Source organism: Crocuta crocuta, unplaced genomic scaffold (genome assembly GCF_008692635.1).
Source record: "Crocuta crocuta isolate KB4526 unplaced genomic scaffold, BGI_CrCroc_1.0 scaffold279, whole genome shotgun sequence".
Lineage (NCBI taxonomy): Eukaryota > Metazoa > Chordata > Mammalia > Carnivora > Hyaenidae > Crocuta > Crocuta crocuta.
Window position 1 is genome coordinate 3,098,865 of NW_027551570.1, and position 144,179 is coordinate 3,243,043.

At 38.7% G+C, this 144,179-nt stretch overlaps 1 long non-coding RNA gene across 2 annotated transcripts; it reads right to left on the minus strand.

Moving 5' to 3' along the window:
- Positions 1–120,353: 120,353 nt before the first annotated feature.
- LOC144220590 (uncharacterized) lies at positions 120,354–122,781 on the minus strand. Of its 2 annotated transcripts, none has more exons than XR_013331789.1 (3): positions 122,680–122,781; positions 122,134–122,289; positions 120,354–120,470 (listed from the first exon to the last, which is right to left on the minus strand). It is a non-coding gene; the product is annotated as an uncharacterized LOC144220590 (long non-coding RNA). The 2 variants fall into 2 exon arrangements; XR_013331788.1 differs by having other exon boundaries at positions 122,529–122,762.
- Positions 122,782–144,179: the final 21,398 nt, after the last annotated feature.

Here is a 144,179-nt window from a genome sequence, read left to right on the forward strand (position 1 = left end):
AAAGGTTCTGAAGCAGAAGAGAAGGTAGACACAGAATTAACCTTAAAAAAATTATTATTTATGTGCTTAAAGCACAAATTGGTTTGGTAGAGAACATCTTATGTCTGTTTTATTTCCATATCTCTCAGACTGACAATGGGATGCCTATCAATTAATTCATTTAGAAAGCCATACACCACAAGAAATAAATTATTTGTCCTCTGGAGCTTGTCACAAGGGGATATTTTAAAAACCATTAAACAGAAAGACAACTGCTCATCTTCGAAAGATGAAAGGCCACTTCTTCCTCCTTAGCTGATAGTTTCTTAGTAATGATACCTACTAGGTACGGTGTTTCGCATATTATGAGGAACGTCCATGTATAAATTACTTAGCCTCTTTGAACCTCACTTTTCTTATACGTGAAATTGGATTAATGAGAACATTTTGTGGGTATTTAATAAGATAAATATGCAAATGATGTGTTTAACACTGTGCCTGGCACCTAGGACGTTTTCAGAATGGTCATAGTGATAACAGTGATTGTAGGATCAGTACTTCCAGTAACAACTGTGGGAGTTGTTGTTTTAGGCATTAGTAACGAGGCTTGGCAAAGAGAATGGGCTCTTTCTTGATAAGCAAAGCTGGAAGGAGCTGTTCTTCAGACCCTGGCTATTTTCACTCCATGCATCCAGATCTTCCTTCTGAGCCACAGCCGCACCTCTGGGGCCCTCAGAAGGTGTCCATAGCTCTCCCGTTGGCTTGATCTACCTCCCTACGGTGGACTTCTCCCAAGCAACCTACATACCAGGTCTCTCCAAGCTGGCCCCCTCCCTGACCTGACGTTGATCAGTGCTTCGATAGCCCTAAGAGAAGTGGTGCATTTACACAGAAGCATGGGTAGTAAAGGGTTTCCAGCACGCACTTTGGAGTGAGCAACACCTGAGGCAGAATCCAGTTTTCTATCTCCTATACCCGTGACATTGTGCACACGGAATGGGGCTAATACTTGTGTCGTGGAGCTGTGGTGAAGATTCTTACCTAAAGTGGCACCTGGAAACGGCTGAGCGCAAGCACCCAATGCCAGGCACACAGTGAATGATAAAGAAATACCTATTTGATGATTAAGTCTGACAGAAACATTTGCTCTTCTGGGTCCTGATTTTTAGTCTCCTAGACTAAACTGCTTCATTATTTTCCTCCCTGCTCAGACCCAGACACGTCCCACAATTATAAGAATAGTAAAAACTCAGGATTATCCTTACACAGAATTTTCCATAACCCTCTTTTTGCTTTGAGCTCCTAAAGCTATTTCATAGAAAAATGACCTTATTTTTAAATAGAGGGGGCAATTGAAAATCAGTGAACGGACCTACCCCCTAATGATTTTTTTCTCAGACATAATTATAATAATTAGCATTATAAAGTGCTAATTATCTTTGCACACAGAGGACCTGCACACCAGAGACAGAGGTCCGCATTAAGTAAAGTGGATTTCACTTTCTTCAGTTACGAGATTTCTCTATTTTTCTCTTTGTAGTGTTGCAAGAGGTATTTAGTCCATCTAGCCTCTTGGAAAACTTTTTTCAGTTAAGGAAACTTATCTGCTGGCCATCCACAGCCTTATTCCATCTTGTACTTATGGAGGTACAAAGAATGGTTCCAAACTCACCACTTTGGGTTACATGATTGTTCTGTTGTTCTAGTCCAATACCTAGAGCCCAGAAGGAATCTCAGGCTGTAAAGATCACGAGTTTCTTCTTTACATGGCAGATCCTTTTTGTTAACAATTGGATAGACCAACATCTTTCTCCAAGTCTTGGAAAGTCTGGTGGGCAATCGAATGTGTTAGGTGTGTAGAAGAGAAATTCAGGGTGTGGTATATAGAATTTCAAGCAGAAAGACACTTAAGGAATCATTTATTCTAACCATTTAATTTTACAAAAGGGAAACAGACACAGAACTACTCGCGAAGAGAACCAGAATTGAAACTGGAGCTGTGGATGTTTCCAACAGAATTTTTGTCACTCCATATGGTACTTAAAGTTAGAGGACTTTATTAGGTAACATCAGGGTCAGGTATTAAAGTGTAAAAAAAGACTAGGGCAAGTAATGAGGCATTGGTGTGAGGCTATGAAGAGTGTAATTCTGGGTTCCCCTTTATCACCTGTTGTCAGTGGTAAATAATTGTTAATATTATCTAGCCCTCCCCTCATTAACACAGACATAGGACATTGAGGCAGAGTTTAGAGCAGAATATTAGTAATGCAGAGCCATGAAGAGCCATGGACATTTTCTGAGAGCCCCAGAACACTGCATCCTTTGTTCATTACTTCTAATCCAATGTAGGCACCTGTGTCCCACATCAGCCTAAAGATACCCAGCCCTCCCCAAGTGGGTCAGGGTCATTCACCAACAGCTCCATTCAACTGGAAGTTCTCATCTGTGTAAGATCAAAATCTACCCCCTTAAATGTCCATTTACTGGACCTGTTCTGTACATTGAAGCACAAATAAATAAATCAGTCTCACTGTAACAAATACTTTCAGGGAGCCTGAGTGGCTCAGAGGGTTAAGCATCAGACTCTTGATTTTGGCTCAGGTCATGACCTCGCAGTCCACCATTCCGTGTGCCCAATGTCAAGGGTATAGGAACCAGAAAACTGGATCCTGATTCAGGTTTTGCTAACAACGTGGAGTTTGCTTAGGATTCTCTCTGTTTCCCTCTCTCTCTGTCTCTCCCCTGCTCATTCTCTCTCTCTTTTTCTCAAAAATAAACTTTTTAAAAAATAAATAAAAAATACTTTAAAGTACTTAAAAATATGAACATAATCCCCTTTAAAGTTTTCTCTAAACTGGAGTTTCTGAAATTCAGCTATATCAGAATCCCTCAAAGGATTTGTTAAATCACCTATTGCTAGGCAGACTGAAAAAGACAAATAAAGACAAATAATGTACAATTTCACTCATATGTGGAATCTAAAAAAACCCAAATAAGCAAACAAAAACAAAAAGCAGAATCAGACTTACAAATACAGAGAACACAATGATGGTTGCCAGAGGGGAGAGGTGTAGGGTGATGGGCAGATGGGTCTAGCGGGGTGGGAGGTACAGGCTTCCAGTTATGGGATGAATGACCCACAGGAATAAAAGGCACAGGGCAGGGAACATAGTCAGTGATGCCATAATAGATTTGTATGGTGACAGATGGGAGCTGCACTTGCGGGGAGCATAGCATAGCACACAGAGGGGTTGAACCACTATGTTGTACACCTAAAACTAATATACCTATGTGTCAACTACAATCAAATTAAAAAAACTACAAAATCCCCACCTATTGCTGGCTTCATCCTTAGAGCTTCTGATTCAGTAGGTCTGGAGTGGTACCTGAGAATCAGCATTTCTAAGCTCCTAGGTGGATGATGCCTCTAGGCTGGTCTGAGGACCACATCTTGAGGTCCGCACCATTACCAAGCACCTCTATTGTCCTTTTTGAAGCATGTTTCGTAATTGGATGCCATTCCATTTGTCTTTTTCTCAATGCTTCAGAAATTTGGCTGTCAGTCATTTTTTATACTTTTTATTTTTGTTCAAGCTTTCCTTAGTGGGCATATACGACTTTTCTACTGGGCGGAGGGGTGAGTGCATTTTTCTTTAAAGTAAAGTTAAATGAAAGTGTAATTATCAATGTAAACCAAGATGACTAAAAAGAATCTGTCTCTCTATTTCCGTCACTGCACACTGTGATGACTGGGGGCGGGGGGGAGATATGCCTTTTTGGTATTAAGTTTATTTTCATATTCTGGAGTTTGTGGTAATATGAGAAGGCCTAAATTTGTAAGCAGAAGGCCTGACTTTGCAACCCAGATATCTGGATTTCATGGACACTGTGATGTCGTTTGCATGTCTTCAGACTTTTCAGTTTCCTCATGTTTAAATGGCAATAAAATAGTAATGGCTGCCTTTTATACTCCATACAGAAGTAAGAGAAAACATAACAGCACTTGTGTATCTATAAAGGCTTTGCAAATTTTGTTATTATCTCTAATGTTTATTCACATGGCTGCTGCTTTCATTTTTTTTAAATCTGGAATTCGATTTTGTGGTAAGAAAAGTAATGTAAGAATTCACTCTGCTTCTAAGTGTCTTTAGGCATGAGCCCCCTACCCATAGTGCACGTTGCCTACCTCATGTCACCTAACTCAAGTGAACTTCTAACTAGATCAGGTTAGTGATGGTGCACTGTCTCCAGAGAATGCCAGGTCCATGGTCCGTGAGCACCTGCAGTCTGTCCCTCTTAATACCTCTGATTAGACAGTGGTGGTAATGATACTTGAAGTTCCCCCTTGGAAGCCATAGACAATGCCTGTATTTCCACCCAAGTTTTAAATGTATGCTCTTTGTTATCAAAGAGTGACAATGGGGTGCCTGGGTGGCTCAGTCAGTTAAGTGACAGACTCCTGATTTCAGCTCAGGTCATGATCTCACCGTTTGTGGGTTTGAGCCCCGCACCAGGCTCTGTGCTGACAGTGCAAAGCCTGCTTAGAATTCTTTCTCCCTGTCTATCCCTCGACTCCTGCAAAATAAATAAACTTAAAAAAAGAGAAAGAGTTACAGTGATTTGACATAATTCTTTCTCCATGACTGGGTGGGGGTGGGGGGAGGTGAACAAAATCCTAGCTTTCTAAGAACATGGTCTGCAGATGAAGCTCTAATTCAATAAATCATAAGACAAGTTTTGGACAAGGATGAGGTTGATTTTTATTATTATATATAGACTTCTAGCAAGTATTGAAGAAAAAAATCATGGGGAGAAAATCTGTTGGATCAACTGAATATTTCTTCATGAAGGTGGTACAGATGTATCTCACATAACAACTTTTCACGTACCTGCTCTGGGAAAGCACTACCACATACTTTCAGACAATTCCTTTTTATTCCATATAACCACGTTTTCACTAAAACGACACTATATAGGCTATAACAAGTGATAGTTTGACATTACTGTTTTAGGCAAAGATACCCACAGCAACTGACTCTGTAAGGTTCTAATCCGAGAAAACCACACGGATCGTTTTGATTTGCTCTGGTGCTAGACTGAGTCCTAAATAATTTTCTGTGCACAAGAACGGACCCAGTGAGAAGGCTGGGGAGATGTCATTTGTGCATCTCTTTATCCTGGGGTGTGTGCTGTTGCCATCTCATTCGGAGCCTTTGCTTTGCCTTGAGATTTTTTTCTTCTCTGTGCTAAAACTATTTCTGTCTAGTTTGAGTTCAAGGAAACCACAAGCTCATGAAAAGGTTAAAAACAACTTATGAAAAAAGGGATGCAGAAATAAAATGCATTTTCTAAAAAAAAAAAAAAATAAGTCTTCTTCAGACCTCCTGCAGCACCTCCTACTCTCTATTCTTTTGTCTTCCTTCTAGACTGAGTATCATAAAGTTTCAACTCATCACATTCTCAGTACAAGTTCTACTTACTGACCTTCAAGTTATTCTTTGGTACTCATATGAGCTCCCTTTCCATGTTCAACTCTTATATTCAATGGATTTCTCTTCTCAGTTGTTATATTTTAATGTCTATTGATCATTGATTTCTATAATTCAATTGATATATTTTGGATGGAATGGGTTGGATGGAACACATGGTCATTTTTCTATTTAAAATTAAAAGATAACCCTTTTTATTTAACAACTTCTCCCTTGGGGCTAAAGTTTTCAGGGATATATGAAAGACAGTAAGTGAGGCATGTGTATGCGTATTATATATATAATATATAATAATGTATTATATAATTATACATATATAATATTATATAATATATGTAATAATATATAATATATATAATGTATATTATATATATATATATATATACGTTCACAGCAAAAAGAAGTGACAATTTAGGGATAGAACTTTGGACCTCAGTTGCCTGATTCTTGGGACAAATCAGTTCTTTATCTTTGGATATTTTTGTAGAATTCCCTCCTCGCCTTCCAGTCTCCAAGTCAATATTTACACCTGAATCTTGCTCTGCTCTTTAGAAGATGGGCTGGCTGGATCAGTTGCTGTCTCAGACAGACTTTAAATGTATTTTCAGCATGTCTTCAGACAGTTACTTTTCCTCTGTTCAATTTTGTTCATCTTCTTACTTAACTTTTCAAGTGCTACTATTTCCTTTTTAAATGTGGAATTGAGAAGTGCAAACATTATTGGAAGAGAGAGTCTTACTAGCATAATTGTGCATTATCTTCCTTTTATATTGCAGATGGAAAACATTAAATCTAGGGGGAATAGAAATCTGCTCAATCAGATAATGATAGTACAATTTCCTTTAAAAATACTTACCTGTGGAGAAGAAAAGTACTGATTTTTAAGGTGGCAACTTTCCATCATTTTTAAAAAGAGCCAAATGACACAGAGAGTTAAAATTCTGTCTTTGGGGAGCCAGACTTCTTGCTGATGCTACTCCTTTCTGCTTGCAATGTGATATTTTAGGTAGGGATTTGGGTGGGGTGGGAAGAGGGCATACTCCAGAGCAGGATATCATAAATTTGGGGATTAGAAGGGTACTTAGGAAAGGGCACAATGCTATGTCCGATGCCTTATATTAATTTTTGTAACAATAATTACTTTCAAAAAATTTTAACAGCTTTATTTATTAAAGGATAATTGACAGAATAAACTGCACATATTTAGTATACAATTCGATACATTTGATCTATGTGTAAACCCATAAACCATCTTCCAAAGCAAGATAGGGAACATGTTTGTCATCCCCAGTAGTATCTGCATCCTTGACCCTGGTTGGAGACAATCACTTATCTGTGTTCTGTCCCTGCAGATTAGTTTATATTTTCTACTATCTTGTATAGGTGGAATTATACAGTATATACTCTTCATTGTCCGACTTCTTGCATTCTGCATTATTATTTTTAGATTCATCTAGGTTGTTGCTTGTATCAACTGTAATCCATTCATTTTTATTGTTGATTACTAATCTTTGTGTGGGTATGTACTTTCATTCTTTTTGGGAAAATGAAGAGTGGAATTACTGAACTGTGTGGTGGATGTCTATTTACTTTTAAAGAAATAGCTAAACTACCTTCTAAAGTGTTTGTATCTAAAAAAAAGAAGAACACTGGACAAAATACTTTAAATAATGGATTCTAAGACCATGAACAGAGTCAGCAGGTAATTTGATCCTTCTTACTCCATTCTCTCTAGAAGCAGAACAATAATTACTTTTAGTGAAAAAAAAAACAGTCAAGGAGAGCATGATATTTCAATCATTTTTCAAAAACAGCCTGAGACCTTAGTTGAAGAGATAGTATGCAGAAGGATTAGCCAAACTAGAGTTTTACTCCACTGCCAAGTTCACAACGGTGCATATGGAGATCTGAAATTTCATATAGCTGAAATATTTTGTGATTTGGTAAATGATAACTTTCATCATACGGATAATTCTGATTAATTGAATTAGGAAATATAAACTCTGCTAGTTAAAAAAGGAAAGGTTTCCTTTTGTGTAATAATTCCCAATGTAAAGGCATTTTCATAGATTAATACTTCTATTTCCTGTGTCTTTCTTCCAAACTGGAATCCTTATAGAAGTCTTTGAAAAATCCTAACAGTGAATGTTCTCCCTTCTCTCTAAAAATATGGTTCTTATAGAATACGAATGTTTCTTAGACATGAAATGAGTAAGCATCATTTGAGAGTTTAGGAGTTAAAAGGAAATGAAATCTAGAAAGCTGGGCTCATCAGAGCTTTAGGGACAAGTGGCTAGCTTCAAAGACCTCTGGCAAGAAATGGCTGGATACTGGCTGGAGAAATGGCTGTTACTTATCTTCTCTCACAGTGAAAACCTGTACATACTGCAATAGAAGGACTAAGGATCTAAAAAAAAAAGAAGTACTAAAGATCTCCATACAGGTATATATTGTACCTCTCAGTAGCTCTTTGTGATATTGATTCTTCACTGCCCTCCCTAACCCTTCCCACTCATGCCAAAAATTCACAACCAAGTATTTATTTAATTTCAGGGTATCCACCTACTTTCAGATACGATGTATTTGTCTGGCTACTCTAGAATTATTTATCTAGCCCAACACGGCCACACTCTTCATCTTCAGTCTCGTCTCTATAATGATGGTGATTGCTAATTCAGAATGCAACCTCCAAAGACCAAATCAGCTCCATCAACCCAAATAGCTGTCTCAAAAGTCCCTAAAATCATTATTGTTCAAGGCTTGACATGTTGTCTTCATTAGTCCAGCCATGTGTCCATCATAAATCCCATCAAAGAGCTGACTTTTCTCCACACTGTTTTGAAAGCCTAATTTAAATGTTAACTAGCCCAGCAGTAATACAATTCGGATTGTTAACAGCAACCTCCAGACTCAGAGACAGTTCAAATGACCATTATCTGGAAAAACGAGACAGAGTGAAGAGCTGTTTCTTATTATGATGCTTAATTTACAAATTAAAAGCTCCTCAAACCCTCGTTTCAGAGCTGGCCCTATTTGGGGCAGTGGTGATGGATAACAAACATTGTTCTAAATAATAAACTTGTTTTAAAATGTAGGATGGCAAAATAATTATAATTATATTGACAATTCTTTCAGTTCCTTAAAATTTTCACAACTATGATGCAATCATAATTGTTATAAGCATTATTAGTCGATAAATAAATGTGAACCACTATAATATGTACTTAATTTAGTTTTACGTTTTCTTTGACTGCCACTGCCTAGAATTTATGCCAAGTCCATCTTTCTAGACTGAGAGAAAACGTCTGCCTTAAACATGTAAAGAAGTAGAGGTATTCATGACTGGCTTTGTTAACTCTTGTTAAATATAAATATATATATTACACACATATGTATTTAAGAACTAAGATCATATAGAATGTCAAAAATTATGAATGATGATTCTTGCCTTGCTGGTCTACAGAGGCTCAGAGTTATTATCATCTGAGGAGAGTTTGTTTGTTAGACCAGAGCTTGTCAAATTTCAGGGACTGATACATTAATTTTTGTGGCAGACAGGATCTAAGATGGCCCCCAAGTCTTCTCCTGGTATTAACGCTCTTGCATAATTGCTTCCATTTGAGTATGTACCGAACCTATGATATGGTCCTAACTAATAGAGTGTGGTAAAGCAGCTATCAGGGCATATGTGATTCTGGCTATGTGATCCCGTTATACGATGGTAGTTCTGGTTTTTGCAAGGAGACTCATTCCCTTGCCGGCTTTCAAAAGCAAGCTGCCATGTTGTGAGCTTCCCTTTGGAAAGGGTCACATAGCTAGAAACTAATGGTAGCCTCCAGCCAGCCAGAACCCCAGACTTTTTGTCCAACAAGCCTACAAGGAACTGAATGCTGACAAAAACCAAGTAAGCAAGGGACTGAATCCTTTCCCAGGTGAATCTCATGTGAGGTCCCAACCCCGGGCTGACCTGTTGACTGAAGCCTTGCAGAAGGCAAGGCCAAGCTACGCATAGATCCCTGACCCACAAGAAGTGTGACAAAGCGAGAAGGTGTTTTTTTTAAGCTGTCGAATTTGTGGCAATATTGTTACACAGCAACAGGCAATTAATATAATGTTATAAAATAAATTTGGTAAGTGGCCATCTACTATTTAAAAAATGAAATAGAATAGATGAATAGGACAGAAAGAAGTATAAGCATATTTCATTAGAATTTTACTATACTATATATACATATATAGTATACATATGTATATCTACATTGGGTCACAATATATATGCATTTCACAGTGTGGGTTGTAGTAAAAAAATTGATAAATCTTCTGGAAAAGACCCTTTAGAGTTTTAAACATGTATATTCTCACTTGTCTACGAACACTTTACGAGGCCTGTGAATCTTGCTGAGACAGGAGCAGAGGAGCAGGCCAGGGAGAAAGTAAGAATATTGAAGACTAAGAATATCTCATCACATTTGGGGATTTTAGATTTTGGAGGAGTACTAAGAAGGTTATATCTGGAGTAAATTATAGAGTTATCTACTGTTCTGTACTCAATTTATAAACATATAGAGACAGAAGAACTAGGCAAGACTTTGAGTTGTTCTAATTTAGACTTTTCGCCCCGAAGTGTAGCGTTCATTTCACTGGTAGTACTGTACAATTTTAGTTTGCACATAGACAATTCCATTTTTTTAAAACATTTATGTGTTTATCTTAGTATTCGAAGCCCGACAATGTTACTGCTTAGCTGACATTAAACTGCGTCTCCATACCATCTCTGCTTTCTTTTTAGCAGTGGTCCATACTCTTTTGAGGACATGTGAATAAGGCAGTAAAACATCAAAAAGGTGATTTGCAAATGTCTGAAGGCTGAAAATTGGGAAACACTTTCCCAGGTCAAACTGGTTTACCAAAGAAATGGAGACTCAGATCAGGTAAGAGAACTTGCCTTTGCTCCCTGTTACCCATGGATCAAACACTGAAAAAAGGAATTGAGCTGTGGCCCAAGTTTACATAAACTGCACTCTCCAGCTAAGTTACACTGATAGGGTGCTTGTGATGTGGGTAAATGTCCGAGGGGAAATGTGTGGGGTGCGTATGTGTTTTCTGGTGAGTCCTGTGTCAGACATTGTGCTAGACATAGCCAATGAGACAGCTAAGGTATGTTTTTTGTCCTTTCAGAGTTTACAGATTAACAGAGAATCATTGTTAGTTATAACCCCCATAATCAATGAATTGATGAAATGATTAATTATTAGAAGTCTCTTTTGAGAGCCTTACAAAATATACAAAAGAATGTTGGCTTTCACATTAGAATATGTGTATTTTAATTTTTTTTAACGTTTATTTATTTTTGAGAGAGAGAGAGAGAGAGAGACAGGGAGGGAAGGGCAGAGAGAGAGGGAGACACAGAATCTGAAGCAGGCTCCAGGCTCTGAGCTGTCAGCCCAGAGCCCAATGTGGGCCTCAAACTTACAGAACATGAGATCATGACCTGAGTTGAAGTCAAACACTTAACCAACTGAGTCACCCAGGTGATGAGTGAATTCAGATGTGAGTTCAGATTCTAACTCCATTATTTGCAGACCTTGTGATCTTAGACAATGAAACCTCTAGGAGCTTTATTTTGCTCATGTATATAATTGATATCTGAGTCCTTTCTTCACTGAACTGTGAAGTTCAGGGTTATCCAGAGAAACAGAACCAATTGTGTAAAATATCTATATATATATATATATACACACACACATATCTATATACATACATGCTATATTAGTATATAATGTATAGTATTAGATATNAGTATTATATTTATATGTAATATATATTGTATATAATATAGCATATATTATAGATTAATATATATTTATATGTTTATATTTATAATATAAAATCATAAATATTAGAAATATATTAATAATATAAATATATATTAATATATATAAAGAGATTTACTTTAAGGAATCAGCTGATATGATTATGAAGGCTGGCAAGTCCAAAACTCTGCAGGATGAGATGGTAGGCTGGAGACCCAAGGAAAATCCAATGCTGCAGTTAGAGTTCAAATAACGTCTGCTACACAAATCCCTCTTGCTCAGAAAACGTCAATCTTTTGTTCTACTCGGGCCTTCAGTTGAAGGAGGCACACTCACATCAGAAAGAGGAATATGCTTTATTTAAAGTCCACTGATGGGGCATCGGGGTTGCTCAGTTGATTAAGCATCCAGCTCTTAGTTTCTGCTCAGGTCGTGATCTCACAGTTCGTGAGTTCGAGCCCTGCACTGGGCTCTATGCTGGCAATGTGGAGCCTGCTTGGGATTCTCTCTCTCTCTGCCCCTCCCCAACTCATGCTGTCTCTCTCTCAAAATAAATAAGTAATCTTAAAGAAAATAGAGCCCATTGATTTAAGTGTTAGTCTCATCCTAAAAAAAACCCTCTCATTGGGATACCTAGAATAATATATGACCATGTATCTGAGCACCATGGCCCAGCCAAGTTGACACATTAAAATTAGCCATTACAAGTTCAACCCATGTCAACTTGGCACCCATACACATCTTCTGAAGCTGTACTTCATCTCCAAATAAAAGTCATACTTCCATCTGTCATGATACAACTATACTGTGTGCAAGTGAAAAAACACTAACCCTTTTCTCAAAAAAGAATGCAAAGTCATTGGATGATGTTTACCCCTCTCCTTGATAGTCTATTACTTAAATATTGTGATATAAAGGTAACAATACTTAAACACAATGATATAAGGTCAGTACACCTTATGTTACATATAACAGGATAAAAGAGGGAAGAAAGCAAAGATTTTATTTATATAGTTATTTATATTTATATACTATTGACCCTTGAATGACGTGGAAGTTAGGGAGTGTCAAATCACCATGAAGTTGAAAATCTATGTATAGGGGTACCTGCTTAGTCAGCTGGGTGTCCAACTCTTAATTTCAGCTCATGTCATAATCTCATGGTTCATGGGATTGAACCCTATCTCAGGGTCTAAGCTGATGGTGTGGAGCCTGCTTGGGATTCTTTCCCCCTACCCCTCTCCCATTCTTTCTCTCTCTGCTTCTCAAAATAAATGAATAAACATTTTTTTAAAAAAGAAAAAAAAAGAAAATCCATGTATAAGTTTTGACTCTCCCAAAACTTAACTACTAAGCTGAAAGCCTTACCAGTAAATAGGTGATTAACACATTGTTCATATGTTCTTTTTTTAAAAATTATTCACTAATAATTTCAAATGTTTATTACATCTTTTTTTTTTTACAAATAGTTTATTGTCAAGTTGGTTTCCATATAACACCATGTTCTATGTATTATATACTGTTTTTTATAGTAAAGCAAGCAAATAAAATGTTAATAAGAAAATTACTAGAAGAGTAAATATATTTACAATACCATACTGTAAAAAAGTCTGTGTATAAATTGACTCATGCAGTCCAAACCCAATGGTCAACTGTGTGTGTGTATGTGTGTGTGTGTGTATAGCACCTAGATTTTCCAGCACATGGCATATTGTTACTAAATGCTGTTTCTTTGCACTGTATTTTGATTTAGGATCAATCTCTGCTAGATAGTGTCACATTAACTATGATAAGAATTAGCGTCCATACAAGTGTGGGCATACAGATTTGTATGTGGTATGTGTTTACACATTTTGGTAAATAATAAATTACACATGCCGGAATTAGGTGCCTGTTTCTTTTATATAAAAATCATCTACTTAATTTCTTGCATTTTACACAATGGACACATAATTGTGAAATTCTTGGCAGAGGAAATCAGGGCTTTTATCTTTTTAAGAATCTGAATCTGAAACTAATTTCTTAAAATTTTACCTGCACATAATGAAATAGGCCGAAAAGACTGCATGACAATTGGGCAGCTATATACCTGTTTGAATTATTTGCCTTAAAGTGGTGGTAATGACAATTGTGTGTGTGTATGTGTGTGTGTGTGTGTGTGTGTGTGCATATATACATATACATATGTATGTGCATAAAATAATTGACTTTAAAATCTGTTGCAATTGATACGTGAAACTTTATGTCTTTCTCTCAATGTTCAATCTAACTATATATCCACAATGTAATTGAAAATCCTGCCAATATTATGTACATTACCTCCTGCTTCATCCTAGCTAATCTGAAAAATAAAGAAAAATATTGGACTTTGAACATTTAATCCAGATACAGATAAAGAGCTCTACCTCCATATACCTTGCATTTATATTCTCTTTTCCACTTATAAAATGTCTTTTCCTTAATAAGGCAAGAGATGCATGTCTATGTTAAAATTCTGTTTCTACCTTCGTAATACTCTTCCTAATTCTACTCTGAGTGTAATAGGTAGCAAATGTTTTTTCCTATTAATTAAAATCCTTCACTTTTCAGATGAAGTTTTTTGAAAGCTCTCCAAACCTCTCATGCTCTCTAAAAAAATATCTTCTGACATGGAAATGCTTCATTCGTTACTTGATTCTATAAACTTTAAAAAGTATTTATTCAAACTGGTCTATTTTGTTCTTCCTTCTCCATTACCTATCATTCCCCTCCTCGTAAGCTCAAACAAATAGGATCAGGGAAGAAAAGTGTTACTCACACACCTGCACGAGTCTATGGAAACTCTTACATATCAAGAAGGCTAGTCCACGTTATAGCTTTCCCCCATCCAAAATTATAATAATCAGGATGGATAGTGATCTGGAATTTAAATTCTGCTTTTTTATTTCCAGTCATTATGCTAAGATCACAGAGATAAATAAACTTTTAGTAGCGTGTAGGGAAAGAACATCTTTTCAAATTCACCCAATCAAGTTATTCTAAATCCAATCTTTCTGTGCCTTGCAAAATCAGCTATATCTGGTTGTTTTCACAATTTCCTGATTAAATCTGTCAATAGGTTTTCTACTGCTCATTCTGTTATTTATCCAGAGCATTAATGAAATTCTCTACCTCCTGTGGATCCATAAATATTTCTATTTTATTATCAAAAACAACCCTTAATTGGACTAAAAATAGGATCGTAGATCTATCTTCTCCACCTTAGTAGTGAATTGACTTTTGTGGCTCCAAAGTCACCATTTATTTATTCATCACTCACTGCTATTTATTGCATGCCTACCACATGCCGGGCACCATTCCTGGGGCTCAGGATTAACTGGTGAAACAGGCAGGACTGCCGCTCCCACAGATGTTAGATTCAATAAGAGAGATAGTCAATAAACATGCCATCAAATAAAGCAGAAACTTCTTATGATGAAAAGTTGTACACGAATAGAGAACAGGAAATCTGGAACATGGTGACTAATGGAGGAGAGGAGAAAATGTGTGCCAAAGAAGAGGGACCTAGGAAATCCTCTTGCAAGAGCTAATATCTGAACTGCTGTCAGAATAATGAGAAGGAACTGACCAGGCAAAGATCCAGGGGAGAGATTTTTCAGACAGCAGGAACAGCAGATGCAAAGGCTCAGAGTCAGGAAATTGGTATGTTTGAGGACACTGAAAAAGACATGTGATTGGAATTAAGTAAACAAGTAACTGCAACTAACATGACATTGGCAATGCTTCAACTATCTGACTTTAAATAATAATGGCTAAGATGTACTGGGCTCTCAGTATGAGCCAAACACTAACTACATTCACTCACTACCTCAATTAATTAAAAAAATAACCAAATAAAGAAATTAACTTTTATTATTTCCATTTTACAGTGACTAAACTGAAATTTGGAGGAGTGATTTGCTGAAGGATATCTATCTAGCAAGTGGACCAGCTCAAACTGAACCAAGCCCAATTCCTTAACCAGTAAGTTACATTGCCCACCTGACATCTTTTCCATGAAAAATTTGAACTATTTTTACCTTGTTTTATGAATTCCTCTTGCAAGTAGAGTTTAGCCATTTTGGTTTCAAGACAACATCCACCGTAACTTCAGTATCTGTCTGTATAATACTTTACCTACTAGGAGGAGGCTAAGATATGCTGGTAACTGTTGAGCAACCAAGCCTTATCTGCCCCCAACAAAGCCCAGATTTCTGGCATTTGTTGATTTACATAGTGTAAATACTACCACAATGGCCTATTTCAAGTTAACAATGAGTTATCTGCTAAATGTGCGATTGAGAAGAGATGTGCCCCATCAACTCCTGTGAGCCAGAATGAATGGGCTCTAGTATACCACTAGGAGATGGTATTCATTTGAAAGAAATAAATATTATTTCTTTAATATTCCTTTGAAAGAAAGCCTACCCATAGGAAAACAGTTTGGAATCCCTTTGGTGAAAGTCAGAATCACAAAGGCTAAAGCATATTGCATTTCATGACTTTCCATCCTCTAAATTTACTAGTTGGGAGAAAGGTAGGAGGCAGTGCCTGAAAAAAAAATGGATGTCTTATTTTTCTCTTGGTTTGTGCCAGTGAGAGTTTTAGCACTGCCACCTGAAACGTTTGCCATTGAGTTTGCTCATTGTTGAGCGAATCATCGTCTTGAATGTAGTGTACACAAATGGTTATTTCAAAATGAAGAGACACAGCCCCTTAGGCACCTATATAAAAGTTCAGGATGTTTTTGCTAATTGAGAATTTAGGAGACCAAGCCCCTGGATGCAGCACCCAAGGAAGTGTTTTACAACATGGAAGCCATTAGACAATATGGACCTTCTATGAATGAGCGGGAGTCTTTGAGGTGGGGGTGGAGAAACTGCCTTCCAAGTGCAAATTCCACTGTGGAATCACCAAATCATAATTCATGACAGAGATACAACATATGCTCTCCTGATAGAGTGGGAGTTACAGGACACAGAGAGCAAGTAAGCAGCAGAAACTCCGTGAGTTATGGCACCTCATTGCCATTATAAAACATCTTTATTGGGAGGGAAAATGCAATATTTGGGTAGAAGGAGATGAAGTAGGTAGTCTGGATTGCTCACTTATGGTAGAATGTGCAATTTTACAGCTGGGATACGCCCATCTGCTCTGTGTCTTCCTTGACTCACAGCCTGTCCTGAGCAGGCGTTGAGTATACACAGTTTAATCCATAAGGCAATCAAGGTGCTTAGGTAGAACTTGGGAAATGGAGGGTTTTATGAAAGGGAAGCCTATATTCTCTACACGAAGTTCTCAGACGCCACCCTCTCCGTCCCTTCCTTAATGTTAATTTGATCTGGGCTACTTTTGGGAAGTTGTGTTAGTGGTCATTGTGTGTGCGTTCTTGAGGCAATTGGATCGGCTCACCTGTATAAAATACTTTTTTCAAGTGTTCAAGTTTGGAAGTTGCTGCCATTTCATTTTCTTAGCAAAGTCTAAATGCTAAGAACACATCACCGGAGTCAGGTGCAAAAGCCTAGTGCCCTCAGATCCTTGAGGCTTACAGCAAACGTCTGCTTTACTTCCCCAGTGTTATAGTGGCAGACAGGGTGGCGTATACAGTCATCAGAGAGATGCAGAGTCAATCTAAATTTTGTAGAGCCGAAACGAAATTGACCACGCAAATCCTTCAGTAAGCTTTGTGCGTGAGAAGAGATGTTTTCTTTTTACACCCCACCCCCACCCCAAGAGCAAGGGAAACGCATGCTCTCTGCAAAAAGAGTTTTCAATCTAGCATTTGTGTATTTTTTAATTCTTTCCTGTGAAAGGACAAGTTGAAAGATTTGAACCCTTTATCTGCTTGGCAAATCAGAATACCAAAATAACATGAGGAAGGTTTATTGCCAATGATAGGAGTCTCAAAGAATGGAGACGTAATGTAAATTCATGATATTTAGAAGTCTCTACTCTATACCATATCATTTTCATCAAAGAGAATATAATTCCTCTATGCAAACATACGAGTGCATTCATATATTCATTCTTTCTTAAATTACCTGCTTGTTTTGTTGAAATGTTCCTTTAAAAGATATAGTATCTCAATCATAGGTTGAGGGATTTTTGAAAGATGAGAGGTCATCAATTGCATGGTTTTAGTGCTATGACTCTGGAATGTCATTATTTTCCTCATAAATTTGATCAGAAAAAAAAAATTCTGTAAAATGGTCATGGCGATTCCCTGTAAGGCAGTCTCCTAACACCTAAGTTTAGAAAAGAATGTTTCAAGGGGTACTTTATGTTGATACACATAGCTGTTAAGTCTCCTTTGTTACTGTCTTTTAAAAAGCATGAAAATGTCTTTTCTATTTGGAGCTGTTTTCAGGAAATATGGACTCTTGTCTCTCTCGTTACCTCCTGGCTACACTCACTTTCTATGCTATTTGTGTATCTACATTATTCATGCTTACAAGCCCAGCTGTAAAATAAAAATAGAGTGAATGAATGAGTTCTAAGGATCAACATAAAAATACGGCCTGAACTCCAGCCAAACCTTGAGTCTAACTTATTTTACATAGTTCACCACTTTCTTATTTCATACAAAAATTCTATTAGTCAAACTACTTCTCTTTGCAAACCCTGCTCATCTGAAATTAAGTTTTGTGCCTTCAATTAAAAATGAAGGAAAGTGCTTCCTTTGGTTTCTTTATTTCAGAAATTTAGACCTCTTTATTTTTATTTACTCACCAGTCAGAAAGCATCATGTGGCCTTCTCTGAAGCTATGAAAAAATTAATATAAAATGGCCCCAACTTCACTATGCTAATATTCTGGGAGGCACTGTCCTCAGAGACCATCTTAGGCTGGCGGCGGCTGCTTCTGATGCTGGTAAATTGAAAAGCAAAATAGCACCGACACCGTGAAAAAGCATGGTCAACTTTACATCAGACTTCATTGTGCCTGCTGTAATGCACTGCTTTCCACACATAATAGTGACTGATCTGGGTGATCCTTTTCACTTAGGGGAGGAAAAACCATTTCTGAATTCATTTTATCAGCTCCAGAGTTTCACGTGTATAAAACAGAGAATTATATATGTGATAGGGCTCAACACTGGGACTAAGAGATCTCCAAGCCTGGAATGAAAAACATATAGTTTTCTGGCAATTGGAGCCTTTTGTAAATTCTCCTCTCAAGCTGATTCACATGGCTGAGTAGAAAAATGTGTATTCCTCATTGAACTCCAACCGGCAGCTTCCTAGCTTTCTGCCGTCAATTGTAGTGAAATCATTGTCAATTAATCAACTGGAAGAGCAAACACCTGCCCAATTTATTATTATTTTTTTACAAGTAATTAGGGGGTCCAATAAAGCAGCAGGAGTAGATACATTTTCAGGTAAAAGCATATGTCAAAACCTGCATGTTTCTAAGCAATACCACAGCAGAGAGAGAGAGAGAGAGAGAGAGAGAGAGAGACAGGGAGAGAGAGACAGAGAATATATGTATATTTCTTTTGACAGCAAACAACCACAAAAAAATTCTCAACTGTGGAACAAAAAGGCTTGTCAAGCAACGATCTTTATTGCCTAGGATCCCAGCACCTGCAAGCATATTTAAGAGCATTATGTGTGACAGATATATGTAGGTCACTGTTGCGTAGGTGGCATAGGTACCGTTGGCCTGGGTGCAGACAATGAGCCTGTATCTACCAGTTTTATGTATATTTCATAAACCAGACAACAGAGACAGATTCTGACGTTTGTCTCTTCTCCATTGAGAGATAGACAGAGGGGGAGAGAGACAGAGAAAGAGAGAGGGAGAGAGACACAGGGAGAGAGACAGAGAGACAGAGAGAGAAGCAGCCGGGTGGCAGGAGCCCATGTACACTTGCACAAAACAGGTGGTGTTCTAGTTAGGATGCCATATTTGCTATTTAGGGTTCCTGTGATCTCTGGAAGGATGGGTAAGCTATAGGGTGCGTAGGATGAATCTACACAAAGCATCCATAGCGCTCCAAGCCTACAGGCTCCGTGCGACCTGGCACTCCACACACCGAGATGGGTTATCTTCGCAAGCCTGCTACAGAGTCTCTGTGAAATTTGGGTTACCGCATTTAGCTGTGGGATTACAGCACATAATACCACAGATAGGAGATAATGCCTGAGGCGTGCGGCTGTGGCAATGTAAGCCTCGTAAGGCTAATTATGGCAGATTTGGGGGTTGGGGGCGAGAGAGGTGAGGCAGGACGTGGAATGGGTAGTACGGCGTGGCTTGTGGCTTCCTAGTGGCTGTCATGGCATCCCTGCCTCCACAGCCTGGTACCCCCACCTATACTGACAACCCAGACAAAACTACAAAATGTCATCCTGTGCCTCCATCCTTCTTTCTGAGGCAGGCAGCAATCAATCAGAATTTATTTTCCTCAATAGGAATCCAACAGCACATAAAAAGGGCAGGATTTATTTTTATTTTTTTTCTCTGACTTTTAACTGTCTTTTTGGAGGCTGAAGGGATAGGTTGAAATGTTCTCTCCACTGGCACTGGATGAATTTTTTCTTTAATGATTCGTGTTCACTGCTTTCAGTTCACTATGGCCAGAACTCACAAGATATTTATGAAACAAGTTGTCACCTCATGGTGCCTCACCAAAACTGGTTTTCTTCCCACATTTTTGTTAGTGAGCTTTATTTCTCACTGTAGATCTGTTGAATAATCTCCCCAACACTTGGACGAGTCCTGGAAAAATCTGACAGAGTTCAGAATGAAACTGACCAGTGGTAATCATTCTTACGAGTCCAGCTGTCTCAAATTTTGAACCCGTTCACATTCCCCATATCCCAGCATTTCCTTCTGATTTACAAAGACCATTTGAATACCATATCAGCCTGCAAAACCATTACACTTGTCTCAATTTCCTCCTACGGAAACAATGCTTATCATAATCGATGCCCTCCTTCTATAACTCAGTTCTTCTGAAGTTCAAGTGTAAAAGGTGTTTCTCACCTCATTGAAGTATTTCCAATGTATTACTGCGTTTTAATCTCTCTTCCCTTTCTTCCAGGTACGACTCTTCTCGATCTTGGGAAAATGCACAATGGGGTTTGTAGCATCTAAAAAACATAAATTGTCCAGAAAGTCTTAAAATATGCTCTGAAAAATACTAGATATAGTCATTTTTAGTGCTATTCCCAGATTACTTACGATCTCTGCCTTTGGGGCACAGGTTAAGATTATATTTCCTGCCCCCTTGTGTTTGGACAGAGCCATCTGACTAGCTCTGCACAATTAATTGTGAGGAGAAGGGCTGTGAGTCACCTCTGATCTGGGGTATTTAATGGTTGGTATATGTATGAGACTTTCCAGAGCTTTCTTTTTCCTCTAGCATAAACGTGTGTTGGAATAGACCATTGCTATTTGGGAGGCTCTTTGTTACCTCAGTATCACCTAGCCTATCCTGACTGCTAAACTAGTTCAGTGGGACTGCAGGGCCTGTGGTGTGCAAAAAGGATTACAAGATGAAACAAGTTTGGGAAAGGCTAGTTTGGACAAGATAAAATGGGTTACATCGGCTCTTTCAGATTCATTAATGGTCTGTGAATCTTCACAAATCTATTATAAGGAAATTAAGGCATTCCAATACAGCACTTTCTATTTGAAGATCATCCCAGAAGACTTAGGTGCCAAGGGGTACATGCCACCTCTCCACCACCCTGCCAGCCTTTGTCCTTCTGTCCTCCTGTCCATCAGGGCAGTCTTTCTCACTCCTTGGTGATGCTAGCTCATGGCATGGTCCTGGTTTCACTGCCATTCTGGGTGCCTTGTAATCCATTTGCTTGAGGAAATCTATAAATTCATTCTCCTCTTGAATGTTAGCTAATTTCAAAGGCAAGTGTATAATATTTTGCACGTGGATGCGAGTGGTGCGATTCTCTAGAAGGTGATTTTTTTTTTTTTTAAAAAAACATAGACTTTGACATTTTTCTGGCTCACTAATTTCTTTTCTTTTTCTGATTAAAAAATACACCTCGTTTATGAGAAAAAAATATATTACCATACGTGCTACAAATAGAAGCCAACACACCCAAGAAAGTAACTGCTGCTAAAAGCTGGCTAATTGAAATGTAATTCATTAGTTTCAAACAGAACTGGCTCTGCACACACACACACACACACACACACACAGAGTTAGAACCATGTGTTGGCCTCACACCCCTTTCCAAGGTTGCATTTATACTTCTTTATCTGGCAATGTTTTTGCTGCACTTGAGAAACTGGAAAAATCCATTGTATTGAAAACTAAAGGTGGCCACTCACACACAAAGTCAGTAACTATGTTTTTTATTCCATGACTATTTTTTGCTGGAGGATGATTGTATAGACGCCAAGCTAACAAAGCATGCTGTCTGTCAACAGTGTTCTGAATTTGGAGAGGGTGATCAGAACTTAATTCTCAAAATGTTACTCTAATGTAAATCGAGGCCATTCTATTTCAAGAGACTCTAGTTTCTTTATTCAAAGTCATCCTGCATTTCTGGAGCTAATTTGGTCTGAAAAGTAACCGGTTAGGTGAAGAACCAAAGTGTTTCCAAGCCTTAGGCTGCAGGTGGCTGAGATAAAAGTAAATCCCAAGCTGTTAGAAGAAGAAAAGGAAGTGGAGGAGGGGAGTAAAATAAAGGAAAAAAAAGGAAATAAAAAGGAAGAAGGAAGAAAGGAAGGAAGGATGGAAGGAAAGAAGGATGGAAAGAAGGAAGGAAGGAAAGAAAGTAATTCTGCTCCTGCACTCATTGACTTTCTGAATTGACACACGAACAGCCCAGATCTTATCAGATAATACACACATTTAGAAATCCGTCTGCACGTGCCTATGTTCCTACAGCCCATTCTGCCTAGCTAAAACAACATCTTTTTTTTTTCCCGAAAAATCTGTTTCCTTCTTACATAGTCCAAATGTTAGAATGTGGTTTGAATTCTTTTTTGAACATTAATTTAAACAGTATGGGAATAGATCAGCCCTTATAAGTCTAAATAAAACTCCCTTCGACATATATAATATGGTGTGCTTATTTGGAGGCTAATGGAGCTGGAAAAAAAAAGTGGGAAAGAGTTAAATACAGAAAAGTGTAAGCTTCATGGGAGTTTTTTCTGATCAAAATGTAATTGCTCCTTATTTTTTTCCATCCAACCTATTTAGCAGAAATTCACAGCAAAGCTTTAAACTGGTTTTCGTACCAGCATTCCAAATGTTCGGATATTTTGACCTGAACAGAAAAATGCAAATAACACAGTGCCACTTAGTGGAAAGGGGGGAAAAATCATGTGGGTGAGGAAGAAAGTCAAGAGGCATCCAAACCCTTGCCTGGAATTATAGATACAAGTCATGTTTGACATTTAGATGCTATGCCTTTTGATGGCTTTCAATCACATTAAATTTCTACTGCCACAATAATAAGTAAATTGTGTCACATGCCATCACAACAAACATTTCCAAAAAGAGCGTGGAGGAATCCATTCAACGCTGATAGGATAGAAACATTATAAACTCTATTCACTCAAGGAGAGAAATTTTAGTAACTTCTTAAGGTGAAACAATCTTGTCAACTGATAGAACCATATAATTTTTGTAGCTATATGAATTATAATCAGACACTTAGACCATGTTCAACAGAGCAACTGTCTTCTCTGCATTAAGGTAGAAGTCATATTCTTAGAAAAGCTAGTGAGTGGATCATTCACTTCCATAAGACTTTGAGGACCTTGGGAAAGCCAATACTGGAGTGGGACCACTTCTCTCCGGTTTCTGGTGAGTCACGGACCGGGGGCACCAATTTAGTTTGCAAGCTGAATGTTTTATTTCCACTAACAAGTAAAGTCACTCTCCACAATGAATGAAGCTTTTCATAACTATTGGTGCATTGTCTTTGGGGTTGAATTTTGGTAGTCTCTCTGCTTACCTCTTAAATGTAGCCAAGCTATCAAATAGCATTTCATTATTCTAATATTTTGCAAAATTCACAGCATGCATGGACAGAAGCACTGACTCTATTTATGTACATATAACTTGACACACCCAGTAAAGAGCATCAATGTGCTCTTTCCCTCTCCCACTCCCTCCTGTTCTCTGTTGAAGCTAGAGCTTATTTATCCAGCTCTGAAGTGCTCTCAAAGTCTGCTTCCTCCCACCGCCTCTCAGCTTCCCAACATGCTTACAAAAATGCTACCTTTGGATGCTAGATTTTATTTTTACAGCCCAACCCCCAACAGCACGCAACTCTACCCCTCACCTAGGTAACTCAGCAGGATATGTTCAAAAGTCTACAGGTCTTCATTGGGCTAAGTTGTGATCTTTTAGGATAGGTAGCGCTGAATGCAAATGGCAGCCCTGATGGTTTTACAAAGAGTATTTGAGGCATCCTAGACAGCACTTGGGGAGTCAGCATGGAATTAAAGATGAACAGCATTCACAGCTCTTAATCAGAAGCTCTTTTTACATGAAAAAAAGAGAAATTAAAAAAAATGTTCCTACATTACCTACAGTGTTGTTAATGTAACTTTCTATTTACATAATATGCAAAAAGGGCTGTCTGCAAACTGCAGTAATCTATATGGAATGAGGACAAAAGATACTGATTTCTCTAAAATGTTCTTGTTAAGGAATAATCAAGAAGTTAGAACCTCTAATCTTGCAGTCAAAGCAGAAGTTTGGGAGATTTTTTCTTTTTTTCATTTTGCTCATGTATATATATTCACATGCACAGACGAGTACAGACAGATTTACAGATATCAAATATATCGTCTTTAACATTCAGGAACTAAATTAAACTTCAAAGAAAAAGTTAAAGTTCCCAGTAAAAGAAACATTTATTCACTTTTGATTTAGCCTTAAGCACTTCCAGCAAGTTTGCTCTGAGATGTCTATGGAAAAGTTAAGTTAAGGGTGTGTGTGTGTGTGTGTGTGTATGTGTGTGTGTGCCTGTGTTCCCGCTCACATAAGAGGGACAGAGACCAAGAAAGGGGGAGATGAGAAAGGGAGGAGAGGAGAGGGGAGGAAGAGAGGGAGGGAAGGAAAGATAGACTGGACTGAACTGGAATAGAATGGAATGGAGTGAGAGAGGGAGAGAATGTGAAGAGAAGTGGAAAGAGGGAAGGAGAGAAGGAAGGAGGGAAGGAAGAAAAGATTTCCCGATGTTCTTTCTACTATGAGTCCCTGANGTGTATGTGTGTGTGTGCGTGTGTTCCCGCTCACATAAGAGGGACAGAGACCAAGAAAGGGGGAGATGAGAAAGGGAGGAGAGGAGAGGGGAGGAAGAGAGGGAGGGAAGGAAAGATAGACTGGACTGAACTGGAATAGAATGGAATGGAGTGAGAGAGGGAGAGAATGTGAAGAGAAGTGGAAAGAGGGAAGGAGAGAAGGAAGGAGGGAAGGAAGAAAAGATTTCCCGATGTTCTTTCTACTATGAGTCCCTGACCTTTTCAATCATTTAATCAGTAGGAAGGGTATTTTACCATAAGTTAAAGCAGAGCCTAAAGGAGCTTCTGGAGGAGGAAATTCCAAGGGCAAGGCTATCTAAGAAAATGTCCAACTGCTTGGTGATTCTGTCTTCCACCTCTTGATGATGATAAGGAAAATTCTGGTTGACATCAACTGCGAGGGGACAACATGTAGAAAACAGACTGGGAGGGCAACACAGCATTGAACCAGCGAGGGATGACCTGGTGAAGAATCAGCACCTGAAACTGCATTTGTAAACAGCCAGCTTGTAACTAACACCAATAGCTTTAGGCCCACTGTGTAAACTGCTGCGTCCTGTACCAGTAGGAACTTCCCAGAGCAGGGGTAGCAGGATTCAATGAGCTGTCAGTCCTGATACTGACCTCCATGTCCTAAGAGTCCAAACATCTGCTAAACTCAGGTGTAAAAATAAATCATCAAAAAGTTTCAGACTGACAAGTGCATATTTTAGGACGAGGTTTGCTATTTGATTTCACTTGGAGTTCTTCATGTATACCAACTAATCCACCTGTTGATCAATTTTACTCTGAAATACAATGGTAACTTAAAAATTCATGTTAGACTGACATTATTGTTCACGTTTTCTGTAGGGAAATGACAGCAGCACAGATTTCCAAATCCAAATACCCAGGTTTGTGTCCCAGATCTAGTTCAGATGAGCTGTGTCCCTGTTCAAGTATCAAATTACTCCGCACCTCTGTTTTTTCCCGTCTGTAAAATAAAAATAATATAAACAATATCTCACAGAGGCCTCATGGGAGTCAAATGAGGGCATCTTTGTGAAAAACCTTTCTTGGTCATAACTACCACATCCATGGGGCCTTATTAGTGATTTCTTTATGTGTAAGGTTGATAACTGGTAACGACATCTCTAAAACTTGCCCATTTTAAAACTGTCTGGTACTTGGTGGTCTCGAGTGCTGGGTCTCTTTAGTCAAGCTGTTATAAAGACCCTTAGCAGGAAAATCCAAATCTCCTTCTAGAATAAAATGGGGCTTTATCTGCAGCTTTCGTGGGGGAGCCTGTGTGGAAGCGGAGTGCCCTTGTCAATTTTCCCCGTGAAACATCTTGTCTACCACCGAGTCAGCTTTCTAGAGTTTAGTGCTTTTCTCTGTCAGCATTACAGGGCTTTAAAATGAGATCTTTCTTTCTGCAGGTGCTGTTCTTACCATTACAATATTTCATTTAATCTTACTGAAAGTCCTGCATGAAAGGTTATATATTATTATCATCCCTCACTGTGCAGTCGAAGAAACTGAGGTTAAAAGCTTATTTGCCTAAGATCACCAAAGTAGCAACAGGGGAGGTCATAATTAGCTGTACCCCCAAATCTAGACCCCATGTTTATCTATATATCACAATACTTAACTTCATTTTCACTTTTCCCCCTCCAGATCCTAGGAAACGCTTTGCCAAAGGGGTAAAAATGCTTTTGGAAAAAAAGAGCAGAATAGAGAAATAGTATACTGTGTGAATAAAGCAATTAAAGCTATGTGTGTAATATGATATTTTAAACATAAAACTCTATGTGTATATGTGTGTATGGGACCAGAGAGAGAGAGAAGAAATGGGACATGGCCTGAAGGAATGGATACATAACTAACTTAATGGTGGTGTGACTAAGATAGCAGTAAGAATGAAATTTAAATTTTTATTATTTCTTATTTTTAAAATAAGCATGTCCTGTTTTGCTTTAAAAAGGAGAAAAAATTAAAACTGTGTTATCTAACGCTTCTGACATTTTTCTAAATTCTGTGTGTGAATTGATTTAAACTGAGGGGAGGTTATTTATTTGAATATTAGAGAATTTGCCCATTGTTTCTTCACATGCATTTTATGTTAAGGCCTAAGTAGCTTTTATCAAAGTTATCATAAGAAAGAGCCATAGGAGGGGGTGCCTGGGTGGCTCAGTTGGTTGAGTGTCTGACTCTTGATTTTGGCTCAGGTCATGATCCCAGGTCCTGCTTAAGATTCTCTCTCTCTCTCTCTCTGTCTCTCGCTCTTGCTCTCGCTCTCACTCTCCCTCTCCCCTGCTTGGTCTCTCTCTAAAAAGAAGAGAAGAGGGAAGGGAAAGGAAGGGAAGGGAAGGGAAGAAAGGAAGGAAGGAAGGAAGGAAGGAAGGAAGGAAGGAAGGAAGGAAGGAAGGAAGAAGAGAAAGAAAGCAAGCCTTATGGAAGAACCTCATTGCATTCCTTGCAGAATGTTTATCAGGACATTACTTACCATGCTGTTCTCTAACCTGTGCTCGGTTGCATACACTTACTAGAACTTAGTGCCAGGAGAAACTGTTCTCTTCTCTCCTAAAGAATGAAAGTGCTTTCTTCTTTCTAATAATACAGAAGATAGGCCAGTCATCGTTTTTTTGGTTTTTTTGTTTTTTTTTTATGCATTGATGGTGGAGAACTCATTCACATTTGCTCCTTCATTAGAGTTGTGTTGATCTTTGTGCCCAGTTTAACCATTTCCCTCATCTCTCCTCAGACCTTGTTCCCTCTTTCTTTTCTTTCCTTACTCCTATGGGATATATATTATTTGTTCTAAGTTTCTCCATTAAAAAATTTTTTTAAGTTTATTTATTTTGGGAGTGATGGAGACTGTGCAGTGGGGTAGGGACAGAGGGTGAGTGAGAGAGAGAATCCCAAGCAGGTGCCATGCTGCTAGTGCAGAGCCTGATGTGGGGCTTGAACTCATAAACCGTGATATCATGACCTGAGCAGAAACCAAGAGTCAGATGCTTAACTGACTGAGCCACCCAGGTACCTCTGTTCTAAGTTTCTTCAAATCATGCTTCAAAAGTGGCACTCTGTAAAGTACATAGTTGTACAATACAAGAGTTGGTTATGCATTTAGGAGGTGGAGGAATTCAACTGTCTAAAGTGAAAAGAAAAAAATAAGACTTCCAATATAAATGTTAAGGAAAACATTAACCCCTACCTTTTGGAGAACAACAAATAGAAAACTACATATAATTGGGAAAATAGGTTGACCATGACAAACTTGGTAAGACAGCTGGAAGAGAACCACAGGAGCTCTCTGTTCGCATGAGTTGCGGTCACCTGGTTTAGTTGGGTTGTTCAGTTATTCACTTATATTTTTGAAACTCAACAACTATAGAAATGATGACTGGAAGATGGCCTGACCATGGGAAAGAATTAATGGCCAGGTCCTGAGGGAGTTTTAAGGCAGAAATGTGAAGTTTAATTTGGTGAAATATTTAAGACATTTGTCAGAGAGAGACTGGACAAACCTTCTCAAAGTGGATTGAGTGGAGATTAGATAGAATTGAAAAAAAAAAAAAAAAAAAAAACCAGAGAGACCTGGACTTTGAAAAGGATTGAGATGTGATCTGTCCTGTGAAGAGGGGCAAAGAAGATAATATAAGGCTCAAAGACAAAAAGCTCTGGCACATACCACTGTGAGAGCCACTAAGGGTCAGGGTCTGTGCTTTGTGCCGGGGCATTGCTGTCTACCAGACGAGAGTCACAATACAGGGCACACGATAAAGGTAATGGATGAGAGCAGACATCCATGTCTGGTGCTAAGGCTGTGGGGGAAAAACAACGAAGGTTTTTTGAGACACGAAGGCTACTGGATCAAGATGTGGAAAGTGACTGGATTCTGAGAGGTTATCCTAACTTTCTTGTTTGGGTTGGGGGATCAGAGAAGATCTTCATCATCTGATGTGAGACAGTAATAGGGAAAGTAGTAACAAAGGGGCAGCCCTTGTGACATCTGAATATTGGGTCGCTTGAGACTACAACACTGAAAGTGATACTGACTTAGGGTACTAGTGCACGGAGAGGCTTTCTTCATGTTCCTCCCTTTGTTACATTATCCACACACCACAAATCTGTCATTCCATAAGGGAAGGATCCAAGAACTATGTGGTTCTTGCATCAGATGCATTTTGTATACTGTGTCATATCCCCTCAGCTCAGTTCTCAATCCACACAGCAGTGGTGGGAGTTTCCGGGCAGCCCATGACGGCCCACCTCAATAAGGCAGTGCAGCACCTCTCTGCTTTTCTGTCCTAAGGCTTTGCCTGAAGCCCAGAAAGTATGCTCAGAAGGTATGCGGATGCTCCCTGGAAATGAGGGGGTTAACACCCCTATGAATATCCCTCAAGCAACGAGGAGTGGGTGTTGGTGGATACTTGCCCAGGCCTCGGATCCTTGGAGGGACGATTCTGATGACCTTTCTATACATTTCCTCACAATTCCCCAGCTCGACTGAGCCCCAATTGCTCACAGCAATAACCAGTTTGGTAATGTACAGTTTATTACTTGTGCTAGTTGCCCATCTCACTCTCCCTGTTCCCTCATTCCTGCTTCCTGGGATCACTTCCCAAATAAATGACCTATATCCAACTCCTTCTTTTGCCTCTGTTTTCAAAGGAACCCAAGCTACGGCAGAGTTCAAGGTGGTTCTTTAGGGTCTCTCTTTCCTATTACTTTTTACTGCCCCAACTTACTTTGGCTCTAATTTCTTAGTGATAAATCCTGTTTTAGTTCTGAAAAGCACCAAAGCCACCCACCGACTGTTAGAGAAGCTACCAGGCAAGAATTCTGTCCTAAAGAAAGGTAAATTCAACCCTGAATAATAAGAGATTTCCTCCACCCATGGCTCTTGCCTTTAAGACCTATAAGAACTTTATTGATTCTCATCAATGACAAAGTTAACAATTGCTTTATTCAGAGGTGCCAATGTTGGAGTTAACAAGTAAAATGTAACCCTTGGAATGTCAAGAGTTGACCTGTTTTTCTTTACACCACAAGACACGGTTTTGGTATATACCCCCAAGTAACTCTATATTCCAAAAAAGGCCTTTTATAGGAATGGTGTATTTATAAAATGAAGTAAAACCTAATGTACAGATATCACAGAGGGGTATTTTCTACATTTACTAGGCAGATTCTTATTTTCATTTCTGTTCTCGTCTCCAATAATGTGTTTAGTTGAACCAAGTTGCCCCTCTTTCATTAAACTTATAAGTAACTATCAATTATCAATAAGATATTTGAATGTCTAAAGAAAAATAAAATTATTATAATGATAACTAGTGAGAGGGGATAGTATTTTTATGTACTAATCAATATCCTTTCCCAAAATAGCTTTTAAATATTGACCTGTATTGTTTTTGGGGCATGGTTGCGACTGCAAAAATTGAAAAAAGAAATTGGCAATATTAGGCTCATGAACTTCTGAAAAGGTGCTATCTTTCTAAATTAAATAGGTAATCGTTTTGAGAAAATCAGCACTTTTGAGTAGCAAGAGCCTTTATCTTTTAAGCATCAGCTTCCAAGACCCTGACCCAAAATAGAGTCACAGAAGCACAGATGATCAGTCAGAATAACCGATTGCCATCAGCCCAAAGTAGATAACACAGGCTGGTTAGGGAACAGTCAGAAATGAAGCAAAGTGGGTTAAATGCTTGGAGGCTCACTGAAAAGGAGGTGCCTCCATTCTTATTCTCATTTGTAGGTGACAACACGGAGGGCTGGCCATTCCTGAGGATGAGATGCAATTGTACATTATCGACAGATGCCAGAGAGGACACAGTCTGACATCAGGGTGAGAGTCCTTGCTCAATGCCATCACACCTCCCATATCCCTGGAACTCTGATAAAAACCACAGAGGATAAGGATGGGAGGAGAAAAATGTATAGTTGTGTGATTTTAAATCTGAATGGACTGATTCACTGTTCCTCAACTTGGGAAGATTACATTTAAAAGCTTATATTTCCAGTTTATGTCATAAAAATCAGAAGATCTGGCACTACGGGGACCTCTTTTTGGCCTGGAATTTTCCCACTGAGTATGATCTGCCCTCTAATCTTAGTTCTCTAGTGTGCCTCAATCCCCTACCACTCTTTAATGTCTTATACCTGTACCAGTGCACTCATTAAATTATTATCCTGAGACCTCTGGGTATTTAAGTGCCTATCTTTAAGTTTAGATGGGAAAACAAGGAAAAGGAATTGTGCAGAAGATATATGTCTGTCTGCACAATAGGAATTATATTTATCATGTGTCCATGGGGTTACCACTTTGGGCTCATCCAAATCAGAGACTGTTTTCCCCAAGCAGTCATTACCTGCTTTTCTCATAAAAAGATTGTCACCTAGACTCCATGAGACTGGGTGAATAGAAGCCTTAGTCCCTATTGGATATGAATGGATATAATAATAATAATTACAAACACATATATGCACAGGATATATATGTGTGTGTGCATGAATGAGCTCCCCTAGCACCCAGCAAGCTTGTCAACGTCTTTCTATATAGCAAAGCTTAGTTAGAGGAGACCCGACTTTCAAGTTACAATTATGAAAACAAAACTGGTTTGTTCTTAATTTTGTAGATACCAGGTTTGCATACAGCATTAGCCATTTTCCTGTACATTTCCATTAGTAATGTCTTTGCTGATTAGTTTTTTCTAAATTAGCATGTTTATCCATTAGCATATCAATATTCCTGCCAACCATCCTCTTAATTTTTAGTTTTCTTGTTGCAACAAAAAAATTTTTTTGCCAATAAAAGCAGGCATTTCTTAAAGCCTTAATTAACTCCAGCACAATTCCTTTTTGCTTCTTTAATAATAGTGTGTAATATTTACTAAGATTATAGATTTTGCCTTATTCAAAACCACCACTCATTCGAATAAGCAAAATCTTCACATTTTCGGGTTTGGCATTAGTGCAGTCTACTCTTGTCAAGAGTTTCCTTGAGTTCTGGAATGCTTTGGAAATACTGTAAGTTTTCCAGATAAGCATGGAAGAAACTTCAAGGACAAGGATTCCGTAAATGTAAGATTTTTTCCTAAGTGATTATTGAAATAAGTTGGACTTTCAGCAGCCACGTAAAAGGGAAAAGATGAGGGTCGAGACTCGAATTCTCTTGGCCCAGTCTCTTTTATCTATATTATCCCCCCACAAATAAACAGAAATCTGGCTGACTCATAGCTTTGATGTGTACAATTATATAAATTTAAAGTCACCTACATCAAATAAGGAACACTATGTTTAACAAAGTACACAGGACGCAAGCTAAAATATATAGTCTGTTAAAGACTCCTGTCCACACTGTTATTCAAGGTAAGTTCTTTTCACTACAATGATTAAATATCTGCAATAATTTTTTTTCTGCTGAGTCTGAGGAGGCTGTGAAAGTTATGCTTACTCAATTTTAAGCACTGTCTTATTAAGGTAAGTGCTAGTAATTATAAATCTTTATGTGTAAGTGTAGGGTTTGTTTTCACACCTTTCTGGTGATTAAGAAGGAAAATTGATGAATAAGTTGATGATATTGATGACTGTATCTCACGTACTGTTTGTGGGGGTGTAAATTGTCACTGTCTTTCTGGAGGGCAATTTGGCAATATCTCTCAAATGAGGATGTCCTTTGCCCTAAAAGTTCCACTTGAGAGAATTATTCCTAAGGAAATAATTGGAGAAGGCACAGACGAATGTGCAGAGATGTTTGTAATAGTGGGGAAATGAAAAACAGTCTCAATACCCATCAGTAGGAAATCAGTTGAGTAAATTATGAAAAATCCAAATAATGGAATACTAGGAGGCCATAAAAATGGATGGGATAGATCTCTATATATCTTAAAATGAAAAATGCTAATATTTAGTATTTAAAATTTGATACAGATGTGGAATATTAGACATAATATGATATAGTAAGATATGCCTTTATGTGTAAGTACAAAAGACTGGAGAGAGATCAACTAAACAATTCAAATGGTTAATCTCTGATAGTCCAATTATGAAGGCATTTTCCCCTCTTTAATTTTCTTGACTTCTCTATTGTTTAATGGTTTCACAATTGGCAAGTTTTGTTCAAGCATTGTCTATGTTATTTATCTATTATTTTAGGGGGCTGTTGTAGCACTGAAACCCCCACTTTTCCCTTTTCCCTTTCATCTTCCTTTAGAGGGAAGATTGTGCCATGTGCCATGTGCCTCTTGGCTGAGCACAGTGCTCACCCCAAAGAGGGTGTCAAAGCATCTAGATCTTCTCTCTTTCCACGCAGAGCTGTAAGGCACACGCGTGACCTTCTTTCTCCAGGACTTGATGCTAAAGAGAGTGACTCAAAGGCAGGGAAGGAGTTAGCTATAAGATTCATTGCAGGGGGTGGAGGTGGCATGGAACCCAACCATACCCATGTGGTGACCACTGCTGTGGGTCCTGCTGTCCAGCCCCTGGATCATTCCTGGTTCTTGTCCATTTATTAAACCTCATCCTCTAGCCACCTGCCATTCTATGAGTCCTTGCTATGCTTCTACTTAATCTCCCTTTACCTTTTGATGGCTGTAGTCTGCTTCTGACTGATACGCATGTTTTGTTTGATAAGAGAAGACAAAACTATATTTCTATTTATCAAATGAAACAAATGACATACACCATTTAGAAATAAAAGCCAGAACACTGAATAAAAAAGCAAGAGGAAGAAAAAGAAGAAGGAAAAAACCAAACCAAACCAAAACCAAAACAATCCTTGTGATTCCAAATGGATGTAAGTGTGGGGCAACCTGGCAAATTTTGACATCCACCCCACCCCCGGCCAAAAAAAAAAAAAAAAANTGAGAATAAAAGTCAAGGTGTGTGTAACCATGGGCACCTGATTAGTATAATTAGCATATGTCAGGGAGATGTTCACCTCTGTTTTGCTTTTCATAAAATAAAACAAGGGCTTTAATATTAAGGGTTTAATTCTTATTGTTCATTGTAGATTTATTGAACTATGAGTCCCTTGAGGAGGCCTGGTTAATTTATTTCATATGAAGCAGGTATCTTCTGAATTGGAAAGTATATTTTATTCAGTTTTGAATTGCTAAACTATCCAGACTTGTATCTTTCCCTTACTAAGATTGGACAGATTCATGGAATCACAAACAATAATGGAATCATAAACAAATAATACTGAAATGGTTTATCTCATGACTTTCTCTAAGCTGAAGACATAAATGTTCCTTTTTGAATACCTGAATAATTCAAGTAAAGGTATTCTTTAAACTTTTCCAGTATTCATATCTAAGAACATAAAATATTTTCACAATACAAGTACATTTACCAAGAGCAAATGTTTAAACAAAAGAACCAGGGTTCTTAATGAAACACCCTCAGGAAAATGTTTAAACTTTGCCCTTAAGTTTACTTTGTTCACTAATAGGCTTCTATTTCGAGTAGAGAGTAGGAAGGGTAAGTTCAATGTGTTAATAAGAAAAAAGTAATAATATTTAATTAATTCTGGCTGAACACACATGGTTTAATATACTTGGCAATATCATTCCATCACATGATATGATAATTTAATGGAACTTTTTTATTTAAATTGCTGGCAAGTTTATGAAATTATAAAGCAAATAGGCCATGCACTTGGGTGTAATTGACTGTATAAATGTGTTTTATACTATACTGTTGGCAAATTAGCCAATCCCTGTCACGGAATCAATTATTATCTAGCTGAATTCCACAAACACAATAGCAGAAATATTGCATTTATACAAAAAACACCATGATTGTTAATCTTACATTGTGCATCTTAAAGCAAGGCAATAAACATTTATACACTGGATAATCATCTTAAGATAATGCCACTGCCAAATGACGCACATTTAAAGATTCCTTGTTGTTGGAGACAGTCGTTTGGGTTTTATTTGTGCTTGCCTCTCTGGATCAATGAAGAGGATAATGGAAGCTTCAGTAGTTCGAGTCAAGTAGGGCTTCAGTCATTTGACCTGCATTTAAGAGACTCACACTGCCCAAAGCCAGCATAACGGGGTCTGTCATACCTTGCTCGGGAGGCTTTAGAAATAACAACAATGTCACGTGTTTCCACAGAGCTATCACTTTCCCAGTGCTGTCATGCAGGCTCTGTCTTGTGTCCTGGATGACCCTAGGAACTCTGTGTCATCAGTTTCTAGTCTAGCTTACCTTAGCCCAGTTTATTTGGAAGTTTCTTTATTTTCAATTAGCCCTCCAGTGTTCCCAGCACCGGCTACTGCAAACTGCTGGCTGGGAAAAGCCTTGACACCAGCTTTTTGGATTCCGAATTGTGGAGCGTGCAGCCACCCTTGAGATAACTAACATTTTCAAAGCTGAATCTGATGAGACCAAGTGTACCTTCTCCCGGCTGTGCACATTTAAGCTTCATAAAGGCCTGTGAGGCTCACGTTTTTCATTTGATGAGAAAACTGCGGCTTAAAAAGTCAGAGATTTATCCGAGATGACACATGTAGAAGGAGATGGAGTCTGAACGTCCATTCCACAGACGGAAACACAGACTGTTTGAAGCCCTTTGTTCTTTGTGCTAAGATACACATCCAAACGGTGAAACACTCTTCCTGTAGATGCTGACAAAAAACAGGGTCTGAAGATATAACGCTAAAACGGAGTCAACAGGGAAACTAGTAAGCATATTCCTTATAAGGTTTTTCTCCTTAAAGAGAGCACATTCTTTTTTCTTTCATCAGTTCAGCAGGGAGGAGACTTCTTTAAATATTCAACTGAAGCGAGTTATCCCCTCTTTGTCTTTTTCATATTCACTTGAATACATACTATAATATGCCGGCTGTGGCTGTTTTAATAGACGTTTCTCTGCCTCCTAGTAACCATTTGGAAAACCTTCCGGAAGAGGTTTTTTCCCCCCTTAAGATTTTCTTTCTGTTTTTTAAAATGCTGCCCTTGATTTGAATCTGTTTCTCCACTCCATTTGCTTCCTCCTTTAACATTTGAATTTCTTCTGAGCCTTATTCTCTCTGCTTTGTAGTAGTTGGCCTTGCTGTTTGGAGAGCTGTGTCTCCCGGAGATTTACTCTGTGGGCCCTGAGGTGGAGGAATGATAAAAGGGAGAAGAGATCCTTGCACTGAAATATTGGGTTTTCATTTCTATTTGGCTTTGTGGGTGTGTGATGTTCAATTAACACAATGATAGTGAAAGGCATTATGCAGATAAGCCCTACCTCCAGGCTACAACTATATTTAATATAAATGAATGCATTTTTAAAAACTTAATAGCTTTGGGGCGCCTGGGTGCCTCACTCAACTTCAGCTCAGGTCATGATCTCACAGTTCATGAGTTTGAGCCCTGAGTCAGGCTCTGTGCTGACAGTTCAGAGCCTGGAGCCTGTTTTGGATTCTGTGTCTCCCTCTCTCTCTGCCCCACCCCGCTTGCACTCTGTCTCTTTCTCTCTCTCTCAGAAATAAATATCATAAAAAATGTTTTTTAACTTAATAGCTTTTACCATGAGATTTACCCATCTTTAGGGTATCCAAGGAGCGAGTAAACTCTTTAAAATCTGCAGAGGTTTTCCCTTACAAGATCTTTTATGAAATAAATATTTGTTGAATGGCAATATTTGGTCCATGACTGCTTTCCATTCCTTGCTTCAGAAGAAATGGGAGGCCCTGGGATATTGCTGTGACTTTTATAATAAAACAAAAGTGACTTTTGAGAAACTTCAAAACAATCACAGCAGGTTTTCCAACATACTCATTAGTTTAAAGGTTTATATCATACTTGGAGCAACTGTAGATTAATTTCTACATCCTTCTGCATATCCTTTTCACAACCACTGAATGAAAGTGAATGTTTTCCATTCCTTGCCCCCAACCTGCAAAATGTGAAAAGTGACAAAAAGAAAAGCAACAAATTTAATCTGCCTCATTAATCAACATTTCAGATTTGGAAAAGAGGACAACAATATCTTTCCTAGCACATCAAGGAGAGCTGTGGGGAGTGGATTAAAGCCTACCTCAACCATAGAGCTTTCCTCTTTTTCCTGCTGACATAATTGAGACACTCATTCACCAAATACTTGTTGACTTATTTAGGATCTTTGATATGTGAATCATTTAGATCCTGCACCAGTGTTTTTAACTGAATGACCAGATAAGTGATTGAATGTCCAAATCTATTTGTGTGTGTGTGTGTGCACATGTGAATGTACATGCATGCATTTATCTCCAATTGCTTGCCAGAAGTCTTCAACTGATTGTCCCCAAATTGTCCGAGTTTCCTTGGCTCCACAGGTATAAAAACTCCACATAGTCCCCTTAACACCGGCTCCTTTTCTTGGAGAAACACAGCTACACAATATAGAAATATTTAGAGATATGGTCTAGAAATTTTAAAGCCATCTCAAAATCCCTCATGTAAATCAAAGAACCCACCAATCAATGAGTCCTGCATGCCTATCCGAACCACCTCAGAAATACCTCTTCCCCCTCAATTTCACTACCAGTAGTTCTGACATTTATGGTTTCTCGGTCCTAGCTGTACAAGTAGTTCTCTAACACAATGAGGTAAATCTGACAGATTCCTCCATGCGGTCACTAACTTTTTTTACTGAAAAACTAAGCTTATATGCCATTCTTCTGCTTCAAAACCCTTAGGATGTCGCCATCTCTGACAGGATAAAGTCCAGTCTACTTACCGCAATGACTAGGTCCTACATGACCTTGTCCACTCTTGTCTCCCAGCACAGCACACTGAAGCTGCTCCCACTAGACTTGCCGTGATGTTGTATTCGGAAACAAGAATCTCACATCTTTCCATAACGATGAGTGCAATTTTTTACAAATCCATCTCTATGGGCCTCAAATTACTCATGTTTTAAATGTAGCTAATAATATTGAATAGTTTATGTGGATGTTGTGAGGATTAAAATAAGCTAATCCATGTAAAGTGCTTGAGCAGCCTCCAGCAAGTGATATATCTGCAACAAATATCAGCTAGGATTGTCGTTAGTACGATTCAAATATTGCTTTCAGTCTAGGAAGCTTTTATTCCCTTCATCCTCCTGGATAGTCCTGACTCCTAATGACCATCTCCTTGGGAAGTCATCTGCGATTTGGCAGGAGAGTTCTCCTTCTCTGTACATCTACGGTTCTTTGTTCATTTATCTAATAGAGACCTGCCTTAAAATTATATATTGGGTTCATTGTTTGTTTCCTCCATTAAACTTTAATATCATTAAGAGGTCTTAATCTTTTTTGGAAGCCTCAGAAAGCTAGCCAAGTGCAGGCCATTTAGTAGGGGCCCAATAAATGATTGTTGATTTAATAAAAGATATATGTTCCATGACATTGGAAAATAAAGACTGCTGTGTGATCTATCTAAAAACTTAAGGGGACTTTAGAAATTTTAAAAAATCTTTTTTAAAAATTGTTTTAATGTTTATTCCTTTTTGAGAGATGGAGAGAGACAGAGCATGAGTGGGGGAGGGACAGACAGAGAAGGAGACACAGAATCTAAAGCAGGCTCCAGGCTCTGAGCTGTCAGCACAGAGCCTGATTCAGGGCTCAAACTCCAGAACTGTGAGATCATGACCTGAGCTGAAGTTGGACGCTTAACCAACTGAGCCACCCGGGCACCTGAAATTTTAAAATATCCTAATAATCCATTTCCATCCCTAAGAGATCTTGTCCTAGGCTGTTGAACAGTGAAAAGTCCTGCTTTGGGACATCTTTCTCAAGTGAGATGGAAAACTGGTCCACTCTATTGTTTTCTATCTCATACTTCAGAGCAAAATCGAATGGGTGGGGCAGAAATATTCTACCGTACCTTATCTTACATACATTTTCTGAGTTTGAGGTAGAGTATATCGAAGCTAGTAAAATGCAGAAAACATTTCATTCATTTACATATGATTTATGCCAGAGACCTGCCAGGAGAGTGTAGATATGAATCAAAAAATGTGATTCATTATTCCCCATATAGAAGTAATTATCTATGCCCATAAGATTCTCCCAAAGGGACAGCATAATATTTAAAACAGGTGAATTTATAGGCCCTCACACATTTGCATCATTTACAAAGTTGATAATATTTTGCAAAGAATTGGGTGGAATATATGGGTGCCCTCAGGCCTACAGAGTTCCAACGAATCCTGCCAAATATGACATACTGTAAAGAACTGCAGATGATTGGCAATCCTTAGCTTGATCAACGGGTGGGGAATATTCACTTCTGGAGACGGTAGCCCTTGCAAGTAAGAGCTCTGACACCCCAGGTTTTCTCCAGAACATTTTCTCAAGTGTGTTTTGGTACTTCCCAAGTGTCAGGGGGACTGAGAATTAATTTAAAATGATTGATGATTTGGCATCCATCGAATGAGAATGATTCACTCCTTCCCTCCTCGGCAGTCAAAACTCAATTTGTTTTCCTGCTTTCTGCAACCCGTGAAAAGTCTTCTGAGTTGTAGTAGACGCTGTTGAATAGTCTCATCAGAAGCCTCAGCCACCTTGCCTTGCCAAAACAGGGGCCAGGAGAGGTCTAGGAGAGGTTATAAAGGCTAACTTTTTACACAATTTTCTTTTTCTCAGCTGAACGCTAGGATGATAATGGGCGCCTTAGGCTCAGCCCGCTCAAGGCAGACTTGCCTGGGCAGAAAATGACTCCATTCCAGTGCTTAGGGGAGATTTTAATTCACTCAGTTCTTAACTACCAGTCCCTTCCCCACTCCTTCTCTAGCCAAGTCCCCAAATTTGAAGGGCTTGTCCCGTTATCAGTTTATGACAACAAACTTGAATATGCATGTGAATCTCCTGTGGATCTTTGTGAAAAGGCAGTTCTTGGTTCACTAGGTCAGAGCTGGGGCTGCATTTCCAACACGCTCCCAGCTAATGCTGCTGGGCTGCGGACCACACTCAGAGCAGGGTAGAGGGTTCTCTGCTATGCAATATGCAGGCAACAATGAGCTATTTTAGCATGGCAGAGCAAAACAGACATTCTGAAAAGCAAAAGTTGTTCAAAAACCATTTAGAATTGGAGAGGTTTAGACCCAAGAAATGACATATCTTCTAATTTCATTATAGGTGAACAAAGGCCTAGAATCACCCATATGTTTAGCCTTTTTCAGCATCACCCCAGCATGTCAAAAACAAGGAAAAAACTTATGAGAGGCTTAATTTACATGTCTGAAACTGAAAGCCATTCTAGCGATAGGAGGGTCAACCTTTAAACTCCTTACAACCATCCAGTTGATGAGCCAACTGTCCATTTGCTGGTGGCCTGTGAAAGTTGCTATTTGTGCCTCATCTAGACCACTTGGTGTGCCTCTTCCCCTGTAGGCTGGGGGGAATTTCCCTGAGTCAGATAGGGACCTGCTGGTCTGGGAGGCTACCCATCCCAGCCCCCAGCCCTGTCCTTTCCCTCACTGCCCTCAGAACTAAACAGATGACCAGATCCTCCTGACATAGCAAACACCAGCTCCCTTGCCTCAAGGTGGGCCCAACTTGCCCCAGAGCTCCGCGTTGGAAGGCTGCAGATGATTTCCAATTGTGTTCACTTCGTTGCTTGGTTCCTTCCGCTGCCATTCACTGCTTCCTTCGAAGCTATTCCCCCAGTAAACACTTTGCACAGTAATCCTTATCCCAGGGTCTGCTTCTAGGGAACTGAGCTGAGATAGATTATGTCATAATTCTCTTCTACCAAAGCCAAGAAATGCTGTCTAATTCCAGGAAATGTCATTGAGTTCTAGAAAGAAAAGAACAAAGAAGATGAAAAAAAGAATGGAACCATACAAATGGCAGAAAATGACTCTATGATATGGTGGCGATATTAATTTCTTGAGTTATTCTTACTCTGCTTGTGGTTTAGAGTCAAATAATTTGCTCATCCTTAGTAGAAGGAATTATCAACTTTGATTTTTTTTTTGCTTATGTAAGAAGAGACAAGAGAGCTCTCTCTGCTGGCAGTTACCTGCTAGGATAGCTAATGTTGTCAGTTCTTCAGCCAGAGCCACAGTCACTTCTGTTCACCTTCTGAAATCCAAAAGTGATTGGGCAAAAAGCAAATTCTCATATGCACAGGGCATACCCCAGATTGTACAGGTTCATATAGATTTGCTGTGTTCATATCGCAAAGATGAGGTAATCATCTATGGATGATGTCTCCTTACTTTATCTTGTCTTTGAATGAATGGGGGAGTTATAAATAAAATGTTGTTCAAGGAGGTGTATAAATAAATTGGCATAATTAGATGTCATAATTAGGTGCCCAATGCTGTTCCAGACACATTTACATAATTGTCAGTGCTGCAATGAAAATAATTGTTTGCCAGGATTGCTTCTGTTAAGGCTGATAGTTCCTTACTTAGTATAGTTTGTTCTAAGTGGTTGTTTAGAAAATATTCTAAACTCTGATTGTGGAATCATTGTACGCAGATTAAATTTTGGTTTATTCTTTAAAAGTAAAGCAAAGGGCAAATACTTCATTTTTGGAAACTTTATCCATTAGTGTAACCAAGAAAAATTAAAGTTTTTGTACACGTGCACATGAAGAATGAAATACATATATTTAGACAAATAAAGTATATTCTAAACTTCAGCTCTTAAAATCCAGAACTCTCTTTTGAGCATGAAATTGTATCCTTTATTAATGAATAACTGGCTAAGGTCAACTGAAATACGGTTGAAAAGAAATTAGTATGCTTCTGTCTGAGAAAAGAAGGTAGGGCAAGATGCTCTTGTTGCTTAGATCCCTTTATTAATCTCCTGTAGACCTAGACTTTCTGAAATACTTTCTGGTATACTCTTTCTCCAGATGCTCCTCACATCCTTCATCCTTTGCTCAGATGTCAATTTCTCAGAGGGTCCGAGGTTGGCCACTCATTTTTAAAGTTGTTCTTCACTGCCCTGCCTCCACCCTCACCCAGACTTCTTGCCCTGCTCTAATTTTTTTCACAGCATTTGCCACCTATCAGTCTATATGATTTACTGTTTAATTATGCTTATTGCTCATTGCCTATCTCTGAACTCTAGAAAGTAAGTTCTATGGGGCAGAGATCTTTGCTTTAAACAACAGCAACAACAACAACAACAACAACAACACTATTGTAAAGACCAGTAACTAAAAGGAATCTATTGGTTCATATCAAAGTCCAGGAATAGCCAGCTGCAGGCATGGATATATCAAGGGGTTCACAAATTATTCTAAGAATGTATTTTTTCTTTCTTTGTCTTCCACCTTACTTTTCCCCTTCATTCTAAGGCAAATTTTCCAGATAGTGGAAAGATGACCTCCAACAACCCCAGGTTACTTTCTATCAGCAGAGAAGTATCAAAGAAAAGAGGAGGTCATGCTTCTAATAGCTCCAACATAAGACTGAAGACTGGCTTTCAATGCCCATTCCAGAACCAGTCATCATGACCAGGGGCTTAATGCACATTCAATGCTGGCTGCCACTAAGTCCCAGACCCGTACGTGGGGTAGGTAGGGAGATAAACTCCACGTGAAACACATAACAGTGTAGTTTCATAAAAGAAAATCAAGGCTACACACATTCTTGTATGTGTTGATTTTGCTTCTCTATTGAAATCATCAGCCATTTGTAATTTAAATATTTAAGAATATTTTTATTCTTGTCCCTTAGGAATGATTTATAGATCTATGAATGCCGCATACACATTTCCTTCCTGATTGGACAAACAATTATAGTAATGAAGAATTCATGTGATCATTTATGACAGAAGAGCTAAGTTCTAACCCATTTTTCAGGCCACAGACTGATTTCAGTGTGCCTCCTGTCATTCAGAAGGATTTGCTACAAACTCCTTCTTGAATCTACACCTGCTAAAGCCTTAGACCTTCCTGGCACTTACCTCCTTCATTTGAATGTACTTTGTGTTACAGAAATTGTTCCTAATATTAGGTAGAATGGGTGTAGCTCTGTTCTTCTCATTGCCCGGTTCTACTTCTACCGATAATTAATGCCTCTTTTGCTTGTAACATCGTTTAACTTTTAGGTAGACAGTTATATCTCCCCTCAGCCTCTTTCAACTAGAATGAATATTCCCATGCTCTTAACCGTCTCTCATAGGTCTTGTTTTCCAGACCTTTTATCATTTTTGTTGGTCTCTTCTGAACTACCTACAGCCTATCTTCCTATCTTCTTTAAAAACACAGTGCCTGATATTCTCACCTGAAGCAGAGCCATGTCCTCACAGAGCAAAATCAATTCTTTTGTTTGGTGGGGGGGCTACTATTGTATAAAGCCTCTTTTCTCACGCACAGGTGGGTTCTATTGTTGCTCAACTGGTATTCCCCAGTTTTACAGCTATTTGGAAATTTACCAATGTCATCATCAGACCCCTGCACAGATGTACAAAATATAATGAAGCAATTATTTAAAAGAACATAAAACTAATTGTTAAAAAAAAAACCTTTCCAAGTTGATCCAGCTGTTAACTCTGACCTGCTTTTAGCAGGAAGTTTACATGTAAAAAAGAGAATATAATCTGCAGGTGTGGACACCCCTTGACATAGAATTTAAGTTAAAAAAATTAACTTAAGATACTTGTTGTGCTACTTGGCTTTGTTCATTAAAAAAAAAATCTTCCACTATACATAACCAGACCTTTAAAACAATGAAAACATGTATGCTTTTCAAAATTACAATAGATACTGAAGCATTATAACATTACGCAATGGGGGAAAAGTCCCAGTTACGATGAAGAAAAATCTATCTGCCATTCTACATTTAATGTGCTGATCATATTTTCATTATGATAGATGGGCCACAATGGTTATGGTTTCCCTTTGAAAAGATATCACTTAAGGCATAGTACAATCCAGAATGCATGTATGATACTCTTATACTCTCTGATAGTCTAATGCAACGTATTGTGTGATTACACACAGATATTCTGTAACACACTGCCACACCACCCAACCATGCTTCTTTAATGAAACTTCAAACCTTTGTGCAATATCAATCTGCCAAAGAAAGTAGTCCCTTTGCAGGTGATATAAGCAAACTCAGCTGCTTCCCTTTTAAACTTCCAGTTTCCTCTTCCGCAATTAATCTAGTTGCTACGATTATCTATGTGACAGATGTTAAATGGAGAGATGTTTAATTTTCCCAAGGTGTTATTATATACTTATTTTATGTTCATTTGTTTTCACTCATTTAAGTACTTCATTGGAATGAAATTTCCTCGATGACTGTCTTGGGCTGTGAGAACTCCACATCTTATTCCTAAATAAGCCTTCCCTGACCTAAAAAACCATTTTACTGTCCTATAAAAATAAATCCTTTTTGTTTTGTGCCTACTCTTCTAGCTAATGATTAGGTATACACATTTCCCAATACAAAGTCCACTATATATTCTAAGACCAAAGGGTGCTCTGATCAAATATGATTGGGAAGCTGTGTATTCTATTCCCCTCTTGGAGAATGCACATATGTAGATATGGATAAAAAAGGTTTTGAGCCATCCCAGAGTAAAGAAGCCTGTTCAAGGCGGTGTTCCCCAACGTTTTTGGACATGATATGTTTTTACTCCCACATAATTCCTATTAACAGTCCTGGGAAATCATTTGGAACACTTTGAAATATTGCTCTGTGACAATACTTCAATCAATAATTCTTCCTCTGTCATTTTCGGGCATAGTCTTCTACATCCAAGAAGCCAGGTCAGTGGTGTTTCCTTCATTTACAGACTTCTGTAAAATGTGAAGACAGGTGACAAAATGGATGGACACTCCATCTTGAGCTTGGGCATTGGAAAAAGGCAGTGCCCATGCTAATTTCTGGAAGGGAATAATTATTAATCATCAATTACTCTAGACACTCTTACTCTTACATACGTTATAGACATACATGCATTTTATTCATTCAACAAATATTTATGGAGTGCCTATTATTCTAAGAGCTGAGAATCAACCCAGAACTAGTCAAATTCCCCATTCTGATGGTACTCAGATTATCATGTGGAATCCTCAAGAGGTAAGGACTTTATCTTCATTTTATAGATGAGAAAATTGAAGCTCAGAGATATTCCAGAAGTTGTTCAAGATCATAGAGATGGTAAGTCAGCATGGGAAAGGTCTGGAAACTCACAGCAGACCTCCTTGTGAGGCTCACATCCCAGCCCAGAACCCTGTGTGCAGGGCTTTGGTGCCAAGAAGTTTCAGGGGGGAGAATGGGAGATGAGATCAGGGGATGCTAACTGGGAGACAGCTCATCAAAGGCATTGTCCTCCACATACTTTATTACCTGTTACACACCCTCTTTACCAACTGCCTATAATAATAAGAGTCAAACCTGGAGGCATATTTATGTATAGGTAAATAACACTCCTCTTCTTTCCAAGACAGTTTTACATCAGCATTCTCAGCAAGTACTTTCATCCTTGGTTTCCAACCTAACCTTATGGGGAGACTTAATCTATATATTTACAAATCACTCTCTGACACTGAGCCTCAAACCCATCTTTAAGTTCACAAAACCTCTTATTCTGCCTCTAACAGCTAAGAATATGCTGCATCCAGGAGTTCTTCTGAGCTCTTGGCCTGTGGCTTTCATGGGGATACCAGATGAGCTGTGAATTCTAGGTTGGAATCCCCATTTTTCTACTTAGAGAATATGAAAAATTCAGACTAAGTCTATCTTACCCCCCACCCACAGCTCTTTCTTCTAGTTCCTTAAATCCAGGATAGCCCTTCAAAACTTGCTGTCAGGAAAAGATTTGGAAGGCATTCAGACAACATAGACTCCTTTTTATGGTCTTGCCTCCCATGGGGTGAAGTTCTCCTAGGTTCTTTTGAGGAACTTGTCTTTGTTCTCCCCGGGGAACTCCTTCACACCCTTGGCTTTAACTCCTGCCTGAATGCTGTTGACTTCTCAGTCTCTAGGCGGGTATTTTTTCCTGAACTCCAAACCTTATTTCCAACAGCCTACTTGGCATTGCCTTCTACATGTCTTGCTCAAATTCACCTTATCCAAACTTGCTCCCCCACTAAGCATTCCCTATCTGACGTCTGCTCTGCGACTCAGCCATTCTATGGGTCTTGCCTTTCCCAACAGAGGAAATTTTATATTTATATATTTATACCTCTGCCTTTTGTACCCATGAAGTTTCAATCATGGCACCTCTAAGACATTACAATGCTTATTGTTTTGCCATCTGTCTCCCCTTCTAGGCTGTGTATATTTTAAGGACAGCTACCATGTCTTTTCTGCCTTTACATTCCCAATGCTTAGCAAGAGCAAGTATCAAGTGGATGAATAATTGCCTGAATGAATGTATAAATAAAGCATGAATAAAGATAAAAATGACTGATAACTGCAGAGTGAGATCTATTTGTGAAGAACACTTATATTTTAAAAGACTTATAAAGTGAAAATAAAGTAGTAAAACAAGAGCATTAATATTTTTTATTTAACCATTTCTTCAGCAGTGGTTCTGAAGAGCTTTCTGCATACAACACGATAAAGAGCCACGTGGGAGTATGCCTACTAAAAATGATTTTAAGCCAATATCTGTGAAATTTAAGATGTATTCTAATTTTTAAAATAGTTATACCTTTAGGTTTATGTATTTGTAATTTCTTTTGTTACATAGCCACAGTATTGTTTTGGTATGACAGTAGAGGTGAGGAAAACCTAAAAGGGTGGTCAGGCTATTTCCCCAAGTTCAGCAACTGTCTGGTACATTTCTTCATGTCTGAAATTGCTCTACCCCAGTCTTCCCACATTTTCTTCAGCTTACTGGTTTCCTTTGCCCATAAAGAATACAGAGTCTATGGCTGTACATCAAGTTTGTACAAATTAATTCTGGGATGATAGGAAAGGGTTTCAGAAGTTGAGCTTCACTTCACTTGTCATCCAATGCAGAACTTTATCTGCATATTAAACACACTAATGTCCACAAAGAACCCTTTTTCTCTTATAGTAAAACAACAATAATGAGGCTGTAGCCAAATTTCCCGAGTTCCTCCATATATAAACAGAAGAATCATAAGCCTTCTGGTCTTTAAGATGTTATCTGTGTTCTTATATTTCATTCAGTACACAAACAGGGGAGATTCCATAACTTTTTGTGTGATTCTGTTGACACTTGCCTTTCTGACAATGAAAAAAGAACTTAGTATCCTATATTTCTTTTTAAGCATAGGAGCTTCATGTTTAAATGATAGTCTGTGCATGGCACAAAGTAAAGAATCCCACACAAGTTATCTAAAAATGGGGACAGAGATCTTCCACTCCTAAGAAAATATATATTACCTCTGGTAGCAGGGAGTATAATGTAGTATGTGGACTTTGGATTCATAAGTAATAATAGTAAACACATACTGGCATCTCTTATAAGCCAAGTTCTCTGAGTGTGTTACATAAATTAACACATTTCATCTTCATGACCACCTTCTGAAGTAAGTACTCGTTTTTTCTCTTTTATAGTTGAGGACATTGGTCAGTAGAAATGTGCCGAGGACCAAGAGCACACATGTGACAGATCAGTTCCACTTACAATATGGGCCAACAAACCTCTCTAAAGACAGTATAGTAACCTATAAAAATGATAATACCTACCATACAAGGTTATTGTAAGAATTGAATGAATGTTGAATGAAAAGCCCTTAGTAGAGTGCCTAGTGTAGGGAAATATCTCCCCAAATACAGCTATTATCAATCAGGACATTAGGACATATTTCACATAATTGTTTTTAGACTGCATCACTGTCTCAGAAGGAAATAAACAGCATGGTTACACCAACAATTGAGATAAGTTTAATGAAGAGGACATTGAGGAAAGCTACAGGGGAAAAGAAAACACCTGAAGCCTAGACAGGAATTATGGAAAGACTTTACCACCCCCAGACCTGAGGGAGACAGTACAGGGAGCAGTTTCCAGAACCTTCTTCTCCACAAAGCTGCCTAATAAGTGCTGTGATTTTCAGTGGGAGGAAGCAGCCTTACAACGTACAGATGGGCAGGGAATGGCAAGGAGTGATGAATACCTAGACCTCTGTCTCATTTCCTGCTGTCACTTCCTAAGCACAGCCACACCCAAAGCAAAGTCAGACCATGAGGGAATCTGCTCCATGCTGTCCACAGCCTTCTATATACGGTTTATGGATTCTGCCATTACCTCTGTTACAACGATGTGTGCTTCTGTGCGGTCTGTGTGCTTCTTTGGAAAAATGTGTTATAGACAAAATTTTAAATCAAATATTGTAGACAACTTCTGGGCTGAGTGAACCATTCCTACCATCCCTAGACAATTCATTCATTTTACTATGTCATGGCTAAAAGCTGAATTTATTTACTTATTTTCATTTACTTAACCCTTCCATAAGGCTTACCTTGTACCAGGCACTATTCTAAATGCTTAAAATTAACTCATTTCATTTAATCCTAGTAAGAAGTCTATGAGATAGATACTTTAAAAAAACATTTAATTACTTATATTAAAAAAAAATTTACATCCAAGTTGGCATATAGTGCAATAATGGCTTCAGGAGTAGATTTCAGTGATTCATCCCCTATGTATAACACCCAGTGCTCATCCCAGCAAGTGTCTTCCTTAATGGCCTTACCCATTTAGACCATCCCCCCACCCACAAGCCCTCCAGGCACCCTCAGTTTGTTTTCTGTATTTAAGAGTCTCTTATGTTTTGTCCCCTTCCTCGTTTTTATATCATTTTTGTTTCCCTTCCCTTATGTTCATCTGTTTTGTATCTTAAATTCCACATATGAGCGAAGTCATATATTTGTCTTTCTCTGACTGACTTATTTCACTTAGGATAATACCCTCTAGTTTCATCCATGTAGTTGCAAATGGCAAGATTTCATTATTTTTTATTGCTGAATAATACTCAATTGGGCATACACACACACACACACACACACACATACACACTACATCTTTATCCATTCATCTGTCAATGGACATTTGGGTTCTTTCTATACTTTGGCTATTGTCAGTATTGCTGCTATAAACATTGGGGTGCATATGCCCCTTTGAAACATCACACCTGTATCTCTTGTATAAATACTTAGTAGTGCAATTGCTGGGTCATAGCGTAGTTCTATTTTTAATTGTTTGAGTAACCTCCATACCGTTTTCCAGAGTGGCTGTACCAGTTTGCATTCCCAACAGCAGTGCAAAAGAGATCTTCTTTTTCCATATCCTCACCAACATCTGTTGTTGCCTGAGTTGTTAATGTTAGCCATTCTGACAGATGTGAGGTGGTATCTAATTGTGGTTTTGGTTTGTGTTTCCTTGATGATGAGTGATGTTGAACATTTTTCCATGTGTCTGCTAGCCCTCTGGATGTCTTTTATGGAGAAGTGTATATACATGTCTTTTGCCCATTTCTTCACTGGATTATTTGGTTTTTGGGTATTGAATTTGGTAAGTTCCCTATAGATTTTGGATAAAAGATTAGTATCTTTTATCTTATATGTTATTTGCAAATATCTTCTCCTATTCCATTGGTTCCTTTTTAATTTTGCTGATTGTTTCCTTCACTGTGCAGAAGATTTTTATCTTGATGAGGTCCCAATAGTTCATTTTTGTTTCTGTTTTCCTTGCCTCTGGAGATGTGTTGAGTAAGAAGTTCCTGTGGCTGAGGTCAAAAAGGTTGTTGTGTGTTTTCTTCTCTAGGATTTTGATGGCTTCCTGTCTTATGTTTAAGTTTTTCATCCATTTTGAATTTATTTTTCTGTATGGTGTAAGAAAGTGGTCCAAGTTCATTTTTCTCCAGGTCACTCTCCAGTTTTCCCAGCACTATTTGCTTAAGAGGTTGTCTTTTTTTCCATAGGATATTCTTTCCTGCTTTGTCAAAGATTAGTTGGCCATATATTTGTGGGTCCATTTCTGCGTTCTCTATTCTATTCCATTGATCTGAGTGTTTGTTTTAGTGCCAGTACCATACTGTCTTGATGATTACAGCTTTGTAATACAGCTTGAAGTCTGGGATTGTGATGCCTCCAGCTTTGGTTTTCTTTTTCAGGATTGCCTTTAGCTATTCAGGGACTTTTCTGGTTTCATAAAAGACATAGATACTTTTTAATTCCCATTTTACAAATGAAGATTTAAGCAAAAGTCTAAACCCAAGGTTACACAGCAGGAATTAGCGGTCTAAATTTGAACTCAGGAAGACTGACTCCAGCGTGAAAGCAATTAGCTAGAGCACTGAACATAGCCCACTTTTAATGTGTTTATTGTTGAAGGCATTGTAGTTTTTTAAAGTAACTAACTTTGTCTTTTGAGTAAAGTTTTAAAATCTACTTAAAGGATAAACTTTCTCTGGATCCTGATTCAGACAAACAAACTGAAAAAAAAAGAGAGACATTTTATTAAATAATCAAAGAAGATTAAACACTACCTGGGTATTAGATGAAAATAAGAAATTATTGCAATATTTTTCAGCGTGATAATATTTAAAATATTCTTATCTCTTGGAGAGAAATATTGAAGTTTTATGGGAAAAGAAATACAATGTCTAGGATTTGAAGAGTGAGCAGATGGATTAAACAAAAATGGTTAAATGTTGGTAATTGTTGATGCTGGGTAACAAAGAGGTACCTGGTATTCACTGTGAAGTTCTATTTGTGTCCATGCTTATGAGTTTTCATATTAATTGTTTTAAATACTGTTCATTCCCATAGAGATATTTTAAGAAGATTGTAAGAAAGGAGAACTTCTTAAGCGTTCTCAGTAATAACATTGAGTAATTACAATAAAACATAATAAATTGCACAAACATATAGGCTTGGAACTGTCTTGCTTCTTAGACCAGGTTTTTGGAATTGGTTAGCATTTCCTTATGTTTATGTTTATCGTTTACTGTAGTCTTTCCTACATGCCCAAATGACCACCTTTCACTGTAGTTGTGGTAAAAGCCTTGTATTAACAGCAGGTTTGCCTTCACCAAGACATGAATCCACAAGAGCTGAAAGCCAACATCCTCCATCAGAGAGTATGTGCCCCCAAGCTGAGCAGAGGCCCCATCACACCCTGTGTTACCCTCATCTGCTTTACCCACATAGAAGATTGTAGCCTTTGCAGGTTACAACCTCTGAAGACACATCTCTCCTCCCCTTCCCTTTTTTCCTTCTTCTTCTTCCTCTTCTTCTTTTACTCCTTCTCCTTCTCCTCCTCCTTTATCTTCTCCTTCAGCTTCTTTTTAAATTTTAATTCAAATATAGGTAACATACAGTGTTATATTTATTTCAGGTGTACAATAAAGTAATTTAACAATTTTACATATTAGTGCTCATCAAGATAAGCGTTATGATTTCTTCTTAGATCCTAATGTGGAATACATTCTTTCTCAGGTTCATAGCTTTGTATGCATTGGAGACTCAGTGAAATTTACCCCCAATCCTGCCCCACCCCTACTCCATCACCTACCTCTCCAGGATGTTTCTCACCTGGCTGTCCCACATCCATTAATATTCATTTCCTTCCATTAGCCTTTCTCAATGGACCATTCTGGATTTTCTTATCTGTCTTACTCCTCTGTGTGGTTCTTGGGGGCAGGCATTGGGTTTTTAAAAATTTCTGTGTTCTCATTTGCTAACATAGAATGGTGAAATAAATGATTGTTGAATGAATTGATTAAGCTGTTTCCTTAAGCTTTGATGAACTACTGTTACATTAACCAGAGTTAAATTCTTTCAACAAAATTTACCATTAATAGTAGTCTAGTCCTACTTTCCCATTTCATTTCATGTATATATAAAGCAATGTGAAGGACAAGAGTGGCTGTTTCCTTAATGTTGCAATCATATATTTCCTCAAAAGACACCATGCATGCCATTTGTATGAACTAGGTAATCACATGGTTTTTTATTTTGATTAGACTTAAGGAAATTTAAGAATTTAGAGCTTGAGAGGTCTTAGAATAATCTACTTTTTGCTATGCTTTCAATAGCAAAGATATGAAGATACAGGGAGGTTAAGTGACTTGCCCAAATTTATGCCAAGGCTTAACTTTGGTTTTTCCCCAGAAAATGTCAATCCTGATTCTCTATTTTGGCATTCCTTTTTAAGACCTGAAGCTTACATAATTTTGGCAATGCTTTTTAAGAAAAAGAACATAGAATGATAGAGACAAAATTTAGTACAAACACAATTATTAATTTCGAATGAGAAAATAGTCATGATATAATATTTTAATCTGCTAATCATACCACAAATATCACAAAATTCTAAAAGGTAACTACATTTGTATAAATTAACTGCCTAATGGACCTCTTCATTAGTCCATTTGTGTGAGATTATTGAATTAGTGGTTTTAAAGAATTCTCTTTTATAATATTATATGGTAGGATTCCTTTAAAAATAGTTTAATGTTGTATATAAGTTTATAATAGAAGAGTATTTAATTCCTACAAGTTGTAAAACATTTCCTCTAGTAGTTTCTGCCAGGTATAGCTAAGTCACAGCAGAGCCCCAGCAGCTAGACTTACATTGGGCATGGCTAAGTAAGAGAAATGACTATAAGCATTCATTCATTCATTTGTCAGACATTCGTGACACCCTTACTAGGTGTCAATCACTGTGCTGGGCAGTAGTGATATAAAGATGAATAAAGCATCTTGTTTTAACGCTTGAGGCCCAATCTATGAGAGAAAGAGGCAAATAAAGAATCAGAATTCAATGGCATACCTACTGAAACAGGAATGTGGAATAAGATTAAAGGAGAGGTTGTGTATTCCTTTTCTGGGCAATATGGTAGAGAAGGATTCACAGAGGAAGTGACTCTGCGATGAGTCTTGAAGGACAAGAAAAATGGGGAGAAAATTATAGGGAAAACATGTTCAAAGAAGAAGAACCAGAAAGGGATATGCTCTAGTTCAGTAAGTCTAGAAGAAAATACCTACGAAGGCAGTGTGGGGGCTCAGCACTTGGAAGAGGAAAGGAGAGATTAAGTGGCATGTATGGTGTGCTAAAGATCATGGGCAGTAACTAATAGGTGATGAGAAGACTGTTGTCTTAGGCTACAAAACAGACCAATGTGGACTGTATGGCTTAAACAACAAACATTTATTTCTCATAGTTCTGGAGGCTGAGTAGCTCAAGGTCAAGGGGTTAAGGTGATCTGGTGTCTATGAGGATCTTTCTCCTGGTTTGCAGACAGGTGTCTACTTATATCATTACATGTGGAGGTGAAGGGGAAGCTCCTTTTGTCTCTTATGAGGGCACTGACCCCATTCATGAAGGCTCCACTGTCATGACCTAATTACTTCCCAAAGGCTTCTTCTTCTGATGCCATCACATTGGGGGATAGGATTTAAACATATGAGTTTGGAGGAGACACAAATGTCCCATCCATTGTACTCTTGAAGAATTTTAAGCTGGTGAGTAACATGATCTTAGTACTTGTAGGGAGAGTTGACTAGAAAGAGGGGAGAGCCAGAAGATAACGATGATGTACACCTAATGGTCTAGGTGGGAAGGGGCGCAAACAAAGGTGGTGTTCCAGAGGATGAAGAGGAGAGAATCAACATGAATTATCTGTAAACCATAAGAAGGACGGGACTTGTTATTGATTATATATTGGCGATGAGCAGAAAGGGAAGAATTGGGATAAGCTTGGGGACCCAGAAATGGGATTATCATTTGTTGAGATGATAATATTAAATTAATATAGGCATTCCAGTTGATATTATAAATACTTTCTTGAGATATATATATATATTCACTTTATACTTATAAAAATGCTTCAATTAGAGCAAAATTTAAGTAATAATATTATTACTATAATAATAATATTAATAATGATGCCTAAGTAGTTTTTAAACTAATTATTAGCTATGCTCTCTGTTGACTGTTTTCAAAAATACAGGTTTTTGACAAACACTCTGTTTTACGTTTCGTAAAATGTAGTTCTGTCTTTACTGATTTGTTCAGCTGTTTCATATGTGCATAGCTTCACTCTTACAGTAAGTTCCATTACTGTTCAGATTTCAGAATCGATATGGCTCCCCTTTCCTTTCTTGTCTTTTCTGATTTTTCCTAATCTGTATTTTAAAAGGGGAACTCATCTGCTACCAGCACTTCTGCCTCTCTAACCTAATACTACTCCTATAGATAAAAGTTCTTCAAGCTTTTTCTTGAAGGGGCTAAATTTCCTGCACTACTCAACATAGTAATTGCTGCTACATGTGTTTATTTACATTAAAATTAAAATTAAATACATTAAAAATTTAGTTGTTCTATTAAACTAGCATTTCAAATGCTCAAGTCCCATAGGTGACTAGTGGCTACCATATTGGATAGCGCAGACATAAAAGATGTATCATTCCAGAAAGTTCTATCTTATTCCAGAAAGTTCTATTGGCAACATTGGGCTAGACCATTATCCTTATTGATCCTTTTGAAACTATATAACTATTCATTCAGGATACTAATGAGATTTTTCCCTCTAATTCTCTTCATTGAAAACAAACTCCACATGCATTTTCCTATAAACTGCCCATTGTGGTTTGCATATAGTTTTGCTATTATCATGAAAATCGTGAAGTTTTAAATTTAAGAAACAATTTTGGGTCCAGTTAGCAGAGGTTACCAATACTAAAAACCTCATCAAGATATAACAGCTCTCTGTTAAGATGTCGAAGTGTCACCACTAGTTTTACAAGGGAAAAGGTACTTTGAAATACTAAACAGCCCATCTTGGTTGATTTGTCTCCAGTGAGTAATAAATCCTCTCTGTTTGCTAACTCAGCCAACTGATGTGCTTGGTTGACTCTAGAGAATTTATAGTCTCTTTCTAAAAATTTATTGCTGAGTGGATCAGTATATTCATAATTTCAGGATTCCAAACAAACTCTTGTCCAGCCATGTCACAAATGAATAAAGTGGCATCATTTATTTAAGTGGTAACTAGAATTTCATGAGTATTTCACCTCCAAATCTATCTCTGTCGTGACTGTCAGTAAGTCAAAAAGTAGTTAACTTGGGGAAAAAAAAAAGACAAAAGCCATATCACCACATCACCAACTCTGGGCACATTTAAAAAATGAATCAATCTCGATTCTGAAAAGACTAAACACCAGTAATTCATCTACCTAGAATATCCAAAAGAGAAATAGGTCATCATTGAAGCAAAAACAATAAGCATAGCACTCTTTGGAAGAATCAATAGTGTCATGATAAATGAAGTCCCCTCTTTTATTGCGGCAACAAACCTCCTGTGACTGGGAAGTCCCAACTGACTCCCCGCCTCCAGCCCCTCCTCCCATACACTTAGTCCCTAGGGTTCTCTCAGAGACTCTTCTAAAACAAGAGTCTAGGTCACATAAACCATGAAAAGCCATGTAGATCCAGCTACAGTCAGAAATAAACTAACCCTTTCTGAAAGGGCATTCCAACGTGGTGACTGATCGCTGGACCTTCGTCATATTTCAGCTGTGTTGGCTATATCGTGCAGCCACCCTACTTAGCAAGTGTGACGGACACTCAGTGCTGGGAGAAGTTGATGTCATTCCCGCTGACAAGGACACTAACAGACTATATTCTTCTTGTGCCATTCGGAGGCGCATTGAACAAAGAAGCAAGTGGCCAGAATGTTCAAAGTTAACTGCAAGCGGGGAAAAGAAAGTTAATGTGACACGCTGCAGTATTCTCTCTTAGCATGCAGTTGCAAGCTTTGAAAGTCCCGTTAAGTATCTCTTTTTTAAGATAAATACCTATTAAGTAATGTATATGCACAAGCTGAAGTGTTAAATGGTTTGTTGAAACCTATTAGAGTACACAAGATGATAAACATAAATTATAGCTAATATACTGCACCAGTGATTTTTAAACATAAAAATTACTGACACTGTAAAAACACACTTGAGTCATCGTAGCAGCATAATAGCACTAATCCATGTTTATCCAACCATGCACTTTTCAAAAACAACACAAACCTCTAATAAATGCTTTGGCTTCACCTTGACAACTTATATGGGTTATTGCCTCGTTCATGGCTGGATAACCATGTGTTATGACTTAAATGTTCTTTAATATCAATTTATGCCTTGAAGAAAAAAGATTGAATAACATAGTGTACATATGGTTCAATTTATTACAGCAAAACAATCATTTTAGTTTGAAGATATTTTCTCATGGTGCATATCATAGAAATCTTCTTCAATAGAGCTCTCAATAAACCAGATTTTTTATGTCACAATAAATGAAACTAAGGCAGCTAATTGTTGCTAAGATTCTAAATAGATGGGTCTATTTGGCTTCCTTGTCAATCAAGAAATACATTCCTTAACACTTGTATTTCTGGATTCTAATGTCTCTAATTGGATTTTACACTATCTGATTAACGAGGTAGTTTATAGACTACTATAAAAAATTGATACTTAAAAAGTGAAGGAGGAAATTGTAGACCGTCAGCATGACTGAAAAGTCAAGAAGACACCAAGAATCATTGTGGTTGCAAAAACCAAAGAAGAGGATGGGTGAGGAAGTAAATTCTAGAAAGAGGAGAAGTCAATATTGACCGTAATTATCTCAGAAATTCTTCGGATGGTATCCCGCTGCCCTCAACCTCCAAAATTCCAAGTCTCGAAGGAGGTGTTTTCCTTTGGTTCTTGCTGGTGGAAGCGTGAGGCTTGAATCACACACTGAACACAGTGATCTGAAAGGCCAATGTGGTGGTGGGGTGGTGTGCCGCCAGACGGCACAGGCTCTGCAGATGTCTACTTCCTGATGAAGAGTTAGCCAATCAAATCAACAGGAAACAACAGTAGAACAAACATGCTCACCTATGGTTCAGTAAAAATAGCCAACACTACAGCAATTAAAAACATATTCCTTTTATCATTTATTCTTTATTTCTCACTCTCCCTTTGTCAGTCAATAATGCTATTTGAGAACTCACTACGTGATACTAAGGATGAGTGAATAGGGCTTTTGGACCACTCCAAAAGTGGGTGGGGGTTGGAGTGGACAGGCTGAAAAAAAGATTATATTAGTGTCTGATAAATGATATCATAACACTTGCAGGGGAGTATTGAGGAAAGAAAGCCTTAGGGAGGAGGTAGCATTGGTTGCTGAATTTTGAGAGACACAAATTAGTCTGAAAATGATCCGTGATCGCCTAGAAAGCCAACAAAAAGCAGACATATCTTTCCTGAAATTAATATTCATAATAAAACCTAGAGGTCCTAAGAATTTCATCCAACAAATGCTAGGCAATATAGCATTCCATACACTAACAAATTTATTTCCAAACAGGGTTTCTTTGGGATGCATGAACCATTACTTCAATCACCTTTCATGCAGATAGTAATTCTCCTTCTTCAAATGAACCCAGCTGCCCAATATGGTCTTCTCCATAACCACTTGCTCTCTCTTACCCAGGCATAAATTAATTTTGAAGTTCAAGTAGGTGAAAAATAACTGTGCAGCCACATACATTTTGCTAGGCACCCTAAACAAATCCAACTGCAAGCTGATTAATAAAAAGTCCAGTCAGACTGACTTTCTCTGTTTCCAGATCTTTGTTTTTTCACCTAGCTTTCCAAGCTTTCGATTACATTGATTTCTCTAGAATTCCTTCCTCTCCCATGTCTACATATATAAATTCCACCTATTCTTTAAACTTTTTAAAAATATATTTAATTTATTTTGAGGGAGGGAGAGCGAGAGCATGAGTGGTAGAGGGGCAGAGAGAGGGAGAGAATCCTAAGCAGGCTTCTTGCTGTCAGCACAGGGCCTGAAGTGGTGCTCAATCTCACAAACTGTGAGATCATGACCTGAGCCAAAAACAAGAGTTGGACTCTTACCCCACTGAGCCACCCAGGCACCTCTCAAATTCCACCTGTTTTTTAAAGCAACCATCTCTTCTCAGTTTCATAAACAGGCCTTCCCTGATTACCAATGGCTTCAAGTAGCTTCTTCATTTCTTCTCTCCCACAGCTCGTTCTTGAACTTCTTCTGCAGAACTTACCGATTTTCATTCTGTACTCTTACTTTTTACATTTGTGTTTACTGTCTTCCCTGGTAGACTCTCCACTCCTTGAGGAAACTTAGGACAATTACCTTTCTTGCTCCATGTGCCAGAGTTGGACACTCTTTCTTGAGCAGCATAAGCTTCAACTAGGTTTTGTTTAATGAACATGATAGATTTGCCCATAATTTTGAGGTCTTGTTCTGTTAGTGCCATAGAAACTTGCCGTCATGAAGAATATACTCTTGCAAAATTGTTAAGGAGGACCAGGAAATGGAGATATTTCTTTTGTATCTCTATTACTATGTTTAAAAAAAAGGCTGATTATTAACCATGACTCCCTTCATTTTAGTTTTATTCTTAGTCTATCCAAAGGGATGGGATTATACACTTCTATGATTTGCAGATACATAGAGACATTTAAAACTCCAGAAAATATGCCTGTCTTGTCCATCCTTGAAAGTATCATAGTGACACACACACTCCAAGTATTGGGACATTGTCACCTACTAGGCTGAGCTTGTGTGTGTGCCCATTGGAATTCATCCTTGAACTGTCTAATCCTTCTTCATTATCCATTAGCCAGCACACATATTCTGGGATGAAACTCAAAGTCAGTGACTGTTTATCATCATTAGCTCCTCCAAGCAATGATTTACATGCAAGTCCCAATACTGTTCACCACAGCTTCTCTAGCCCATCAGCATCCAGGTTTCCCCTAGAGCATCCTTAAGTGATTCCAGCTTGAGAAAACCCATCCCAGATTCCAAATGTGGAGGTCCTTGAGCAACATCTGAGTAGACTAAACAATCTACATTTATGATGCTCCCCCCAACTCCCCGGGAACATTACCTCCATAGAGGAAACAATACATACAAATACATGTGGCCATGTAAACATCACCTACCCCTTCCGTAAGAAGGGTTGTGATTTGAACCCTGAGTATGTGATTTGAAATCAGTTTGCCACTGGGCGTGTGATGGAGGTAGATGACCTAGCAGTAACAGAGTCTTGGTGGTAGTAATTTAGAAAACGGCTGCCAGAATGTTCCTGGCTCACTTGGTGAAAAAATTATCCTTTCTCTGGAGCTACATGAATGGTTTTATGTGATAACTAAAAGAGAAGACCATCCAACAGATTAGAACAGGGACCTGGAAGACAAATCTCTCAGCTCTAACTTTGGCAAAGCTGACAATTTGCTGGGTTGATCTTTGAAAAGTATTTGTTCTGATGTTTTAAGATATCACTTTCTTCCCTAGAAGTACAGAAATATCACAGTGGACAGCATTTTCTGATTTTTGTGAAAACACGCCTCAATTCCATAATAAATGATTGGGCTCCAATGAAATTTTAAGGTCATGTTAAGTAAAGAATTCCATCATCCTTTAGAATTGTGATTGCATGCCCCCAGAAATCACTTTTTAATAACCTGGGAAGAATCCATCCACTCCGTTTAAAAAGCAGAAACAAAATAAGCAAACAAAACTGTTAACTTTCACCATGATCCCTATATTTTAAAAGTCTGTGAATATGTACTTTTAAACTATATTTAGGAATTATACAAGCAATGGTGTTCATTTTATTTCACATGATTTCTCCTCTTCTGGTTTAAAATTCTTCATTTGCAGAAATGCAACATGCATTTTGCATATATTAACTCATACATACTCGAGGGTGAAGTTTACAAACTCATCAGGGTAAAAAAGTCCAGGCTCATGCAAAAATGTTAGTGATATTTGCCTTCACAATTGTCACTTCTGCCACTTCATCTTATTCTTCTGCTTCTAGTGATAGCCCTGTTATCAAAACCTGACCTCAGCCTCTGATGTCACTCATTTATATTCTAATGTAAATTTGAGATAATGTATTCACTTTCCTATTACCTTATTAAGTCACGACTGAACCCAAATTTGGAATATTTGCTTCCTGTTAAGGACTTAGAACAGCAGTTGGTAGGTGAGACATCTCTGGGGGTGAGAGTTGGAAGAGGAGGCAAGATGCCTTCTCCAGTAGCCTTAAAGTCATAGTTCTAAGACAGTGACTATACTCAGCAACAGAGCGTACCTGTACTAACGAGAAACTCACAACATTCACCTTGTATTTGTTTGATATTGTTCGGTTGAGTACCTATTGAAAAATAATTATTAAATTTGAGAGAGAAAAAACATTTCCACCAAATTATAAATTTCCAGTGGTATCTTAGAGCTTTGGTTTTCTCTCTTTCAGTATTTCTAGGTAAGCTGAAGGGACAAAATGGCAAAAACCGGGGTGACCTCAAAGGCACACGCTCTCATGTTCCCGTTCTCTGAATCCCGTTACAGTTTACCTCAATTTCCCCTGAGTGAACAGTTTGTGTAGGGTTTATCTTCTTTACATTCAGATGGTTGCATTTCCTGCTTAAAATGTTAGCTAGATTGTCTCTGCACCCTGCCTCCCCCCATCCTTTGGTCTCCCAGAAGCTGTCTGCTGCTTCAGGCAAACTTAATGATGGCAGGGCCGCAGAGCCAAAAAAGGAAAAACACCTGTGGCCAGTGTAAAGTTTAGTCCTGAAATAGACAGGCAATGGCCATCACCTGCCTGCTGTGTGAGAGCCCAATCAAGTCTATTCATCACAACTCTGCAGATAAGGGCTTTTTCCCCCCTCCTTTTTTTTTTTTTTTTTTTTTTTTTTTTTTTTTTTGCTGTTGTTTTTGTTGAACTGCATGTAATAGGAATAGAACAGAACATAGCAAAGAAATGGTACCCTCTGCATGGCCCTGAGGGGCTGCTGTTTAGATACAACCCATGGAAGTGGTCATTCTGTAAAAATGGCTCACAGAATGTTCATTTCAGAAAATAAGCTTGGGCTTTCTTTTCAAAAATTCCATTATGAAATTTTCTTTCTGTTTCCTGAGGAAATTATGAAAGACAAGGCAATGAGGGTTAAGGATGGCTAAATTTACTGAGAACCTATCATGTGTCAGGGAGCATGCCAGCAGGGACTGGCGGGGCACCTTCTCATCCGTGCCTTATCATAGCACGAAAAGAAAAATAAGGAAAGGTGAAGAATCACATACTTGTGGACTCCACGACAAAAATATGTGATTCCATCCTTATCTTTTTGCAGTTCTTGATTTTTAAAACTCCTATCCCTTCTTGAAATCCTAGCTTCCTTTGGCTTCTATGATTTCAAAGTCGCCTGGTCCTTTTCCAATCTCCTTGGCTGGCTCGTCTCCATTTCCTTTGCAGGCTCCTTTTCCTCTGCTCATCTTTCTTAAGTGGTGTTGATCCTAGACCTAAGTCATTTATTCTCTGCACACTGTCCTTGGGAGCTTTCATCTCACCCGCCACAAAGCTGAAAGCAGTATCTATATGTTGACAGCTGCCCAAACCGTCTCTCTACCGAAGATCTCTCTCCTTGGCACCACGCCAGTCTATTGCGTGGATCCCTACCATGGTGCCCGCCAATGAGATACGTGTGGCTACCGGCGATTTCTTAGGGGATCAGCCTTCCTGATAGAACTGCTGAAGTGCATCCTTTTGAAACTCTTCTTGTATAGAGATTGATATGAAGCTAAAAAGGAAAGAAAAAAAAATCCCAGTGAACAAGAGGTACCATAAAGAAGAAAGCCACCTGCTGAAAATAAAATAACAATGATAAATGGAGGCCAGGACTTTAATGACATTGTGAAATTACTGCATAAGCTGTCGACTGACTTCTGAAGACTTCTTATATTGTGAGAAAAATAATTCCTCTTTTTGGTTTTATGCATAGTGATTCGTATAGAGAGAATTCTATGTACAGTTGCATTATCATGTTATACCTTAAATAAGCGAATACACACTTAAATGAGAGAATCATATTTTACATGGAGAAAATGTTCATGAAAATTGATTATGGATTTTGCCACAAAGGATAACTCAACATATTCAAAATAGGAAAAATTCTTTGGGCTGCATTCATTGACTAGAACTTAATAAAGTCATAAATTAGTTATAATAAGCAAGAAACTCTCACCGTCATCACCACTTCCACACCTCACCATCCAAACTTACTCAACTGGAAATTTAAAATCATATCTTCTACGAACTCTTGAATTAAAGAAAAAATAAAGTTCAAAGTATAAACAATTTAACAATAAATGGCATTCTACTGTAAGGAAGAGTTTCCTTCTCTCTTTCTCTATCTGTATATCTGTTTATCTAGCTATTTGTATCGATATGGACCCATGGATTCTTATTTTATTCAGTGGGACCTAGTCTGTTATAATCATAATTGTTCCAAATTTGGCCACTAGGGGCTTCTTCAAGATGGCTCTTGTGTATTTCTGACATGACTCCATTATTTTCTGAACACTTTACGTTGAGGCCCAAGATTTCCACATTCATTTTTTGTATTTCTGCTCTGGTTCTGGAACCAGCCATCTCCCCAGAGCCCCTAATTCCTTTGATGTGGAATGCTGTTTAAAATCCGAGCGCTAGGCATGCTGGCTGCTCCAGAAGTGCCATTATTTCCAGGCCCTTAGAGAGGACAAGATTCATTCTAGTCTTCTGCCTTCTCATATTTATAACTATTTTTTTTCTGTCAGTGAGGAATCTGGGTCCATTTAGACATGATATATTTATTTATTTCCTCAAGCATAAGAAGTAGTTTTGGAATTGCCGATTGATATCTTTTTTAAAAAATTATGTTTATTTTTGAGAGAGAGAGGGGCAGAGCCTCAGCAGGGGGAGGGAGACAAAGAATCCAAAGCAGGCTCCAGGCTCTGAGCTGTCAGCACAGAGCCCAACGTGGGGCTCCAGTCCGGGAACCATAAGATCATGACCTGACCCAAATTCGGGCACTTAAGCAACTGAGCCACCCAGATGCCCCACTAATTGATGTATTTGTGAAAGCAGACCTACTGATTAGAATTCCATATTTGTTTACAGATCTTTATTCTTGAAAACTATGAAGGTCATGAAAGACAAAGCAAAGCTGAGAAAAATTTCCAGATTAAATGATTTTAAAAAATCATAACAACTGAATGAAATGAATACTCTTGGTTTACATCTTGGACCAGAAAAGAATATTTGGGCAATTAGTGTAATTTAATATGATTCTAAGATTAGATAATATCACTGAATCTATGTTATATTTCAAGAATTGAAAATTCAGGAGCACCTGAGTGGCTTAGTCGGTTAAGCGCCCGACTTTTGTTTAGGGCATGATCTCACTGTTCGTGGCTTCGAGCCCCCCGTCCGGCTCTGTGCTGACTGCCAGCTCAGAGCCTGGAGCCTGTTTCAGAGTCTGTATCTCCCTTTCTCTCTGACCCTCCCTTGTTCACGCTGTCTCTCTCTCTCTCTCCTAGAAATAAATAAAAATATTTTAAAAAAAAAGAATTGAAAATTCACTTGTGATTATGTGAGAAGTACTTAGGAGTGCAGGAACCAGATGTCTACGATTTACTTTCAAATAATTCAGAAACATATACTTATATACCCAAAGATACCTACATATGTTTACCTATGGAAGGATACAGTGAAGGATAAAGGAAACGGGGCAACAATGTTAACAACAGCAAAGCTGGATAAGAGGTATAATGCAGTTGTTCCTACTATTTTTGTGGGTTTTTTCTGCAAATTTTAAATCACACAATAGCCAAAGTTGCAGATAAAAGGAAATAAGAAACATATGGCAATGCATGTTCTACATACCAACCAGTGGTGTGCTCCCAGAGAGATGTGTAAGGACATTTTATAACTCCAGGAGCATGTATTAGAAATAGAGAAAATGAGCTAAATAACAATGAAGTAAATTAGAAAAATATGAAGAACAATTCTAAAAATTAGCACTAAAGACGATAGCTACATAAATTAGAGAAATAGGGGAACAAGAACAAAAGCAGAAGAATAAATTGAAAATATCAACCAATGGAATAAAATGCTTGTTCTCTGAAGAGATTCCTAAAATAGACACATTCTTGACATGTCTCATTCATTCAAAGAATGAATTCTTTGCTTCTACAGGGCAACAGCCCTGTAGGGGGTAACTATAGATACAGAGATAAAATGTTAGGCTAATAAACTTGAAAACCTAGATGAAGTGGGATGATAGAATAAGAAAATAAAAATTTCCAGAAGTGGCTCAAGAAGGCAGGGGAAATTTGAATAGTATTACATATGCATAACAAAAATAAATTTAGAAGTTGTAAAAGATCACCCCCAATGCAAAGGAGGTAGTTTGAAGACTCAACAACTTTGAAAAAATGTCAGTCACCCTTATAATCATAGATTTCATCTTCTCTCAAACAAAATCTTATTATGATCTTTTCTGTAACTTAAGAATCTAATTCTAAATTCTTGTGAGAGAATGTATATGAATATAACCAAGATATCTTGAAAAACAGAAAATATTGAGAGTTTCCATCTTTGCACATATTATACCATATTAGAACCTTGTGAAAATTAGACTAGTACTGACACGTTACAAAATAGATCTGAGAAAAATAATAGAAATCGAAGACACAGGTCTGTGTATACATGGAAATGGTGTATATTTTGCATGCAGCGGAAAAAAGATCAAACAACAAACTCCCAAGTACATTAAAAGTCTACATTTACAAAAAAAAATAAATTATAAATCTCTTCAAAAGAATTGTGGCAAAAAGTGCTTAGAAGCTTGGAATAGGATAGGTCTTCTTAAACAAGACATAAACTGAAAATGTCTTTTATGGAAAAGACTGATATGTTTTAAATTTGAAGAAAATATCAGTAAGACGAATGATACAAAATTGTAAGAAAAAAATCTACAAGACAAGAACAGATTGGGGATATGTCTTCATTGTGCATAATTGAAAAGGACCAAAAAACAGAATATATTTTTTAAACTCCTAAAATTACTAAGAAAGGGACAATCAATCCAACCAAAAACGGGGCAAAAGATGTGAACAGATCATTTACAGAATAGGAAATATACATGGGTGACAGAAACTTACACACAGGTGTTTAGCACCATTAATAACCAGGGAAATGCCAAAGACTACAATGAGACTGACAATAACTACAAAGACTGACAATATTGAGAGGTGGTAAAATGTGAGAAAATGGGTATTTTTAATGCTACTCATGAAACATCAGTTCATACAGCCACGTTGACATGGTATTTCTAAGTTTTTCAAAACTAAATAAATGAATGAATTCCCTTTGACTCAGGATTTCCACTTCTCACGATCTAATCTTGGGAAATATGTGTGTGTTTGTGCTTTAAGAGGCACAGACAGTAGACAGTGATGGTACCATGCATTGTGGTGATGGCAAGTAAATTTAGGGAGACAATTTTCATCAGAATTAGGAAGAAAAAATACCATACAATGGAATTTCTTGTGTAATTTGGGCCATATGTGGTAAATTTATGTAAACAATATAAAGGGATTGTCAGGACGTATTGAATGGCCAAAAGCAAGCTACAGAAGAAAAGATATGGTATAATCCTGTTTATTTAAAACAAATACTCATGCAACATAAAACTACATACAACTAAACATCCCTGTGTACATGCGGGGAAGGGATGCCTATTCCAAACTGATTCGATGAACAAAAAACTCTCTTTGCTATCCTTAGGGAGAATATAGAAAGAGAGGTGATGATGAAGGATGATATAACGTCATCTACATTGTTTACATTGTTTACATCTATTCAAATGGCACTGCTGTAATTGAATTTTTTTTCAATTTTTAAAAAGAAAATCAGAAGGAAGCTATTTGCTCTGTAGCTATACCTAACTACATGTATTATGTTCACATTAATCAGTTAAAGTCCCAAAGATCACTTTCTCTGGTGAATTATCACACAAGTAATGTCATTTACACAACTCCATTCATACATGCATACATAGAAACATAACTGAATACATACATGTATGTGTGGCTAGTTTGATCAAAAATTCATATTTAAAGGGTGCCTGGGTGGCTCAGTTGGTTAAGCATCCGACTTCAGCTCAGGTCATAATTTTACAGTCCATGAGTTCAAGTCCTGTGTTAGGCTCTGTGCTGTCATCTCTGAGCCTGGAGCTGCTTCAGATTCTGCCTCCCTTTCTCTCTGCCCTTCCCCCACAGATGCTCTGTTTCTCTCTCTCTCTCAAAAAATAACTAAACATTAAAAAATTCATATTTAAAATAATCACGTATGTTTAATTTTATGTAATGTTTACATTCCTAAAAAGTTAAGCTTAAATAGCTTTTTCCTATGTTGAATCATATTTTCCATGCAGTAACAGAGTGCAATTATCTAAAAAAAAAAATTAAAAAAAAAAGCCATGGTGAGTTATTTTTTAAAGTGAAAAAATACTCCACAAAATGCTTTCCTTAGAAATGTGAAATTTATACATCAACTTTACTTCATAGAAGAGAGCCCTGCAGGTAACTTTGCTCTCCTTGTTCCCTGCCTTTCATATAAAATATAGCTAATTTATACGGATTATTTTTATTATATTCTTGGACCAGTTTATTTTTATAAAAAGCACTGTCAGAATGCAGCCCTATCATTTAAATACCAAATATCCTCTACAGATTTCTTTCTGAATCATCAAAATCTCCTTGGAAAACAGTGTGTTTGGGGGCAATTGCTATATTAGTTTTCATATTTTAATTTTCTTGCCAAATATTTAGATATATTTGATAACTACGAATGCAAGCGGAAGGATTTTAAGAATGTGTTCAAGGGGATTATATTAGAGACTTTAGAGTAACTTGCAGATCTAGAGGGGCTTCCAAGGCTAAATGAAATCTTAGCAGGTTTATGAGAGAACCTTTTGGAAATAATTTGTAAGTTTATCTGTTAATCAGCAAATCTGACTTCTACAATATTGCCCACAGTGAGTAATTAGCTATTTTTCATGGCTGTAATGCTTAGTTAAGAATGATAAATTTTAATTATAGATTTTTATTATTTTTCTTGAAGGGAGATGAGATCCAAGAATAGAAGATGTGCTTTAAAGTAAAAGGTCACCAGATTCCATTCTCTTGAAAATACAGGCTTTTGCCTATCAATAGCCAAATCTCAGGAGACCATAATGAGCCAAATCATATATTTTGCCACCTTGTGGTAGTTAGAGGTAAGCTGAATATTAGGAATTCGTATGAAAGGCCAATAATCACCTGGACAGGTGGAAGGTAATGTCCAGGTCAGATTGTATTTTCCTTTTAAATATCCCTTTTCTCTCTCCAAAATCTGTTGGAGAGCTACGTCCTTAAATACAAGGGAGAAAGCTCTATAGTTCAAGCTCCAAATTTTTCTACGGGATTAGGAAACTAGCCAAAGCCAAATGGGATAAAAATCTATATCCACAAAGCCATTTTAAATTATCCATTTGAAATGTTTTTATTATTATATGAAAGAGAAAAGTACAGAATAATACAAATGAAAACAAATTGTAGAAAATTTAAATTTGGCTAGTCATGTGACAAAGAAATATTTTTGAATGCCCACTGGAAGTTGCAAAAAATCCTTTTGTGTTTCATTTAATAATGAAATGCATTATTTCTTATGCTTGGCTAACAAAATACAAAATACCTTTGTAAAATACCTTTACAAATGTAAACCTACCTACCCAGTAATTTGCCTTCATAGTTCAGGGTAAACTAATTAAATCATCTCAATAGTCATGCAGCAAGAAAATGTGCACTCACAAAAGTTAGCATACAGCAAGTATAAAATAGAAAATAGAAGCGCCCATAATTTCATGCTCAAAAGAGAGCAAATGCAAATGGTTTGATGTGTATTCAGCCAGATGTTTTTCAAAGATAAGGATATATAGATAAGTATCTCTCGTATATGTTCTTCCAATTTATCCCTTACTCTTGAAGATTCATTCTACGAGCACATTGTAGGAGAGAAGACAGTGTTTGTAAAAGAGCTGAAAAGAAAAAGATTAGGCCAGGAGATAAGAGAGTTCCAGGCAAATTGACCAATATTAGAAAAAGATTTTTTAGAATTAGCTATTTGGCCAATCTAGAAATAGAAATAATTGCATAGTGGTACAGTCATTTGGAAAGCCCTGATCTTTCCCATTTACTTCTGCTAAAAACATCCAAATCGAACCTCACAACTATTGACCTTTTTACTAGTAGGGTAATTGGGTCTTTCTATTTAACTGAGCTCAAAGTCCTGATACATTCCTAAAGAAAGGAAGCAAAAGCACATTGCACGAGCTGCCAGATCATAGGTTCTCAATGAATGTTGGTTAAGATGCAGTGAAGTCCTGGATAGAGTCGGACATAGATGAAGCTTCAAGGAGGACAGTTTTGCTTTTGGTTCTGATTCCAAGTTCAATTTCTCCCTCTGCCCCAGCCTGTTTGACTCCCACTCCCAGTGGTTTTACCCTGGATAGCACTCTCTAATAAATTTCCTGAGGATAAATCTTCTTCTCAGAATTGTATTTTTGTTTCTTGTTTTTTTTTGTTTTGAGAGAGAGAAAGAAAGAGTATGCATGAGCAGGGTAGGGGTAGAAGGAGAGAGAGAATCTTTTTTTTTGTTTTTTAGTTTGTTTGTTTTGAGAGACAGAGAAAGAGAGAGGGAGAAAGCATGTGTGTACTAATGGGAGAGCAACAGAGAAGGAGGGAGGGAGGGAGGGAGGGAGAGAGAGAGAGACAGAGAGAGACACACACACACAGAGAGAGAATCTCAAGCAGGCTCCACACACTCAGCACAGATCCCAACATGAGGCTTGATCCCAAGACGCTCGGATCATAACCTGAAGCAAAATCAAGAGTTGGATGCTCAACCGAATGAGCCACCCAAGTGCCCGTTTCACCATTTTTAAAGCCTTCAGGCTGAAATGAGAGAAAGAGTCAAAGGTTAGTGATATCTCTCCTTAAGAAAGAAGATAGATTCCTGAGTGGGGAAGTGAAACTTAGTACCAGATATTTAACAACCTTTCAGGAGAGAAAGAAGAGTCCGGTCATCCTGACTTGGATGCAAAAGCAACAGACCTCAGATAAAATAGTGTATCAAGGAAAATATACCCACAATGCATATTGTGAGATCTTGAGAGAACTTTCCATGTTAAACAAGGGAAAGATTAAAACAAATGGCATGAGAAATGTCTGGGGAAAAAAAAACACAGAAGGAGAAAAAGAGGAAGGAAGGAAGGAAGGAGGGAAGGGAAGGGAAGTAAAAATGGAAAGAGAAAGAAGAAGGGAAGGGCAAGAAAAGAGAGAGAGAGAAGGAGGCGAGAGGAAGGAAAACAGAATGCAAAAGGACTGTGAAGAACCTATTCATAGTTGGTTTAACAGTCAAAAACCAATCCATGCAATTCACCATATTAACAAATGAAAAAGAAGAAAAAACATTTGATCAGATCATCTCAACAGAGACAAAAAAAAAAAATCATTAACAAACCCTAGCACTCACTCATGTTAAAAGCTTAGCAAACAAAATAGAAGAGATCTTCCTTCTCTTCTAGAGAAGCATCTAGAGATGCTTTATTTCTCTAACAGTTCTAGGGAAATGACCATGCAAAATCCATGAAACATAACAAAAGGAACGAGACAAGAAGGAAAGGCAGGCACACTAACTGTGCTTGCATTAGTCCTCATTCTTAGGTACACTTGCAGGCTTTGTTAGAAGGAACATTCTTTCTTCACCAATGTGGGTCAATGGATTAATTCGAAAGGTGGAAGACTTGATCCTCTGGGTCAAAACAATATCAAAACTCACTTAATAGGATAATAATGACTTACTCCCATTTTCTCAAATTCTCTATCATCCTAGAACTTTATTCATTTTCTTCTTCATCTAAACCTCAATAGAATTGGTATGTCCCTTTCTTAGGCTACTTCTTTGACTTTTAGTTGTATCAATAATTTTTATTTGGTTTTTTTTCCCCTGTTTTCTTGGTTTGCTTTTGTTTTTGTTTTTTGGGGTCATTTTTAGAAAGAGAGAGAGGAAAAAAAATGCAAGCAGGAGAGAGGCAATGGTGAAGGAGAGGTTCCATGCTCAGCACAGAGCCTGACTCAGGGCTCGATCCCATGACCCTGGGATCATGATCTGAGCCAAAATCAAGAGTTGGATGCTCAACCAACTGAGCCACTCGGGCACCCCAGTATCAACAATTTTTATCATTCTATTCAACTCTAAATTCTCGAAAACAGGGTTCTGTATCCATCATCTTTGTATTTCCCCAGAGCATGGATGAGAGTCTTTCTCATAGTTGTTGCCCAGTAACGACTTGTAAGTAGAATGGAACCAAGTGGCATTATAAGGGACAGATCCCTGAACTAGAAATGAGAGGTCTGGAATTTGAAGTCCATCTTAGTCATTAACTAGTTACAGGACCTGGCAGAAGCCTCTGACTCTCTGGGTTTCAGTTTCCTTTTCTATTAAATGAAGGAGTTAGAATTAATTGCAAGATCCTCAGAGTCCTGCCAGCTGTAAGTCTGTTTTGTGATGAATGTTAAAAGATAAACTTAAAAACTACTTTTCTTTTCTTTTTTATTTATAGTGGCGAATGTTATGCTCAATGTGGGCTTCGAACTCGTGACTCCGAGGTCCAGAGTCACCTGCCCTACCAGTTGAGCCAACCAGGTGCCCCAGACTTTTCCTTTAGAAAGAATGGTGCCATTATTGTTTTGCTAGGTGTTGTCTTCATTGTAAAGACAGGTTGGAGAAGAAGGAATCCAGAGAAAACATCCCTGATAAAAACTGCAGCAGTGACCTACCCAGGTGTTTAAAGTAAGACACGCTGTGGGTCCCCCACAGGCTTGTGGTGAGGCTGAAGATCAGAGGACCTAAGAAATTTGGGGAAGATAGAGCACCCCACAGGTGTACCTACAGTTAAAGACGTCTGCGCTATAGATCACTATAAAGTCTGGAGGGGAAGAAAGGCAGCTGCCAGACCCATATACCCTTTTTAGAGACTGAGTTTACACAGGAACAGTTGCCAGTGTGGGACTGGCCTAATGATTTTATCTCATTCTCTATCTGACTTCCCTCCAGTGAATCTTGTAAAGGAACCAGCTACCTGATCCTTTAATCCTGCTAACATTTTATAAAAGAAGATTCAAATTAGTTTTGCTTATTCCAGATGCTTTATATGCAAATGAGCTTTAGAATCGGCAGCAACTGAAATGTGAAGCAGACTCCATGATCAGTTGGAGGAAACACTCCCACCTGAAAACCCTCCCCAAACAAAAAGACGAGTCCCTTCTCCTTGCTGCTCCTGGCTCTCTTTTCTCACAGGACTATCAGACGCTTCAGATATCCACTGTGACTCTTTGAAACCAAGGGGGAACTCCTCAGATTCCTTTTATGTGTAATTGGCTTTGACTTCCCCCAAACAACACGTGGATCACTCTCCCTGCCTTCCATAAATAGCATTACCTATGCAGTATTAATCAGAGTTTGCAAGTCAAATATTAAGATCATTCCTTGGGGTAATCCAATGGTACAACTTTGCCATTTTATTTTCCCCATTGCAACTCTAACTAGACAAGGGAAACTAAAACACGGAGCTAGCAATTATTTATTTAAAGCCTCAATCCAACACACACAGACTCTGGATAAAGATTGCTCGCTCTCCTTTATAATAAAAGTGGCATCTTAATGCGGAGCAGTGTGTAGCCTCAGCCTCGCCTGTGGGCCAGCTCTTATATCCTCCCGTTGTAGCCTGGCATTTGCCCTCTAGCGTTCCCATGTTGCTTGGCTCCAAATGGAAGTGCTCTTAATTTCAAATGATTTATTGGGGACAAGTGGGAAGCCTGTCTGATCTAAGTCTGTTTGCATTTGGCTTCCTGTGACTCGGGGGGTGATTCTAAGACAATATCTTCTGTTGTAAAGGACGGATAGGAAAACGAGCAATGCCCACCTGCTGTTGGGTTCAAGCTCACTGGTGTTTTATGCAGCTGTGTCGTGCCATGCTCTGCAGCAATGAAAAGGAAGAGAATCAACTCTGAGGACAGCAGGTAAATTGTGGACTGGCAAGAGAAATTTGTGCGATTCCCATCAAGTTCCCTTGGATAGTTCAAACAACAGAGGGCTGACCCTAGCCACTCCCACATGGGTGATGGGGTCACTGGCCAATTTCTCTGTTTCCTGCTCCTACGGAACTCACATCTGTTACAACATGTTCCAGACTATACAGAAATTACACTTTTTAAAGGTTTGTTTTCAGTATTTCCTATAAGCTACTCACAGGAAGGGGACTGTATTTGTATTCTATTGATTCTCTACAGCGCAAAGGAAATAGTAAATACTCAAGAAAAATGTGAACTGAGTGGAGGTATGTGCGAATGAATTACAACTTTTTTCAGCTAAAGCACGTGCATATTTATGAGAAAAGGTGTTGTATTTACATGGTGGCATCTAATGGGAACATATCGCACGACCTCTAACTACCAGTTCTCTTCATAAAATATCAGATGAAAAGATTAAAGTTGCGCTGTCCAAGATAACTTTCTGCAGTATTGAGCATATTCTATATTTGTGCTGTCCAGCACAGTAGCCACCAGCCTCTTATGGCTCTTGAGCACCTAATATTGAGCTTAGTGTGATGAAGGAACTGGATTTTAAATTTTATTTAATTCTAATGATTTTAAATGTAAGTAGCCACATGTGGTTTGTAGTTACTATATTGGCCAGCACGGATCCAGAGATATCCTGAAATCAGGCTATGTTACAAAGCCATAGTATTCAAAACAGTATGCTACTAGCATAAAAGAGACACATAGATGAATGGAACAGGATTGAGAGCCCAGAAATGAACCCATGCATATCCAGTCAGCTAATATTTGACAAGGGAGCCAAGAGGCATCGGTGGGGAAAAATAGTCTTTCCAACAAAGTGTGGTGAGAAAACTGCATGCAAAGGAACGAAACTGGACACCACTCATACTAATTTACTTGAAATGCTCAAAGATTAAACGTAAGACCTAAAACCATAAACTCCTAGAAGAAAACATAGGGAAGAAGCTCCAGGATGTTGGTCTTGGCAACAAGTTTTTGTATGTGACACCAAAAGCACAGGCAACAAAAGAAAAATAAATATACAAGAATGCCCCAGACTCAGGCTTCTGTACAGCAGAAGAAACAATAAAATGAGAAGTGAGACATACATACAAGACATACATACAATGTGAGAGTATATCTGATAAGAAGTTAATATTCAATACATACAATATCAGAGTATATCTGATAAGGGGTTAATATTCAAAATATATAAGGCACTGGGGCACCTGGGTGGCTCAGTCAGTTGATTTCGGCTCAGGTCATGATCTCACAGTTTGTGGGTTTGAGCGAGCCCTGCTTTGGGCTTTCTGCTGACAAGGAGACTGCTTGGGATCCTCTCTCTTCTTCTCCTCCTCCCCCTTCCCTGCTCATGTTCATCCTCCCACTCTCCAAATAAATAAAGTTCAAAAAAATAAGGAACTCATGAAACTTTTTAGCAGAAAACGACTCAATTTAAAAATGGGAAAAGGAACAAAATAGACATTTTCCAAAGAATACATACAAATGGCTGAGAGCTAGCTATTGATGCAGGTATACGAAAAGATAGTCATAGTCAGTCATCGTCAGGGAAATGCAAATGAAAAACACAATGAGATATCACCTCACATCTGTTACAATGGCATTTAGAAGAAAGATAAGAGATAACAAGTGTGAGGCACCTCGGGGGCTCAGTCGGTTAAATGTCCAACTTAGTCTCAGGTCATGATCTCGTGGTTGGTGAGTTTGAGCCCTGCATCTGGCTCTCTGTTGTCAGCACTGAGCCCACTTTGGGTCTTCTGTCTCCCTCTCTCTCTGCCCTCCTCCACCCTCAAAAATAAATAAACATTAAAAAAAAGAGAGAGAGATAACAAGTGTTGGTAAGGATATAGGAAAAGGGGAAAACTTGTGCTCTCTTAGTGGGAACATAAATATAGCCATTGTGGAAAATAGTACAGAAATTCCTCAAAACAATTAAAAATAGGACTATCATACAACCCAGCAGTCCCCCTTTTGGGTATATATCCAAAGAAAATGAAACCAGTGTTGCAAAAAGCTATCTACACTCCCATGTTCATTGAGGCATTATTCACTACCACCCAGATAGGGAAACAAGCTAAGTGCCTATTGAATGGATATAAAGAAAATGTGATATGTGTACACACACACACACACAGACACACAGACACACACACACACACACACACACACAATGGAATAAGAGCCTTTAAGAAAAAAGGAAACCTTTCTTAATTTGCATCAATATAGATGAAACTAAGTGAAATAGACAGAAAATGACAAATACTGTATGATTTCACTTATATGTGAAATCTAAGAAGAAAAAGAAACCAAATCCACAGAAACCTAAACAGACGGTAGATTAGTGGTTGCCAGGGTTGGGGGGAGGAGAGGGATGGGTGTAGATGATCAAAAGGTACGAACTCCCAGTTATAAGATGATTAAGTTCTGAGGATTTAATGTATACCATGGCAACTATATACAGTTAACTATACTGTGTTGTATATTTGAAAGTTACTAAGATAGCAGATGATAAAATTTCTCCCCACAAAAATAAATCATAGCTATGTGAGATGATGGGTGTGTTAGCCAACCTTACTGTGGTAATTATTTCTCTCGATATATCAATATATAAAAATATACTTTATATATGTAAACTTACACAACATTATATATGTCAATTATATCTCAATAAATAAAGCTGGAAAAAGAAATAAAAGTGAATTGCTGATAAGTGGCCCTCTCCCCCATATATTTTGTAATATATGTATATTAGACATCAAAGCACCCAGGATACATTGACATTCTTCTTGGCTTGTGAAATCTTCTGTCACTTGTTTTGACTGCCGTGCTTCCAACTTAATGCCTCTGGAAAAACAGTCATTTCATCTTTTGTGAAAGAATAGATTCAAGAGTTTTGGTGTACTGTTGGAATTTATAACTGGAATGGCAAACTTTAAATATAAAAAGTAAAGTGGGAAGAAAGACAGGGAGGGGAAAGAGGGAAACGCCTCAAGATGTAAGAACGCAGATGAATGCTTGTTTAAAAAAATTATTTTGGGGAAGCACAAGCAGGGGAGGGGCTGAGAGAGGAGGACAGAGGATCTGTAGTGGGCTCTGCACTGAGAAGCTGACAGCAGCTAGCTGATGTGGGGCTCGAACTCAGGAACACGAGATCAGGACCTGAGCAGAAGTCAGACACTGAAACCGACTGAGCCACCCAGGTGCCTCTGATAGACTGTTTTTTGTTGGTTCTGTTCCAATTAAATATCATAAGCACTGGCTAACACCCTTAGGCTCCGTGGAGGTGTAGTATAGCAGAGAAAAAAGCCATTTATCCTTGGATCTGGCAGGTTAACTATGAAGTTTTGGCCAAATTATTTAACCTCTTTCTGTATCACTTCTCCACCAGTAAAATAGGGGTTAATTTTACCCGAGGTTAAGAGATTATGAGAAGGACAATGTTTGGCACATAGCAGGCACTTAAAAATATTTCATCCTTCCCCTTTCTTCCATGACCATTACCAGCATTTCCCCCAGTTTCAGCTTCCCCTGGGTATTAAGGGACGAGATTACAGAAGTCATCTAACCCACCGACCACCCATACATCTTTCTTTAAAAGTCTGAGAAAGCTGGATTTACATTTTATTTATCTGTGTCTTGAGATCAACAAATCTGATGAATAAAGGATCTGAAAGAAAGCTATCCTAAAGAATTGATCTACTTTTACGATTTCTAGTCTGTGGAATAAGTGTGCACGTATTCCATTAGGCCAGTACTAGGAACTAAAAAGGCATTAAACTGTGACTTGGGCCTGGATAGCTGGGGCATGCCTACCCTCTGTGCCCTGATCTTTAGGACTTAGAGATAAAGCAACTGGGTCTGAACAATGGAAACCCACCTCAGTCCCAGACTGTGATCAGTCCAGTAGGAAACACGACTTACACATTCCCAGGTAAATCTCCTTAAATGTGAAGAAGGAATAGATTTGGGAACGATCTTCTTGCATGTGCCCTTCGGCACATTGTTAGTGATCAAAAAATGTTCTCTGAACCACCTCCTCCCCGTCACCACAACAAAACAATTTCCCCTAGAAACACCTGCACATTTTTAAGAACCTCTATCAACCAAAAAGGGTTGGTCCATTAATCAACTGAAGTTGACAAAAAATGTTAGCATTTCTCACGTGCATGCTGAAGAGCATTGTGGTCCTAGATTACTATCTTTCTTCTATCCTCCCTTCATTGCTTGAGGCACCTAAGGAAATGAGTCCTTCCCATTGATATCTCTGCATCATATTCTTTCTCCTCAGCAGTAATAACAAATAGTTCTGCTTCTTGGGGAGCAAAATTAAAAGCAAAAAAAAAAAATTTGGACAAGTTTGAATTTGTTGCAATAAATATTTCAGAGAGCCAAAATGAGCTCTTAACTGCTTATATTATGACAGATGTATTCCTATATTTTTGGGAAAGTTGTGATCGCCATCAAATGCGTTTACAAACTTGTAATCTCTTTCTGGTTTGGTTAGGGGCTGGATGTTTTACAAGGCAAGATTTTAGAGTTGGGACTTGGAGCATTGGTATTCTAGAAGAAAAAATTTGAGGGCCTTAGAAATATCTGACAGGAGAAGAATATAACTTGTACAATATTGAAATACAATATTGAAGCAGATATAAATGAAAGTAGTGAACAATTTTTTTCTTTAAATTTCTAGCACTTAGCTACATAAGCCTGATATATAGTTGTTGCCTTGTTGCTTGTGAATGGGTTAAAATGTTGAAAGATAAAAGGGCAAAGGAGACTCAGGGATGAATTTAGATTTTTCAAGACCTCAAGCTTTGAAAAGATGATAGGCCTCTCTACATAATTCAAAATAATATAAAAGCAATTCTGAACTGTAAAATAAGACTAAGGAAATCCAATAACATTGAGATTTCTCCCATGTTACTTTTTAATAAGATCATGAAATAAAATCTTTCAAATATTTTTCTAATTTTTTGGTGCCTCTGCTTTGCTGGTATCCTAAACATTCGTTTCCTACTGGATAATCTTGCCCCGAGGACTGCTAACCTTTCACCTACAGACTCGTTGAATCGTCCTTTCCACAGACCTTTATTGACGGTAAGTTATTTGAGAGACTGGGAATTCATACATAAAAAAAGTGCAGTTCTTCCTCTGGAAGTACTCAAAATCTAGCGGAGAGATAAAGGTAAGCATAGCAGCAGTGTAGTGAGTATTACAAAGTTCTCAGCAAAGCTCAGAAGGGGTGATGAAGAAAAAAGCAAACTCTGGAGATATCAGAAAGGCCTTTCCAGAGCTGACGGAAGATAGGTTTGGAATATCAACACAAGAGGGGAATGGAAGGGGGCATTCTATGGACATGCCGTAGCCTTGGTGCTTTTATAGAGGGGACATTGAAGTGGAAGTTGGGGAGCTGTAGTTGATTTCAACTTCAGGGGCAAAGAATTTCAGGTCCACTTTGACACACTGCCTCGTTGTCTCTATGTTCTCAGATTTAACACTTTTACAATCTTGCATTCTGCACTCGTTTGTTGTTGTTATTGTTGTTGTTTTGGTTAGAGCCGTAGGTGTTCTAAAGCTGCCTCGCCTTTTAGAAAGCTTTCTGAATCTTTGCGTTCCTTTATAATGGATCACAGCTCCCTCACAACTTTCTCGTCAGTATTCAAATATCTGGTAGCATTCCCCATTTCCTTTGCCTTGATTTGGTTGAGTAGTCTCCTTTGTGATTAGAAGATAGTCAGATAGAGAGATCTTTCCCTCTGTTCACATTTATTATGTCAGATTTATGTAACTGTAATGCTCCTCTTAATTTGATGTGTGGATCCCGGACATAGGGGAGGACATGCATAGATTGAAATGATACACTTGGTGCCTTGCTGTCTGAGCACCTGGACGCATCTGGGGACTGTTACAGAGCTAATTGGCGGGTGTTGTGCACTGCAAGTACAAAGATCTCCCAAGCTTCAAGAAATAACCACTCTGTGGGATCCCCAAAGAGAAACATTCAAGGGTGTCTCTGTTCTGTTTGTTAATTACCAAAAGCAAACTGCCCTGATCATGGGGGTGGGCAAAATTAGTAGGGATGTGGAGACAGATAGTAGAGTGTGGAAAAGATGCCTGACATTTTATAAGCATCCAGAAAACTTTATTCCTTTGAGCCTACCTTTAATATTCTATCCCCTAAGCCTGGGTGGGGGTGGGGGTGGGGAGACGTGCAGTATATTTTTCATAGTCTGCACGGATGACTGATCTTTCCCTTGTCTAGCTAGGATCTGGAAAACCTCAGGTAGAGGTGGAGATGGAGGCAGTGTGTGCGTGTGGATGTGGGTGGAGTGAGGATTAAAAGGTCCTGGATACAGTAAGAAAGACACTGCAGACCAGCGGGCAAAAGGTCATGGAGCACAGCAGGGGGCTTGATCTGGCCCTGAACAATGGCAGAGAGATAGCAAACGTAACCAAATATAATGATGCACTTTACAACCATGCCAAGAACTGATACTTTGATGCATAACTAGACAATGGAGATTGCCCCATGGGTGTTAAACTGGGAAGCCATATGAACAGCTCAGTGTTTCAGCCAGAATAACTTATGTGCAGTTTGAAGCATAGGTTGAAGACAACGCTATCAGCTGCAGGGTTATCCGCTCACAGCCTACGTCTGTGGTAAAAGTGATAAGGCCATAAAATAGAAAAGAGAAGTGGTAAGGTCCTGAATCAAGGCATCAGGAATGGAAGTGACAGAAGAAAATTCAAGGGTACCTAGAAAACAAAACAGAAAAGTACTTAGCCATCACAAGAGGATTAGGGAAAAACCTAAAATCTCTCCCTTCTGGCTTTAGTAAGTGGGTTGATGAAGGTTGAGACCGGTAACCCAAATAAGCAAGAAAAATGTTTGTAGATGTAGCCCAGAGAAAAGAAATGGTTCTGAAAGAGCCGAACGTATATTCTTTCATTGATTCACTTTGGAAGTTTGATCCTGTGCTTTTATATTGATGTAACAAGGGTCTTCTTGTCATTTTCGTCCTGCTAGGCTTGACTTTTTATTTTCTTTAGCTAGCACTGTGTGCTTAAAATTTTGAATTAGTTGCTAAGATTTAAAAATAAGAAACATTTTACATAAAAATCTGGATTTCTGACTGCTGGTGAAAAACTGAAACATCTGTGTGATGGTTAATTTTATGTGTCAACGTGACTGGGCTAAGGGATGCCCAGATAGCTGGTAATATATTATTTCTGGATGTGTCTGGGAGGGTGTTTCCAGAAGAGATTAGCATTCGAATCAGTTGACTAAGTAAAGATCACCATCACTAAATGGGTAGGTATCATCTATTCTGTCGAGGGCCTGAATAAAACAAAAAGGCAGAGGAAGCGTGGGTTTTCTCTCTCTGCTTGAGTTGAAACATCCACATTCTCCTGCCCATTGACACTCATCGTCCTCAAGCCTTTGGCCTCAGCCTGGGACTCATGTTATCAGCTCTCTCTTCTCCGACCTTTGGACTTGGCCTGAATTACACCACCAGGTTTGCTGGTTTTCCAGCAGATTGTGGGACTATTTGACCTCCATATTTGCACAAACCAATTCCTATCATAAAATCTCCTCTTATATACATCTATATATTCTACTGAGTCTGTTTTTCCTGAACACTAATACAATCTGCTTAAGTCCATAATCCCTTTAGACTGGACATATGCTCTCCAATTTGGCCTAATCCCTACCACTCCCCGTTGTCTCCTTCATAGGCCTGTTTCACTCATTCAGTTTTCCTGTATGAGCCCTATAAGTAGCAGATTCTTAAAGGTTCTGTCAAAACTCTACCCTTAATCCTTTTGCCCGAGATTCTGCCCCCAGAGATTCTCCTTAGATAGTTCCCCTGTAGCTTTCTGCCTGAAGCTGTTCTCTTTCCTCTGGAAAGTACTTGGTGCATCTGTAGACCAGGCTAGAGGTGCCAGAGAGTTACCCCCACCGCAATAACTATCAATGAGTGATGGGGGTTTTGGATAGAGACCCAGCTTTCTCAACATCTCATGAGACAGATATGAGGGGCTTCCAGGAAGCTTCTCAGAGAGTTCGCAGCAGGACTGAGTCCCAGTTGCCCACTGTGGTGACACCCACTCATCCCCATGCTTCATGAACTGTCGCCATTTCCTGACTCACCTTCCAACACTTTCACATGCTTCATGGGCTTCTCTCCAAAATAAGTTACTTGCACCCAAATCCTTCCCTCGGGGACTGTTTGGGGGGAGCTCAAACTAAGACAAGACCTGGAACCAATTCAGTGTGCCGTCTCTCAATTAGACCATCTTCTGGGTCCTAACTGCTCTTCAAGGGTAAGTTTCAGCCTCCTATGGGCAGAGATAGAAATGACCTTAGAGGAAGTGGACACTTAGGACCACAAGTGAAATGTCTGAGGTCACACAGCCTGATTGCTCCAAAGGCAGAATGAGCGCCTCTCTCCTGACCCCCCGGCCAGTGTTCCAGCCACTACTTCATGGGCGGCCAAGACACAGTGTGCACATCAGCCAAATCCAGCAACGGCCCATTTTTGAAAACACAGTTTAATCAGAACATGGCCATGTTCACTTGTTTATTGTCTGTGGCTCTCTCACCTCCTAGCAAAACTGAGTAGCTGCAACAGAGACCTTCCAGCCCACAAAGCCTAAAATTATTTGCTATCCGAGAGCGAAAATTTGTTGACCCTTGGCCATGTGGCCGTGGCATGGAGGGCACCATACTCTCCTGGGCTCACTCTCCTAGGCTCTTACTGGAGAGTAAGAACAATCTCTCCTTTTCACACATGCTCAGTGGAGCAAAAATTGCACCTACCTCCCTTTTGTTCAGCTGGCAGAGGATGTCCGGGGCAGAGCCAAAGGACCAAGGCTGCGACTCTGACTTCTCTCGATAAATTAATTTATTATTTAAGCACATCTGCCTGTTTATTTAAAGAGGTGCGGTGGCCTCCACTTGTGCACTTGTGTGGAGGAAAACATCACACTGAGATCTCAAGTGTCACAGCAATTAGTCAAATGGGGAAAGATGCTACTCTAGGATGTTCAGGGACACTGTACTTGATAATCTTTAATTTGCTCAATATTACAATTAAGGTAACTTCAGATGTGTTATAACCTTAATAATGTCAACATGTTTCCATTATCTCGGGTGTACATATTATTTTTAACCTACTTCACTCACAAGAATGTATTAATGCATTTTTTGGCTGCTGGTAAAGTGGCCCTCTAACATGCTTGTGAAGGACTTAATAACCTTGTAGAAATGTTTTACTGATGAGTATTTAAAAATTATTGGAAATCACTCTGTAAGGACTGAAAAAAAATTCCGCTGCATTATCATTGGCTGGAAAATAGATATTCACGAGGAGAGATGCAATTAACAGAAAGACAGACCAAACTGATGGTTTGGTGACAAAGGAAATAAATCAGAGCAGTGAGGGAAATACAGCTGAATTGGAAGTCCAAGAGCTGGGGGCTTCACAAGTCATTAGCTGTGTGATCTTGGGAAAGTTACTTAACTTGTCTGAGAGGTAGTTTCTGCATCTTTAGCTTAAAAAGCCCTGCCTGGTGTCCAGCAGTGCTCACATGATAATGTGAGTAATGGAAGCTGGTAAAAGAGTTGTGTCAAGTGTACTGAGCGATGCAAATGTCCATTATTATTGTGCAAAGCTGGGGACAAAAAATATGGGGATGATGAGTGATGTTGTTTGCTGTAGTCAGTCATTGCATTTTCCAGTGGTATTTTAAGCCAATTCGATATAAACAAGAGGAAGAAGAGACAAAGGGGACAATTTATTTCCTCCATCTTAGAGCTGCCTGGGCAGAAATGATAGATGATCACCTTTGCCCAATGCAAGGGTGGGAGAGAAGCAGCTAGTGAGGTGGCAAAAGCAAAATGGAGTCTGTGAGAGTCCTATTTGTTGAACCACACTGAGAGTGACAGTATCCAGTGCCTGGCTTTTATTTTCTTATTTTGGGAGCAACTTCGCTAACCTTAGGCCGTTGTTCATGTCCCCTCCTCCTTCACCAAGGATTCAGAGGCAGGCATAACCCTGTGCCTGGATTATTGAGGTAAACATTTATGTAACTCCGATGCTTTCCACTGGTGTGAAATTACTGATACGTTGGGATCCTCCATTATCCCTAATTAGACCAGTGAGTGAGGGATTTGCAGAAACAATTCCAGAGACTCTCACTTTAATATTAACTAATGTGCACTTGGCCTACTTTTTGATTTTCCCACTGAACATATAGGGTCAGTTTCTCATCTTGCTCGGCACCCCTGTAGAGGAAGCTCTGAGCTCAGAATTGTAGTGTTTTCCAGGCCGATGTCTTTTCTCCCTTCACCTCTGTCTCTCCTTTGCCTCCCACTGGGATTTTGTTCACTCCCAATCCAGGTACACAAGCTATCCTTCCTGGGGCTCTAGAACTATTTTGATAGGGCTTTTCTAGAGAATTCAACTAAGGAAATTAAAACCATTCAACTGAAATTTTGTAGACCTGTGTGAGGATTACCACGTGTGGATATGTATGTGTGAATGTGTGTGTGTGCACGTGCACACGTGCGTGCGTGCACAAGCATGCCTATGTGTTTTTTAAAACAGCGATTTAATTTCAGAGATACATGGTCCTCTATTCAAGTAACTTTTGGGAAGGGAAACCTGGACCATAAAAAGAGACACACTGCTTGAGAATCCAAGTGAGACACCATGGGAAGAATGGCAATTTTGGGGGACAGACCTGATTGCATTCAGTTTCTGGCTCCCGAAGCACTTTCTTTGAGGTCTTTATGTAGTCACTTTGTCTGAACTCCAGATTCCCATCAATGCAATGGGGATGAAATGTAGCTCTTAATTTGGCTGTGAGGTTATGATAAAGTAGATACATTATTCCTTGTACCCTGGCACATAAGAGGCGCTGAGGGACTTACTACTATTGCTGTGGTCCTAATAACATCAGCTTACTTGTTTTTGAAAGGCTACTGACATACATAAAAGGTAAGTGTGTAGAGAACCTACATAGTAAAAAAGTAAATAAAAATATTGAGTTGGAGATCAAGAGAAGTAGGGTCAAGGCTTCTAGCCAGCTACCTTGTCTTTTTAGCTGAAAAACGTTGCTCAGCTAAGAATGAGGTATTAGGATTCTCAGTGGTTTTTCAAAGGATGCCCTTCTAGCATCCTACAGGCTTTGGGGACAAACAGACCCACACTTTGGAAGGAGAAGGGAGAAAAAGAGTGGACAGGACACTAGCCTCCCAACCCAGCTTCAACCAAAAGAACTGTTTTTGTCTCTTTTGCACACTTGGCTTCCGGGTAGGATTTGGTTAGCTAAAAAAGCTTCCTCATCTAGAACTTGGCAAGTGCTTGGACGAGACGATCCGGAGATTCCTTCCAGCTCTTATATTCTGTCAAGATTTTGTCACCTCTTCCAAACTTTCATTTGGCAGACTGTCAGGCTGCCTGAGGCACCAGGAAATTTCAAGGTGGGTACAGGGCAGAGTCAGCTTTTTGAAAATTATGAAGTAGGCAGAGAATTTTCCAGCTCCATTTGTGTCTAGTAGAGATGGCCCTGCTCATCTTCAGATTCCTCACTCCCACAGCCTGTCTGGCCCCTGCAGTTTCCTGGAACAATTCCCTTCCCTGGGCTCCCTCTTTACCCTCCCAATCCTCCAGAGCCTCACAGCCCAAGGCTCCTGGCTCCATGTTGTTATAAACACCCAATCCTCATCTGGTGTTGTTGCCCATCTCCATTTGAACTGTGAGTAGCGAGAAGAAAGTACTTCACAAGAAATAACTCTATTACCCCAAATTATAAACCTTAGAGGGAAATACGTTTCTTCAGGGGCATCTTTTCTCAGCTTTCAGATCCCTATGCAATGCCAGCTGTCTGGGTTGTCTGCCCATAAAGCCAGGTGTGAGGTCAGATGTCAGTGTTTCGCCAAGTTCATTAAAAGATGAGCTTTAGGGTCAGAGAGACACAGGCATCAGTCCTGGCTGTGTAACTCCGTTGCTCATCTGCCTTGTGAAACCTAACTCCCCTAGTTTTCTGTTTTTATATGTAGCAGCTATCTCAGGTTTGTTGTAAGAATGTGAAGTTTTCCTGGGATAAATCACACCTGAAATCGATCATACCTCATTTTTGGTGTCATTCTCAGCATTATATAGCCACTCAACTCTTAGTAGAACACTCAAGATCCAAGAAATACCACACTTCTCTATTTTACTTTAATAAGCTCTGGGGTGCTTGAGTGACTCAGTTGGTTACGTGGAAAGCTCAGGTCACGATCTCGTGGTCCATGGGTTCGAGCCCCACTTCAGGCTCTGGCTGACAGCTCAGAGCCTAGAGCCTGCTTCAGACTCTGTGTCTCCTTCTCTCTCTGCCCCTTCCCGCTCACGCTCTGTCTCTCAAAAATAGATAAGCTTTAAAAATTGTTTAAATAAAAAATAAGCCCAAAATTCCATTTTAGTTATCAGGGTTCCACCCTACACACGCACTCACACACACACATACACGTCCAAAGGTGTACCCAAAGAACTGCTATCTTCCCAGGAATAAAGCAATGAGAAAGCCCTTCTCTCATTGCTGGTTGGTGACCACCTATTGTCCTAGATCCTCCAGTAACCTTTCAGTCAGTCCATTCAGGGCCTCTGTTAAGTCACACTCAGGACATAAAATGCTTTGTTGGGAACGGGCACTCCCATGCCTGGAGTCTACTCTTAACACTCCCACCATCACACACTCTGAGCATGTCCACTCCAAGTAATGAGCAATCACACCTTCTCTTGAGACTGGTCAACCTCTAACCTCTTCCAGTCTGGGGAAAATGTCTCCCTTTCCTCCTCATTCTTTTCTCTTGCCCTCAGATTCATGTTCCTCCTACCATCTCACTTCAGGATACCCAGGATTTTGTGAAATACTAGAAGGGCTAGACATACACCCACTGAGGAAAAGGAGACTAACACCTAGAATTGAGCGAGAGAAAGTGTCTGTATGTAAACAGAAGTTGTAATAATCCGCTGACATAATTAGCACCACAGTCAGCAGCAGCATTGCCACCATCATCATCATTCCCACTCATGCCACCAATATCAGGAACTCTTTCAAAAGTCATGACACTTGGCAATTCTTAAAAGAGGACAAAGATGAGTCAGACTTGCAAGAGCTTGGGAGATTTTGTTATTTCTGTGAAGACAGAGAGAGAGAGACAGACAGAGAGAGAGACAGAGAAACATATGAGATAAACAATGCAAAATTCTAGGCTCAAAAGACATTCATTTTTGACCAAGGTGTATATAGTACCAAGAAACTCTTCCCTTGCATAGTACTTCACAGTCTTTTCGCCAAGTCAAATCCCTTTCCAGTACAAAACTGTAAACTACCGTGACATATGAGGGAAGGGGGAACATTATCAGGAATGACTGAATAAATCAGCTTGACACTAAAGTTTCAGCTTAAATTTTAAGATGTTCGTGGCTTCTCCTTATGAGTTTATAGCAGTGAATGATTCACATTAATAACATTAGGTGATGGGTCTTTCCCCTATTTTTAGACAAATGCTAACATCATATAAATTTCATTTAACTAAAGGAAAATAAAACACCTTTAAAGACAAAGGAAAGTGCAGCTAATAACGGTGTCCCGTTTGATAAGGAAATCCACATAGAAAGTTTCTTATTATTTCTTAATCCTGAAATAGTACAATGCCAGGCCTTTGGCGCCTACAGGCAGAGCCTGAAGTATTCCTCCAACTTTGATTAAGTAATAATAGTTACTATGTATTAAGATGTAACTATGTACTATGGGCTTAGCTGCAAGATAAGGTCTTTATAAAAAATAGTTCAGTTAATCCTCATATCAACTCTGAAAAAAAAAAAAAAAGCCACTACATCTCAGAATGGCTGCACAACTTCTTTACAGTGCATAACCAGGAAGTGGTAAATCATGATTCAACCATTGTTTCAGTGACTCCAAGGCCTGTGCTCTTAACCACCAGGCGAGACTGCCTCCCGCTTCTTAACCTCGTCACCTTGATGAGAGAAGATGTTGGTGATACCAAAGTTGGTTACTGACAGCTACCCCTCTCCTCCCCCACCAATATTCAACCTTTTCCTACTTCGGTAATTTTCCATTTATTCAATTCAGTTTACTAAATGGGAACATTTAATTACCTTACATAAACATGGTGTTACCTTTCAATCCTTCTTCCAATTCTCCACATCCTATTAGTTGATAAGCACTTTTTTATCTTCCCAAAGTCCCCTTTAGGTTGTCCCTCTTCCCATTTGTTTGGGCACTCATTCTTCCTACTTGTCATGTGAATGTTGAACTACAAATCTTCATAGATTTATGATGGGGTTACCTCCTGAGATAAGCCCATCACAAACCGAAGATATCATAAGTCAAGAATGCATTTAATACACTTAACCTGTTGGGCATCAGAGCTCAGAACACCTACTTTTAATGTGCTCAAACACTTATATTAGCCTACAATTGGGCAAAATCATCTAACACAAAGCCTATTTGATAATAAAGTACTGAATATCTAAGGTAATTGATTGAATACTGTGCTGAAAGTGAAAAACAGCATGGCTGTAAGTGTATCCATTGGTTGTTTACCCTCATGATCCCGTGGCTGACAGGATTGTAGCTCCCTGCCCCTGCCTGGTATCACAAGAAAGAATCCTGCCCCATATCACTAACCCCAGCGAATATAAAAATTCAAAATCAGAAGCACAGTTTCTACTGCATGCATATCACTTTGATACCATTGCAAAGTCAAAAAATCATGAAGTCGAGCCATTGTAAGTCAGGGGCAATATGCATTTCCTCCTGACGTTTCTCTGTGATGTTTCCTATAGTCATCTGTAAGGAAAAGGTGTGAAAGCCTGAAATGCATCAAAAAAAAAAGTAAGTTGCTGGGTGTCCTTATTGGCATCGGTCCCAGGTTCTTTCTGCCTTTTATTGTCTTTGACCTATTTAAAACTCTTTAATTGTAACTAATAGAAATATAAATGGACCCAGTCTATACACACGCAAATGATTCTGCTCCAAGAAGGAACAACTCATCTCTCCCTGCTGGAAAAAAAAATCAGTTTTGGATGTATGTGTTCATTTCAGTAATCCTGATTGAGCCACTTTTGTATAGTACTTTGATTTCTCCTTTGAACCACTTGTAACATCGGTTCCCTCATTAATTAATAAGTTAAATAAAATCTTCGATGTGTTCATCTTATATTTGTAGGAGAATCATGGTTTTACCTTTAGCAAAAAAAAAAAAAAAAAAAACCCTTTAATGCATAAGGCATCTTAACTTGACTTTGCTAGTTACCTTAATTTGAATTTCCCAGAAAGCTGAGCCTGAGGCTTGGCATTGGTTGCAAGTGTTTATCAGGAGGTGATCACAGAAAGCTGCAATGATGGTGTGAGAGAGCAAGACAGGCAGGAAGGGAAAGTCAGTCTGGGGTGTGTTACCGAGTTCCTTACCACTGTGGGCTCTAGGAATCAGTCCTGCTGGGGTACATCTGAGCAACCGTGTAGAATATATACCTCCAAATTAGCGGCCCAAAGGGTAAGAGGTTGGAAGATATCTCTTCCAACCACTGTCTTCTATATGTTGAGGGTTGCCCTATGGGCATGAACTCTCCTGTCCTGCTGAGCTGTACATTCCATGGCTTTGGAAAGCTTTAAGACAGAAGAGTGAAAAAGCATTGCTGTGTGTACTAAACTGGCAGCAATGCAGAGTGGATCATCCCTGCCACACTGAAATTGGTGGCTGTGGGGGTGCGGTGCAGGGCACAAAATCAACTGCTACAGGACCCGCGCGATCTGTCTAAACTGAAAATTGTTATATTCCTCTTCACTTTAGAACCTCTAAGTGATTTGTTACTGCCTGTAGGATCAAATCCAAACACCCACATGGCCCTTCATACTCTGGCCTTGGCCTCCTCTCTCGGCCCTCTCCTCCTCTCTCGGCCCTCTCCTCATACCCCAGCCTCCATACACACCCCGATACTTCCCATTCCTGACACCCCTGTGACCTGGTACATGTGTTCACACCATTTCTTCCTCCTCCCTTCTAGCTAGCCCATCATTAGATGTCATCAGAAGGGCTTAGGGACTGCCCACCCCCCTCCCACAAGGGAGACCCCTACAGAATATGACATCCCCCTGTGACAGCCTGCTGTGCTTCCTTTATCAGAGCACCAACTACCCTGGATTCTCTTTGCCTCTTTTTTCTCATTATTCTGTGAGTTCATTGATGGCAGAGACAATATTTTTTATCACCATGTTTTTATCACAATATTATTTGTATCACCAGTGCTCACTAGCTTCTCCTCCATAGCAGGTACTCAAGAACACTTGACTGACTTCATAAAGCACCTCCTTGGCACCTATCTGTACTGGCTATGGTAGACTATAAAGACTTTTCATTAGTCAGGATAGGCCAAGTCATGCTGTGGTGGCAAATAACTGGGAAGTCTCAGTGCTTTAAAACTACCAAAATTTGTCTCCACTAATGCTACATATCAGTCACATGTGGGCAGAGAGCCTCTGCTCATAGTAGGTACTCAGGAACCCAGGCAGCCAAGTCACCATTATCTGGAATACTGTCAGTTGTTTTATACAAAGGAAGAGTGAGCTCTTGATAATTTTGCACTGGCAATTACATGCTGATTCCAAGAGTGACACAAATAACTTTGCTCAAAATTCATAGGCATAAGGATAAGGCAACATCAAAATGATCCCAAAGGTGGCTCCTTCTTGGTTCCAGAAGGCTGGGACACCTCTTCAGTTGCAGAAGGTCAGGTGACCACCCAGTGGTGAGGGAACAGGGCCTCCACTCCTAGAGGCCTAGACACCCGAGCGTTGTACCAAAGTAGATTATTCTCAACGTTTAAAATCTAATGGGATTCACCATGCTAGTTTTAGGACTTTTTGGCACACCTTTTTCCCTTCTACTTTCTTCTTTGGGAATGGGAATGTCTATCCTGTGCCTGTCCCAGTACTGAATTTGGGAAGTAGATAACCTGTGCTCTGGTTTTACAGGTCCACAGATACAGTGAAACTTTGTCCCGGGATGAATTATACCCTGCATCTCACCCATATCTGATTTCGATGATATTTAGGTGATATTTTAGACTTAGAATTAATGTTAGAATGGGTTAAGACTTTGGGGGATTTTGAGATGGGTGAATGTATTTTGCATGTAAGAAGGATGTGAATTTTGAGGAGTGAGAAGGTGGACTGTTATGGGTTGAATTTTGTCCTACCTAAATTCATATGTTGATGCCCTAATTCCCAATACCTCAGAATGTGATTTTATTTAGAAATAAGGTCATTGAAAACATCTTGAATAATAACATAATGTCTTAATTTGGCAAAACCACTATCAGGGTTTTCTTCTAGGAGATTTTGGTAATCAGGTCTTATGTTTAAGTCTTCAATGCATTTCAAGTTAATGTTCATGAGTGTTGTTAAGATAGGGGCCTAATTTCAAGTTTTATATGTGGTCATTCAGTTTTCCCAGCACCGTTTGTTGAAGAGGCTCTCTTTTCCCCATTGAACATCCTTGTTTCTTTGTCAAACGTTAGTTGACATAGATGTGGGAGTTTATTTCTGTAGTTTCTATTCTGTTCCATTGGTCTATGTGTCTGATATTGAGAGGGGGCAAGATGGCGGAGAAGTAAAGTCTATGTGTCTGATATTTATGCCAGTACCATACTCCATACTGTTTTAATTACGATAGCCTTGTAGTATAGTTTGAAATCAGAAAGTGTGATGCCTCAGCTTTGTTTGTTTCCTCCCGATTACTTTTGGGTGTTTTGAGGTTCCATATGAATTTTAAAGTTGTTTTTTCTATGTCGGTGAAAATGCCAGTGTCATTTTAATAGGGATTGCACTGAATCTAGAGATGTCAAACATTTTTCTTGAAAAGCTCTCTTGCAACATAGAGCAACCATGCACGTTGATACAAGACAAGATGGCCTTGGCCCCCACAGTTGTCTCAGAGCAAAGATTTTTGTCCTGCGGTCTCTTGCACATCTTCACGGTTGTGTGCAGATCTGAAGGGAATGTTAGACTCAATGGGTGAAATCATTTCTATGACTTGCCTGGTCCTCCTGGTCTGTGAATTCCTGCTCTGCTGTTGTGGTTCTTCCTTTTTCCAATCTCTACGTTTTTCACAGCAACTTTCTCTTTATTTCTTCTATCCCAGATCCTTATCCTCTTCCCTGCAGCCTCTCTCCTTCACCTTCCTGATACATAGAACACACCATTTCAATCCAAACTTCTTTTCATAAACCTTCCTGGCATTCTCTCCACTTATTTGGGAAGACATTTGGAGAAAACTTCCGTATAGACTACATCTTTGACAAGAGGACTTCCCTTCAGTTCTCTTCACCCAGGGACATTTTCCTGGTGGGAGATGGGGTGGGAATCATAGGGGTGGCAGTAGTAATAGTAGTGGTGATAGTGGTGCCTAACCCGTCCACACACAGTGGCATGTTTTCATAGCCCTGTAGAGTCTAGGCTCTACTTTCTTAGTAAATGCCATTCTCTGTACTTTTGGGGAACAGCAGTTCCCCAGCCCCAGCGTGCCTATCTCTAGACTCCAGTATTTTATATGAACTCAGTATTTTAAAACCTCAAAATAAGTCTGTTGTCTATTTATCTATCATCTATCATGCTCTCTATTTAGTTTTTAATGTTATGAGATAGAAAATAGTTAAGAAAATGCCCTCCTATGAGAAAACAGAAGGCTCCACAAGCAGAAGTAAAACTATTTTGGTAAGGAAAATATTTCCATATTATATTTTCAAGAGGTCGACATAAACAATAGTGAGCTAAAAAATATTTTTAAAATTATGCACAGTGTCACTTGCCAGTGTTGTGTTAATTAATGCAAATGTAGAACACTGCATCGGTTCCTGCTTGAATTCTATCAATGTACATCTGTACAGTAAATATGTTAGTGAATAACCCTAAGCCACTGTCAGAAGATTCTTTTCTCAACTGCTAAATTCTAGAAAATCATTGCCAGCACTCTAGGCATTTTTCATGCACTCAGGAATATCCAAAAGGAGCCAATAGAAGCCTACAGAAGAGGTGTGTCACTTTCCCACTTTTAACACTTATAAATACTATTGTTCAGGAGGAGGCGGAGGATAGAAAGAAAATCCACATTAGTTAACACCTCTTAAAGGAGGAGATTTTATGCTAGTTATAGAATTTAATTTTTATAAAATGGGTACTATTGAAATGTCCACTAAGATGTCCTAGTTTTTCCAAAGTGGCTGAGAACAGAAGAAATGTGAATAGTTAAATCAAGGATAATGCCTTTTGTCAACATTGTATTAGTGTAGCAGCCCACCATTCCATGACTGACATTTTTACCGGTTTAGAAGGATTTCAATATGGGCAGTTTTTGTTTGTTTGTTTAGTGAACAGAAAACAAAAAATTAATGTCTAAATATTCAAAACCTCTTCCCCTCACACACTACAAGGAGAAATCTGTGTCTGCCAGCTTGGATCCTGAGTCTTTTTTTGTAAAAAATCATGAAAAGAATTGAGAGAAAGAATAGCAAGTCACTGATAATTGCTTGAATGATTGACGTTGGAAAAAGCAATGGTTAGTGGCAGAAGAGAAATGAACACATCTAAACAGTAAAAATAAAATAAAAAAGGAGTGGAGAAGACAAAAGCCAATGTAGATTGGGTGGTGTTGGCGGAAGGAGAATTCAGTGAGTTTTTATAAAGAATAAAGAAAGGCTTAGGACCTAACTTACATGAAAGAAACAGTTGTCAAGGTATAAGAACTTAAAAATATGATACTATCAAATGATATCCTCTTTCCACATTTATAAAGGTAAAAAATATTTAAATTGCTTTTCAGATTAAATGTTGGAGTAATTTTAAAATGTCATGTCTAAACTGGACCACAAAGTTAAACAGTGTTTTGTGGTTACTTTAGCAACATAAATCACATTCTCATTTCTGTGGGGATAATGGTATTTTCCCTCTATATGTCTCTGGATATTTTCCAATTTTCATTGGTCAGTCTTTGCTCATGATCTTAGAAGATTTCATATCCTTGATCATGACTCACTGTAAAACAAGAAGAAAAAGAAATCATTACATTTGTATTAAGATTTTTAAAACATGCAAAATTCCCATTCTGAACAGGCCTTTGGAAAATTATTAAACATATAATAAACTAAACCTAAATCCATTACTGAGTCGGAATGAAGCGTAACGAGCTCTGCAGACAATCTGTTTAATGAAACAACAATAGCTAATAAAAATTGTCTTAAGAAAATAATATTTACAGTTTCTGGAAATTATCTTAAGGGCATGAAGCGAATGGTGAAATGTTTAGTTAGAAAAATTTACTAAATCTCAGTGATAGTGAGAGTCTGACATTTGAACTACAAATGTAGTTTTTTTCTTACAAACATAGTTCTCTCCCGTTCTTACTCCAATTTAATGTGATGGATGCTTTATTCCTGGTGGATGTAAATCAAACGGTTCTATTTCTTCCTAGTGCTCAGGCTGGAACTAAGGTGTCTCTGCTGGAAAAGTGGACACTAGCATTTTTCCTCTCTCCAAGTTCTAGCTACAGAAGCTCTATTCAAGTCAAGTGTGATACTGAGGTTTGAGGCTTCCTACTTCCACTCAGTCCCCACTTACAGAGTGGAAGCTCTCTCCAAGATGTGGCAGGTCAAGAATCCTCGGCCCTGACTGGCTCGTGTCCCAGACTTACCTCCTGGATTTAGTGCCCCATGTATAGACTAGGATTGTGATTCTGAGAGAAGCTGGCCATTCTCTCCAGAACAATGATACTGAGGTTCTTCTCAGGGAGAGAGGCAGATTGTAAGAGAAAAAAGCTTCATAGCTCTCTGCGACAAGATTAACTTCATTTGGAACACAGCATAGAGAAGTTCCAACCTAAAGGCACTATCAAAAACAAGGGAGATTTTGGTGATGAGAAACTAAAAGGATTCTAGTAACTCCATGAAAGCAATAAACAAAATAGCAGACGTTTAACAGGGAACCATGGAAAGAAATAGCTAAGAAGCTATCCTCAAGGGTCTGAGCAAACTTCGGAGACAAGCCTCAAAGATCTTCCCTGAAAAGAAGGCCATATTTAATGGGATAAGACAATGTGGCAACTTATGCCCTGGATCATTGTGAAAAACAATAGAGCGATAAACTAGCAATTAGCAAAGACTAACAACTTGGTGTGGTGTCAATACAGACAGACCAGCCAGAAGTTTAACACAAAAATCAGGCCAAGAAACAAATAAAGAGAACCAGGATAAGACTAGTGTCATTCTGGGAGTGGAGGGAGGGAAGGATGAAGTCAGGATGGCTGTGTGCATGTTCAAGTTGGCACTCTGTGAGAAGCAACACATAAGGTTTCACACTATGGGGAAAATAGACTTCATAGATTCAGTTCAATCGAGTTATTAAACAAATCAACAAAAGCTCAAGCAGGCAACAATAACAGCTCCTGGGGTTGAAGAATCAATAAACGAAGTACCTACGATAAATTACCTAGAATACCTAAATAATATTTTTTAAATTTTCTCATAATAAAAAATTATGAGACATACAAATAAACAGAAAAATATGATGGATACACAGGAAAGAAAAACAGGCAGCAGAAATAATCTGTGACCATGACTCGATGTCACATTTAACAAAGATATCAAATTAGCCATTATAAACATGTTTAAAAACAAAAGAATAATATACTTCAATAATTAAAGAAAGGTATGTTTTACCATAGCTTCATGAGATGATATTATCTCATCAAATATAAAATATCAATAGATAGATTTTGTTTTAAGAAAAAAAGAACCAAATGGAAATTGTAAAATCACAAAGTGAAATAAATAAAAAGAAAAATTCACAAGAAGAGTTCATCAATAGATTGGAGCTAGCGAAAGAGAGAAATAGAAAAACTCAAGACACATCAGTAGAGAATATACAATCTAAAAAACATAGAGGGGAAAAAAGAATAAAGAAATATTAAAAAGCCCCAGAGATATAGAATTTTAATAACACTAACATCCCCTAATAGGAGTACCAGTAGAAGAGAATGGAACAACAAAAATATTTGAAGAAATAAAGGCTGATGTCTTTCCAAATTTGATGAAAAACATTAATCTTTACATCAAAGAAGCTCAAGAAATTTTAAATAAGATAAATTCAAAGAAATCCGCACCCAGGCACATCATGGTTAAAATGTTAAGAGGTAAATACAAAGGAAATCTTGAAAACAGTATGAGAAAAATGATTCATCATTGTATCAGTGAAACCCAAAGCATAATAAATGACTTCTCATCAAAAACAGTGAATGCTAAAATATCATTTAGAGTGCTAAAAGTAAAAAAAAAAAAAAAAGAAATCAAAAAAGTCAACTGAGAATCTTATATCCAGCAAAACTATCTTTCAAAAGTAAGGATGAAATAAAGACATTCCAAGATCAATAAAAACTGAGAATTTATTGCAAGAATATCTGCCTTAATAAGGAGTACTGGGTGTTGTATGTTAGTGATGAATCACTGAATTCTACTCCTGCAACCAATATTGCACTGTATGTTAACTAACTAGAATTTAAATACAAATTTGAAAGGAAAAATAAGGCTAACTGTCTTACAGGAAATATTAAAGAAAATTCTTCAGGCTGAATGCAAGTGACTTGAAACAGTAATTTAAATATACATTAAAAGAACAAGAAATTACATTAAAGATAATTATGTAGATAAAATATATGTATATAATTGTATTTTGGAGCATACAACATATAGAAATGGGGGTTGTATGTTACTGATGATTACAGTCCAAAGGAGGTAGGCAGAAACACAGCTGTGTTGAAGAAAGAAATGACAATGGATGAAGATTAAAATCCACAGGAATAAATTAAGAGAACCAGAAACGGTAATAAGAGGTTATTATAAATAAAGAAAAAAAATAATAAAATAAAGTAAAAATAAAAATAGGGAAGGAGAGTTCTAAAAGTTCTCTATTTTCCTAGAATTAATTCACTGCAAATTTGAAATCAATTCTGGTAATGGAACAGAACTGAAAGTCTAGAAATAAACTTTTACATACATGGTGCATTGATTTTCTATGAAGGTGCTAAGATGATTCAATAGGAAAAGACTAATCTTTACAACAGGCAGTACTGGAACAACTGAATATCCATATGCAAAAGAATGAAGTTGGATCCTTTCTTCACACCATACCCAAAATTAACTCAAAATGACTTATAGTCCTCAGTATAAGAGATAAAACCATACAACTCTTAGAAGAAAACAGGAATAAAATTTTATAATTTTGGATTAGGCAAATCTTTCTTAGATATAATACCATAAACACAAGTTTAGAGGAAAGATTGATAAATTGGACTTCGTCAAAATAAAAAGAAAAACTTTTGTGTTGCAGAGGGCATCAAGGAAGTGCTAAGATACCACGCAGAATGGGAAGAAATATTTGCAAGTCATATATCTGATACTTGTCTCCAGAAATAGGAAAAAAATCTTAAAACTCGACAATAAAAAAGCAATTTAAAAATTGACAATGAAGGGCGCCTGGGTGGCTCAGTCAGTCAAGTATTCAACTCTTGATTTTGGCTCGGGTTGTGATCTGACAGTTGATGGGTTCAATCCCTGCATGGGGCTCCAGGCTGACAATGCAGAGCCTGCTTGGGATTCTCTCTCTCCCTCTCTTTGTCCCTCCTCTGTTTGAGCGTGCTCTCTCCCTTTCTCTCTCTCTCAAAATAAATATACTTAAAAAATAGACAATGAATATGAATAGACATTTATTCAAGGGAAGCAAATAATGATACATAAGCATGGTAAAAGGTGCTAACCACCATTATTCTTTAGAGAAATACAGATAAAGATGACAATAAGATACCACTTCACATACACTAGTATGACTAAAATAAGAAAGGTAGACAATTACAAGTGTGGAGAAATTAAAACACTCATACATTGCAGCTCTACTCCTTGGTTTGTACCTATGAGAAATGAAATCTTATGTCCACACAAAGCTTGTGCATATATACTCATAGCAGTATTATAACCAAGAAGTAGAAACAACCCAAGTGTCCATCAAATAATAAACGGACAACCAAATGTGATAAAGTCATACTATAAAATATTATTTGGCAGTGAAAAGGAATGAAGTGCTAATACATGCTACAACTTGGATGAACCTTGAAAATATGATAGGGAAAGAATATGGTCATAAAAGATTACATATTGTATCATCTCATTTGTATGAAATATCCAGAATAGACAACTCTGCAGATACAGAGAACAGATTAGTACATGGTCAGGATTAGGAGAAGAGGGAAAAGGAGAGGTAATACGTATTGGATATCTTTTGAAGGACGGTGGGAGTTTTTAAAAATTATATTGTGCTTCACTTTAAATGTGTGAATTGCATGATATGTGAATTATATATAAATCAAACTGTTGAAAGTGTATTACTAAAATTCTGTCAATAGTCATTCTTATCCTTTGAAGAGATTAAAGCTCAGAAATGGCAAGTGGTTGCTCAAAGCCACATAAGCAAAAAGGTGCAGAGATTAAATTTGAAATCCATCTCCATCCTGGTCAAAAGCTGTTGCTCTTTCTCAAAACCAAACTGTGGATAAAAGTGTTGAAAAAAAAAGTTTAGAAAAAAGTTGGGGGACCGAAGCAGTTTCATACTATTTATGAAAGCAAACACAGAAAAGTTTCTCAAATATTACGTTCAAAAGGCATTTAATAAACATGACTTTGTGTTGGACCTATTTCTGAGTGTGGTGTAAATTCAAATAAAACATACCCTCTGATTTCTATGAGTGTGGAGTAATATGGAAGACACATGCAAATATATGCCACAATAAAGTTATACTCTGGGAAAATATAGAGAAGAGAGGTTGGAGTCAAGTATGAGGTTTTGGAGGTGACATTTGGGCCAACTCAGAGCATATGCAGGTTTTTAGATAGATTATAAAGGTACAACTCCAGTTGTGGGGTCTTTGCCAGTCAATATATAGTACTATTTTCTTCCTTCCCAGATTTTGGATTCAATTGATAAGCAGACCCAAGAGCTGAAAGACTGAAATTAAAATATCTTAATTACTGACAAACCTATTTGGGAAAGATTGAAGTCTGTGTCCATGTGGTTTTGTTAAGTGTTTAAGCCCCAAACTACATAAAATTACCAACAAAAGATGCACGATCTATTGCTGTGTAACAAACCCCAAACCTTATTGTGTTAAAACAATGATTGATTACTTATGATGATTCTGTGGATTGACTAAACAGTTTTTCTCTTCCATGGCGTATGGTTTGGAGTCACTCAAATGGCTGCATTCAGGTGGCAGGGAGGTTGGGCTGGATGGTTCAAGAGAGCTCTCTCACGTGTCTGAACCCTTAGGTGCTGGACCTTGGCCCTGGTACTTGGGTTCCCCTGTACATGGCTCCTTACATCACATGGTGCTTCTTTCCCACATCCCCTCTCTCTCCAGCAAGGCAGCCTGGACATCCATATTGCATGGCAACCAGATTCCAAGAGAAGGGAAATGGGAGCTACCAGGCTTCCTAAGCCTAAAACACATAAAGCATCAATTCCACTGCATTCTATTGGCATAAATAAACCAGAAGGCCAGTCTGGATTTAAGAGTTGGTTAATAGATTTCAGTTCCTGATGAGAGAATAAGCAAGCATGGGCAGGAAGAGGAGGAAGTGTTGGCAATCTTTTTCTCTTCTTTTCTTTTTTCTTTTCTTTTCTTTTCTTTTCTTTTCTTTTCTTTTCTTTCTTTTCTTTTCTTTCTTTTCTTTTCTCTTCTTTTCTTTTCTTCTTTTCTTTGCTTTTCTTTTCTTTTCTTTTCCTTCTTTTTTAGGGAAATCCAAAACAGACGTACACACCTAGTCACAGAGATAGCTGAAGGACATCAGGCCTCTCTTATCCTGGGATACCTATTTCATGGAGGAGAACAGACAGAACAGGTATCTTCTACAGACAAGTGGATTCGAAAGAGAAGAGGAAAAAAAGGCACTAGTCCAGGAATTCCCAATTGCTCCTCCCAGACTCACCCATCAGATGAATCCTTCTTCCCTGGGATAAGAAAGTGCAGAGGAGCCTAGAGTGTTTCCTGGGCAGAGCATCCCCGCACCCCCATATGGAAGCATGAGGGAATGATCGGCCCACCGGAACACCATGCAACGTCACGCAAAACAAAAGAGCAAGTGGTCCATGAAGTCTACAACTTCCCATTAGTCCACATGGTCTGGAAAAGTGCCAGGATGCTGTTGGTCAGGACAATGGGAAAAAACATGGGTTTTCTTTTTCTGAGAGTATTTGAGCAGCACCTCAGCTACCTTGCCTAACTCCTGGTGGAGTATTTGAGCAATGTCTGCTTTTCTTCTTCTAAAATGTTTAAGTGCTTTTCAGGTTGAGCACATACTTGTGAAGCCTGAAGAAAGGTTATTTTAATGACAGATGGGAGTAGGGCCCATGTTGTAGAGAGGCGTATATCAATCAGGATAAAGGAAGCCCAGTCATGACCAGGTCAGGTCACAGCACCTAGACTCCTCCCATCATGCTGTATGATACCACCACCTAATTAATGAGGCAGATTTTGGAATCTGTTGATGGTCATTCTTCATGAGTACATACAGTAGGGCAGGATGCTTCCATTTAGATATGCTAATGAAAGTAATTATAATTTTATTCCAGCTTCTTTCCAAAGCAATTGGGGTTTCACAACCTGGAAAAAAAATAGTGATAAACCAGGGGTATCAGAAATAGGCTTTCTCCCTCAGGTAATTCACCTTCAACAGGAACCCTCATGCGTAATAAATAAATAAAATATAAAACCCACCATTTGGTGCAGAGTAGGGAAGGCTTCTTGTCCTCAGTTTGGAATCCCACTGGACCTAGAACGCTCTATGCTCAAGGACTCTCAAAGTTGTTTGTTCTTTTGTTTGTTATTCCTTCCTTTGAGTTTATTTCTAGTGGTTGTTGCCTATAAGAACAATGAATTTGAAAGGATGCTATCAGTGATTTAGGATATAAAGATACCATATCCAGCTGTGTAAGTAACTACCTGCGTTTGGAAGCTATAACAACAAAAGTTGAGATAAAGAGTGGATTCAGATTTTGTGGAGTCCAACATTTTTGTAATCCTGGGTGCCCTCCTTAAGAAAAAGAATTCAGATTTAGAGTATAAAATCAGGTAGTAGGACTTAGATGGGAGTCCATGTAATTGGGGAACCTTAAAACTTAAATTTCATTGGTGTCATGATAAATGTATCTCTGTTGGGAAGCAAAATCTTATTAAAAACCACAGATGTCCCAATCATTTATATTGTTTTATATAAACAGGAGGATCTCCATCCTCCTCTATCTTTAAAGTGTGTTGGATTTAATTCTATTTATCTAGAATATCATACTTTATATATATAATTGTATATATATCATTATATATATCATTGTATAAACAATGTTATATGCCAGCCTGACTCTCCTACTAGGCTAAGGGGAACAAAGTATCAAGTTAGATACTATAAGGACACCATTAGTAACAATGATATCCAACCTTTCAACATGCAATTCATATACCCAATTATAATAACTCAATCTAGAATCCATTTGAATCTGCCCCCCACCTTCCGCCCCTGTTTGTGACAACTGACCTCCACAAGCAGCCAAGCCAATGGTATTTCAGTTCATTTCAGGATAATAAGCCTTTTCTATACCATACATTTTTTGTCAAAATAAAGTAAATGAAAAGACACAATCCTAGTGAGAAAAAGGTACAGACTTAGGAAACGTTAACTTCATTCTATATGCTTAGCTGTGCAAGAAATATTATGCTTTTTCCCATAAATCAGCCCATATCATAGTTCTGGAGGGAAATTGAACTTGAGCCATTTTCCATGTTCCACTTGTGGAATTTTACAGTGACAAGGTGTTTGGAGGGAATGCTGTAGAACCAGTCATGAGTCATTTGTCCACAGAGACACTGCCATGGCCTCCACTGTCCTGAAACTCTGTTTGATCTACTTTAGGTTTGAGGCCCTGAAATCCTTCTTGGAGGCCTTCTCTGCTCCCTCAGGCCTAGACCTACCTGATAAACCATTTACTTTCTGAAATCCTTCTCACTATCAGGCCATGTGGAAGTTCTATCTCATCTTTTCGGTCTCTTCCCTTTCAAATCTCCTTCCCCTCAGTGTTTTTTATGATGACATCTTGTCTGTAGCCGTGTCCTCTTTCTTCAGCTCATCTGCTAAAGTCTCCAAAAGTCTTAGCAGGATGGAACAGTAAAGCCAGAGAGAGTTAGGTCTTCAGCTTTGATCACAGGAGCAGAGGAACAAGGAGGAAATAAAGTGTGAAAAAAGCCCCCCATGGTGATCAACATTTCAAAATATTATCCTACCACATTATCAGACGTTGAGTTCGGGAGATAAGCCTGTGGCTGCGATGAGGAAATGAAGCAGGAGTCTGGAGTGAGTGAGATTAGGACTGGGTTAAGAAGCAGCTGTAGGCAGAGAAGGTGGGGTCGTTGAAAATCCTAGCCCTAATCAGAATCATGTTATCTCTAGGCTTTTAAAATGGTTGATTCTACATGGACTGACTTTCCTTTAGACAAACGAGGACTTTCTTAAGGACAGACAGAACCACACATAAGTTAGAGAATGCAAGGTGGTTGTGTCACCTTTTCGTGATCATTTATATCAAATTACCTGATTAACAAGGTGGGAACCCATGAAATAGCTCGATGGTTTACCCAGAGCTTGCGCAATAACAGAAAATCGGCTACTCACCTACCAAAAGCATGTGTGTGGAAGGTGCTGCCAGATACCACTGAAGAAATTCCCTACATGTAGCTGGATGGCTCTTTCTTACCTGTATCTGTGTGATGTACTCGCTCTTTTTTTTTTTTTATAGTTTATTTATTTTTGAGACAGAGAGAGACAGAGCATGATTGGGGGAGGGGCAGAGAGAGGGAGACACAGAATCCAAAACAGGCTCCAGGCCCTGAGCTGTCAGCACAGAGCCTGACACAGGGCTTGAACCCAACCGTGAGATCATGACCTGGGCTGAAGTTGGATGCTTAACCGACTGAGCCACCCAGGTGCCCATGTACTCGCTCTTAATATTGCTTTAGTTTTTCCACTTTTGCCTAGCTGTCCTGTATTGTCTAAAGTTGCAGCTTAATGGTTCTGGGTGTCATTTCTTTTACTCACCAAACATGCAGATTAATCATATGGGAACTCCTTCAGCTTCTCCTTTTATTCAGTAGCCCAGGAATTCAGCATTTCTAGATCAGTGATTCTCAAACTTGAGTGTGCATCAATTGCCTTGAGGGCTTCTCCACACAGATTGGCTCCACCCCCAGAATTTCTGATTCAGTGAGTCTGGGGTGAAACTCGAGAATGTTCATTTCTAACACATTCCCAGGTGACGCTGACACTTCTGTCCCCAGGCGATGCTGGTCTAGCAATGCCAGAATAAAATGCTTACATTTTGAAATGGGACCCTTACTCCTGCTCTCCTTAAAGCAAAGTATTTCAATGACAAAGGGATCATTCTATTTTTCTATGGTCAAAATGATTTTTTTCCCAGACTGTGTTCTTTGATACAAAGTAAACTGGGAGAATGTAAGAATTTTATTCTCTAGACTCACTTTTAGGTGGGGCTTATCCAATACTATGTGAATTATTTGCTTACTAATTATTAAGCAAGTGCCCACTTTTCCTTGGTAGGTATTGTGAGTATATGAACACGAGGTACACTGTGTCTTATATGAAGGAGGTAATACTGTGTAATCAAAAGCATGCAACTCTCAAAGTCTAGGTGAAAGTCTTTCTGCAGGCTTTGCATCGTACAGCTCAGGGCTACTGTGTCATCTACATTTCTAAGAATTCTGTTCCTTGTGTGAATCTGGCCAGGGTTGGTCACAAGAGAACTTTGTACAAGACGCAGAAGCAACAGCCATTAGACTCTAAGTTCAATGTAGGGCAACATGTTCTGTCATAGCTTGTGCGTGTTATCACTTATCTCATGGCTCAGCTCTTAGGCCTGAGCCGCAGCCAGCCCACAGCTCCTCACATGCAGCTTCTCTGAGACCTGGGCCAGGTGGAAGTATAGCCACAAGGTGAAAGGTGCCGGCTCTCCCTGCGTATCGCCCAGCTCACTGCACTTGGGGGCAGTAAAACACAGATATGGGTTCCAATTTGTCCCTGTGGAATCCATTTCTCTTCCTTGGGCTTTCAGTTTGTTCTTGCTTTCCCCCACTTTATGTAATATTTTCGTAGTATTAATAGCCCTGGTTACTTACAATGACTTTCAACCCCATCAGGCAAAGAGCAACCAACTTCCCATAGACTCTTTATCACTCTCACTCTCACAGTTATGTAAGGCCTAATCTCTGCTATAAATCCCTTATTCTATGACATCTTTAGTGGTTCTGCTTCTCTATCTAACCCTGACTGGTAGAGACACCATTTACATGGTGCTTTTTGAGGTTTTGCAATGCACAACCTATATAATTGTATTGTTAGCCCTGTTCTAATGCTGATGATCTAAATGACCTTGATCGACCTGTGGAATTTCACTTAGTTTAAATTTGTTCATATGTAAGCTGGCAATAGCAATGAGTAATTCAAAGTATCATTCTGAGGATTAAATGAGCTAGGATATACAAAATGTCCTGAACGTTCTAACTGAATGTAATAATCTCATTCCTCAGTTATTCTCAATACCATTCTATGTGTTTCAGTCTCTACATATCACTTACCACTTTCCAAATAGTCATATTTATTTCTTTTTCATATGTTCATGACCTGTGTTCCTCCACTAGGATATAAACTATATGAAGGAATACCTCGTTTAATTTTGTAGTCCCCATGCTGGGCCCCAGAACATCCTTTGGTGCTCACTAATATGATGGATGGCTGGATCAGAGAAAGAGGGGATATACATGGATGAATGGCTAAATGGATTAGTGAATGAAATACCTAGAAGACTAGCTAGTTCATGGTGAGAATTCAATGTACAGCAGTATTATTTTAAGAATTTGTAAACTGGAAATGAAATGTGGCCACTATTAGCCGCGATATCCAACAGAGTGAGATGATATGCCATAAAAATGGTAGTATGTAATCTGAGAACACAAGGAAGCCATATTTAGTTGAGCAATCAACCAAATTTTATGGATAAAAAGACGGTTTTGGTGGAGTCTTAAATTATAGGTAAAATTTTAACTGGAGAATATTAGATGGGAGAGTGGGAGGAAGAAAGGAAGAGAAAGCCCAGGTATATGACAAAGCCAAAGATTTGTTGGATTAGTAAGTGGCCTTTTGTCCAGGAATATAAAGTTAGTAACAAGAAATTTAAATAGGGTAAATAGGAAGGGAAATGAGGTAAATAGGGTAAATAGGAAGGGAAATGAGGACTAAATCATGGAAGCCTCTCAATTACTCTCTAATTACCTAAAACTTTATTTTGTTGAACAGTATGCCACTAAATGTGTGCACCACAGAACACTAGCACTAGCTATTCAAGGTGCTTTAGGGAAAAAACAGGGGGTTCCTAGTCAAGAACCATATCCTTCATCTTCCTTTTGGAATATTACCAGTACATTAGGATATTTAAGGCTCAGGGAAGTGGTACAGTAAAGAAATCTAATTAAGTTTTGTTAAGCTGGTGGTTCCCATATTCACTGGTGGAAAATTGACCATGCAAAATGCACACTGATATTTAGTGGAAATAGCATCCAGTGGATAAATGTTGAATACTCTACCAAGATCCTGTGCTAGTTGTCAGGGAAACACAAGGGTGAAGATTGTATACTCCCTACCACAAGTAATGTAATGCTGTGCAGGGAATAAAGCGCGAGGTTTGTGGCATGATTTAGAGTTGGAGGGCAATATGATCAGAATAGGGCCATAGATACATTCATCTTGAAATGGTAGATAATAAACTTGAGTGCTGGGGGAATAAATACAGAGAAACCAGTTTTGAACCTTCTGTAATTGTCCAAAAAGGAGGCAATAAAACTCCGGACAAGGGGTTAACAGTTGAATGTACTCCTTCATCTCTTTTCCCCACTCGTGGAGATGTAGGCCAGGCTCAGCTAGAAACCCCATCAGACCCAGAGGCAGGGCAGGGCTACACTCTGGGAAATTCTCGATTTCTGAGGGCGTTTGTCAGAAGATCAGTGCTGAGGGGCGCCTGGGTGGCTTAGTCGGTTAAGCGTCCGACTTTCGCTTAGGTCATGATCTCGCGGTTCGTGGGTTCGAGCCCCGCGTCGGGCTCNGTGATCAAGTAAGAGGGCTGGAAGAGGAAACCCCGGTGGAAGATGAGGTGATGCAAAATAAAAAGTGGGTCAAGGGAATAGAACCGGGAAGAACGAGAAGCCACCAAGAGGGCAAGTGGGAGATGGTCTCAAGGCACCCAGGAGATGTGCCGATGCCATGAGGACTGTAGTTCAGTTTTGTGGCCCAAACCAAATTTAAAGGAGCAAATGGTAAAAAACAGCCAGAAAGGCATTGGAAAGGGAGCATCCTGTAATTTGGAGGCTGATTAAGGTGGAGACAGGCACAATCTTATAAAGAATATGGGCTTTTGTCAGGTGGATAATTTGTATTCATTGCTCTTTTCCTTAGGGAAAGATAGAAATTTTCCTAAGTGGATATGGAAATGGGGTTGGATAAGGAAAGGTGTCTAGGCTTTCTGGCAATGTAGAAACTAGGCCTCTGGAAGGAAAAGCAGCCCATTTCTCTATACTTAGTTGAGACCCCAGTGGCTATGCATACTTGTCATCCACAAGCAAAGGACTTCGGCTTTCATCACAGTGATTTCCTTGAGTGTGTTGTGTGTATCTCTGAACCCATAGAATCTGACTCAGTATTAGTATGTAGCGTGAATTCAATAATATTTGATGAGTGAATAAGAGGGGAAAGGGAGGAAAGAAGAGGGGGAAGGAGGAGGGGTGAACCTGCCTAAGTTCAGAAAACATATAAAGGTTATTTAACAACATGAGAGCCTCTGATAAAACCCAAGTGCAATTATGGAAAAGCCTAATGACATGGACATGGTCTGACAGATTTTCTCTGACCTTTTGAGCTACCAAATCAGAACCAGTGTATCTCTCAGGTGCCTTCTAATTCTTTACCTTTATCAATGTAGTGTTAACAAAATGCAATTTGGTATTTGCTTGAATGAGTCAACTCTCAAAGACTATTGTCCTATGTATTTTTTGTGAATGGCAGAAGCCATTTGAACATGCACACTAAGGTACATCTATTTAGAAACATATATAATCAAAAAATGGAGCAAAGTAGAGGAGATATTATTGTCATCCGACAAGTTGAACAGTATTGAGAAAAAGATGGGTTTTGAGGTCTAGAATTGGTCCATGATAGCTTTACAGTTCAAAATTTTCATCTACATAGACACAATAAAGGTATCCTTCTAGCAATCAAATTTTAAAAGGAAAAAGAAAAGTAATTCTTCTTTGCTATTAGCATTTGCCTAATGGATAGTGTCAGCTGACATTAATAAAAGTTGGCCAGGTATAGTTAGGGTAGACTGAATTCTTTGGGGGAGGCAGAGACAAACTGGATTATTCTGGTATGAAAATCATTTAAATATCCATAATAAATAAAGTAATGAGATTTTCAGAGAATCACTTAAGCAGAAAAAAAAATGGCATAAACTTACCTAATCTAAAGCAGAATTAGGGTTCTTTAAAAGTGTTAGCTCTTAATGTATTGAACAGCAATTTCACGTTTCTTTTCTGTTAAAAAAAATAAAAGATCTATCTTTCCTAGTTTTGTGTATGAAATCTAAACACTGCTTTGCTATTTGTATAAATGTACTGCTGAAATTTTAGTGTTGTGAATCTGCATAGCATTGCACATTAAATGGATATCGATCTAACATTAGAAATAAAAAACAATACCCATTAAATTAATCGATGAGGATTTAATTCCTGATGAACTCAGCAGCCTAAAGTGGGGGATTTGTTTGCTTTTCTCTTTTCCAAGCAAACTATTTCACGTTATAGGAAATAATCCAACATTTAAAAGATTATACTGGGGGAAAAACAGCACTGGTGAAAGCTGCAGTTTGTAATTGCAAAGTTAATTATCTTTCCTAAACCATCAGTTGTCACTTAGAGAGACCAGATTCTTGCAGACTCTCCAGGGACTGCCTTTATTTCATTCCTAATGGCTTGGGACCCACCATTTTGCTGTCTCTGAACATTTGGTCACTGAATGCACCATTTATGGAGTATTGTTTAATTAAGGACAAATTAAGAGAACTGTGCACAGAATTTAATTTCATAGACTCTGTAAATTCTTTTAAAGAGGATACTAACTATAGGCATGATAAGTTTTCATTATCCATTGCTTCTATAAGGTATTGACAATTTATTGTTTGCAACAGTTCCAAGTTTTGTTTACTCTTCAGGGGATTTTGTTGGCACTGTACTTTTTGTGCTTCACAGAAATCCTAAGGAGGCATCCCACTCTTCATTAACCCCTTCAGTTCAGAATCACCCAGAAGCAGAAGCCATGTTTGAAAGGTTGCATTTGGTCTTTGTAAAGACTAGGGATTTATGGTAAGGGTCAAATGAGAACAGATAGCATTAAAACATGTGCTTAATGTTCTTGATCTTGGGATATAAAATATCTCAAGTGGAGAGTCATTCATTCATTCTTCCATTTGACAAATATTTGCTGAGTGCCTGCTATGCACCAGAAAATAGTCTAATGGAGAATGCACCATTTACTAAGAAGTAGAGGAGTGCTAAAATATATTGGTTTCAAAACTTTTTAGAATAAATTATCACCAGACTCCCCACTACTTCCTTTGAAAAGTCAAGTGCAAATAATAAGTTTTCCCACTGGCATTCTGATAGAATAATTTTGTATTAGACATAGAGTAAATTTCAGAGATTTTATTGTCCAAACTTCCGTATGTTACTGATGAGTAAACTAAGTCACAGAAGGTTCTTTTACTTGACCAAATCCATTCAACACATTAACATCAAATACCAGATACTTGAATTCTCAACTATAAAATTATTGAAAAATACCATTATTTAAGAAATTGTTGTGAATAGTGTCTAAATTAGACAGGCAAAAATCTCTGTAAAGTTAGGACTATTGTATTTCCATGTAACAGAAGCTCACTCAAACTCTCCTAAGCCAACAGGACATTTACTATAAGGAAGTAAAAGCTTCAGAACAAACCGAAACCAGGAATTTGATCATCAAGATTCTTTACAGTCTTATATCTGTGCCCCTCTGGGCATCTTCTTCATTCTTTTCTTCCTCTGCAGATATTTCTAATTTTTTCTCCTGTCTGCTTGAAAAACATGGCTGCCAATAGCTCTTAGATTTGCAAGTTGTATTCTAGCAACTCAGGGACACACACTCTTCTGTTCTAATTCAAAATTCCTTGCAAGGCACTCATTGGAGAAACTTGCAGCCAAGAACCTTCTTGAATCAATCCATTGTGGCCATAGTAGCAAAGATCTCTTGGGGACACTGTGATCAACTCTTTTTATGATAGAAGTTCAACTATAGATCAAGCAAGAATACTGGAGTTGGTAGTCATGGAAATGTAGTTGTGGGGGGCGGGGCTGGCTCTGCTTATTAATTTTGAGCCTGGATGCTCTTGCTATAATCATATTTTTTCTAAGAACTGAAAATAATTCAATTTCTCTTCAACAATAAAACAAATAAATAAATTGTGTTTTTATATAACGAAATACTACACAGCGATAGAAAATTAATGAATTGCAGCTACACACAATAATATGTATCAATTTCACAAACAAAATAATTTTGAGTGAAAAAGCTACAAACCAAAATAAAAAGTATGATCTCATTTATGTAAAATTTAAAAATAGACATAGCTAGTGTTTAGTAATTTATACTTAAGTAGTAAAACTGTAAATAAAAGCAAGAAAAAGTGTACTGAATAATCAGATTCTCTTTGGGGAAGAATGATAAAATGGGTACTGAGAGGGCCTATGAGAAGGGTTTTGGAGACTGGCCATGTTTTATTTCTGGAGTGACATGGGTATTCCCTTTGTGAGAATTCATTGAGCTGTATGTTTATGTTTTACACACTTTTTATATGGGAAGGAGGATGCACAATACACAATTAGCCAATATTTCTAAAAAGGGGCGTTGACTTTACACCCTCCCCCCAATCAGAGTTATCTCCAAAGAGTAAGAGGAACAATAGAACTTCCACAAAATTTTGAGGCTCTAATTGTAGGGGAGGCTTGGGTCCTACTTCTACTCTAGTTGTCCCAGCGATATCAAGCCTCCTCAGAGCACTTGCTTGCTCCCATAGATCAGGGATGTAGAGAGGGATATGTGCACTGTTCGCCTACAGGGACTGGACGGGGCAGCCCTGCAGAGGCCTCTTGTGCCATCTCTGGTCATGGGAGGTGGGCACCAAATCATCATCACAACCCTCAGTCCTTAGGGTTTGCTAGACCTGCGGACCCCTCTGGATTCCCCCAAGTTAGGGACTGTTTTTGTAGACTGAGGCGCACACCTGCCTCCAACTGGAAATTCTTCAGTGGCTAAAGCTTTTGAAGGAAATACCCAGGAAGCATACGGTAAACATCCCCAGTCACCAAAGCACAGAACCTGGGACCTATTTGAATTGGAAGTAAGAAAAGAGAAAAATAAAGGCAAAACAACAAAAACAACGTAATAGTTAATGTTAAAATTACAAATTTAATATCTACACAGGAGCCTTTTCCCCTATTTACCATTTAAAGTAGTTAGAATGGGCCAATAATCGTCATAACACTTAAAAAGTTATTTTTACTTTTTTAGTTTATAATAAGTTACAAAAGAAGACAGTTGCTAGCATGGGTATAGCAGTCGTACACTGTTAGGACCAAGGACTCTAAAATATATTATCTTTTTCCATGTGGTCACAATATGGCTGCTCCAGAGGCATCTGGGTGGCTTAGTCAGTTAAGCACCCAATGTCAGTTCAGGTCATGATCTCACGGTTTGTAAGTTTGATCCCCATGTTGGGCTCTGCCCTGACGGCTCAGAGGCTGGAGCCTGCTTTGGATTCTGTGTCTCCCTCTCTCTGCCCCTGCCCCACTTGCACTTTCTCTCTCTCTCTCTCTCAAAAATAAAGAAACATTAAAAAAACACAACAATATGGCTGCTCCAAGTTAACCATCACAACTTCATTCAAGGCAGCAAGGAGAAAGGAGGCATGCTGGGAGAGTGGCACTGTCCCTTCTTTAAAGAAAGAAAAATCTTCCCAAGACTCTGTCAATGGATATCTACCCACTTACAAAACTCATGGTTCAAAATCAAACTCACTCTTATGTGAGAGCAAGGCTTGACATACAAGCATTCAACATGGCTCATTGAAACTCTGATGCTACAAAAAAAGATTGAATTGGATGGTTGAGTAGATAACCAGGAATGTCTACAGCATGAGAGTTGCTTTTTATTATTTATAACATGGTTTCACATCAAAGGATGAGCCTGACTGCAGGGATAGAAATCACTTAGGATCAGTCACTAAAAAGTTAAAGGCAACCCAATCTAAGTGCCTGCCGTAATTCTGACAAACTTTTGAAAGGCCCATGAGTTTGAATGGGGAGTCATGTCGCTACTCAAAACCGCATTAAATTTGTTAATGTGTTCATTTTTTATTTATTTTGTTTGAAGCATGTTTATATAATTTCTACATTTTCAAGGTAAAATTAAAATAGAGAAGGAGGAATACATTTAAAAGCACCTCAAATTCCCTCTGGCCCCACTTCCTAGTTTCATCTGTTATTAAGCCCACATAGCTTCCAGTATGTAGAATCCTGGAGCATTAGCAGAATTACCATACATAAGTATTTCTTTGCTATTGTAGCAACTGGTTCTTAGTAATTTTTCCCCCAAACTGCATAAGTGTTCCTTTTTCAGGGATGGTGCTATTTTTTACAAAGTCAAAATCTGGACAGCAATCCTTCATTCACCAGAAAAAGAGATAAATATGCCCATTAATGGAAAAAAAGAATGTGTGCGTGTGTGTGTGTGTGTGTGTACACATGTGCACCCATGAAGTGGGGTCAGGATAGATTTTATAAAAGATTGGTTCACTGAACAGAGTGTATAGAACTAAATCCTTGCAACTTGCATTCCTACCGTAACAAAAAAATAAGAGTATAAACATAATAAATCAATAGACAGACAAGTAGATAGGTAGATAAAACTCTGATATGTATCCTCAGACTTGCAGATGTGCACACTCAGATGTGCAGCCAGACAAAAGGCTTTTTTATTATCATATTTCATAAAGAATCCCCTAGCCATGAACTAACTGCTAAAATATTTAGATAAGATTGAGTGTATAAAGAAGGAGGGGAAGGAAGAGGAGGGTGTGACGGGGAAGAGAGGGAAGACGTGGAGGAGAAAGACTGAGGAGCTTAGGCATAAAATGTCATCTGAATCATAGCTAACATATTGCTCACCCAACACTAAGATGCTATAGAAAAATTATACCAAATCCAAAACCTGTCAAATGAGATTTAGCAACACAGTTCAGAAGTTATCCCCTATTGGGTAACTGTCTATAATCTTGCAACAAACCCCATAAGTGTTCACGGTAGTTATTCCATATGCTAAGGGTAGCATATCATTTCAGAGCTGTCAGTTTTAATTTCAGTATTATTAATTTTCCCATAAGCCTACAGACGTATATTTCAGAAGGCATATATCATGAAGATCGTAAACTTCTCCAAAGAAGCTGGTGATAGTTATAGGTTATGTCACAGATTTGATGGGAATTAGATTCTCAAGAGAATAGTAAGAGAGGGTTTAATGTATATGTCAAAGCATGCATGAAGAAACTAGCCTCTCCGCAAATTGGCAGTCAAGATATGTCCAAGTGATTAAAAATACTTTGGTGAGGTGTTTTTTTTTTAATTAACAACATATTGTGTTACAAAAATGTAGGCTTTGCTGCAAACCTATGAAGTTGTGATGAAAAGTTCATTTTCTTAAAAAAGGAAAACTATTTCTATGTCTAAAAGTACTGCATCTTGCATCGATATTTCTCAGTAATTTGATAATTTTTTTGAAAACTGGAATATAACCTTTCATAGTTTACCCACAGACATCTTTCAATCACTGATTGGCTGGTGTCAGTGGGTTTTAAAACTTGTGTAAACTGAAACAGGTACCGTGGTCATTTAAAGATGGCTCCAAATTCTTTGCCATTCATGTCACTGAAAGATACAATCTATTTCCCTCCCCTTGAATCTGGGTGGTTTGGGGACTTGTCCGATGGAATATGGTAGGAGTGACTCTCAATTTCCCTAAGATTAATCCTAAGGTTATTAATCCTAAAATATTAACCCTAAAATTAATCTTAAACTAGTCTCGTCAATGGAAAAGCAATCATGAAAAATGATTAAGTCTCAAATATGACTCACAGGTGTTTGCTAGATCCTTCGATCCTATCACATAAGAATTTAATGCCTTAGGGCTTTCACCTTTACCTTTTAGCACATTCACTCTAGGAAGCCAGTTACCATGCAAGAAGTCTAACTCTTAGCTCACTAAGTTGGTGAGGAAGCCCACGACCCCTGGAAAGAGAGAAGTTACATGGAGGAGTATTGTAGTGCCCGGTTTATGAGTGAAACTTTCTTAGATCTTGCAACTCAGCCCCATCAGTAGCTGAATGCAGCTAAGTGAATGACTCTCACTGACATCATGTAGCAGAAGTACTGCCCAGAACAGCACTGTCCAAATTCCTAACCCACAGGATGTTGAGAAATGATAACATTGCTTTTGTTTTAACCTACCGCTTCTTGAGATGGTTTGTAGTGTGGCAACAGATAACCTACACAGATTGTGTATACAGTGTGTGCACGAGTATGAACATCTATAAAACACACACACGCATATTTGTAATTTAAAGAGAAGTAATGCGGGGCGCCTGGGTGGCACAGTAGGTGAGCGTCTAACTTTGGCTCAGGTCATGATCTCACGGCTTGTGGATTTGAGCCTCTCATCAGGCTGTCCTGGAGCCTGCTTCAGAGTCTGTGTTGCCTCTCTCTGCCCCTCCCCTACTCACATTCCATCTCTCTCCTCTCTCAAAAATAAACATTAAAAAAAACTTAAAGAGAAATAATGCAAAATAAAATTCTGAATAAGAGATTAGCTTTGTATATTTGTAAAAAAATTGAATAAACGAGGATATACTGGAGATAGAACAAGAGCGAAAAGAAACATAAATGAGATACTTGTCACTATGTATCATTTCAAAATATTTTTAAACAATGTGACTGTATTTTAATTATTTAAAACTTTAAAACTAAAATTTAGAAATAATTACTAAGGCAGAGAGAGACAGACAGATAGACAAACAGAGAGAGACAGAGAAGGAGAACGAGGTGGAGAAGAAGAGGGCTGTGATTTATATGCTTTTTATTTTTAATAAATTGACTTGCCATGTAGTGCTGTACCAAGAATGGTAGAATTTTGGAAATACGTCTTCCAGGAATTATATTTTGAGCAGCCTAGATGCCAGCCCTAGGCTAGTCTTCACATAGTCTCCTCAATGAAAATGATACCATGAAAGAATACTAAATCTCAAAAGTGGCTGATTAATGTAGACTTTGATTATGGTGACATAAGAATTTAGTCCCCAACAGCCAGGAAAGGTAAACCTATTCATTTAGATACAATGTGTGAATTGAACATCTTTGCCCAAAAGAAGCCTCAATTTTTACTTTGTAAGTAAACTTTAGGTGATTCGGAGAAATCACCTAAAATCTATAAACTGTTCCCTTAATATTGAAATGGCCCAAACAAGAAGTCTTTTTACAAAGTATACTTTAATAATGTGTGTGTGTGCACGCGCACGCATGCATGTGTGTGTTGTCTAGAGGATTGCAGTTATCTTCATTGAGTCTGATTTTTTTAAGAAAAAAAAAATGTTTATTTATCTTGAGAGAGAGGACTGGGGGAGAGGAGCAGAGAGAGAATCCCAAGCAGGCTCCGTGCTGTCAGCATGGAATCAGACCCTGGGCTTGATCTCATGAACTGGGAGGTCACAACCTGAGTTGAAATTAAGAATCAGAGGCTTCACTGACTGAGCCACCCAGGCACCCCCTGAGTCTGATTTTTTAGTAAATATTTGTAATGTTAACTTGAGCATTCAAAAAAAGGTAGCTTTTAAATGGATTTTATCAGAAATCATCTTGAACTTCTATGTCATGAAAACAAAATATGCTATCTTAGGATCTCTGCAATCTCTCACGTAAAACACAATATCATAATGATCAAATGTGTCATTCAACTCATAAGCATTTTTGAATGAAATGGCCAAAAGAGCTCCTCAGTAAAATAAAGTCCACTGTTATTTAAATAATTACTATGATAATCATTAAAGCAAATGAACAGCCTGGTTAGAGTATTCAGTGAGTACTACCCTGCAAACGGGCCTATAAATACGACTCAGGAGGGCACCTGCCTTCCTGCATGAAGCTATATTCTCAGCGTACATTCACTGATTCACACCCAGTCAAAAAGGATTCCTATATTCCTACCCAGATATTCCTGCATCCATATTTTGTCTTAATAATTATTTAAGTAATGGAGTGCCTGGGCGGCTCAGTGGGTTAAGACTCCTACTCTTGATTTCAGCTCAGGTCATGACCTTGCGGTTGGTGATTTCGAGCCTTCCCACTCCCACCCTGCCCACGTTGGGCTTGGGCAAAGACTGTGGAGCCTATTTGGGAGTCTCTCTCTCTGCACCTTCCCTGCTCTTTTTCTGTCTCTCAAAATACATACACTTGATAAAAACTAATTATTTAAGTATTATTTCCATAGTCCAAGTTTTTAAGGGTTTGAGAATTAAAAATAAGATATTTGAAGAAAACGCACCTTCCATAATAAATAAGCACAAGTGAGAATGCGCACGTGTGTGCACAAACACACATACATACAAAAGTTTCACCAGCATGGTCTTCAACCACAGGGAAAAAGTTGTGATGGTCGTCACTTCACACATGAAAGCACAAAACCTTGCACCCCAAGTGCTTCAATCCTAACCCTAATTAGGATTCAATTTTTGATCAACATTTTTTTAAATGTTTTTTATTTATTTCTAGGAGAGAAAGAGAGAGACAGCGCGAGCAGGGGAGGGTCAGAGAGAGAGGGAGACACAGACTCTGAAATAGGCTCCAGGCTCTGAGCTGGCAGTCAGCACAGAGCCCGACGCGGGGCTCGAACCCACGAACCGCGAGATCATGACCTAAGCGAAAGTCGGACGCCCAACCGACTAAGCCACCCAGGCGCCCCGTGATCAACATTTTATTTGAAGAATCACTAGAGTAGCCTTAGTCTAACAGTAAGTATTTTGCCCAACTTCCTTTGAGACCAAATCTACCCTATCTTATTTTTTTTAATTAAAAAAATTATTTTAATGTTTATTCATTTTTTGAAAGAGACAGAGTGTGAGTAGGGGAGGGGCAGAGAGAGAGGGAGACACAGACTCCGAAGCAGGCTCCAGGCTCTGATCTGGCAGCACAGAGCCCAATGTGGGGCTCAAACTCATGAACCAGGAGATCATGACCTGAGCCAAAGTTGGACACTTAACCGACTGAGCCTCCCAGGCGAGCCCCCTGATATCTATTTTGATTGCACTTGCCATCTTAGGCCCTAAAGAAATTTACCAGTGTAGGTGCTACCCTTTTAAGCCTGGGCCCGAAACCAAACACATGTAGAAGAGATCTAACACAAGCTCAGAGCACGACACCAACCTATTTATCCCAAACCCAGCTGACCCGTAGACAGGCAAGAAATAAATGATCCCCGTGTATGCTGCTGTGATTATATACCTCTTATGTGGCAATATTTGGCAAAATTTCTTAGAAGATTTTGGGATAATGGGATAAGTGGATTTTTGAAGACCACTTGCAGAAGACTCTGTATTTATTCTTTCGATTTCTGGCTCTACTTATAAGCAAACACTACACAGAGAGAATGTATAAAGGGGAATTGATATAAGCATCTGACAAAAAAAAATTATGACTGGGATCAGTGTCAGAAAAGGGACAAATGAGTTCAGAAAAATGAGCAAATTAAAGGGACTAATAGGCATAGTCCAGTTATACCTCATTAACAGCTAGGATTATAATGTTGATCAGAAAAATATAACAACATTTACATCATACCTCAACACTTTAACATTACCAAAAAAATTGTCTTTCTCATATATGTTAATTTGTGTCATGTGACCCCACAACATACAAAGGAAGAAAACAGGGAGGAAACTTTCTATCTCCATTTCATAAATTAGACAGACAAAGCTTCGAAATGTTAAACGGCTCATCTATCATCACCCAGTGCAAAGATCTGACCCGAAGTCTTTTGTCTCGTGTAGGCTTGGCCCTTTCCACAACAATGCTTTTCATCTCATTTTTATCAGGAAACAAGAAAAGTAGAAATAAAGACCTTATCCCAACCTGGAATTCAATACAGCATCTTGCCTAAGAACCATAAAATGCTGCAAAGCATTAGCAGTGCTTATCGGAGGACCTTGTCTGTATACCACTTTGGGTTCATTTGGTTTTGTCTGTGGTACAGGTGTGTCATCAGGTCAATCACTCACCCTCCTTAGTGGTTGGCCTCCTACCTAATGTTACTGACGGAAGCTGAGTCTTTGCAATGGATGAAGTCAGATATTGGAGAAAAAGGCATGGTGTTGGCTCCTGTGTAATGGATTAAGCAGAAGCAAAATGCCAACAGTAATTAAAAATATATCTTAGTCCTAGGTTGATATTTAGCATCTTGTCCATTAGCTTACTGGCTTGAGAGTTCACAGCCTCTGTGGTCATACCATTTGAGGGTTTTGATTTGGGTATTGTGGTCAACTCCGAGCATTTGTCAGCACTCACTGGGGCTATTAATAGAAAAATGCACAAAGTTATATTGTATTAGATTTTTTGTTCCAGTGTATTTTTCCATGGAAGTAATAGAACCATTCCCTTTAATTTAAAAAAATAATTCCATGCTGACATTCCATTATTCAAACATACACTAAGTTGCTCAGCTAGTTTTAGCACTAGGTTGTTCTCTGAATAAAAGCCAGATATTTTATTCTAAAAACAAATGTCATTTACTATACATGGGGAATTATGATACAAGATTAAATAAAATAAAATTCCAAACAAATTCCTTTGACTAGCTTTTTGCTGGTTTTTATGGTAAGAAAATAATTAAATCTTCCTAGTCTGCTTAAATAGATCAAATTCATTTGCTTGATGATTAATGCATTTCAAGCAACACTTGTAGATCACCTACCATGAGAAAAATGTTCTAGAAATTCATTCAGGGATCTTCTCCAATTAAAACCCAGCAAAAAACAGAAGATAAGATGTGGATGTATATAAACAAAGCTTGGGAAACAGTTTCTCTGTCCAGAAGATTCCTCCTTCTGAGTCCCCCCAGTGAGGAGGTATACTGCTTTCGTTCATCTGCTGGAGGTCTTTGGATCATGAGGCTGTTAGTGTGACCTTCACGGAATAATCCTTCTCTCCAGTACTGCAAAAACAGAATCTGCTGTAGGTCCATGCAGAAATGAACAGATGTGTTCTCTACCCAACTTGTGGCACTTTTCTGGGCAGCTCCTCATGTAGCATTTCAGATACCCTGAGTTTCCCAAGGTTTTCTGGAATCCTTGGCTCATAGTCTCTTACTCAGTCTTCAAAGCCAGCATTAACAGGTCAAATTCTTCTCACATCGAGTCACTCTGACCTCTTCTGTTGCCTCTTTTACTTTTAAGGGCCCTTGTAATTGCCCTGGGATCACCCACATACTCCAGGATAATTTCTCCGTCTCAAGGTCTTTAACTTGATCACATCGGCAAAGCTCCTTTGCCACTGGTTTCTCGAACGTGGACGTCTTTGGGATCATGGCAGGCATTCCTCTGCCCACGATACATTCTACACATGTACATATAGTCTGGGTACAGGCTTTATAAATACACTGTAATTGAAATGGTATCTGATTCAACTACCCCATTTCTTCAGGCCTTCAGATACTAAAGTGTGCAATCTTACGCTTTTCAGAATGATTGTATGCTTAAATCACCCTCTCCCCAAACAATGTAACTAGGTCTCTTCTGCATAAACAGATATCATCTTTTAGTAAGACGTACAAACTCTGAAGTCTTAGAGAATATTGTGACCTTGGGTGACATTTCTGAACTTTCATTTGTTTATCAGTGAATGTGGGTAATAGATCTTCTTTCATAAAGTATCTAGCACAACACTCACTGGTACTCAACAGCTATTGTTTCTCTCCCTTAGATAGCTACAGCCCCCTCACAATCCCACCAAAATCTAATCAAAAGAGAAAACTCAGACCTCCTGTAAGATTGCAGACAATTTTACACATTTGTGTAAACACACACACAGACACACACACACAGACACCATGACATGAAAGGAGTAAAATCAGATGCATAGACTACTTCACCTTGCTTAACCCACAGCAGGGAGTTCTGAGTCCAGTTTGATAGTCTGACTGGACCATGATATCAAATGCTTTGAGACACATCTGCTCCAAATGTGAGACAAATGGCTATTTTGGTTTATCCTGGAGCCCTTGAAGTCAGATCACAGAATTCTGGAGTTTTAAAACTGGAATCTATGAAAAACGTAACACTTGGAGATCATCTAGTCCAGCAGTTCAGGTGCTGCGCCCTGGAGTCCTTCGGAGTCTTTCCCTTCCGATGGTGAGAAACAAGAGCTGGGCCACACTTTTGCCTTTCCCAACCTCACCTTGATCAGAGTTAACACTACTTGGGCCTGTTTTAAAAACACAGCTCCTATGTAAAATTTGTTTGATGAAGGGGTTCTGCTGAATTTGCGTTTTTAGTTTTCAAACCATTGATTTAGCTCAGCCCCCTCATTTTACAAAAATGAAAGGGGTTTGACCTGTGTTACTCACTTCAGCTTGCTGCCTTTCTAGGGGTCGCCATTGCAAGAAGAGGGATCGCTCACAGCCATTGTCAGATACAGCATCAACTGCTCTGCAATCAGCCAAGGGCATTGTGCTGAGAAGCCATCAATTATTCCGAGTAGTCAATGAGAGTTTGCTGTTGTAAAGGGACTCAATTGAAGATAATCCATAAAAAATCAATTACATTATTATTTCTTAATTAGGGCACTTGACAATATAGCTTTCCTCAGCAAAGCCATCAGTGAATAAGCACATAAATACACATAAATAAATGCTGCTTCCATCCCACTGAGCTCCTCAATAAGTTCACAGTGACCTTTATCACCAAATATTCTTCCAGACAAGAACGTTTGCATGTTTAAGAAGACTCCCAAGCTGTTTTTCTCTTTTGGATGGAAAAACGATTCCATCCCAAGTACTAAGATATTAATAATAATATATTTGTAGATTATTAAAATATCATGCAATATATGTGTAATGCTTTCCAATTTACAAAATGCTGTCACAGTTCATTTCCTCTCCTTGAGGCAGTGGTGAGCTCAACTCTATACCTTGAAGTATGCCAAATATGCCCTTGCACCAATAACTGATAAGGAGGTACCTCACCATACGTGATTATTTTCAATGACCCTTCTCCATTTGTCCCTGACCTTATCCCATTTCAAATGAATTTCTTCCAGCTTCTGAGTCATGGCTTCATCTCTCACGTGTGGCCTTGAGAAAGTCCTCTGGACAGAGAAAGTCCTCTAGTTTTATTCTTTCCATTGAACCAGTGTTTGTTGAATGTGTGACATACAATAGACATTATGGAGACAAAGCCTCCTAATTTACAGAGCTTGTGCTCCAACGGACAAGTGGCTTTAATGCAGTGTGAACTCCAAAGCTCTACCGGCTTCTGGAGCATTGAGGAGAATGCCTTTCCCATACTTAGGGGAGAGGAGAAGGCTTTCTAAAAGAAGTACCAGCTAAACTGAGACTGGAATAATAAATAGAAGTTAACAAACAAGATGGAGCAAATTATCATGTTGAAAGGCCCAGGAATAAAAAACTCTGTGGCATAGTATCAGATCTAGGAGTGTCTGGATAGCTCAGTTGGAAAAGCATGTGAGTCTTGATCTTGGAGTCATGGGTCCAAGCTTCACATTGGGTATAGAGATTACTTAAATAAATAAAACCTATGAAAAACTCTCAGATCTAAAAGTAGATCAAAATGACTGGAGCTTGAAATGGGACTGCGGGGCTGATTAGAGCCCCACACAGAGGTAGAGAGAGGGGAGTTGTGGAAGAAAGGTGTTCCAGGCAAGAAGTTCAATATATACAGTTCCAGAGAAAAAAGAAGCAGGGACTGAAAAAACTGACTATGCCTGGTAGAATATGAAGGGTAATGTTTAGCACTGAGGAGAACCTTATAAGACATGTTAAAGGGTTTAAACTCTTCTAACAGTGTAGTTAGTAAGGATACTCCAGAGAAACAGACCCAACAGAATTTGTTTGTTTCTTTGTTTGTTTATTATAGAAAGTGGCTAGGGTCACCCGGGTGGCTAGTCGGTTAAGCAACGGACTCTTGATTTCGGCTCAGGTCATGATCTCACTGTTGGTGAGTTCGACTCCCACATCGGGCTCTGCATTGACAGCATGGAGCCTGCTTGGTATTCTGCCTCCCTCTGTCTCTCCCCCTCCCCATCTTGCTCTATCTCTCCCAAAATAAATAAAAACAAAAAAACTTAAGAAAAAAGAAAGAAACTGCTTAACACAGTAATGAAGGTCAAGAGATCCCACAATCTGCCATCTGCCAGCTGGAGAACTCGGAAATCCATAATTCAGTGCAATAATTCAGTCTGAATTAAAAGGCCTCAGGTGAGGTAGGCAGTTGGGGTCTGGTGTATGTCCAAGAGGCTCAAGAACCAGGAGCCCTAATGTCCAAGAACAAGAGAAGATGAACAGGTCAAGGAAAGAATAAGAGATACAGGCAGACAAAGAGAGAGAAAGAGAATTGACCTTTCCTCTGACTTTTTGTCTGTTTGAACGTTCAACCTCTTCCGGAAGTACCCTGACACACACCCAAAATAACGTTTCACCAGCTCTCCAGGCATTCCTCAGCCCAGCCAAGTCAACACATAGAATTAACCATCACAAAAAAACAAATCTCATTTTTGGTCTGCCCCAGGAGAATCCTTTCTATACACAGCGATCAGTGTTCTTTTTACAACATCCATTGCTACCTATCCTATTTCCTATTCATCTTAAAACACTCCACTCATGCATGGGATAACATCCATACTCCTTATCATGGACTAGAAGGTTCTACACGATCTCACCCTTGTTTACTTCTCTGACATCATCGCAAAATTGTCTCCCGTGGCTCATGTTGCCCCAGTCACATGAGCCTTGTGTTTGTTCTACTAGCATGTGAAACCTCTTTGTGTCTCAGGGGCTTCACACTCGCTGTTCCCACTGCCTAAAATAGTTTTCCCCAGATCCTAACATGACTGGACTTAGCACAGACATTATCAGCACAGATGTCATCTCAGCCAGGCCTTCTATCACTCTACTATCAGGTTGCCCTTGGCTCAAGCCAAGGCATATCCCTAGCATATCATTCTGATATATTTTCTGCAAGGCTGTCTTGCTATATTGGGTAGGGAAGGCTGGCTGATGCTTTCCAATGTAGAAGGACTCAAAGGCAATAGGAATATATTTCTTATATATAATAGTCCGGGGTGGGGGGAGTATTCCTAATTGAATGGTGAATCTTCTCCTTGCAGTAATGCAGATCCAGGATTCTTCCATATGGTGGCTCTGCCCTTTTCTAGGGCTTTTGTGGGAGGGAAAGAGATACGTGGCCTGGAAGTGACACACATTGTTTTTATTTTCTCTTACATTCCATGGGGGGAGAGTGAATCCCCTGACCACACAAGCAGCTACAAGGGCTGTCCAGCTGCGTCCCAGCTATAAGTGCAGCCTGCAAAAAGAAAGCAGGTTTTAGTGGATATTTATCTCTGCGATGGCAGCAAAAATGCTCTTTAAAATTATCATGGTTATTTATCAATTCACTTAGTAGTTACAGTATTATTATTTTATTCCCCCATCAGATTAAGCTGAGTTACGTGATGTCAGAAACTTTTTCTATTATGGATCACACTCTAGCTTTATTTCTTAGAATAGGGCCTAGGAGAGTAAATGATGAGTGAATTTTTGTTTAAAAAATACATTCAAACAAAAGCTGGCATTAACTGTGGTCTTCATATTCAACTCTCACACTTTTCCCACCATGGTGATGGTTTTCTTCCAGAAACAAGAAGCCAGGGACCTGGCCCTGGCTGACGTAGGAAGTGCAAGTAAGATGACAATCAGTGGCTTCAGAGGTTCGACACAGCTCTGAGATCCTGTGTGGCCCTAAATTTCCTCTAATGTGATGAGGAAGCTTGCTCCTGAGATAGGGAAACTTTGCATTAAATAGCACAGTGACAGGGGCCCCTGGATGGCTCAGTTGGTTGAGCATCCAACTCTTGATTTCGGCTCAGGTCAAGATCCCAGAGTCATGGGATTGAGCCCTGCATCCGGTTCTATACTGAGCATGGAGTCCTCCCTCTCCATGTGCCCCTTTCCCCCATTCACTCTCTCTTTCTTTTTCACTCTTTTGAAAAAAAAAAATTAAAAAAGAAATAAGATAATGACATATTCAGTGGTTCGGCTTAGGGCTGGGCACATTTTCAAAACTGAAATTGGCCTTGGTACAGACCCCAATACCTTTAGGCATACAATCAGTTCTGCAGGGGTTGTTATACTCATCTCTTAGGAAAGGCAAGCAAACAGGATAGAAATGTGCTTTGAACCAATGAAAGCCTTTCTGTTATTTAAGTGCAGCTAAGGTGCAATATCCTTAATTGGTAAAGTGATCATACTGATTTCCTCCATGTTGCAATAATTCCAGGATAGTGTCTGGTATTTCAGAAAGAAAGGCTCAAAAACTAGGTGTTGAATGTATATATTAGATTTAAAATATCAATGACAATTAGAATGTTTAATTATATAAAAATGAGAAAGCTGGCCAGGAGAGTTCCTCCATATGCTGAGAAGTCCCCAATTCCCCATCTTTGAAAAATGCCAGTGTTACCCAACATTTTGCCGCTTTGATTGCATGCATAGAACAGCAGGATCTCACCAACACCCTCTGCAGAGATCACCTCCTTCTGGAGTGTTTGTGTAAAAGAGGTATTTTGGCATGACTGCTTCAGGGTCCCATTCCCTTGCGTCTCCTTTTATGCTACTCCTGACCTGCAAGTACTAATAAATAACCTTGATTCTCACCCCTACAGCTACCGTTCTTTCACGGTTTTGCTGTATGCAAAGAAATAGCCATTCTCTCTTTTATTTCCCTGAACACACCTCAGCTGCTGTGTATACTGCAGTCCCCTCTTATCTGTGGGAGGGACCCCCAGTGGATCCCTGAAGCCACGATAGCACCGAACCCCATATACGCTATGTTTTTTTCCTATATATTCAAGCCTACTTGTAAAAGATTAACAACAATAACTAATAATTAAATAACACAACCACAGTAATATCACGTAATAAAAGTTTTGTGACTGTGGTCCCTAAATATTTCATTGTAGTGTACTCACCCTGCTTCTTGTGATAACGTGGGATGATAAAATGCCTACGTGATGAGATGATGTGAGGTGAACGACATAGCCTCAGGCTACTCTTGGCCTTCAGATGATAGGTCAGGGGGAGGATCATCTTCTTCCAGAATGCAGTTGGCCATGGGTAACGAAAACCTGTGGAAGGCAAAACCACGCTAATGGGGGAACTACTGTATGGAACCTTTACTGCAAAGATAAGACGAGTAGCGCTGAACAAAAGCCAACCTAAACTCTTAAATAAAATTCCACTAACCCAAACAGAGAGCTGGTCTTTTTTAAAGCTCACTTGCTTTCACCTTATCAGGACCCAGGATCTATTCTATCTACTGGTCGGAGATACTTGCCAGTCCTCCACCCCAACCCTCAGGTCTTACCGATGCCGCCTCCTGAAGGTTTTCTCTGGGTGCCATTGTTGGCTTTGCCCTCACTGAGTACAGTCCCAAAGTGCAGGAGAATCACTCTCAAGAGGAGCCATCAAGCAGGGTGAAACATTACCCCTATTATTATGCTCCTTTGGTTACTTACATCTACTGTATCTGGATGGTGGCACTTCTATGTGATGATGTGCTGTGTCCCAACTCCATGTGTAGTGGTGTCACACCGGTAGCTGGAAATGGGCGTGGTGAGAGTATTTACACCAGAGAAATGGACAAACACTACAAATCAGGCCTCTTTTTATCCCCAGTGAGCCAACTGATAAACATTTACCAGTATACCGCTGGATGCCTCTGAGGTGCACGTTGCACACTGGCCCCCAGAGTTCCCTGGTGGGATTCAGCTCTAGTTACCCACATATGTTGAGTACCTGCATTTCTCTGCCCCGGTTGCCTGCTTTGCCTGCTGAGCTTTTCTGAGATCACCTCCAGAATAAATCTTTGTCTCGGAGTCAGCTGCTGAATGAACTCAAATTAAGACACTACTGGGCACTTCCGTGTAGGTGCATTAAGACCTCAGTCTGGCCTCTGGACTACCTCTGCATATCCAAAATAACCACCTACCCTGACTATGTACCTTTAGCAAAGAAGGAATAGAATCCCTGAGATTATTTTCTCAAGGAAGATTTTCCTGACCACCCTATCTAAAACAGCAACATCCTCCACCATCCCTGGTCCGGTATTACTTTTCTTCATGGCATATACCACCACCTGGCATAATACTAGATATCTGTTTGTTCATTAATTTATTCTATCTGTTCCACTAGAATACAGGTTCCATAAGGACTAGTTCTTTATTTATTTGCCTCTAATCTCTACATTTTTGATGCAGTCTAAACCCTACCCTATGTTTGATGCAATATACACATTAACTGATCCATCAAACAAAATTGAATCAGACACAGGGGATATAAAGAAAAATATAATGTGATTCTTGCCCTGGAGAAGTTAAGAGGCTAACGGGGGAGACATATATCAAATAATGACAATGCGTTCTGTTAAGAGATGTTACCAGTGGCCTAGTTTATCTATAAGGAGCCTGTTTCCTTAACATCTGGCTTGTGTACCAGTGTTTCTCCACTCCAATGACCCTGGCTCAGCTCAGCCTCTCCTCAGTTTTGTCCCTTTAAATGAGTGCTTCCTCCCGGAATTTAAATCCTCCATAGATCCTATCAGAGTCAGCTTATAAGAATGCAGCTGTGACTATGTTTTTTCCCTCATAAAAGGCTCTGAGCTGTTTGGTACTGCCTGCAGAAGAAATTCCAAGCCTTAAACATACTATCGATACTTCTTCAAGATTGTTTTATCTCCCTTTACTTCTTCAGCCCATTTTTTACATCTGAACTCCTAACAAATTCCAAAACAGAGTCTTCTCTTGCTTCCTTTCTCTAACTGGGTGGCTCACCCTTTCCCTACTATATCCACACCCACCGTGACCAACATCACCTGACTGTTGGATGACAATTCACAAATCTCTACGTGTCTTACAACTGAGGTATGACTGTCTTTGTTCTTGACAGTCCTTTCAAGGATATTTATATAGTTAACATCCTTAGAAGAGAGAGATAGAGTCTCCCTCTGGAGCAAAGGGTAAGTTTGCTTACTGCTCATTATAAAAGACTTGGACTCGCTAAGGTCAAGGTGTCACTCCTGTAATGCAACCTGCTATGTGTTCAGAGGCCTTCAGGTCCCCTTCATGTCTTCTTGTGGGAATTGGGAAGAGACAAAGAACCAAAGGGAAAATCTGCTGAGGTGCTGGTTATTTCTACTGTGTGGAGTAATACTCTGTCATTTGTCTCCAACCCACATATGTCATGTTTTCTACCATCATCCATTCAACTGTGGCAGAATAATATTCACTTGCCAAAAGGGTAAAATTTTTGACTACATAGTCCTTGATAAAGGCTAACCTTGCTTAATTTTAAGACTTAGCTGAAGGAATATATTGTCAAAGGAAAACTGAAAGAAAGATGCATTTAGAAAAGGAAAGAAAACACTTATTTTCAAAGAGTACAAAAGAGGCTATGATAGTCTCCAAAGATGGCCCCTAGCTGGTCCTTTCCTTACTTACATTTCACTCCTCACATCAATGGATTGAGTTTAATTCCTATCCCCTTGAATCTGGGCTGGCCTTAGTGTGGCAGCAAATATGTGCTGGGACTTCTAAAAGCAAATTACTAGAAACCTTTTAGGTTCTACTTGGGTCTCTTAGAATACTTTCTTTGGGGACAACCCTTTTGGGGGACAACCCACTCATTTACCATAATCTAAGAAAAATCTAAGTCCCATGGAGAGGCCCTGTATAGGGGCACTGGGGTCAACAGGCCCTACTGAGCTCTTGTTCACACGTAAGTGAGCCACCTTCAACACCCAGCCCAGTAAAGCCCCCAGATCAGCCTCAGCCATCACCTGAATGCAACTGTATGAGAAACCTCAGTTGAGAAACACCCAGCTCAGCCTGCTCAACCTGCAATACCATAAGTGATAATAACAGATTGTTTAAACTGCTCAGTTGTGGGGTGAGTTGTGTGCTTCATTATGAAGCAATAGATAAGTGGAGCAGAATTAGACTTCAGAAGGCTTGTATCACCATGTCACCAAGTAAAATATATAAGATATTTTAACACACACACACACACACACACAACTATCAATGTAAGCATATTGTTCTTAGCATGGTAGGAAAACAGCAACTTTCTCTGATGTTTATCTAGTTAGGAAGATTATAACATATCTTCAGACTCAGACATCAGCATCGCCAAAAGCAGACATCAAATGATTTCCTTTTTTTTTTTTTTTTTTTAAGGAGTCTAGGATAATGGGAAATAGTAAAGGCTTTATTCTTTTGAAGACCTGCCTGTACCCTAACTAACCCTAGCAAGGTGATCCTGTTAGTTTTAGTTTGTCTCGGGGTGCATTTATTTTCTTACTGTGGAATGTGAAGAGCACAGTCATAGTAGAAGTAGAACGAAGTGCCAGTTTTTGCTTTTTCAACATACACGAGGCTTTTCCAATCACTCTACTTGTTGTGACATGCATCCATGGGTGGTTTAATATAAAGATCATCTTCATTAGAATATTAGTTATCTTTCGTATATTGTAGGACAGTGGCTCTCAAGCTTTATCAGGAAACAGAATCATCTGATGGGCTTGTTAAAAATCCAGATAATGGGCCCCACTGCAGATTTTCTGATTCAGGTCTGAGGTGGGGTGTAAAATCTTTGGCGCTCTCTCTTTCTCTCTCTCTCTCTCTATTATAGTCATGTGGTTCAAACTGAGTTTTTGTTTGCTTGATTGTTCTTTATTTTTTAACTTTTCTAGCTTAATTGACAAATAGTCGTGTGCAAGTTTAAGTTGTAAAAGTTACTGAGTTGACATCTATACGTTGCAAAATAATTACTACAATAAGGTGAGCTAACACATTAATTTTCTCATATAGTACAATTTTGTGTGTGCATAGGGAACTTTTAACCTTTACTCTCTTAGAAACTTTCGAATATACAATACGATACTGTTAACTGTAGTCACCATGCTGTACATTACATCTCTAGAAGTTATTCCTCTTATAATTGGAAGCTGTACCCTTAGACCTCCTTCACCCATCTGCCCTCCAGCCCCAACCTCTAGCAACCACTAATCTATTCTCTGTTTCACAAGGTTTTTTTTTTTTTAATGTTTATTTATTTTTGAGAGAGAGAGCACAAGCATGAGCAGGTGAAGAGCAGAGAGAGACAGAGACACAGAATCTGAAGCAGGCTCCAGGCTCCAAGCTGTCAGCACAGAGCCCGATGTGGGGCTCAAACTCACAAACCGTGAGATCATGACCTGAGCTGAACTCAGACACTTAACTGATTGAGACATCCAGGGGCCCCTCTACTCTCTGTTTTCTATGAGTTCAGGAATTTTTAGATTCCACATATAAGCAAGATCAAACAGTACTTGCCTTTCTCCATCTGATTTATGTCACTTAGCATAATGACCCCAAGTTTCATCCACGTTATTATAAATGGCAGGACTTTCTTCTTTTTTATGGTTGAATTATAGTCCATTGTGTATATATATATATACATATATATATACATTGTGTATACATATATATATATATGTGTATATAAACCATGTTTTCTTTCTCTATTCATTAATGGTCACTTAGATTGTTTCCATGTCTTGGCGATTGTGAATAATGCTGCAGAAAAGATAGAAGTGCAGATATGTCTTTGAGATAGTGATCTCATTTCCTTCAAATACACACTCAAAGGTGGAATTTCTGGATCATATGATATTTTTATTTTTAATTTTTGAGGAATCTCTATACTCTTTTCCATAGTTATGTACTAATTTACATTCCTACCAATAGTGTACCCAAGGTCCCTTTGCTCCACATCCTTGACAGCACTAGTTATTTCTTGTCTTTTCAATGATAGCCATTCTAACAGGAATTTTCCTAATGATTAAGTGATGTTGAGCACCTTTTAATATACCTTTTGGCCACTGCATATGTTTTCTGGGAAAGTGTTTATTCAAGTCCTTTGCTCATTTTTAAATCGGATTATTTGCTTTTATGCTATTGAGCTGAAAGAGTTCCTTATATATTTTGTATATTAACTCCTTATCAATATGTGGTTTGCAAATATATTCTCCCATTTCACAGGTTACCTTTCAGGTTTGCCAATTGTTTCTTTTGCTGTGCAGTAGCTTTTTATTTTGATGTGCTCTCACTTGTTTATTTTGTTTTTGTTGATTATGATTTGGTGTCATATCAAAAGAAAACCTCATTGCCTAGACCCTTACCAAAAAGGTTTTTTTTAATGTTTTCTTCTAGGAGTGCTATGGTTTCAAATCTTGCATTTAAGTCTTTAATGCATTTTTAATTTTTGTAAATGGTTTAAGATAGGGGTCCGGTTTTATTTTTTTTGTATGTGAATAACCAGTTTTCCCAATATCATTTACTGAAGAGACTACCCTTTCCCCATTAAGTGTTCTTGTCTCTCTTGTCAAATATTAGCTGCCTGTGTATGCATGAGTTTATTTCTGGTCTCTCCGTTCTGTTCTATAGATCTATGTTTGCTTTTATACCAATACAATGCTACTTTGATTACTATAACTTTGTAATATAGTTTGAATCAGAAAGTGTGATATTTCTAATTTTGTCCTTCGTTCTCAAAATTGCTTTGGCTATTTGGGGTCTTTTGTGGTTCCAGATGAATTTTAGTATTGTTTTTTCTTATATCAGCAAAAGATATCATTGGAATCTTGACAGGGTTTAGACTGAGTCTATGGAAAGCTTTGAATAGTATGGACATTTTAGCAATATTAAAATTCCATGAACATGGGATATCTTTTCATTAATTTGTGCCTTTCTCAACTCCTTTCATCAACATCTTCTTTTAACAATGTTTTGTTTTTTTTTTTAATGTTTATTTATTTTGAGAGAGAGGGTGGAGGAACACATGCAAGCAGGGGAGAGGCAGAGAGAAAGGGAGAGAAAAAAATCCCAAGCAGGCTCTGCACTCTCAGTGTGGAACCCAAACTGGGGCTCAATCTCATGAACTGTGGGATCATGACACAGCCAAAATCAAGAGATGGAGGCTTAACCAACTGAGCCACCCAGGTGGCCCTCATCAACATCTTATAGTTTTAGGTGTAGATATTTTGCCTTTTTTCTTAAATTTATTCCTAAATATGTGTTGCTTTTCATGCTATTGTAAATGGGATTGTTTTGTTTAGTTCTTCTTTACATATTCATTGTTAGTGTGTAAAAACACAACTAATTTTTGTATGTTGACTTTGTACCCTACAACTTTAGTAAATTCATTTATTAGTTTTAATAGTCATTTTTGGTGGTCTTCAGGGTCNCTAATTTGGATGCCATCTATTTAATTTTCTTGCCCTACTGCTTTGGGTAGGACTTCCAATATTATACTCAATAGGAATGGTAAGAGTGGGTAGCCTTGTCTCGTGCCTTTTCTTAGAAGAAAATCTTTTCATTTATTATTATTATTTTTCTAATGTTGTTATTTATTTCTAGGAGAGAGTGACAGCGTGAGCAGGGGAGAGTCAGAGAGGGAGGGAGTCACAGACTGAAACAGTCTCCAGGCTCTGAGCTAGCTGTCCGCACAGAGCCTGATGTGGGGCTGGAACCCACGAACCGTGAGATCATGACCTAAGAGAAAGTCGGACGCTTAACCGACTAAGCCAACTAGGTGCCCCTGAGGAAAATCTTTTAAACATTCACCACTGAGTATGATGTTAGCTGTGGGCTTCTCATAATGGCTTTTATTATGTTGAACTACCTTTCTTCTATATCCAATTTGTTGATCTTTTTAAAATCAGGAATGGATGTTGAATTTTGTCAAATGTTTTTTCTATATCAAGATGATCATACAGGTTTTATCTTTCATTCTATTAATGTGATATTTCACATTTATTGATTTATGTATGTTGAACCATCCTTGCATCCCAGGGATGAATCCCATCTGATCATGCTGGAAGATCTTTTTAATGTGCTTTTGAATTAGGCTTCCTAGTATTTTGTTGAGAGATTTTGCATCTATATTTATCAAGAATGTTGGCCTATAGTTCTCTTTTCACGTAGTTTCTTTTCTTTTTCTTATTTGACTTGGGTATCAGAGTAATGTTGGCCTTGTAAAATGAATTTGAGATTGTTCCCTCTTTAATTTTTTAGAAACATTTGAGAAGGCTTAGCATTAATTCTTTTTTAAATGAAAGAATCACCAGTGAAGCCACATAGTCCAGGGCTTTACTTTGTTGGGAGGTTTTAGATTATTGATTCAATCTCCTTACTCATTATTGGTCTGTAGATATTTTCTATCTCTTCAATATTCCATATTGGTAGGTTTTATGTTTTTAGGGATTTATCCATTTTTTTTCAAGGCTGTCCAATTTATTGGCATGTAATTGTTCCCAGTAATCTCTTATGACCCTCTATGTTTTGCTGGTATCAATTGTAATGTCTTGTCTTTCACTTATCATTTTGTTTATTTGGTGCCTCTCTTATTTTCTTCATTAGTTTAGCTGAAGGTTTGTCAAATGTGTTTATCTTTTGAAAGAACCGATTGTTAGTTTTATTAAAATTTTCTATTGTTTTTCTTCTCTATTTCATTTATTTCTGCTTTAATCTTTATTATTTACTTCCTTCTCCTAACTTTAGGCTTAGGTTGCTCTTCTTTTTCTAGTTCCTTGTGGTGTAAAGTTAAATTGTTTAATTTTTTTTCCTTGAGATATGCATTCCTTCTGTAAACTTTACTCTTTTTTTTTTCAAACGTTTTATTTATTTCTAGGAGAGGGAGAGAGAGAGAGACAGCGTGAGCAGGGGAGGGTCAGAGAGAGAGGGAGACACAGACTCTGAAATGGGCTACAGGCTCTGAGCTGGCAGTCAGCACAGAGCCCGACGCGGGGCTCGAACCCACGAACCGCGAGATCATGACCTAAGCGAAAGTCGGACGCTTAACCGACTAAGCCACCCAGGCGCCCCCTGTAAACTTTCCTCTTAGAACTGCTTTAGCTGCATCATTTAAGCTTTAGTATTTTTTGTTTCATTATCATTTGTCTCAAGACATTTTTTAATTTCCCTTTTGGTTTCTTCTTGATCCGTTTGTTGTTCAGGTGTGTGGTGTTTAATTATCATGTCTTTGTGAATTTTCCAGCTTCCCTCCTGTTGTAAAATCTGGTTTTTAACAAGTTCCTGGTAAGGCTGCTGCTACTGTTCAAATCTCACACTTTGAGACACACTATATTATGGGTTGGTAGTTAAGAGTGGTGCTATTGCTGATTCAAATTTGGGTTTGAATCCTGTATCTATTACTTTCTCTTCTTTGGATGATGTGCCTCAACTTCTTCACAGTAAGATAGGGATCACAAGAATAACCTAAATTTTAGAGTTATTGAGAATATCAAACAAGAAAACACATGTAAAACTTGTAGAACAAATCCTTATTGACAAACTATTTACTCAAACCTAGCCTTTAGAATAGATCATCTATTCACAAAAATTAACGTGGACATGTATAAACTTATGCCATTTTCCTCTATCAGATTTAAAAGATATCTTCCTGCTTTCTTCTTTGATCTCTCCTTATTCTTGTTCCTCCTTTCAGATTAATATCACATAGATAAAACATATTCAAGATTAGCACAGTAATTAGTTTGCCCTCATTGACTATTTTATTTCAAGAACAACCAAGTCCCACAGAACTGTGATTGATCATCTATTTAAAAGAAGTTACCTAATTTGCCACTTCTGCACTTTAGTATACTTCCTTATTACGTATTAAAGGCTTCACCAGTCACTTTTTCTAAAAGAACACAAGGACAAAAGGTTTCTTAAAAATAATTTTATAGGCTCAATGTTTACCTGTTATTGCCTGAAAGATGAAGTGTTGTCAAGAGGAAATGTCAGCAGTACCAAGAAATGTTTACATAGTAGAAATGACTCGTAGAATTCTTACAACTGCAGAGAATATTTTATTTTGGATGACAAGACAATCAAGCATTTCCCAAATGTTTTTACATCTTACCCTGAGTATTGCTAATGCTGATCTACTCACATAGTTTATGACCGTTTGCCTTGAAAATTGGGTTTCTTTTTAAATGTATTTTTGTTAGCCCTTTGCAAAATGTCCTTATTCCTTAGATGTTTTGCCCATGTCAGTATAAATTGTAAATGGGGCTTATCTAAGATTCAAATGCAGCTTCTCCTGCCAAACCATTCACAATGTCACCTTATTTAACTATTCAGATTAATCTTGCCCAAATGGCCACACGTAACAAGTTGTGTACTGATGAATGTTTAACAATCAACTCTCTAAAGGAAAATCCCAACAGTAATAACAACAAACCCTGATTTGTAGTGTTTGCCAATTTTCCTGGTGTAAATACTCCCACAATGGCAAATTTCAGGTTACCAGCGTGATACCAGTGAAGGCAAAAACATGGAAATGATGTGTGGGCAACTGGCTTTCATGAGTAAGCTTGTGTGAGCTGACACTAGCACACCACTGCCACTAACACATGTACACACTTCAGTGCTTTACTCATAGCAGAGTATTTGTGATTTCATAAATACAATAGCACTCGCAAGCCTCCCTGCTTTTGCATATGCTGTTACTCCTGCCAAATATACCCACCCTGGTGTGTATCCAGCAAACCCCTACTTAACCAGTGAAGTCCAAGAAAAATGTTAACTTTTCAGAGTTTTGCTACTTTCCTCTAAGGGAAGAATTAATTACTCTCTTTTTTTTTAAAAGCAACTTCATTGAAATATCTTTGACATACAAAAATTGTATACAATTAAGAACCTGGGTGGCTCAATTGGCTAAGTGTCTGACTCTTGATCTCAGCTCAGGTCTTGATCTTAGGGTCTTGAGTTCAAGCCCTGCATTGGGCTTTGCCCTGGGCATGAAGCTTACTTAAAAATAAAATTGTATAGGGGCGCCTGGGTGGCTTAGTCGGTTAAGCGTCCGACTTTCACTTAGGTCATGATCTCGCAGTTCGTGGGTTCGAGCCCCGCGTCGGGCTCTGTGCTGACTGTCAGCTCAGAGCCTGGAGCCTGTTTCAGTCTGTGACTCCCTCTCGCTTTGACCCTCCCCTGCTCACGCTCTCTCTCTCTCTCTCTCTCCTAGAAATAAAAAAACACAACTGTATACATTTAAGATGTACAACTTGATGTTTTGACATATGTATGCATTGTGAAAAGATCAAGTTAAACAATTTACCCATCACCTCTACACAGTTATCATTGTGTGTGTGTATGTGTATGTCATGAGTATATTTAAGATCTATCTTCTTAACAAATTTCAAGTGTACACTACAGTATTAGCTATCATGACCATGTTGTACATTATATCTCAGAACTCATTCACCTTGCATAACTGAAACTTTATACCCTTTCACCTATATCTTCACTTTTCCCTCTCTTATACTGTGACCCTGACAATCACCATTCTATTCTGTTTCTAATTCATTTGACTATTTTAGATTTCACATGTAAGTTAGATCATGCAATATTTGCTTTTCTGTGTCTGGCTTAATTACTCCTTTTTCTGTGTTCACTTAGCACTTTAGTAATACTTTAATTAAACACTATCACATTGCCTATGTGTGTGTATATTTATGTATGCTACGCATAGTTCCTGGCACATAGTAAGCAATCAATACATTTATATTGCATTAGCCAGAAAAAAAAGTCTCCAAGTAAACAAAGACCCAGAGTTTTAGAAAACAGAAGAAAATATATTTCAAGTAATGAAATAAGTAAAAATAGTTTAAACCCTATTAAAAATTACATTACAACCCTTTCAAAGGTAAAGTACTCAAGGAAGGGCATCAGTCATATAGTATTTTTGTTTACAGACTATAATATTTAAATATTTTATATATATTCTTTTACTTAAGTTTTACTATATTTCAGAAAGGCTGAAACACTAAACCTCAGAGAAGTAAAACAACCTCCCCCACCCGCCCAAATCAGCAAGATAATTATTAACAGAGTTAAGACTCAAATTTCTCCAATCTGCTTTTTCTATTGAAATATGCACTCAGTCTAATATAAACCCCAAAGTACTATAAACTTCCTACAACATTGTATACTCGACAGTCACTTAATAAATATTACTGACTTTCCTCAGCTCAAGCCTGGTAACAAGTAATTCAGCAATACACATTTAATTTTAGTCTTCTAAGTCTTGATAAACTAATGTAGAAATAAGACTCGAAGAACATGCTAAAATTATAAGGTGCATAATTTTCTAATTTGGTGATACAATACTAATTCAGTCCTTCATCATGTATGTATTGAGTACCCACTATGAAATAGCTAACATTTATTGTCTCCTTAATATGTGCCAGGCAGTGTTCTGAACACTTTACATATATTATCTCTTTCATTCTTACAATCATTTGAAGCAGGTACTATTATTATTTGCATTTTTCAGATAAGGCTTAGCAAGTTGAAATAACATGACCAAGGTCACAGAGCTAATGCACAGCAGAGTTGAAGTGCAAACCCAAGTCTGACATCTGCACTGTTAACCACTATGAAATGCTGTTTCCCTTTTGTTGTAGAAATAAAGCTATCCAATATTCTTTTGTATCAATAGCAACAAATACTCTTTTAGATATTGAGGATTTAAGAGTCAGAGAACCAGTCTCTGACTTTAAGAGTTTAAGGTCTGCTGAGCAAGACATATATTGACATGAACATATTTAGATAGAAATACCTTTGGGCTTAGAAATGCTTCAGGTATTCAGAAAAAAATAGGACTTATTGGCAACTCAAGCAGACAAGTAAGTGTCAGAATTTGAGGTAGACACCAAAGGGTGAATGGGAGAGAAGAACAGGGGGAAAGTGTTCCAAAGAAGTAAAAACATCATGCATAGAGTCAGTAATGTACAAAAATGATATGTCACCCAATGAGTATAGGTCACTGTAACATGAAAGTTTAGAGAATGAGATGAGGATTGAGTGGGAAAGGATCTTGATGCAAGGGGAAGGAAACTGGACCTTCTTCTTTAACCGCTATTTATGGAGGAGAGAATAACTGGCAAAACAAAGATATTTGCTCTGGCACCAGTTTGTTGGACAGGCCAGGGGAGCGAAGAGGATGGTCATCTAGATCTGGATGTTGGAGACTAGAGGTGGGATGGTAATGGGGAAATGCAAGCATCATCTACCTTAAAAGTCATTCTTAAGATGAGTCAAAAGAATTTCGTGGGTACCAATGGAGGCACTCTAACATACGTAAGCCCAGTAGCTAGGCAAAAAATAAGGATATTTTAGGGACAGATACTAGTTTGTGAATATGGACAAGCCCTTTGTTTGCACATACTCTAAGTGTGGTGTGGTAGAGAAACTTCTAAGTGGAAACATCTAGTAGGCAACTAGAGATTTTGGTGGAAATGGAATTCAGAAGAGTGTTCTAGACCAGTAGTCAGAGATCTATCTACCTATCTAGAGGTAATAAATAAAATTTTGATGGAGGGATAAATCTTGACTAAATACAATTACAGAAAAGTAATACCTAAATCTTTAAGCAAATTGGCATTTAGGAGATAGGAAGAGGAAGTACAACCACTAAAGGGGAGAGGAAGAAAAATCAGCAAGTGTCAAGGACACCAAAATGAGAAAAGGTACAAAGTACTTTGTGGCTACATATGTGCTGAGCTGAAAAGAGGCTAAGTAAGGCAAGAACTGAAGAAAGACTATTGCTTTTCACACCTGGCTTAAAGTCTTCTTGGAGGGTTCTAATGCACTGAAACATACAAATACTGCATTTCTTTGAGCTAAGGACAGTAAATAAATGGAGGGAAACTATAAACATATTTGATAGTGAGGTAGGAGAAGAGGAAGCAAGATGTAGGAAAGGTTTTTGGTACCACGGAGGACACTTAGGTACATTAGAAAAGGAAGACCCAAGGTTGAGGAAAAGACAAAAAGAAAGACAGATGGAAAAAGATTCTTGAGAAAAGCAAGAAAGATGGTAATGACGAAGGAACACTTATAGGGGCTAACATTAGGCTGAAAGATAGTCACCTTTTCCTTTCTATGAGACCCTGGAGAAAAAAGCCAGGAAAGGAGGAAATATTTTGCAGTGCAGGGGAGGGTATAGTTATTAGGGGGAAAAAAATTCTTTTGATAATCTACCTGCATCCAAGCTTAGTCTGCCTGCCAAGTCGTCATGATCATTATTTAATGGAAAGGCTTCCCCTAACGGGAGCAGGTGTGATTGGAACCAGTTCAAGTGTGAAGGAGTTGATGCTTCCTTTGGCAAGCTCCAGCCTTTCTTTGCACTCTTTTTTTCTACCACATCCCACAGGTGCCCAGTGCCCCCCTTCCCCAGGGAACTACATCCCAGGTCTGCTCCCTGGGGACATTTCTCAGGACTGTACTTACTAAAAATTTAGGTCCCTGTATTTTGCTTACCTATCAAGAAAATTTTGATAAAAAGTTGGGTGTTCTAGCGGCCGAATTATTATCACTTCCCTTCCAGGTTCTCTCCTCCAAAGGATTCTCTGTTAACAAAATCTTTGTCCAGAAGAAGGGGCAGAGTTTCCAGTATTGAAATAGTCCACTTTTGGATGCTCTTTGGGTAAGCAACCCTGACAAGGGTCCCTTCTAAAGTGATATCATTTGGTTGAAATTGGCACGGCCCTGATGGACCAACAGCCTATAGGCATCAGATCACAGGAATAGTGATTTGGCTGACACATACCAGTGCTGAGTAAATGGTGACCAGTATTATTAATAATACAAAGTGGTACAATTATTGTTCATCAGTTTTTTCCCTAAAACTTGCTTTATGAAAGAAAATAATGTGCATGGGAAATTTCAAGTGAGAACAAGGCCTATATCAATAGTCGGAGTTCTTCAGTGAAACAAAAGCAGTAGGATAGATAGCTATATAGATAGGTAGGTAGATTATTTATTTCAAGGAAGTGGCATTACACAGTTGTGTGTTGGGCTAGTCGTCAAGGTGGAACTCTCAGTCAGGAACTGATGTTGCAGTCTTAGGTAGAATTTCTTATTCTTCAGGGGAAACTTTTGTTCTTAAGACCTTTCAACTGAGGGGGTGAGGACCACTCATCTTGTTGAAGAAAATCTCCTTTGCTTAAAGTCAATTGATTGTAGCTATTAAGCACGACTACAAAATACCTTCACAGCAATACCTAATATTTGATTGAATAACTGGGTACCATACCCCAGCCAAGGTGACATGTAAAACTAGCCATCACAGGGCTTAAGCAATGACTTGTAAAAATAAGGATATGTTGGGCATAGTCTTAAATTAATGGTTGTGTTCTACTATCTCCATACCTTCAAACATCTGTTTTGTATAAGTGATTCTTTAGGGATAGCCAGGACAAGAGGCTTGGGTTAAACCTAAGTAAAAGAGAAAAGGCTAATCATGGGAGAAGCAATATGAAGGCTTTGGAGAATGCAGAAAATGCAAGAAATAAAATAAGAGTTAATGAAGAGAAATGATCAGACCCTAGGAATCCCCATGATGGGTTCCCATGAGTATTCATGGGATGGTTTCAAACTATTTCTATTTAAGTATCCGAGAAGGAATGACTTCACAGTACTAGACGATTTGGGGGTAGACTTGTCACCCAGATAAATGACACTTAAGTTACATAGAAAGGAATAACTTAATGAAATAATGTCCCTTCCATCTGTAATATTTGCTTCTTTTGTGTTGATTTTTTTCTTTCGTATATGAATTATTTCTTAAATTTAGGATGTAAAACTAGATATCACTACATCAATGAATGATCAAAATTAACATCAATTTTCCTATTAATTTATTACAATTTGCAGCCTTGAGTAAGACATGTGGCTTATTAGAAGGAGGAGAAAGAGCTAACATTTATTGTATGCTTACTACATGCCAAGCCACCTCACTAATTTCCTTACTCTCATTTTCTCCTCAGGAGGGCTCTTTAAGTTAGGTATAATTATCTTGATTTTGCATATAAGGAAGCAGGATTAAGGAGGTTAGAGATAATACCAATGATAAATGGAAGTGTTCAAAATGGATTTAGGTCTCAGTGAAGGGCCTCTGAAGTCCAGATTCTCAACCAATATACTGAAGTGCAATTCCAGAGACTTGTTTCTGAAAGAGCTGCTACTAGTGTTCCTTGGTGCCTTGCATGCCACCAACTTGCCTTCGGGACAACCCAGGAAGATGGAAAGGAGTTTGAGCTGGAGCTGGAGTTGGGGTGTTAGGCCAGGAAGCCCACATCAGCTAGATCGAGCATCCTGTTTATAAAGAACATGCTGCTTCCCAGTCCTCAAATATACAAAATAAGGCACGCAGTTTTAGATCATTCACTCCAGGTTTCTATTAGACAACATAGCGACTGCATTTTTTTCTTAAATTAACACTTAGGATTGAAAGAACTCAATGTGGTTTACACTTTGGTGGTTGAGATCTGCTCACAGTGCAGACAGACTCCCCATTTAAAATGAAGATCATCTTACTAGTGGGGCCAACTTCAGATCTAAGTCACATAAATGTTCTCTGAATAAGTAGCCTGGGGCAAACTGAATGAATTTTTAGATTTTGTTTCATTTCAGGCTGCCTAGAGAAGTCTAGCCATAAAGCAGAATCTATCCTTACTGGAGGTAGAGAAATAGGATGTAAGCATCAGTTTCCATTATATTAGGTAGTGTAATCCAAAAATCAAAACATAAAGGGTCTCCAAGTGTTATCAAATCTATTAAGTCCAAAATAGTTCATTGATGACCAATTTCCAAGTGCTTAAATTGTGCAACTGCATCTTAGCTTATGTGAAAATCAATGCAGAACCATGAATCACCAGAGAGTATGCCGGAGCCTTCCAAAGACAGTTTGTAATTAGCAAACCATCGATCCAAATAGACAGGACCCTGAAAGCTACAGAGACCAGGCAGGTGAAAAGCCAGAGTCCCTGTCCTTTACGATTTATCATTACTGCTCTGCTCCCTCCCAGCACCACATAGAGGACTTCCATCCAGACCATGATGTTGGCATTTCAGCTGCTTTGGGGGTGATAACTCAACTCTGGCACCAAAGAGAAATAATGTATAGTAGTAAAGGGAACTCATTACATAACTTATACATCCTCCATTTTAAGGCCAGCCCCATTATCATTAATATTTCCCAGGATCTTTTTTTCTACCACACCATATTCTGGTCAATATTATATAAATCCAAATGAAGATTATAACTCATAGAATCACAGAATCTTGGACGAAAGGAAGATAAGGGGACATTTCATCTCACTACTTCATATACAGAGGTGATGAGGCAATTTGTCTGAAGTTACAGAGTGGTAGATATGATCACCATCTCATTCCCATACAGTGCACCTTCCACATCTTATAGATTAAGAGCACAAGAGGTTTAACCTGGTGATCTGAATCTTTTGTCTTTAAGTAATTGATCTAACTGCTAATTACACTACTTTCCAAAAAGAGCTATGACCTTCTCTAAGAGAAGTCTCTAGTTAGGCCTTGTTTCATGCCATGAAACTGACTTGCATATATTCTTTGTAGACCATTAAAGAATTCCAATCTTACTTTTTTTTCCTCCAAACTATTTTTTTTCTATTTTCTATTTTTTTCTATTTTCTATTTATAATCTTTATTTTTTTCCATGTTCAAACTGTTGTACAGTTTCCCTCTGAGGGCAACCTTTCTACTGTTCACTAATTTCCATTTTCTCTCATGGGAAGTTGTGCTTCATTTTCTTTGAAGACAGGCAAGGTCATAACTACTTCCTGGTCAGGGGGCTTGTTGATCGTGGTCAGAAATGACATCTGTCACATTTAAGCCAAATCACTTTATTGCTGGTGTGAGACCCTAAACCTTGCCCTTTCCCTGTCTTTCTAATCCAGATCATACACATCAAAATAGACTTTCCACAAGTATGGCTGCTGAGTGACTCTAATGAGTAGAACTGACCATTATTGGGTATATAATAGGAGCCACTGATATTTTGGGAGCCATTTGTTACTGCAAAATTACTAGTCCTATCCTGACTAATACAATAGTACTTGAACAAATGGAGCTTTTCTAGATTTGTTATGGGATTTGAGAACACATACGCCCATATCCACAACTCAGCTAGGCAACTAAATGTGTTGAATGATGAATACTCAGGCAAGATAAGAATTGTTCACTTTTTTCTCTGTGCATACATACCTTGAAAGTGCAATCAAACTTATTTTTTCATCTAATATTATTGCACACTTTTGGAAACTGACTTGACTACAGCTAATTATTTATCTGGATTATAATTACATGTATAACAAGGGTCATTAACATACGATTTTTCTTATAAGTATGATATGTCTTTAAAAATCAGTCTAAGTAGTGTTGAGAGTAAAACTAATTGGGGGAGGGGGTCTGAGCATGGAGCCAGCAATTCTACAATAGTTACCTGCAAACACTATGGGGATAATTATTATTGAGTCAGTCAAGTGTTCCAGCTGTCTGGTCACAGCAGGAATCAATGCATATCTCTGCCTTCAATATCGAGGGATCATCGCAAAATTATCAACAATTGTGAGGTGTGTAAATGCCAAGTGGCTTGTGTTTAACCCTTCAGAGGCCTTGGTAGGATTCCCTCATCACTTTTGTTTAAACCAACATCTTTCTCTGAGAAGCAAAGGGAGAACTTTTAAAATTCCATTTCACTAGTATAAAATAGAAATACAAATATAGCTACACAATTCTCTCTCTCTCTCTCTCTCTCTGTCTCCCTCTGATGCTCTCTCTCACTTCTGTTCTCCACCCCTAATAAAGTATCTCTTGCTACAGGGGATAGGTCCTGTCATTGGGAAACTACACCGGGTGCCTAATGGATACGTTTTTATTAGATTTCCTCATCTTTGAACCTAATAATCACTGACCATTTATGAAGCAGTGGGCCAACCAGAGCTCTGAGACTAGTGGCCAGAAGTTCTAGAGATTCCAGGACAGTTATGGGCAGAGCAGAAACTTCCCAGAAAACAAACTGAAGCCTCTAGCAGGTAGAGCAGCGCGACTCAATGCATGGTCTATGGACCTGCATCATTAGCATTTTCTGGGAGTTAGTTAGAAATGCAAAGGCTCAGGCCCCACTCCAGGCCCTACTAATTCGGAATTCTTAAAGAAGGGCCCAGGGTTAGGTGTTTTCACAATTTCTCCAACCAAAGTTTGAGAACAACTTGTGTTGAGTGTTTAATCAGCCTCCATGCATTTCATCTGGAACTCAGATCATGGGCATCTTTAGAACCAGCAGATATCCAAGTGGACATTATTCAGCTGTTCTGAAGCCTCTGTCCGATTAGACCCTATTGATGGCAGTAGTGATAGCGGCTTCTGCTTTGTAGGCTGAGGAAGTGCCAGGCAATTGCCTTTTCTTAGATAATTCCAAGATTAACGGGCTCACACTACTCAGATTAGCCGTGTTTCCCACCCTGCAGCCAGCTAGAGAGGGAACACGCTGTCCTCTCTGCAGGCCAAGAGGCTCGCTTCCCAGCCATCAGTTTGGGCAGGGGAGATGCTGATCAACATAAGTCACTGCCTGTTCCCAGATTGTCACCATTACCCAAGCAGTGAGACATTCCATCCTGGTGCTCAAGCAATGCTCTGCTGGTTTGCCTGGCTTGGGCTGTGGATGGGCAACTGCATCACCAATTGCAAAGGACATTCTGTTCAAAAGGGAGCAGGCAGACACGGAAAATCCTTCCCACCTGACTTCAGAAGGAAATGTCAGTGCAGTAAAACGGTCATTTACAGAGAGCAGGAGTGAGATGAGTGGAGAACCTTCTTACACGTCCCATGGAAAGCCAGCTGGACCTTGAAGTACTTAATGTGTTTCCCAGGGGAGGTCGCCATGTGGACACCTGTCTTCCTGGGGAGCAGGGGAGTGGTGGGGCAGGCTACCATCATTCCATTTTTTGCATTTTACTTTTAGACGGTCTGAATTTCTGTTTTGTACAATTTGGAGCTAACATCAATGTGCATAAGCTGCAGAAGCCTTCAAAAGGAAACAGGCAAATATAATGAATAGTTGCCTTCAGTAGCAAAAACACCTTCCACAGTGGCAATGGATCCTACTCCAAAAATCTGTGAAAGGCAGTGACAGCAATACACGTGAACATAGGTTCTCCCTCTCTTAAAGAAAATAACATGAAGACATGTTTACATGATAGTTCTTTGAAAAGAATGTTGCTTGTTTTAAAGCCTCTGGCCATAAGATAAAACAGAATCCAAGTGTTCAAATATGCAAACGCAACCCTCCAAAAATATCCAGTTCTGCCCAATTTTGTTAAAATGGCTTAATTCTGTCCAACCCCATCAGATGAGATTCCGAATGGATGTACTGGAAACAATAGCAAAAAATGTTTTGCTACAAAAGTAGCAATGGCAAAAGTCTGGTTCCCTCTCCAGCCTCAAAAAAAATGATCCAGGCTGCCCATTATAACACCTGCTGCTCACAATGAAAGCCCAAGCCAAGCAACTCATGCCCTTCCATCCAAATATCCAATCTACCCGCAGAGAATTCAAGCTGTCCAGCCACACACCAGCTGCTTGCCTAGTCACTGCAGAATGCTCAACTTCCACTCCCTCATCCTTCCTAATGTTTGTTCCATTGGTTTCCCTCCCCTCTGCCTCTTCCATGAAAAAAGAGTAGTTAACACAACCTCAGAATCCCCCATGATCTCCTAAACCAAGATTTGGGGTGCTTGGAGCAAGAAGCAAAGAATTTTAGCCTTCCTTTTCACCCTCCCCTCCTACGCCTAGTATGATACTAAGCCAACCATTTATAAAATAAAATGGAGAACCAGCAGGTTGGCCCTAGTGCTTAGAGACAAGCACAATTCTTTGATTGGACAACTCGTGGAATGGGGTGAGTTGTGGGCCAACCTCGCTAATCTACCTGTATCCTATTTTCCAATCACAAGATGAAGGAATGGCTTTGATGATCTCAAAAGCCATAGTAGGCAGTTCCATTTTCTTTTTTGCTCTTTTGCTTTCTCAAGGCTTGAATCGCAGAAATGGTTTTCTGCTTTGCCTTCTCTTGAGTCATGACTTGTCTTACCTCATAGACTTATTTTTTTTTTTAAATAATACGTATAAACCTTAAAAGATGAATTGTATTTTCTCATGAATACACCTTTTTATTTGAGAGACTCTTTGACTTTATCAGTGATTGGTTATTGAACAGCATGATTCTTAACATTTTGACATTAAATGCATTCTCTTAGGACAGTGAACACACTGGTCTGCCAAACCCAGGTGTTTATAGTGCCTTCAGCATTAATCTCTATCGATAATCTTATGATAATCGATAATGATTATAATCTTATGATAATCTATATTACATTATAAACAACCACTCCTAGCTAATCATGTTTGCAAGCCACGGTGTCTTTCTGATAGTTCTTATAATGCACCCCGAGACTTCCCTGTCTGTGCCCTTATCTGGGACAGCTCAGCCAATGGGAGCTGAAATTCAGCCCTACCTTCCCTGGCCAACCCAGGTAGGCCAGTGGGAGGGCATCCCTTGAAATTCAACTCTTCAGAGAAGGGGGTCTTTTTGCAGTTGACACAGAGACTCTGTGTGTGTAGGCAGAGGCCCCTGGGCCTCAAACATTCTTATTCTAGCCTTTGGTAAGTATGGTTCCTTTCCACCTTTCAGATTTTACCTCTCAGAGAAGCCCTCACTGCCCATCATATTTAACTAAGCTTTCCTCACTCCAAACACACCCACTTTCCCTTATAATCTCTGTCACCTACTGTGTAATTCTTAGCAGCAAAACAAAGCAATGATACGTTTTTGGTGAATTTTATTACTGGCCTTTTTTTTTTTTTTTTTACCCCTTCCTGTCTCCAGGCTCTTTTCCATATAACTTTCCAATCTCTTCCCACTTGACCCATGTTATTCCCCTTAACCAACAGAATGAGGCAGAAGTATAATCACAAATGCACATTTCAAGCCTGTTTACATTAGTTTAATCCCATCCCATTGGCCAAATCAAGTTTCATGGTCAATTCTAAAGTCAACAGGAAGAGAAATGGGAAGAAAGGCAAAATTACCTGACAAAGACTATAAACACAGGGAAAGGTAAACAGCAAGTAATGAGAACTCAATGTATTGCATTGGGCAATTTCCACCAGCTACCGGTGACCTCCTGGAACACTCTGTTGAGAAGGATTCTGAAGTTTCAACTGATCTCATTTCAGTTTCAAGCAGCCTCCTTTGAAAGATGGGCCATGATTAATTTGCCATGCCTCTCACAGTCTGATATATCTGATGACATAGCAGAAAGCTGTTGAGAGAGTTGGAATCAGATTAGGGGAATCAAGAAAGCGACTATTTGTCAACAATCCTAGAGTTTGTGAAACGTCACTGGTCAGTAGCTCTGTCACAGATTTAATGTCCTATACCACTTATTTGTTTTTCTTTTCACTGTTCTAAAGCTTGAGATCAGGAAGCCCCAGGCTGTATTTGCTAGAGCCAGAAGCTTGTGTTTCCCTCATCTAAGAACTGAGAATACTAAGGAGATAGAAAGGTGGCAGATCAGTGTGGGGGGACTAAATGCAAATGTTGGGCTAAAAGGAGCTTAATTTTTTGCAAGGCTAACTCTAGAATTGGTTTCAAAAAGTCCATTGTTTTTCTCCTATAATTTGGGTTCATCAAAAGATTTCTCCTGTGTGGGCTCCTTATTAAGGTTTGTTGATAATTTGCTTAAAAGCCTAAGAAAATGACTGGCGTAGAAGTGTTGGCTTATAGCTTTATTTCTATCACACCACTATTTGAACACCCACATGAAATCTATTGTCTACTCCCCAAATTGTCTAAACCTTCAAGTACCATTAAGTTTGTTTTTATTTAATGTCTGTCTCTAATAAAAAAAAAAAAAACTGCCTCACCGGGAATGCTGAGCTTCTGGTCTGGGGGAGCTTCTGATTCCCTACTCACCGTAGTGGCTTTTGTGTCTGCTGAGGAGAGCAGCCTTCCAAATTTTGCTTCCTGAGAAAGACCATGGATTTGACCAAGTACACATGGACCCTGACTTAGGGTGTTTCAACTTATGCCT